Raw genomic sequence first — 144,179 nt, forward strand, 5'->3', positions numbered from 1 at the left:
TGTACTAGTCTTCGTAGCACTTATTATAGTTCCCTTTTGACATCTGTTAGTGTGATTACTTGATTATTGTTTGTATCCCCACTAGATTGTTAGCTCTTTGAGAGCAAGAACTTACACAGTATTCCTAGTGCCTAGCACACACTATATGCCTGGCACATAGTAGGCACTTAATAAATATTTGTTGAATGAATGACTAAGTATGTTTAAGTACATTGGGTCAGTACTTTTTTCCCTGGAGAACAAACACTGGGCCTTTTCAGTTTTTTACATTCCTTAAAGCTACTGACTGGATTCCATGGCCATGCCCAAGTTTAAATAGTTACCTATGTTTTGTAACAGTAGATTCAAGGATGGCAAAAAATAGGCCTAGTTAGGGCTCCCATAAATTTAAATACCAGTGAAATAAAAGGCATAGAGTTTTGCAACTGGAATTTCTGATGTAAACCATTGAAAAGAATGCCACCTTATTAGTGCCATTAGAATAATTTAATTTTTAACATTTTGTCCATTGTGGTTTTTCCCCTTTTAAATCGACTTTATTTTTAGAGCAATTTTAGGTTCATAGCAACAGTGAGCTGAAAGTACAGAGAGTTCCTATATACTCTCTGTGCCCAGGCATGCATGGCCTCCCCCGAGCCAGTGGTACATTTGTTACAATCTATGAACCTACATTGACACGTTATAATCATCCAAAATCCAGAGTTTACCTTAGGTTTCACTCTTGGTGTTGTATGTTCTATGGGTTTTGACAAACATATAATGGCATGTATCCACCATTACAGTATCACACAGAATATTTTCACTGTCCTAAAATTCCTGTGTTCTGCCTATTCATCCCTCTCTCCCCCCTTATTCCCACATTCACTCTGGCTCCCCTCTTTTTTTTCTCTTTTTTTGGCGGTACGTGGGCCTCTCACTGTTGGGGCCTCTCCCGTTGCGGAGCACAGGCTCTGGATGCGCAGGCTCAGTGGCCATGGCTCACGGGCCCAGCCGCTCCACGGCATGTGGGATCTTCCTGGACCGGGGCACGAACCCGTGTCCCCTGCATCAGCAGGCGGACTCTCAACCACTGCGCCACCAGGGAAGCCCCTGGCTCCCCTCTTTTTATAGCGACCTTTTTATGGCAACCATAGTTTCGCCTTTTCCAGAGTGTCATATAGTTAGAATCGCAGAGTATGTAGCCTTTTCAGATTAGCTTCTTTAACTTAGTAATATGCATTTAAAGTTCTTCCATATCTTTTCATGCCTGCATTGCTTTTTAGCACTGAGTAATATTCGATTGTCTGGATGTACCACAGTTTATGTATCCATTCACCTACTGAAGGACATCTTGGTTGCTTCCAGGTTTGGGGAATTATGGATAAAGCTGCTATAAACATGCATGTGCAGGTTTTTGTGTAGATGTAAGTTTTCAGCTCATTTGGATAAATACCAAAGTGTGTGAATGCTCTGCCATATATTGAGCATGTTTAATTTTGTAAGAAACTGCAAAATTAGCTTCCAAAATGGCTGTATCATTTTGCATTCCCACCAGAATCTACATCCTCACCAGCATTTGTTGTTGTCGGTGTTCTGAATTTCGGCCATTCTAATAGGTGTGTGGTGGTATCTTATTGTTGTTTAATTTGCATTTCCTTAATGATATATGATGTGGAGAATCTTTTCTTATGCTTATTTGCCATCTGTATATCTTCTTTAGTGAGGCATCTGTTCAGGTCTTTTGTCCATTTTTAAAATGAGTTGTTCATTTTCATATTGTTGAATTGTAGGACTTCTTTGTATATTTTGAGCAACAGTTCTTAATCAGATATGTTTCTTGCAAATACTTTTTTCCCAATCTGTGGTTTGTCTTCACATTCTCTTGGCATTGTGTTTCACAGAACTGAAGCTTTTAATTTTAATGAAGTCTAGCTTATTAATTATTTCTTTCCTGATTCTGGCTTTGGTGTTGTACCTAAGAGAATCATTGCTATACCCAAGGTCATCTAGGTTTCCTCCTACATTATCTTCTAGGAGTTTTATAGTTTTGCATTTTACGTTTAGGTCTATGATCATTTTCAGTTAATTTTCGTGGAAAGTGTAACTAGATTTTTTTTTTTTTGCATATGGATGTCCAGTTGTTCAAGCACCATTTGTTGACAGGATTATCTTTGCTCCATTGTATTGCCTTTGCTCCTTTGTCAACGATCAGTTGACTATATGTATTTTTGTGGGTCTATTTCCAGGCTCTCTACTCTGTTCCTTTGATTTATTTGTCTGTTCTTTCACTAATCCCACTTGGTCATGGTATAGAATTCCTTTTATACATTGTTGGATTTGATTTGCTAATATTTTGTTGATGATTTTTGCTTATATATTCCGGAGAGATATTGATCTGTAGTTTCCTTTTCTTGCCATGTCTTTGTCTGGTTTTGGTATTAGGGTAATGCTGGCTTCATAGAATGTGTTAGGAAATATTCCCTCTCTTTCTATCTTCTGAAAGAGATTGCAGAGAATTGGCATAATTTCTTCCTTAAATGTTTGATAGAACCCACCAGTGAACCTATCTGGTCTTAGTGCTTTCTGTTTTAGAAGGTTATTAATTATTGATTCAATTTCTTTAATAGATATGGGCCTATTCAGATTGTCTATTTCTTTTTGTGTGAGTTTTGGCAGATTGTGTCTTTCGAGGAATTGGTCCATTTCATCCAGGTTAAGAAATATGTGGGCGTAGCATTGTTCATAGTATTCCTTTATTATCCTTTTAATGTCTATAGGATCTTTAATGATGTCACCTATTTCATTTCTAATATTAGCAATTTGTGTCATCTCTCTTTATTCTTAATTAGCCTAGCAAGAGGCTTAGTGATTTTATTGATCTTTTCAAAGAACCAAATTTTGGTTTTGTTCATTTTCTCCATTGATTTCCTGTTTTCAATTTCATTGATTTCCTCTCTAATTTTTATCGTTTTCTTCCCTGTGCTTGCTTTGGGTTTATTTTGCTTTTTAACTTTGGAGGTTTCTATTGATATATCCTCAAGCTCAGAGATTCTTTCCTCACCTGTGTCCAGTCTACTAATGAGGCCATCAAAGGCGTTCTTCATTTCTGTAACAGTATGTTTGATGTCTAGTGTTTCTTTTGTATTCTTTTTTTTTTTTTAGAATTTCCGTCTCTCTGCTTATATTGCATATCTTTTACTTTTTCTTTAGAGCCCTTAGCATATTAATCATAGTTGTTTTAACTTCATGGTCATAATTCCAATATTCCTGCCGTACTGAGTCTGGTTCTGATGCTTGCTTTGTCTCTTCAAGCTGTATTTTATTTTTTGCCATTTAGTATACCTTATAAGTTTTGGTTGAAAGCAAGACATGTACTGAATGAAAAGATATTCCGTATACAGGCCTTTAGTGATATGCTGGTAATGTGTAGGGGGGAGAGAAAGTTTTCTATAGTCCTATGATTAGGTCTCAGTCTTTTAATGAGCCTGTACCCCTGGGCTATAAAAGTCGTCAGTGTTTCTCAGTCCTCCCTTCTCACCTTAGGTCGGACAGGATGGCTAGAGGGAATTGGAGTGGGTATTTCTCTTTCCTCATGTGGAAGGCTAGAGTAAGCTAAAATTGAGTATTTCATTCCCTCCAAGTAAGTCAGGCTCCACTACAACCCTAATAGGTTAGGCTCTGGTAAAATAGATTCTCTTGAGGGTTAAGTCTTGTTGAGAAGAACAGAATGCTCTGGCCTATTTGAAAATGGATACTTTTCCCTTCCTCCTGCCAGAAGCCTGAGGGAATTTCCTCACTATAAGAACCTGGTAGACAAATGTAAAATAGATAGCTAGTGGGAAGCAGCCGCATAGCACAGGGAGCTCAGCTCGTGTTTTGTGACCACCTAGAGGGGTGGGTTAGGGAGGGTGGGAGGGAGATGTAAGAGGGAGGAAATATGGGGATATATGTATACATACAGCTGATTCACTTTGTTATACAGCAGAAACTAACACAACATTGTAAAGCAATTATACTCCAATAAAAATGTTAAAAAATAATAAAAAAGATAGTTAAAAAAAAAAAGAACCTGGTAGAGCTCCAGGAGCTAAAACTCACAAAAGTGTGGGTTCTCCCCTTGAGATTTTAACTCGTAGAGTTGTCCACACTAAGCCTCCAGTAATTCATCAATTACAGTTCAGGTTTTCCTACCCAGACTGGTTCCTCTGGAGGTTTCTGCTTAGATAAGCTGTGATTCTCTGTCTCTGCCTGTCTGTCTCTCCAATTTTAAGGGAGCATTTTATCCTGTGACCTCACTTCTTCTGTGGATCTAAGAAGAGCTGTTAATTTTTCAGTTTGTTCAGCTTTTTACTTTTTGTCAGGATGGAGTGCCGACTTCCAAGCTCGTTACATGCTGGACAGGAAACCAGAAGTTCCTGTTATGTTTTTAATGCCACCTTTCAATGTAGATGTTATCTCTGCAACACTTAGATAAAAACCTTAGAAACAAAAAGGTAATCTGATCTGCATTAAAGAGTGAATTGCTTACTGAAATATTGGCAGGCTAGGATGACAGGCACTTCATTGTATATTAACTGTACAACTGATCAAATAGCTATTATTCTCCCCAGGCAAGGGTTAAGGTTTTTTTTTTTTTTTTTTTTGTAAGAAAAGGACTTCAACTTCAGTGGGTGGAGCAATAATGGTTACCTCTCAGAAGACAGGGACTACACCCTAAGCCATTCTTATTTATGATTACTTGCCTCCATCTCTGCATCATCATCACCGCCTCTTGTATTATTAAAAGATGCCACTGTTGGTGGAGTCTTCCATGTGTAGAAGAGTGATTGAAGAGTTTCAAAAGTGAGGCAGTTTTCTCTACACTCATGTGTATAAGGAGATCTAGGTGCCGTTTCTGTGGCCTTTCACAGTTCACAGCTCTAAAAGTCTATTCCCATTTGCACTCTGTCTCTCCCAAACTTCCTTTCAACTCTTCCCCAACATGAATCTTCTGCTCCAATCAGGCCAGTCTTCAGACTCTCCTTGACATGCCATGTTCATTCCCAGCTTCCGCCATCACTCATATTGTTTCTTCTTCCAAGGAAGTACTCTGTTATCCTATCTTGCCCTCCTTCAGGATCCGTCTGGCTCAAATCCAAACTTCTTGGTAAAATTTTCCACTACCTTGGCCTTTTTGCACTTGTTCTGACACTTCTAGTCAGTACCAGGGCATTTAGCCCATTTGTTTTGTTTTATAGCTTCCTCTGGTTTATGTATTCAAGACTTGTCTCCACAATAAGAGATTATATCTTATGTCTCTTTCATATCTCCCATGGCACCTAGTACAGTGGAAGGCACGTTATCATAGTTTCTGCTTGTTGATGACTTGCTTGATTATTATCTGCTGAGGATGTCTGAAATTCTATAGTAATGGGAAAATCCTCAGAGTTCTGCTTTACTTCGACTTTATGGCATTTTCCTGGGGAGAGGGACTACCTGTCTATAGTTACCCAACTTGTACCTGCTATGTGGAAACTGTTAGAATGTGCAACAGACCTGGTATAATTCCACTTACCTTCATTCTAAGACTTCTTTTTTGGTGATCCTTGTTTTTCATTTGATTTTAAAGACAATGATGATATAGTTATTTAAGAAACCCTAGACCCAACTCTGAAGATCTTTGGATTGATCTAAAGATTGATATTGCTTTAACACTATTCTTGCTTCCTTAATCTCCTGAGACATCAATTTTATAATTTTTGATTTTCTGCTTTGTCTAGATAGCAAGGTTTGTCACTAGTTTTTTGTTGTCTATCTCCATGATTATCTTAGGATGTTATGTAATGTTTCCATTGATATAACCAGTAAATGACCTCCGTAGTATTTGCATTTATTTCCTTGATTATTTGCATGTCATCTTGTGAATATTTTCCATGGCACACACTCAGACTACAGGAGCACTTGGATCTTGTATGAATTACATGCTTATTGAGAAGAAGATTGGAAGCTTACTCCAAAGACAAGTTTCTAAATTCCTTGCTGGGTTAGTAGTCTTGGCTACCAAAGATAAAAATGGACCTACTACACAATCTTTTTTTACATCCTTAGTGACTGAGGGTAATGGTCAGGATACCAATATCTACAATATAACTGACCATATTATTATGGGATCTTATGAACATCATCTGAATCTTAACAATAAGACAAGTGACTAGGGTTCAGGAAATCTGTGCTAAATCTTTTGTCAGTTGATAATATGTTCTAGAATTCTTAGTGTTGATTGAAATTTTTTTTGTATCTGTCACAATGCAAAGAGCATGAATGCCTGTTATTCCACATTAAGTAAACGGCTCAAAGAAAATGAGACAAGGAACAAAACAGTGTTATATTTATCCAAGAGTTGTAAAAGTCTGGATTTTCAGCAAAGTTATGGTTTGAAGCTATTTACTTTCATAAAAGGAATCATTGGTCACTGAAAGAAGCAAGTGGCTCCCTGTGTGAAGTGTTTATAAAAGGATATTTAGAGCTTACCACGGGGGATAAAGCTAGATGATTCCTCTGAAGGAGAAGAAGGATCCTTGTTGACTTAAGAGACTATCTGAGGAAGACTAACTCTTAGGAATTTACAGAGGATAAGAACTGTAGCCAGTGAATGACATTAGATAACATAGCTTGAAGGACTGCCAGTGGAAACTGCAGTAGAATTCCTTTAGCTCTGGGAGGGGAGTGATGGCTTAGGCCTGGAGGAGTAGCTAGCTGTCTTCTATGATGGAGGTAGGCTTAAGAAGTCCCAGTTTTTATTAGAAGTGTGGCCTTGAAGACAAGAATTATTTAACACAAATATGTCAGACTTTTCCAGAGGGTGAAATGAGATCACATGAACACTACTATCCAAATTTCATCAGCTGCAGGGCCCTGCAGGCTCACAGAGGAATGTAACCCCCTTCCAAAAACTCTCCAGTTATTTCTAGCCATCCTTAGCAAGAGGGTTTACCGCATGTGCTTATAACAGTATCATTCATATTCTTATAGTCCAGCCTACTAGACAAGGCACCTCATCACTACCTCTGTTGCTGATACCCTTCATGCAAATAACACTGAGCTTCCAGTCCTTGAGGTATTGATATCTGGGACCCTCACCCAACTTCATATTAATTTTATCAATTAATTTTATCAATTTGGCCCTAAACAGCAATATTTGAGCCTAGAATCACAGAAGGTCCTTCATGAAAATGGTTTCTTCAGCTTCTGGCTCTGTCTTCCACACTGAGACTTGAATCCAAAGGGCTAGCCAGAGCACCAACACTTTACCTTTCCCTCTATTCTTTCAAGCTCTCTCTTTCTTCTTTTGTGTGTCCCAGCAAAAAAACAAACAAACAAAAAAACCCAACAAACAAAAACCCAACTTATCACTCCTTCTTCAGGCCAAACCACAAAGTCTCCATGTATACAGAATTATGCTAATAGGTGAAGGAAGGAATAGGGGAAAGTGTCAGCTGATTTTTTTCAGACAAAGTTCTAGCACTAGCTTCAGCCTAGTCAAGATAGTCTCTTACACATATATTAAAAACATAGGCTATGTTTCTATTAGGGCCTGGGTGGAAATAGGAAGAGCATATCAGAGGAAGGAAACGGTGGTATAAAAGGAACCACCACTTCAGAAAGAGAATTCAAACTTGAAAGAGGTTTTAACTGTCTTTGTCATTCTTTCTTACTGCTCTCTTTCATTTTTTCAGGTTTAGTTTCAATATTGAGTCAAACTCTTTTGTTCCTTCCTCTTTAGATCCAGAAGAGTACAGAGATTAATTAGTATTCGTGGCTGAATAACCATGAATTAAGATGGGTTTTCATCATGAAACGCTATGGAAAGTGATGGATGACGTTGAGTTTGGTAGACCTCTTTGCCTTGAATTAATTCTACTTTATATCTAAAGCAGAAGGCTTCTGTTCCATAATTCAGTGGGATATCTTTTCAGGAAAACCAGCCTTATTATGAAGATAATATCACTTTCGAACTACAGTTACTGCAACAGTGAAAACATGCAAGTACTCCCCCCATCCTTTTTTTTTTTTTTTTTTTTTTTTTTTTGAGCAGAGAAAGGTTTATTGCAGGGCCAAGCAGGGAGAACCGGTGGCTCATGTTCAAAAGACCCAAACTCCACAAGTAGCCCTTTTAAATTAGTTATCTCAGTATGAAGATTTTCAAACCATAAAAAAGAAATAGTTGAACAATTACCTCCTGTTTTGAAATGGAAGAATTTACAGTCTTGATTTGTTAGATATTGTTACCCATGAGGGAAATGACAGTAAACCCCACTTCAATAGGTATGTTGTGAATTGCCAGACAAAAGTGGAGAGGAGGAAAGTTCTGGAAGCTATGGGTGATGACTCAGGAGATTTTAAAGTTGTAAGAAAAATTCTTGAACATCAATAGTTGCTGACAACATAGAGAAGAATCTTGACTTGGTAAAATATTACAAGGGATGGAAAGTGCTATAACGAAAAAGCAAATGGTTAGATTGACCTAGAGCTCTGTTTCTCAATCAGGGGAAGTTTTGCCCCCTAGGTGATGTTTGGCAATGTCTGTAGACATTTAAAACGAAACCTTTTAAACTTTTGTATAGCTTTAGAGTTACAAAAAAGTTGCAAACACAGTACAGAGACTTCCTGAATACCTCTATGTAGTTTCTCCTATTGTTAACATCTCACACTAGTAGGATACATTGTTATGACCAAAGAAACAATATTGGCAACATTATTATTAACTAAAGTTCATGACTTATTCAGATTTCCTTAGGTGTTACCTGGTATCTATTTTCTGTTTCAGGATCCTATCCAGGAAACTACATTGTATTAATTGTCATATCTCCTTAGCTTTCTCTAAGTGACAGTTTCTCAGATTTTCTTCGCTTTTGATGATCTTGACAGTTTTGAGGAGTACAGGTCAGGTATTTTGTAGAGTGTTCCTCAATTGCTATTTGTCTGATGTTATTCTCATGATTAGACTGGGGTTGTGGGTTTTTAAGGGGAAGGACAATAGAGGTGAAGTGCCATTCTCATCACATCATATGTAAGACTATCAACATGACATCACTAATGGTTTTAATCTTGACCACCTGTTGAAGATAGTATTTGTGAGGTTTCTCCACTGTAAAGTTATTCCCATCGACTTCTCGCCCCGCCCATCCCATACTCTATTCTTTGGAAGCAAGTCACATGCTTGTGTAGCCCTCCCTTGCAGGGTAAGCTATGCTCCATCTTGTCAAAGGGGGAGTATCTACGTAAATTATTTGGAATTCTGTACAGGAGATTTGTCTCTTCTCCCATATTTATTTATTTATTGTTCACTTACATTTGTATGGAATCCTGGATATTTATTACAGACGTTTAGATTCTTATAACAGTCTGGGTAGGGTGCTTATGGCATCTAGTGGGCAGAGACAGTGAATGCTGGTCCTGTAATGCACAGGACAGATCTCCACAACAAAGAGTTGTTTGACCCCAAATGTCAATAGCACCAAGGTTGAGAAACCCTGCTTTAGAGCCTTGGATGTTCTACTATGTTAGATATTGCATATGGAAATACAGGTCTAATTTCATAATTGAAGTCAGCGAATAAAAGTTGTGTTTTCAGAGAACTTTGTTGGAATACATAAAATGAATAATTCTTTTGGTGTTATATAGACATAAAGTAGGAGATTTAGTCTCTCTAAGACTATGTACAAAATGAACTGGAAAGTTGAGGCAGCTACCCAGACTATTCAAATCCAGTGGTATCCTCCACCTATCACCCTGCTATTGAAAAATTTTGAATAGCACGGAGTGGTAGTGTGCACTGAGTGAATTTACTGAATATTTACTTAGCACCAGTGTATGAGTTCTGGGAATCAAGAGAGGCTTTGGAATGACCCTTGAGGTAGGAAGGTGAAATGAAAAAGAAAATGCCATTTCCTTCAAAGTCTACCTCTGTACATGCTTCTTTTCACTTCCTTGCCTTGTACTAGAATGGTGGTACTCAACCAAGGTCAATTTTGCATCCCCCAAAACATTTGGAAACATCTGCAGATGTTTTGGGGGAAGTCACAACCTCAGGGGAGGGGTGGTGCTGGCATCTAGTGAGACCAGGGATGCTGTTAAACATGGTATAATGCACAGGACAGCTCCCCAAATAAAGAATTATCCAGCCCCAAATGCCAACAGTGCCAAGGTTGAGAAACCCTGGACTAGAGGGGAAGAAAACAATCTTTCAACTTGATCAAATTAATTTCTCACAACCAGAGAAAGGTGTAGTTATCTTGGTAGAGACCTTTTAAAATTGTGTGTGTGTGTGCATGTGTTTCACCAAGCTCTTTTCGCTACTTCTTTGTCCAGATGATTTCTGGTGCTGAAAGACATTTTCAGAGCATAGGTGCATCTGAGTAAAATCAAACTTCTTACACTAGCCTATAAAACCCTGAAAAAACCAGGCCCTCCCCACCTTTCTGTCTTCTTTCCATGCTCTTCTGCCCTTGGTTCTCTTGATCCAGCCAGCTGTGAAAGGTGCAAGCCCAGACTGGCATTACGACATTTGCATTTGATGATCCTTCTGCCTGGACCACTCTTCCCCAAGATTTAAGCATGGCTGGCTTCCTTTCATCATCCCCATCTCAGGTCAGACATCACCTTCTCAGTAAAGCTTTCCGTAATCACCTTGTCTAAAGTATACCACCACACAAAACTCTTGATCCCATAGTTTTATATTGTCCATAGCACTTACCACTTTCTGAAGTTATCTTATTCGTTTGTCTTCTACATTAACATACAAGCTCGCTAGGAGCAAGAACCATGTCTCTTTAGTTTAGCTCATATCTGTGTGCCCCACACCCAGTCTGGCACAGAGCCGGAGTTAAATGAATATTTATTTAATGACAAAATGGATGGATAAATGAGTTTGGTGTAAAGATTTTAAATTTCTGGAAATTCAAATTTCTAAGAAATGTGTTTTTTTTTTTGCTTCAGTAGGCTCTTAAGAAAAAGAATGAAAATTGGGGAGTAAAATTTCAAGTTCAGAATATTTAAAAAGAACTATTTGTAGTTTGAAGTCTTCATCATTTAGGAGCACACTACATGGTATATAAATTTCATTAGATCATAAAATATTTATGCTTGTTGTATTGCATATAAGTGAAGAATTTATTCAAGTAATTACAAATTCAGAATTGAATTAAAAATAATTAAACTTTCATACCCAGATTTTTTCCCATTTAAGAGAAGTGGAAAAACCCTTGAGGACAGGTGAAAACATCAATGCTGAAGCTGTTAGGTTTTAGGACTTAGGATCCCAAGCAGAGATTGAAAATATTCACTCTTAGAAAAGAAGCCAAGAGAAGTGAGCAAGAAAAATACCTCACAACTCACTGAACATAGATTTTACCCCCAGGGAACGTTGTCTACTCAGTTTTATTTTCTGAAGTATTACTATCAGCACTGAGGTATTACTGAGATATTACTGTCTTCTTTGATGCTTCAGTTCATGATCTTTTGAAAATAGAAAGTTTATCATCTTTTGCTTCGTTCTTTCAATGCAGATTTTTAATAAATAACTTATTGAGGTGAAATTCATACAGCATAAAATTAGCTATTTTAACTATACAATTCAGTGACATTTAGCCCATTCACAATGTTGTACAACCGCCATGTCTATCTAGTTCCAAAACATTTCCAGAACTTCAAAGTAAAACCCTGCCCCCCATTAAGCAGTGTCTCCTCTACCCTCAGCCTCTGACATTCACTTTCCCACATTCTGTCTCTATGGATTTATCTATTCTGGATATTTCATATAAATGGAATTATAGGGACTTCCCTGGCGGTGCAGTGATTAGGACTCGGCACTTTCACTGCCATGGGCCAGGGTTTGATCCCTGGTAGGGGAACTAAGATCCCGCAAGCCACCTGGCACGGCCAAAAAAAAAGGAATTGTACATTATGTGACCTTTTGTGCCAGGCCTTTTTCACTTGGCATGCTGTTTTTAAGGTTCATCCATGTACTAACACATATCAGTATTTCATTCATTTTTATGGCCAAATATTATTTGATTCTATGGTTATACCACATTTTGTTTATCCATTCATAAAATGATGGGTCTTTGGGGTGTTTCCATTTTTTTTTGGCTATCATGAATAAAGTTACTAGGAAATTGGGTTGTACCTGTATTTGTTTGATTACCTGTTTTCAGTTATTTGGGATATATGCCAGGGGTGGAATTGCTGGATTATATGGTAATTCTGTGTTTACATTTTTGAGGAACTGCTGAACTGTTTTCTGCAGCTGTACCATTTTGCATTCCCACTAACAATGTGGGAGGGTTCCAATTTCTCCATATTCTTGTCAATACTTGTTATTTTCCTTTTTCTTTTTTTATAGCCTTCTCAGTGAATGTGAAGTGGTGTCTCACCGTGGTTTCAATTTACATTTCCCTAACGACTAATGAGGCTGAGCAACTTGTCCTGTGTTTATTGTACATTTTCAGTGTAGATTATTTCTTTTTCTTTCATTTAATTTTATTTATTTAGTTTTTTTATACAGCAGGTTCTTATTAGTTATCTATTTTATACATATTAGTGTATATATGTAAATCCCAATCCCCCAATTCATCCCACCACCACCACCCGCCCCCTGCTTTCTCCCCTTGGTGTCCATACATTTGTTCTCTACATCTGTGTCTCTATTTCTGGCTTGCAAACTGGTTCATCTGTACCATTTTTCTAGATTCCACATATATGCATTAATATACGATATTTGTTTTTCTCTTTCTGACATACTTCACTCTGTATGACAGTCTCCAGGTGCATCCACGTCTCTACAAATGACCCAATTTCGTTCCTTTTTACGGTTGTGTAATTTTCCATTGTATATATGTACCACATCTTCTTTATCCATTCGTCTATCAATGGGTATTTAGGGTGCTTCCATGACCTGGCTATTGTAAATAGTGCTGCAATGAACATTGGGGTGCATGTGTCTTTTTGAATTATGGTTTTCTCTGGGTATTTGCCCAGTAGTGGGATTGCTGGGTCATATGGTAATTCTCTTTATAGTTTTTTAAGGAACCTCCATACTGTTCTCCACAGTGGCTGTATCAATTTACATTCCCATCAACAGTGCAAGAGGGTAGCCTTTTCTCCCCACCCTCTCCAGCATTTGTTGTTTGTAGATTTTCTGGTGATGCCCATTCTAACATGTGTGAGGTGATACCTCACTGTAGTTTTGATTTGCATTTCTCTATTAATTAGTGATGTTGAGCAAGTTTTCATGTGCCTCTTGGCCATCTGTATGTCTTATTTGGAGAAATGTCTGTTTAGGGTTGCTTGTTTTTTAATATTGAACTGCATGAGCTGTTTATATATTTTGGAGATTAATCCTTTGTTGATTTGCTTGCAAATATTTTCTCCCATTCTGAGAGTTGTCTTTTTTTTTGCAGCCATTTATTTTACTTAGATCTGTCCCCATGCTGGTACATATAGATCAATTTCATTCACATAAATATATTGAATAAATATACCGTATTTTATTCATCCACTGATGAAAAAAATCTTCTTCATTAAATAAGTCTTACCCATTAACAGAATGATAAGTGCTTGTGTTTTATTGGAAAGACACTCTAATCCCCTTTCAAACATGTATTACAAGCATATCTTTTTAATAACCTTTTGAAGATTGCTGACATGTGATAATGAGGTCTGCTCTCCCCTCACTGCTGAGTGTCATGAGATCTACCTGTATGTCAGAAGGCTTCTGAAAACCCAGAACAATTCTTGAAGGGCTTTTTTAAGAAGTGCCATATACTAAAGAAAGTTTGCGATTTTTGACATGTTAAGCAACTGAGGTATGGTGTTTGCCTAGCCTCTGGATATTAAGCATTTCCCTCCTTCCTTCCTGAAATGACATTCTTAGTAAATGACCAAGTTTTGTTTAAAATTCTACATCTATGGTTCTCTTTTCATAGCACCATTCTTTGATTAATTGACATTACATTTTCCCCAGTGATGCATTGTGCATATTTTTATGTGTCTCTTTGGGCGGAGTTTCTGTGTAAGAAACTGTGTGAAAGTTGCTGTAGAAAAAATACTTAGAAGTTGAACTGTTGGTTTAGAGGGTTTGAGTATTTTTGGGTTTATCTAAATATTGCCAAATTGCTTTGCTAGAGTAGCTATTCTAATTTGTCCTACTTTCTATATAAGATTTCCCTTTTCCCACCACTCTTACCAGCAGGTGGCGTTGTCAAACATTTAATCTGGTTGCTGAAAGTGGTATCTTTTTGTTGTTTTCATCTACATTTACATGGTTATTTATGGTACTGTTCTCTGTTCTATACCGTTGATCTGTCTAGTCTTACATGAATAACACACAATTTTAATTCCTATAACTTTAAATAATAAAGAAATAACTTTAAATAATACATTTTGATATTGGTAGAAACCTATGTTCTTTCTATCGTGTAGCACTGCCTTGATATCGTACATTTTACATTTACTTAGCTCTTTCCAGTATCTTATCTCTGTAAAATATTTTAAGCTTCTGGAAGTGAAAGAATGTTTATTAGGCACCATCTGTATACTGAATATGGGTTAATTTCTGTTGCATCTTTCTTAGCACTTATTAGGGGTGTGATACATATAGCAGGTAAATGAATGAATTAATAAACTAGCAGATCTCTGTCTCAATCTATCAATGGGTGAGTGAAAGAAGATCTCATTAGGCTGTGGCCTTGCCTGATGCATTAACTCATACCATTATTGTACCAGCACCTGGTACCTACAGTAATGGGTCCTCTCTTAGCTTTATCAGAGTTCCTGGAAGGAGTGCTATTAAAGCTGGTTCCTGAGTTCTTGCTTTAGTTTCTAAAACATTATTCCACTGGGTCTTCCTGCCCCAGACTCAAGAGAGTATCATTGATGAGCTAGGGCAGTAAGGGACCATCTCTGAGTGATACATAGCACTGAGGATTGTCTTCTTGTCTTATTTATAGTGTCCTTTGCTGTGCAAAAGCTTTTAAGTTTCATTAGTTCCCATTTGTTTATGTTTGTTTTTATTTCCATTACTCTAGGAGGCGGGTCAAAAAAGATCTTGCTGTGATTTATGTCAAAGAGTGTTCTTCCTATGTTTTCCTCTAAGAGTTTTAGAGTGTCCAGTCTTACATTTAGGTCACTAATCCATTTTGAGTTTATTTTTGTGTACGGTGTTAGGGAGTGTTCTAATTTCATTTTTGTACATGTAGCTGTCCAGTTTTCCCAGCACCACTTATTGAAGAGACTGTTTTTTCTCCATTGTATATCCTTGCCTCCTTTGTCATAGATTAGTTGACCATAGGTGCGTGGGTTTATCTCTGGGCTTTCTATCATGTTCCATTGATCTATATTTCTGTTTCTGGGCCAGTACCATATAGTCTTGATTACTGTAGCTTTGTAGTGTAGTCTGAGGTCAGAGACTCTGATTCCTCCAGCTCTGTTTTCTTTTTTTCCTCAGGGTTGCTTTGGCTACTCAGGGTCTTTTGTGTCTCCACACAAATTTTAAGATTTTTTGTCCTAGTTCTGTAAAAAATGCCATTGCTAATTTGATAGGGATTGCATTGAATCTGTAGATTGCTTTGGGTAGAATAGTCATTTTCACAATATTGATTCTTCCAATCCAAGAACATGGTACATATCTCCATCTGTCTGTGTCATCTTCGATCTCTTTCATCACTTTCTTATAGATTACTGATTAGAGGTCTTTCACCTCCTTAGGTAGGTTCATTCCTAGGTATTTTATTCTTTTTGTTGCAATGGTGAATGGGATTGTCTCCTCAATCTCTCTTTCTGATCTTTCATCATTAGTGTATAGGAATACAAGATATTTCTGTGCATTAATTTTGTATGCTGCTACCTTAAAAAATTCATTGATTAGCTCTGGTTGTTTTCTGGTGGCATCTTTAGGGTTATCTATGCATAATGTCATATCCTCTGCAAACAGTGCCAGTTTTACTTCTTCTTTTCTGATTTGGATTCCTTTTATTTCTTTTTCTTCTCTGATTGCCACGGCTAGGACTTCCAAAACTATGTTGAATAATAGTGGTGAGAGTGGACATCCTTGTCTTGTTCCTGATCTTAGAGAAATGCTTTCAGTTTTTCACCATTGAGAGTGATGTTTGCTGTGGGTTTGTCATATATGGCCTTTATTATGTTGAGGTAGGTTCCCTCTATGCCCACTTTCTGGAGAGTTTTTATCATAAATGGGTGTTCAATTTTGTTGAAAGCTTTTTCTACATCTATTGAGGTGACCATAAGGTTTTTTTTTTCTTCAGTTTGTTGATATGGCGTATCACATTGATTGATTTGTGTACATTGAAGAATCCTTGCATTCCTGGGTTAAATCCCACTTGATCATGGTGTATGATCCTTTTAATGTGTTGTTGGATTCTGTTTGCTAGTATTTTGTTGAGGATTTTTGCATCTATATTCATCAGTGATATTGGTCTGTAATTTTCTTTTTTTGTAGTATGTTTGGTTTTGATATCAGCGTGATGGTGGCCTCATAGAATGAGTTTGGCAGTGTTCCTCCCTCTGCAGGTTTTCAGAAGAGTTTGAGAAGGATGGGTGTTAGCTCTTTTCTAAATGTTTGATGTAGTTCACCTGTGAAGCCATCTGGTCCTGGACTTTTGTTTGTTGGAAGATTTTTCATCACAGTTTCAATCTCATTACTTGTGATTGGTCTGTTCATATTTTCTATTTCTCCCTGGTTCAGTCTTGGAAGGTTATACTTTTCTGAGATTTTGTCCACTTCTTCCAGGTTGTCCACTTTATTGGCATAGAGTTGCTTGTAGTCGTCTCTTATGATGCTTTGTATTTCTGTGGTGTCCATTGTAACTTCTCCTTTTTCATTTCTAATTTTATGGATTTGAATTCTCTCCCTCTTTTCCTTGATGCATCTGGCTAAAGGTTTATCAGTTTTGTTTATCTTCTCAAAGAACAAGCTTTTAGTTTTATTGATCTTTGCTATTGTTTTCTTTGTTTCTATTTCATTTATTTCTGCTCTGATCTTTATGATTTCTTTCCTTCTACTAACTTTGGGTTTTGTTTGTTCTTCTTTCTCTAGTTCCTTTAGGTGTAAGGTTAAATTGTTTATTTGAGATTTTTCTTGTTTCTTGAGGTAGGATTGTATAGCTATAAACTGCCCTCTTAGAACTGCTTTTGCTGCATCCCATAGGTTTTGGATCATCGTGTTTTCATTGTCATTTGTCTCTTGGTATTTTTAGGTTTCCTCTTTGATTTCTTCAGGGATCTCTTGGTTATTTAGTAGCATATTGTTTAGCCTCCATGTGTTTGTGTTTTTTATATTTTTTCTCTGTAATTTATTTCGAATCTCATAGCGTTGTGGTCAGAAAAGATGCTTGATATCATTTCAATTTTCTTAAATTTACCAAGGCTTGATTTGTGACCCAAGATGTGATCTATCCTGGAGGATGTTCCATGCGCACTTGTGAAGAAAGTGTAATCTTTTGTTTTCAGATGGAAAGTCCTATGAATATCAATTAAATCTATCTGGTCTATTGTGCCATTTAAAGCTTGTGTTTCCTTATTAATTTTCTGTCTGGATGATCTGTCCATTGGTGTAAATGAGGTGTTTAAGTTCTCCACTATTACTGTGTTACTGTCAATTTCCTCTTTTATAGCTGTTAGCATTTGACTTATGTATTGAGGTGCTCCTATGTTGGGTGCATATATATATTTATAATTGTTGTATCTGCTTCTTGGATTGAACCCTTGATCATTATGTAGTGTCCTTCCTTGTCTCTTCTAACATTCTTTATTTTAAAGTCTATTTCATCTGATATGAGTATTACGACTCCAGCTTTATTTTGATTTCCATTTGCATGGAATCTTTTTCCATCCTTCACTTTCAGTCTGTATGTGTCCCAAGGTCTGAAGTGGGTCTCTTGTAGACTGCATATATATGGATCTTGTTTTTGTAGCCATTCAGTGATCCTATGTCTTTTGGTTGGAACATTTAATCAATTCACATTTAAGGTATTTATTGATATGTATGTTCCTATTACTATTTTCTTAATTGTTTGGGGTTTGTTTTTGTAGGTCCTCTTCTTCTCTTGTGTTTACCACTTAGATAAGTTCCTTTAACGTTCGTTGTACAGCTGGTTTGGTGGTGCTGAATTCTCTTAGCTTCTGCTTGTCTGTAAACTTTTGATTTCTCTGTCGAATCTAAATGAGATCCTTTCTGGGTAGAGTAATCTTGGTTGTAGGTTCTTCCCTTTCATCACTTTAAGTATATCATGCCACTCCCTTCTGGCTTGTAGGGTTTCTGCTGAAAAATCAGCTATTGACCTTATCAGAGTTCCATTGTATGTTATTTGTCATTTTTCCCTTGTTGCTTTTAACAATTTTTCTTTGTCTTTAACTTTTGTCAATTTGATTACTATGTGTCTCGGTGTGTTTATCCTTGGGTTTATCCTGCCTGGGACTCCCTGTGCTTCCTGAACTTGGGTGGCTATTTCCTTTCCCATGTTAGGGAAATTTTCGGCTATAGTCTCTTCATATATTTTCTCGGGTCCTTTCTCTCTCTCTTCTCCTTCTGGGACCTCTATAATGTGAATGTTGGTGTGCTTAATGTTGTTGTAAAGGTCCCTTAGGCTGTCTTCATTTTTTTTCATTCTTTCTTCTTTATTCTGTTCCACAGCAGTGAATTCCACCATTCTCTCTTCCAGGTCACTTATCCGTTCTTCTGCCTCAGTTATTCTGCTATTTATTCCTTCTAGTGTAGTTTTCATTTCAGTTATTGTATTGTTCATCTCTGTTTGTTTGTTCTTTAATTCTTCTAGGTCTTTGTTAAATATTTCTTGCATCTTCTCAATCTTTGCCTCCATTCTTTTTTCTGACGTCCTGGATCATCTTCACTATCATTATTCTGAATTCTTTTTCTGGAAGGTTGCCTATCTCCACTTCACTTAGTTGTTTATCTGGGGTCTTATCTTGTTCTTTCATCTGGTACATAGTCCTCTGCCTTTTCATTTTGTCTATCTTTCTGTGAATGTGGTTTTTGTTCCTCAGGCTGCAGGACTGTAGTTCTTCTTGCTTCTGCTGTTGACCCTCTGGTGGATGAGGCTATCTGAGAGGCTTGTGCAAGCTTCCTGATGGGAGGGATTGATGGTGGGTAGAGCTGGATGTTGCTCTGGTGGGCAGAGCTCAGTAAAACTTTGATCCACTTGTCTGCTGACCGGTGGGACAGAGTTCCCTCCCTCTTGGTTGTTTGGCCTGAGGCAACCCAGCACTGGAGCTTATAGGCTCTTTGGTAGGGTTAATGGTGGACTCCGGGAGGGCTAACACCAAGGAGTACTTCCCAGAACTTCTGCTGCCAATGTCCTTGTCCCCATGGTGGGCCACAGCCATCCCCTGCCTCTGCAGGAGACCCTCCAACACTAGCAGGTAGGTCTGGTTCAGTCTCCTATGGGGTCACTGCTCCTTCCCCCTGCGTCCTAATGCACACATTACTTTGCGTGTGCCTTCCAAGAGTGGAGTCTCTGTTTCCCCCAGACCTGTCAAAGTCCTGCAATCAAATCCCACTGGCCTTCTAAGTCTGATTCTTTGGGAATTCCTCCTCCCATTGCTGGACCCCCAGGGGGGAAGCCTGATGTGGGGCTCAGAACCTTCACTCCAGTAGGTGGACTTCTGTGGTATAATTGTTCTCCAGTTCGTGAGTCACCAACCCAGTGGTTATGGGATTTGATTTTATTGTCATTGCGCCCCTCCTGCCATCTCATTGTGGCTTCTCCTTTGTCTTTGGATGTGGGGTATCTTTTTTGGTGGGTTCCAGTGTCTTTCTGTCAATGATTGTTCAGCAGTTTATTGTAATTCTGGTGCTCTCACAGGAGGGAGTGAGTGCACGTCCTTCTGCTCCACCATCTTCATATTACTTCTGACTTTAGAATATTACTGAACTTGTACAGTTCCTGTTATACGGTGCAGAAGTTAGAAAGATCAGAAGCAAACAGGAATGAGACAGATAGTGTTATAAAATTATATTTGGCAGATACCCCAAATGTCTTCCTGGCCTCAACTCCTGAGAATATCACATTTTCCGTAACACTGGAAAGTTCCTTTCTGATATCAGGTCTTACTGGCCTTGAATATTTGCTGATACAGTTACATTTAACTGTGTCATAGCAGGAATGTCATAAAAGTGGCAGACAGGAAATATGGAAGGCATATAGATGGGGTAAGTTGACCACCAACTCCATGTATCCATTGGGTAAAGAGGAGGTTGCAACCTCCTCTTCAAAGGAGTGGACCTTTGTAGAGTAGATTGACCACATGCAGATAACTGACAAATGTATTGGAATAGTTTACTTTTTTTTTTAACAAATTAGGTAATGGAGAAGAAATCATCTTTCCCCTCAAAATTTCCACTTGCTTTCTCAGACACATTCCACATAATTAGAACATACCATATTTTCCTGTTTTTTAAATGATATTCCTGATTATTCTTTTAATCTGAGCAATACAGGGCACTTTAATAAGTGTGGTTATGGTAATTTTGCTTATGGTTAGATTATCAAACGTCTGGCAAATTGACATGAGGTAGGCAATGTAGCAAAATAGGTTGAGCTTTGAGCCCAGTCAGGAGATCTGTGTTCCAGTCCCCAGTTCTGAAATAACTAGTTCTGTAAACTTGGATAAATTACTTAACCTCTTGAAGCCCCAGTTTCCTTATTTGTAAATAAATGAATGATTGGACTCTAGATTATCCTTAAAGTCCATTACAGCTCTAAAATTCTACTTGAGAAGTTCATGTGTTATGTTAAATTTCCGAGGCAATGCATACTCTTTCTATGTTTGCATATATAAAAATTAAAACTGTTGCCTCAGTTCAAACATGTATCAACAGAATAAGTTAAAAAGGAGAATAAAAGAAGGCCTAGGGACAGAGGCTTTCAAGTTCTGAAGCCACGCTCCTCTTTGTGTACTGTCTAAGTGCCTCGGTATTTTCTACATGTGAAGATCTGTCCTCTGCCCTGAGGTTTCTTAATCTACGTTTTGCAATGTGTGTCTTCGATAGTTGTTTATCAAACATAATGCAACTGGCTCAGACAGGACATAACACTATTTCCTAGTCAGTGGCTAAAACGTTTCTCACCTCCTGAACTTTACCAGTCTTAAATTCCATAACTTCTGTGACCTCAAATGGAGATACCTTGACTTTCACTTAATCTGATGATGTTTTTTTTTTTTTTTTTTTTTTTTTTTTTTTTTTTTTTGCAGAAAGATACTGGGTTTTGAAACGATCCCCTCCCTTCACTTGTGGAAAACTTTATACTAAATGATAAGGTGATTCTGCCCTGCCACCCATACAGCCTCCTTCCAGGCCTTGTGGCACAAGACCTGGGGAGCTCTGGGTCACTTCATTGCCATTGCCAGGGGAGTAAAACTGAAAACTCTAGTCCCTGATGAAGAGTCAAGAGCTTACGATCTATCTGGGAAGGGTTATGTTACATGTAGGTACAGCATGTTCAAAATATTGGGATTAATATACAAAGCCAATGGAAAGGGTGAAGCTGGTCATCTCAGATGAGAGAAGCTGACGTGGTCTTTGCATTAGTATTTATTTCCAATTTTAGAGGTTTCCTCACATTAGGATGCTACCAGAAAACTACTATAGCTAATCAATGAATTTGGTAAAGTAGCAGGATTCAAAATTAATACACAGAAATCTCTTGCATTCCTATACACTAACGATGAAAAATCTTAAAGAGAAATTAAGGAAACTATCCTATTCACCATTGCAACAAAAAGAATAAAATACCTAGGAATAAACCTCCCTAAGGAGACAAAAGACCTGTATGCAGAAAACTATAAGACACTGACGAAAGAAATCAAAGATGACACAAACAGATGGAGATATATACCATGTTCTTGGATTGGAAGAATCAATATTGTGAAAATGACTATACTACCCAAAGCCATGTACAGATTCAATGCAATACCTATCAAGCTGCCAAGGGCATTTTTCACAGAAGTAGAGCAAACCATTTTACAATTTGTATGGAAACACAAAAGGCCCCGAATAACCAAAGCAATCTTGAGAAAGAAAAACGGAGCTGGAGGTATCTGGCTTCCTGACTTCGGACTATACTACAAAGCTACAGTAATCAAGACAGTATGGTACCAGCACAAAAACAGAAATATAGATCAATGGAACAGGATAGAAAGCCCAGAGATAAACCCACGCACATATGGTCACCTTATCTTTGACAAAGGAGGCAAGGATATACAATGGAGAAAAGACAGCTTCTTCAATAAGTGGTGCTAGGAAAACTGGACAGCTACATGTAAAAGAATGAAATTAGAACACTTCCTAACACCATACACAAAAACAAACTCAAAATGGATTAAAGACTTAAACGTAAGGCCAGACACTATAAAACTCTTAGAGGAAAATATAGCCAGAACGCTCTATGGCATGAATCACAGCAAGATCCTTTTTGACCCACCTCCTCAAGAAATGGAAATAAAAACAAAAATAAACAAATGGGATCTAATGAAACTTAAAAGCTTTTGCACAGCAAAGGAAACCATAAACAAGACCAAAAGACAACCCTCAGAATAGGAGAAAATATTTGCAAATGAAACAACTGACAAAGGATTAATCTCCAAAATATACAAGCAGCTCATGCAGCTCAATAACAACAACAACAAAAAAAACCCAATCCAAAAATGGGCAGAAGACCTAAATAGACATTTCTCCAAAGAAGATATACAGATTGCCCCCAAACACATGAAAAGATGCTCAACATCACTAATCGTTAGAGAAACGCAAATCAAAACTACAGTGAGGTATCACCTCACACCAGTCAGAATGGCCATCATCAAAAAATCTACAAACAATAAATGCTGGAGAGAGTGTGGAGAAAAGGGAACCCTCTTGCACTGCTGGTGGGAATGTAAATTGATATAGCCACTAAGGAAAACAGTATGGAGGTTCCTCAAAAAACTAAAAATAGAACTACCATATGACCCAGCAATCCCACTACTGGGCATATACCCTTAGAAAACCATAATTCAAAAGGAGACATGTACTACAGTGTTCATTGCAGCACTATTTATAATAGCCAGGACATGGAAGCAACCTAAGTGTCCATCAACAGATGACTGGATAAAGAAGATGTGGCACATATATACAGTGGAATATTACTCAGCCATAAGAGGAATGTAATAGAGTTATTTGTAGTGAGGTGGTTGGACCTAGAATCTGTCATACAGAGTGAAGTAAGTCAGAAAGAGAAAAATACCGTATGCTAACACATATATATGGAATCTAAGGGGAAAAAATGTCATAAAGAACGTAGGGATAAGACAGGAATAAAGACACAGACCTACTAGAGGATGGACTTGAGGATATGGGGAGGGGGAAGGGTAAGCTGGGACAAAGTGAAAGAGTAGCACTGACATATATACACTACCAAATGTAAAATAGATAGCTAGTGGGAAGCAGCTGCATAGCGCACGGAGATCAGCTCGGTGCTTTGTGACCACCTAGAGGGGTGGGTTAGGGAGGGTGGGAGGGAGATGCAAGAGGGAGTGGATATTGAGATATATGTATATGTATAGCTGATTCACTTTGTTAGAAAGCAGAAACTAACACAACATTGTAAAACAATTACACTCCAATAAAGATGTTAAAAAAAACTGTACTAGATAAGATAAAGACTCTATCAAAATTTATGATCACAGAACTTTATCAGAAAAGTGGTCTATTCTGCACTTAGGACCTGTTTTTCATATATTTATTACTTCTTAGCTATTTCTTTTTTGTTAATTTACAGGTGTACTTTGCATCAGTGCTTTCCTTGTGTTTCTGTATTTAGTCTTTCTCTTAGCCCTAGGTCAGCTGGTTTATTTCCCAAAAAGCAGCAGCTTCTGCAAAATGCCGGGAAAAATCCTGAATGTACACAAATAGGGCTATGACTAATACATTATGGTATATCCATACTATGGAATACTGTGTAACTGTGTAAAAAGGATGAGGTATAATTCTTTTTTTTTTTTTTGCGGTATGCGGGCCTCTCACTGTTGTGGCCTCTCCCGTTGCAGAGCACAGGATCCGGACACGCAGGCTCAGCGGCCATGGCTCACGGGCCTAGCCGCTCTGCGGCATGTGGGATCTTCCCGTACTGGGGCATGAACCCGTGTCCCCTGCATCGGCAGGCGGACTCTCAACCACTGCACCACCAGGGAAACCCGGGGAATAATTCTTTAGATATCTATCTACATACAAACATAATGACATGGAATAATGTTTGTGATATATTATTAAGTGCGTAAGAGCAATTTGTAGAGCAATATGAATAATCTCATTTGGAAAAAATAAGTATATGTGACTGTATATGTGCACAGAAAACATTTAGAATGATATATACCAGATTGTTCACAGTTATGTCTGTGGAGAGGGATCAGAGATTCTTTTACTTCATATACTTCTATTTGAACAAAAGAAGTAAACATGCACTTCATTTGTAATAAAATATATATATATATATAGTAAAGAAACAATCAGTGGAAAGTGGGGATTGCTGTATGAAAATTTGCTTTGTAAATAGCCTTTCAGAAATGAATTGTTCCATGTACAGTGGTGTACAGCTACTAAGAGTTTGTCCACCTTCATATAAGACCTAATCTGCACCATGGCTCAATAAAGAGAGAGCATAGTCTCAGGCAGGAACTGATTCATAAACTGATCTAGACTGCCATACTTAAATTTTGCCCAGGGGCAATAAAATCAGATTTGTTGAACTCTTCCATAAATACCATTGAAATGAACTTGCAGAAAGTTGAGTTTAGCCACCGATTCTGAAAGTTGCCTGTGTGGATGGATTAGATACATATCATAGCTAAAAGTGACTCTCAAAATCTATGAATTCGCCTTCAAGGTGTTTGCTTTTTTTTTTTTTTTTTTTTTTTTGCGGTACGCGGGCCTCTCACTGTTGTGGCTTCTCCCGTTGCGGAGCACAGGTTCCGGACGCACAGGCTCAGCGGCCATGGCTCATGGGCTCAGCCGCTCCACGGCATGTGGGATCCTCCCAGACCGGGGCACGAACCTGTGTCCCCCGCGTCGGCAGGCGGACTCTCAAGCACTGTGCCACCAGGGAAGCCCCAAGGTATTTGCTTGAAATGTCTTTTTATAGGAAGGGTTTTCCCTGGGAATAATATAGAAGTAGGATGTTTCAAAATGAGATTTTGCTTCTCTCTTAAATGGGTTTATGTGATAATGAGATGGACATGTGAAACATTACTTATTCAGTCATATGTACATTTCCTCTGGAATAATAATAGTATCCACCTCATAGGCTCATTGCGAGGGTAAAATGAAATAATACATGTAATGTGTTTGGGGCAGTGCCCGGCACATACTAAGTATTCAATAACTGGTGGCCATCATTATCCAATCACTTGCTAAAGATTTTCCACTTGAATAACAATAACTTGGCCTGTGCCAGGTGCCATATATGGTCCAAGTGAAGGAGACATATTTCTTACAGTATTTTAGTTTGAAAAAGGATTGCTTTGAATGAATGTTCGAAGGTTTAAGCAGAGTGAATACCTAGGTATAATGATGGGCTTGTGGATTTCAAAGAAGGCATTAGAAAGGGTACATTTAGAGGATTGAAAAGAATGGGGGTTGGCTTGGAGGTCAGAGAGTGATTTAGTGAATGAAAGTGAAGGTGGTGGTTGTAGACCACTTCGAAAGGAATTTAGCCCTTGGCTTTAAAGAAGTCACTCAATAAATAGGAGAATCTGGAGAAAGATTGGTGTGGTGTAATGGAAGGATATGAGTTTTGGTTCTAGTTTCCTTTTTTCTCATCTGTAAAATGAGGAGGTCAAAGTTAGTAATTAATAGCCACCATTTTCTACATGCTTGCCATAAGCCAGGCATCTTAGGAGCATGATTTCATTGAACCCTCCCTCAGAAAAGCCTTATGAATGAGGTACCATTATTATCCTCAACTTACAGATAAGGAGGCTGAGGCTCAGAAGAGGTTATATAACTTGGTCTAGGGTGGTCCAAGTCCAAAGCCCAAATAGTTTTCCTCCTGCTACTCTGACTCTATGTGGCCTCCTGACTCTAGTAGCCAATGATTCTGAGTAAGGGACATTTAAAAATTTAAAAATTTTAAAAATTGCCTTGTCTTTTAAGAATGGGTGATGAAATCAAATCTTCTTGTATGTGAAAAGGAAAGGAAAATAGAGATTTAAGGCGAGTTATGATATTGATGACCTTTTCCCCTAACATTACTGGGCTAGAATCACTACAGAAAATGGGCAAAATATACAAAAGGTAACTTTTTGCAGATTTGATGACTACCACCGCCCGTTAATTTGCCTCTGGTCTTATGGATAATATGAATATTTTGTTTTTCTTTTCTTTTTGGGAAGGTTGCTAAAGCAATTTGCAAGGATATTGTGGAGGATTTTATTTAGGGGGGATAGGAATTCATTTTTCAAAAGAGAAAGAATGAGTTAATGAGAGACAGTAAATTCAAGTTTCATTAAAACCCTGCTGGGATTTTGATTTGGACTTTACAGATGAATTTGGGAAGAATCGAGTTTTTACTATACCGTGTTTTCCCATCCAGATGCGTTCAATGTCTTTCCACTTGTTTTGGCTTTTCAATTAATTTAAAAGCCAGTGAAATGTACTGGGATGACAAGAAATGGTTGTTTGAAAAGATAAAAGAGTCATTGCTCAAAAAATGACATTAAATCTAGCTGCAGTGGCTTTGGCCATTTTTGAAAGGAGTAGCCTAGGTTATTACTTATGTTCACAGTGAGAGCATCTTCTGCCTAGGTTTCTGATTTCACCAGTTGTTTCAGACATGCCATTGAAGACAATATTTGGCTTGGTTATTGGGTCTGAGAAAAAAAAAAAGGTCTCATGAATGACAAAGCATAACATCATTTGTCTATGCAAATATTATTATAAAGTCCTGCTGCTTGTAGTGGGACCAAAAAGGAAATTATTATTTTACAAACATGTGAGGTATGTTTAACATGCAAAGGCTTGTTACACAGTCAATGAAGAACAGTTGTTTTCTGCCCTTCCATAAATAACTAATGCCAAGAGCGGCCTGGCTATCTGTTTCAGCTTCTTGTTACAGGAGAGTAAAATGGTCAAGGCCTATATATTAGTACCTGCTAACAGAGCTGTCTTGGTAAATTCTGTTTGCCTTCAGTTTAATTTCCATGCTTTCAGTGCCTTTTATGTTGTATTTTGAATCTGTCAATTGCACTGTACATTTTCCTAACTCTTCTCCATTTTCATATGTTTATCTCTTCTGTTTCTAATTGGAGTAGTAGTTCTGGGCAAAACTTATTACCTAGGAAGCCTGATGTAGTGGCACCCCGGTCTAGGAGTCTTGGGAACTCTGGTAGGAAATCCGGGCTCTGCTACTAGTTAGTTGTATGACTAGACAAGTCATTTAACCTGCATCTGTTTCTCTATTTGTAAACTAGGGATAATATTCCCCTGTCTTCCAAACTAGTAAACAATGGTGCAAATGTTCTATCTAAAATGTCAGACAGTTGGCTGGGGGAATGTTTTGTTCCTGGGTAGTTGTTCTGGAGGGTTTCTGATGACAAGAAATTAAGCAAGGTTTATTTTGACCCTGAAAAAGTGAAAAAAGAGCAGCTAGAAATAATGTGGATACACTTGGTTTCCTTTTTGGAGATGTAGCTCTTTTATCCTCTTCACCCGGGGTGTGGTTAACTGGTGAGGAAAAGGTGGGGTACAGTAGGTGATAAAGGTAGCCAGAACTGTCAGCATTAGTGAATAGCGTAAGTGATAACGATCTTGAAAATTCAACTAGTTTCTTGTCTGATAAGTACCTCTATATCTATATTTACAGACATCCTTATACATAGGTATATATGTAGACATATTCATACATACAAACAAAAGCTGATAGCTTCAGGCTTTTCCCTTTATACCTCGTAAAGCTGGAGGAACTTCAGTAACCTAGGACTGACTCAGTGTTCATAGGAAGTTACCTAATTGAAAAGGCCTGGGCTCAGTGACTGCTAGTAAAGGAAACTGACAAGAGTACTTTTTCAGGACTTCCCTGGTGGCGCAGTCGTTGGGAGTCTGCCTGCTGATGGGGGGAATGCGGGTTCGTGTCCCGGTCCAGGAGGATCCCACGTGCCGTGGAGTAGCTGGGCCTGTGAGCCATAGCCACAGCCTGTGCGTCCGGAGCCTGTGCTCTGGAGCACAGCGGGAGAGCCCGTTGCAGTGAGAGGCCCGTGTACTGCAAAAAAAAAAAAAAGAGTACTCTTTCATTACGTGTCCTTTTTCATTTTGGTCTGATTTACGTGCTACACTGGGTCTGTTCTGTGTCTGTGTTTTAATTCCACCACTAGACACTAAGTTTGTTGAGGGCAGGGATGACCATTTCTTTGATTTCGTGTGTGTTAACCCTACTGTACATGACAGTGCTCTGTCACTGTAGGTACCCAGTGAATTATATAGCTGAGAAATGATTAGTTATTTCTGGTATTACAACAAGATCTTATAAATAAACCAGACAATTAAACTTGTTGTTGAAGTCCTGAACTTTCTAGGTCAATCTCGAAAAAGGAAGTTATATGACTGCCATAGCAAAATTCATAGGCATATTATATATAAGTGGGTGGGCCTGTTGGAAATTGGATGAGTAATCCCACTTCAAAGAAGTAACATACAAAGGCTGTAGCTCTATGCTGTCTAGTTGTGGGCCTCCAACCACGTAGAGTGTCACCTGAGATGCTTATTAAAGATTCATATTTCTCAGCCCTGCTCAGATCCAGGTATCCATATTTTTAACAATCAACCCAGATGATTCAGATGCATACTAAAGTCTAAGAACAACTCTAGCCTGTAATCTGAGGTGGTCACACACACACACAAACACGCACACAAATACACACGTTGTTACCTCCAGTAATTCTATGGGAAAATACAAAACAGCAAGTGAAATGACATGTCCTTTCCTAGCAAGAAGAGGAAGCTAGTCCTCCATCGTGCATCAGACAACTTGAAGCATACTGGCATTTTCTTTCTTTCGGTGATATATTCTTGGCAGTTTGTCGTGGCTCATTTGCAATTATGGTCTGTCTCTTTTGAAACCCCGAGACAGTTCGCCAGCATTTTATTTTTAACAACAATTTCTTGAATCTCTTAGGAACAGTATTTGTAGGACTGGCTCAGAAGCAACAATCGGGGCCAGTAAGATGTCATAGTGCTGCGGTGACATTTCCTTATCAGTTAAGAGCTCTTCTGCCATTACACCATCGTGGAAATGCAAGGCATTAAGTGAAAACCCTGCATTCCTGTAATATTTCATAAGTGGGGATGGCTGGATGGGGTCTTAACGAAGTGAGAGGCGAGATAAAGGGAAGAGAGGCGTTAGCTGGGGCTCGAAGAAGCAGGATGTCTTAGGCAAAGAACGTTAAGATCTCTCTCTATAGGAAGAGCAGTGAAGTCCGAAGATGAATATCTTGAAAGGGCAGCTGGAAGACGACCCGAGGGGAACTTTCATTCTGGGGTGGAGTTCTGGGAAGCGAGCGCAGGTGCGGGAGTGGGTCCGTTCTGCACCTCGCTGAAATCAGGCGCCCGGACCTCACGAAAACACGCTCAATCACCCGGCCCCGGGGACTGGAGCTGGACCCTGCGGTGAGCCCGCGGGGAGCCGTTAGCCGGCTCAGCTTCCCCGGAGCACACCGAACACCCCCCACCCCCCGCCGCTAGCGGCCCGCTCGGGCCCTCCTTTTCGGCTGACGTCGGGGTGAGCGGAGGCGGGAGCGTGGGTGGGCCGAGCGCGCCTTCGCCGGCGATTCGGCCGGCTGTGCCACACCACCGCGCGCCCCCGCTCCGCCCGCCCCTCCGGGCGCGTCTTTTCCGGGCCCGCGCCGCGCCTCGCCCCGCCTCCTCCTCCGCCGGCCCTCCGTGTGTGCGCGCGCCGCTGCGGTTTTTTCTCCGGCCTCCGTGGCGCGCCCCTCCTCGCCCCAGCGCTAACGGGCACGCGGCTCCTTTCCACCAGCCTCTCGAGTGTCTAGCGTTGGCCGGCTGCAGAGACGCCGCAGGCAGCGCCTCCGGTGAGTAACCCCAGCCGGCGAGGCTCCTGCCCCGGCAACCCCTGCCCTGTCGCTGTGCCGGGGCCCCCGCTCCGGCCAAGCTATCGTCCCACACCTGAGCCCGGAGGAGGTTGAGGGGACGTTTCATTACCGGAATCCGATCGCTTTCTTCTGGAGCTCGGGCGTTCTACCCTTGCGCCTCCTCCGGGGCTGGGAAGATTCCCGAGGTCCCGGTGTCATCTCCTTTGCTGAGGTCTGGGGTCCTCGAGACCCTGGCCTGCCTCTTCCTGCCGCTCACCGCCTTCCGAGAGCCAAAAGCATCTTCCCGATCGGGTACTAGGCTTTGCCATGACCCTTTCTTTCCAAATGAGCACATCAAGGGCTCGCCAGACCTCCAAACGACCTTTAGGGAGCTCCTGGACCTCAACTCCATTTTGTCCCCTTCGGGTCTCTCTGTATCTGACAGCTAGGGGATCTCTCTGGCCCTAGAAGCATCCGCCCTTCGAATTTGAGGGATGCCCTAGCTTCCGATATCCTCTTAGCCTCCGTATCTTTAGGTAGGTTAGAAAAACGGCTGGTTTATAGCAGAAACATGCTCTTATTTTTTCCTGTTCTACCTATCTACATCCCTGTCCTCCATGGGTGCTGTATATTTAGCATCAGCTTTATTCACTTCCTCTTCCTCTCATTCGATTGCCCTACAGAAAGAACTGTGGTCGATGTCAATAGCACAGAGAAGAATCGAGGAGAATATGATTCACTGCCTAACCCCCATTAAGGGGTTACATATTTTAAATAAGACGTCATTTCTTCTCTTCACTCCAGCCATCTCCTCCTTCAAAGGCATGTTTTTTCACCCTCTTGAAATGACTTTGCTCTAATCGTTCTTTTCACCTTAAAAAAAAAAATCATCCCTCTAAGAAACGGCGAGATGGAGAATAAGGGCGAAATGGCATTTAAATGAATCCCTTTGAAAAAGTAAGCAGTCTGCTTTATTGGTTAATGGTTTAATCAACGCCTCAGTTTCCTCATTTACAAAAATGAGGATGTTGAACGAAGGTTCCTTCTAGTGTTTTGATTCTAGGACCTCTAAACTCATGCTTAGTAACATGTTGCAGCATAACGGAGATTTAACCTGATGAAATCCTCATTTCCCGGTAGTTGCTTGTTGCTACGTTACTTTTTCTTTTATGTTGCCTCTAACAAAAAGTCACGTTACTTTTTCTTTTATATTGCCTCTAACAAATAGTTTTAACTGCTCTTGATACATAAGGCTGTAAGCAGAGATCCAATGACTGTACTGTCAATGAGCATATCAATCAAGATTTTAATAGTGTGAGGCCTCTTCCTCGGATTGTAATATAGCTCATCTTTTCGATTGAAAAGAAGTGTGAGACTTGTAAGACTCCTGTAATAATTAACACCCTCTCTGCCATTTAGGTGCAGGATGAAACATTAAACTGTTAGTCTGCTCACACCACAGAATAAAGTACCTTATTGTTCTGATAGGAGAAGTAATTTGACACCGAAAAATCCACAGAAGGTGTAATGCGACAATTAACATCTTGAATAAATTCAATTTTCCCCCTAAAACCCCTATTTTAAAAATAAGCGGTTCAGATTAAGATTTTTTGTTTGAGTGTTTTGGGTAGGGGTGGGATGGGTGGAGAAAGGAGAGGCTTGCCCAGTTCAGTGAGAAGAGAAATGAATTGAGACTCCAGAGAGGCTCAGGTGCCAGTTCCAGTGCTAGCTGATTGTATAACCTTGAATAAGTCACTTTACCTCTCTTCATTTTTGCATCTGTCAAAGGGTCTTGATATTGGCAGAATAATCCGTATAAGTCCCCCAATCTGAAAAATACATACATACATATATATCTATATCTATCTATCTATCTATCTATATATATATATCACAATTTGCATTAAGGCTGTGCCGTAAATCCTTAGTTATTTAGAACGTTTTTCTGAAAGATCTGCTTACACTAGTTCCAATCTATATATGCATAATTCTTAATTCATCCTTATCAAATGAATTACTATATGTGGAAGTCTATAAATTGGGAAGCATTTTACAAAAGTCAGGTATTGCTAACTTAGGCTTGCAAGTGAAGAGTGTGCATACCACACTTTATTATTTTTTTTAAACATTCAGGGCTTTTAAGAAATTTGTACGGGAATGTATACATACTGCCTTATAACTGTAATTGGCTAGGCGCTTGAAAAGAATATGCAGGCATCTCAGTCATTCATTCATTTGTTCGTTCATTCAACTTATCTTATTCCTCCATCTGTCACGTATTTTGTGCCAGGCCACTAGGATATGATGGTTAAGAAGACAATCCTTACGCTGCAAGGTTTAGTTTTATAGTCCAGGATGGAGGTGATGATGGTGGGAGTTATGGAGAGACAGTTTGTATGTCAGTTTATTTTTATTAACAACAGTCAAATCAGGGACAGAAGCAAAATCCTGGGGAAGTTAAGGCTCCCCAGGGGAGGAGGAGATGATTGTATTAATTATAGCCTGTAGACTCTCTTCTTGGCATTTCTTTTTTTTTTTTTCTTTCCTTGACTTTCAGTGATTGAGACTTTAGCAAAAATGAAAGCTTTATTTTTTCCACTCCTGCTATTGGCTGGTCTTATATATTCTTTTTCTTCCTTTCTCTTTTAACTGTTTATTTTAAGATAGTTGTAGCTTCTCATACAATCATAAAAATAATCCCCTTTAATTTTCCCCAGTGGTAACATCTGGCATAACTGTAGCATAATGTCACAAGGAAATTGAGACAGATACAGTCCATCCACCTGATTCAGAGATCTCCAGTTTTACATCCACTCACTTGCATGTGTGTATTTAGTTCTATGCAGTGTTACCATATGTGTAAATTCGTGTGACTACCACCACAGTCAAGATACAGGACAATTCCATCACCCCAAAGGTCTCTAATGTTGCCCTTTTATAGCCACAGCCATCTCCCTCCCTCCCTGATCCCTGGCAATGACTGATCTGTTTTCCTTGCCTATAATTTTGTCATTTCAAGAATGGTATACAAATGAAATCATGCGATATGTAATCTTTTGTGATCGACTTTTTTTCACTCAGTGTAATTCCCTGGAGATTCATGCAGGGAATGTGTCTTGTATCAATAGTTAGTTCCTTTTCATTCCTGAGTTGTATTCCATGCTGTGGATGTTTAATCGTTCACCCATTGAAGGACATCTGGCTATTTCCCGTATTTTGTAACCTATTATGAATAAAACTCCTATGAAAAATTGTGAACTGGTTTTTGTAGGAACATAAATTTCCATTTCTCTGGGATAGTTGCCCAAGAGTGCAATTGCTGCTTGTATGGTAGTTGCATGTTTAGTTTTATAAGGAACTGCCGAACTGCTTTCCAGAGTGACTGTGCCATTTTACATACCCCTGCCCGTGCCCCAGCAATGCATGAATGGTGCTCATCCTTGCTGACACTTGGTGTTGTCACTATTATTTATTTTAGCCATTCTGATAGATATGTATATAGTGATATCTTCTCATAGTTTTAATTTGCATTTCCCTGGTGGCTAATGACATTGAACATCTTTTCATGTGCTTATCTGCCATCTCTGTATTTTCATCAGTGAAATGTGTGGTCATGTCTTTTGTCCATTTTCTAGTTGGATTTTTTTTTTTTTTTTACTGTGGAGTTCTGAGAGTTCTTTATATATTCTTAATACTAGTGCTTTGTTGGCTACATGGTTTGCAAATATCTTCTCCCATCCTGCAGCTTGCCTTTTCGTCGTCTTCACAGGGAAGTTTCGCAGAACAAAAATCTTTAATTTTGATGAGGTCCAGTTTATCAATTTTTCCTTTTATGGATCATGCCTTTGGTGTCAAGGGGTCTTATGTACTTTTGTTATTTAATTTTATTCCTTGCTGTTCTGTATAACATCCAGTACTTCTGTAAACAGTGTGAATATTTTTTTCTTTGAGCAATCCTGGAGCTCAGATGTATTCTTTGAACTAGTGGTCTTGATGGCTTACAGTGTATGTACATACTCATACATGCTCTCACTATATTAAAATGGCTGCCATCCTTTTGTGCCTTAAAATATAATTTCTGCCTTACCAGGCAGTCAAATGAAACATTAAAATTAATATTTTAAAATTAAGTAGACACGTCATATGCCAAGGAGATTTTTGGTTTCACTTTCTAATTTTAAAATAGTTTGGCAAAACTCTATAGTTTCTAATCAACATTTGTGGTAAGTATTCCAAATAAAAAAAATTGTGTTCTCATTTAAATGTACTTTGAAAGTCTGCTTCTGCATTTTAAGTAGTGAAGTTGCGAATATGATGATAGATTTAGTAGGCTTTTGCTACTCAGAATAGTGAATAGAAGACTGTTGAATTTGTCTGTCTAGACTGCATGTTTTTCTTTTATAGTAGCTACTTAATGTTCATTTTAATTATCTTTTAGAATAAGCATTAGTTTTAAGGTGACTTACAGTGTTATATTTTGAAAAATATATGTGCTCATATTATGAGAACTTACAGGAAGAGCTTAGTGATCGATTTTTAGATTATTCACTTCTGTAAGGTGGTACTGAAATTATTACTTGTCCCTTCAGTGTCACCATATCTGTTCAAATAAGTGTATAGCCAGGGAAGTGGATTTGAAAAAGATCAATCATTGGTATAAGACAAGGGCTGGTAAAATACTGCCGGTGGCCAAATCCTGCCCACCACCTGTTTTTATGAATAAATTTCTGTTGGAATACAGGCACATCCATTCATTTATGTATTGTCTGGCTGCATTCAAAATACAATGTCAGAGTTGAAACAGAGAACTTATGGCCCTAAAAGCCAATTTACTCTCTGGTAAATTTTATACAAAAAGTTTGCCCAGAGATAAAGCAACCTTAAAAATTATTGAGTCTCTATGTTATAAAGGAAATTTGACAGACTTTACCTTGACTTTTAGTATCTTTTAGGTATATTTCCATGGGAATTTGTGGTTCAGAACAGTGTATTCATTTTCTTTAAGTCTGAAGGCACTGTGGTCTAGGAGCAGCATTAAGGAGTGGGTAGAGAGTTGGGAAGGTTGATGTTGTTGTTGTTGTCGTCAAGTGTGGGATATTTCAGTGTGAATGTCAATCTACAAGTATGGCAAATAGTGAGATTGAGAAGAAGGCCTGTCCAGTTGCGATGTCCTTTGGAGATCCCACCATGAGCCAGAACGGTAACGACAGAGCCAGGTATGGCAGCACTGTTGCTCCTGCTCCCCAAACTTCTGTGATCTTTAAATACATAGTAGTTTGAGCCTATCAAGCTGACCTTAAGACTGGCTGGTTTATTATTTTGTTTGCACAGCTTCCTTTCATAAGTTAGAAGTTCACACTTTAGTTCTTTTAAATGTCTTACCTACAAGTAATGTTGAAAATGGAAATTGAGTTAGCACCGTGGGCTGTATATTTGGAAAGAAATGGATCTCAGCCTCACATCATACACAAAAATACATTAAAGATGTATTTTAAAAATTTCTGGAAAGCACAAGATACCGTAACAAAGTTAAAAAGGCATATGACAGACTGGGGGAAAATAACTTCTACATATGCAGTGGAAGCTTTTATTGACTTCTACTTAACCGACTCACCATATTAAATGATACTCATTTCTTTCGTAAAATACACTGTGCACTGAACACTTGCTATTAGTAGGTTGGTCTCAGATAAGCCACGGTTGTGGACCCACCAGTACAACAGATTTTTTATTACTGAACCTATATATGCTCGTTGTTCTTGTTTTTGTAAATACGTAATTTATTTTCATATTTTATAATGTGATACAGTCTGAGTAGTGGGGAATTGAAGTTCTTACTGAAAATTTACATATGAAATGATATGGTGTCTGGTATTTGCTTCAGATTATATGGGGGTTGAGGTACGGAGTGCATAGAGATGTGAAAGAAATAAAATTCAGCACGTATAGATAATTGTTGAAGCTGGAGATAGGTTTATTATAACAAAACAAATGGTATGCTTTGGAAAGAGTTGGTGAAAGCAAGTTATTACTGTATAATTGGGTGTGGGTAAGACAACGATAAAAGATTTGTATAAAATAAATACAAAAAATCTGAAGGGTTCTCTACTCATAGTTCCTTGCAAGTGTCTTTTAAGTTCTTTGAAGTTCTACATTATCTAATAATTCAAATTAAATTTCTTTACAATCCGTGGGCCTGGAGTTAAAGAAAGGTCTTGGCTTCTTGGCCCTTTATCAAAAGTTTGACGAGCGAGTGTACATTTACCACTGATAAAATGAAGATAAAATGAAATGTTTGTCATGTGCATATTTTCTTATGACTGTTCACCTTAGTTGTCCTTTTCAATTAGCTAATCAAGTGTTCCAAATAACATTAGATAAAAAGGTTTCTACTGTGTAATATCTATGATATGTAAAGAGCTCCTACAGATCAATAAGAAAAAGGCACCTGTTGGAAAAAGTGGCACAGGGTTATGAATTGGCCTTTCACATAATAAGAGATTGAAATGATGATTTAAAAAGAAAACATGCTCAAATTCATTCTAGTAATTAGGGAAATGAAAACTTTTTTTTTTTTTTACCAAATACATTGGCAAAAACTATAATATTCACTTTTTGAAAGAAATGGGCACTCTCATACACTGTTAATGAGAGTGCAAATTGTGTAGCTTTTTGATAGAGAGTACCAAAATCCTCTAATTTTTTAAATATGCATATATTTTGACCCAGCAATTCTGTAGGAAGCTATTCTAAGGAAATAGCTGCACATTTGTATAAAGATGCATACAAGATTTCAATGCAGTGAAACTGGTCATAACAGTGAAAACTTGGCAGCAACCTAAATGTCCATCAGAAGGGGAATGATTTAAATAATGGCATGCTGTGCTGTGGAGTAACATGGGGCTATTAAAGGAAAGAAACCCTTCAGACCTATGTAAACTGACATAGGAGTTCCAAAATATGTTGTTAAAAGTGGGGAAGGCAGAGGAGGGAGTTATAGAACAGTCCGTATACCATGATTCCACTTATCTAAAAGAACAAAACCTTACCATGCGTATGGATGATACAAAAAAAATGTGATTGATACGCACCACAAATGGTTATCTCTAGGGCAGAAGGGAGTGGTGTTAGAGGAAGGCAGTATAGAGATACTTATACATTTTACCCTATACAATTCTACAATGAATTTTAATTTATGATTACTATTTTGATAGTAATTATACAGATTCATCATATGCAACATTACACACTGGAGGATAATTACAATGCGATTCTGAAATGGAGTGAATGCCTTGTATTTAGAGAGCACTCAGGTAGTTTTTAAAAATAATTTTCTCCCTTTGTTAAAGTACTATTTGTATTGTCTAAATTTTCTGCACTGAAAATATGAGTATAAAGAAGAATAAGAGCACCATAATCCCATACCCAGGGAGATCTTTTGTCAACTTTTGGGTACACGTTTGTGTACACACATGTTTGGATGCTTGCATGCACATGTGTGCACACATACATACACGTGTGCACACATGTATCTTCTTTCTACAAAAATGGGTTCTTACTGTGCATACCGATTTGTAATTTGCTTCCTTTAACTTGACTCTATACTGTGAGCATATTTCACGTTTGGTAACTCTGAATAAGTGAAAAAGACATCTTAGTGGGAAGAAGAACAACACTGTGCCATGTAAGTGTAGTGTTCTACTTAAAATAACTGGTTTCTAGGACAAACTATAATCTTAAAGTCATGGCCACCAAAAGTAAATAACCAAGGAATTAAAAACTCCTCAATGTTAAACCAGTTCAGTTCTGTTTGGAATTTATGCACATGTTGTTTAAATTGTAGTTACTAGTAATGATGTATAAGTGCAATGTATTAAAATGTCATTAGGAATCTTTTGGGTGGAGTTTGGTTTTAATGAAGATTTTAAAACTGAGCTTGAACAGTTATTTTGGTTCAAAGAAAAACCAACTGCTCTAATTTTTGGTAAATGTGTGGGCTTAGTTGTGTTTTCACAACTTATAAAAGTAAAGAAAATCTAGGTCTCTGTGGCAACATGAATCTTTGTCTACGGTAACTCAGTCTATAGTATATAAAATTGTACATTAGGAGAACTGTGTTTGATTTGGGCAAGTATGTACGTATTCTGCTCACATGTCCTCTAGAAGCATTTATTAAGCACATCCGCCGTAGGCCCATTATATCCTTTTCTGGGTTTATGCTGTGGGACTTAGAGGTGAAAAGACCTTAGTTTATGATGAATTCAATAGAGTATTTAACAAAAGAAGATTCTACCTTGTAGACAATGGTGTTAATGTGATGGCCTAGCATAGCTGCTCATATTTTTGTTATGGCGATTGAAATAGCTTCGCCGCTCTCCAAGGCTGTGCATCTTGTGCATTTTGGCCTTTCTGGAATTGATTTCACAGCAAGAGGATTTTTTTTCATAAGCACTGTGAAGTTAGCAGATTTTATGTGGGAGTCAGAATAGAGGTTTCCCATTTCTCACTTGATTAATGACAGGGACATGTGAGATGAGGCTATTAACAGAGGTATTGAAAATATTTATGGTGGCTTCCAGTGGTTGTTAAGAAGTTAAGGCAGTGGAAGGCATGGTGAAATACCTGTTTTCTCTTAGGTATCCTGTTTATTACCTTCAATATGTGCCTAAAGCATTTTAATACTACAAAAAAAAGTAATGATAGGGTTTTGAAGGACCACTCCCCTGGGGGTACCCGAGTGACGAGTCATCAGAGAAAGCCTGCAGAAATGGGCAGAGCTGCTCCTGCTGAAATGGTGGTCATTCGTTATTCTCAGAATATGTTAGTCATTTCTGCTTCTCAAATGAACTGAAAGCTGAACATTTCCCGCAGACAGGAAACAGGAACTTGGTTGAATGAGCTTAAAGTTCAGTTATGGTTTTGGAAACAGAAGAGAAGACAGAACTAGCACTAGTATCTCATGGGATGCATCCAAGTAAAAGATGCTGTGTTCCCCATGACCACTGAAGATACTAAGTTGAGACATAGCTTAAAAGAGTAATTGAAAAATCATCACTTGACTGAGGGGTAGAACTGGGCAGAACTAGCCACAAACAACTGTCAGATGAATGTGTTTCAGACAAATAGAGCAGAAAAGGGAAAAGCAGGCTAGGATAATGGTATTCTTGTACTTGGAACCACAGAGACCTTCAGGATTTGGTGCAAGGTTAGTTTAGTATGGTTTAAAGCCTCTGGTGAAATATTTGGGATTCCGTTTGTGCCCAGGCACTTCCTTACAGGAGTGAGTAGGTTAGAATTTCTGTGAAGCAGGTGGTTTCCATACTCTGGAAACTAGAAAAGTCATGGTTCAGGCTCACTGTTTGGTGAATTATAGCAACCTGCAGATGGGAAGCTGTGTAGTGTTTATTTTTCCCAATAGAAAGAAATGTCAGTATTAGCATATTCATTCAAATATAGTTACACATTATACATTTTTAAGCAGAGTGACTGAACTCGTAAGGACATTATATAACACAGATTTTCCACCAGAAATTTTTGGATTCCTTTGCTTAGATTTTGTTTTCAGTGTCAAGTATAAAGGCCAGGGTTTTTATGTGGAAGCAGGTTTTTAATTTATGCACATATTTACATTAATTTTCATATTCTCCTGATCACCAAGAGATTGTTGAATATTAAACTGTTAGTAAGGGAGTAACTTTATTTAGGAAGTATCCCCCAAGGAATTTACTTCTTTACAGGTAATTTGAGAAAAGACAACTGCAAAATGGAAACTTCCCTGGTGAATCTCCCACATCCTTTTTTAATCCATGTTTTGAAATGGAGTTCCCCAACCTCACTTTTATGCCTTTCTTTTAGGACTGAGTAGAATTGAATGAGGGGTGATCCTCAACCCCAGAAGTACAAAGTGTTCATTGGGGTTAAAAAGATACTTGTACTTGCCCTGCCGGCTGACTTGAATCCTAGCTCAGTAGAGTCATTCTGGAGTCACTGTAAGCATAAGGGCTCTGCAAAGGTAGAAGAATATTCTACCTGGCTCTTGGAGGAAGAATATTCCAGTGCTCAGATAGCTTCCCAATCTCTGTCTTGTCTCAGTGGTACCCTGCATTTGAGCCGTTGTTATTTGGTTATATGAAATGTTTGTGTGGAGTGATTGGCCTATGATTGCAGTGATATAGTACATGTGGTGCAATGGGAGAGTCATTCCTAACTTAACTTTCAGACAGCTGATCTTTTTCTCAAAAAGCCCCTAACCCTAAAGATTGTAGGTTTTTTTTTTTTTTTAACTTCTTAGGGAGAAAGTGCTTCCTTACAATCTAGCTTCTAATTGTCCTCAACTGAGGAAGACTGTTGACCACTTCCCTCCCTGCCTTTGATTGAAGGGTCATGTTGCTTAGGGCACTGCCCACAGGAAAGAGGAGGTCAGTGCTATACTAGGGCATGACCAAAGGAGTGAGAGTTGACCATGAACATATGGTCTCTAGCCAGAGCGTACCTTGAGTTTTGAAAACTAGGAATCTCAACTCCAGTTTGTTCTTTAGAGACATATTTTAAAAACAAGCTGCAGCCTATTGGGTCCCTAAGCTAAGAGTGTGATGAGAAGCCTTGCAGTGTTTAATCTGATATCACAGTCTCCGGTGGAAATCTGCAAAAGTGAGTCAAAACTCTTTGTTTTTCCAAAGACAGGATTGTTGTTATGAAACACATATATGTTACTTTAATGACTTTGATGAGATGCAAGCAACTCATTTTGAAGCAGCTAATTTTGGCTGAAAGAATTGCTTTTCAGCCTAGAGTTGATTTCTTTAATTTTGCATCATTCCTAGCTAATGTGACACTAAGGTAATTTTATTTGTCTGGTCTCTTCTAGATGTCATTACATTTTGTCATGAGATCATGAGAAAATGTTTCTTCTGCTTTGAGAGGAGTGATTAGGAGTCTGTTTAGCATGGAAAATCAATTCTTAGATTTGTTGCCTCTGCTGCTGGCCTCTGCCTCCTGTGTGAAAGAAAATCAATGATGTTTCAAAGTCATACAGTTACATATTTGGGTTGCATAAAATTGTTCTGTAGAATGAGCTAAACTTTTAGAATTTGAGTTTGGTACTTGGCCAGATCTGGGGCCATGTCCTGTGATTGCTAGACCTTCTTAAAAAATTTTTTTTTCTTGCTTTTACCGGCAGTACCCCATTGCTGATGAAAGATCAGGATGTTGCCTGGACTTGGCATCAGGCGCCGAACCTCAATGCCTTTCTCTTCTACTTTCAGGCATAGCAGCCCTGGAAACCATAAGATCAAGGTGCTGGAAGCATTCTGATAATCCCTTTTCTTATTCTTTAAAAATCTGGCCTGTTGCTGTCACACAACCATCAGGCCTCAAGATGTATGCTTAATAGAGAACGTTTATTTTCAGAACCTCCTCTGTGTTGACCTTAGTTTTGCTTTTGAAGAAGAGTAAGCAGCAGGTTGCCCTGTATAGTACATGAGAAAGCGAACCGCCTTTACCTTTTACTGCTGCTCACATTGTTTGCAGATGCTTCCAGGAGGATTGAATTATAACCTAATTTAAAGATGTCTTTTCACTTAACTATTCACAGAAATAACTGCAAAGGGATGTCTTAAAGGCAAATTACACATTGTAGGTACAGCAGAAGTTAAATGCTTTAGGGATAAATGGATGATATCTGCTGGTCGGAAATATCAACACTGTTGAAGTTATAGCAAGTTTCTTGGCTGACCTTTTTATGGGGACAGATAACTCCCCTTCCTTAAACAGTGTTTCATTGAGATGGGAAAAAGACTTCTGCTCTGCTTGGGAGTTTTTAGTACACTGGTGCTTCTCTTTAAATCTGTTTTTGAAATTCTTGTTTCGGATCTCATCTTCTGCAAAAGTGCCTTATATTGAGGCATTGTCAATACTCAAGTAATGAAACCTACAAGTAAGGAAACCTACAAGTAAGGAAACCTCCGTTGGGTGTGTTCTGAAGTGGAACTAACCTATTCCAAATTTTACACTTGCTGGAGGAGTATTATAACCAGAAGGTTATAATCTGTTTGTAACAGGTGGATAGTAGTCTGCAGGTGAAATTGATCCAGACCTTTTAGTTTTCTGTTTGTGTTTTTAGCTCTGCATTGTCCTTTCCTTTGTTCCTTTTCAGAACCTCACTTTCAGGCTTTGCATAATTTTCCTTGCCCCAATATTTAAAGGAAATTAAAAAAATCCATTTTGAGCAAGCCAGCTGGTACCTAAGCATTAACAGGTATAACTGGATAATCCCAGAGGGCAGCTATTATTATTAAGTTTTTTAAAAAGTCTGGTTGGGCTATTATTATAGGGTTGAGGGTTGGCTCATGGGTATCCCTCCTTTCCTATTCTATGTATATGTCTGCTCTCTATGTTTGTCATGTCCTCTTAAAATATTGTCTATTGAACAGTAAGCTCCAGAAGGGGTGGGCTTGGTAAATGCTCATTGAATTTTTCTTGAACGAATGCATGTGCATATACCTGTAGCTGCCCAGGATTTGGGAAACTAAATTTTTAAAAATATTACAGATGAAAAGGGTGGTTACTGCCTATACTTATTTTTAATTATTTCCCTCAAATGTCCTTATGGTGGTTAGTCTTCAGCAGTGATGATTACAAAACCGAAGAAAGTAGAGACTCAACCGTCTGTTTCCTGCTTCAGTGAGCCTATGCCCAATAGGATAACATCACTTTCATATTATGAAAGTCACTGCATATGTCATTAAGTCTTTACAACTTTCGGTTGTCATGCTGGAAGGCATAGCTTCTTCCAAGACTTCTTTCTACCAAAGAAGTTTTATTCCATCATATTCTTGTTTAAATGTAGGAATCTCTTAACCAAATGGATTTTTTCTTCTGGATTTAAAAAATGTGATCTTAATACGTGGCTTATTTTTAAAAATAAATGTTTCATTTTGGAATAATTTTAGATTTACAATGAATTTGTAAAGATAGTTCAGAGGTCCTGGATATCTTTCCCCAGCTCCCCATAATGTTAACATTTTACATAACAGACACTGGTGCAGTACTCTAAACTATAGAATTTATTTGGATTTCCCTAGTTTTACTATCAAAGTCTTCAATTTTTTTCCTGTTCCAGGATCCAAAATTGTTATACATGTTTATTTTAGAAAACATGTATGGATAAAAAAACAAAACAAAGTACAGGTAGTCCCCCTACAGAGACAACTATTGAGATTTTTTAGTATATATCCTTCCATATCCCCCAAACCTTTTTGAATTCGCCTAAAAAACAAAATGTATTTTATATACCGTTTTGTAATTTGCTTTTTTACACTTAATATAGCATTTAAATTATTTTGTGAACATCTTCCCATGTCTGCTATTTTTAATATAGTTTAATCTATTCCCTATCCTTATTTATTTGTTTGTTTATTTGGCCGTGCCAGTGGCTTGAGGGATCTTAGTTCCCTGACCAGGGATTGAACCGAGGCCCCCGGCAGTGAAAGCGCCAAGTCCTACCCACTGGACTGCCGGGGAAGTCCCTGTCCTTAGTTATTTTGTTTCCATTTCTTTGTTCAGTTAATTCTTCATGATTTAAGGCCAAACTATGCATGTGTTCTCAACGTTTTCCCCCCAACAAACCTGAGAAATAGGACACTCTTATCAGTAACAATGGTTCATTAACCCATTGATTCTAAATATGTGTGTATTAGGTTGAACCATTTGAAATTGCTATATTTTTGTATGTAACAGCTTTTCGACTATTGGCAATTTTATATGGTTCAACCTAATAGTTTAAAAAAGCTTTCTAGTTCATTCTGATCCCTTTCCTCCGATCTCACTCAACTGAGAACCCCTGGCCTCTCACTCTACTGAGAATCCCTGCATTTAGAATGGTGAGCTGACTCTGAAACATTTCACCAGGCAAAAATGTTGACAAATCACCTTCCAGGTGTCTCTGATAAACACAACATCCTTATGACTTATGCCTATGTTGATGACATATGCAGAGAACTTGAACTCCGGTGAATTGCATCTGTCCATCAGCATGTTGAAAATAGACTTCTGAGCATCCAGCCTAAGCTCTGGAAAATACAGGCTGACTGATGGCTCTGCGTCCTGGTTCTGTATCTGTATTGGATAGCCAGGGGCACTGGCGCCACCCAGTGGTACCTTGTAGACGAGCAGCTGATGTTGCTCTTACCTCTACTTTCACTTTTTTCTTTCTTTCCTCTTCTCCCATGTTTATAGTCTCACCTTCCTTTTCTTTTCTCCATCTGTGCCAATTGCAGTAACGGGTTTCATTTAGCCCAGCTGATAAGAATCAGAGCGCTACACTAGCCATATAATTTTGCTGTTATATCCTTATTTAAGTAAAGGCTTTGGAATATGAGACATGAAATCATACGTGTAAACATACTGAGCAGACTGTTATTCGCTCTGCTTATGAAGTCATGATTCCTACCCAGAATGGGAGTAAAATTTGTACTCTGCCAGAATGTGGCCCGTCTTGTGTTTAATTTCAAGCTTGTCAGTGTATGAGTGGAAGCACGCCTATGTATCTCAGATGTGAGGAGGCATACATACATAGAGTGAAAGATTTAACTGGGAAATCATTCTTTGGTTTCCTTCCTCTTTAGTATGACTTGTTATTTAAGTCAAGAACTATTTAGTAAGCACCTACTGTGTACCTGTACTGTGCTAGGTTCTGGGGATTATAGCAGCGATGGGGACAGAGATGACTTCTGTCTTTAAAGCGCTTACAGCCCAGCCGGGGAACAGAAACTTGAATGCGTTTAGGTGCTGTGCTGGGAGAGGAAACAGCAGAGGCACCTGACGTAAAGCGGGGAGGTCAAGGAAGCCTTTTTAGAAGCGTCATTCAAACTGAGACCTAAAGGAAGCCAGGAAAAGGGAGAAGAGAATGTTCTTGGCAGAGAGAAAAGGATGTGCTAGACGCAGAGGTGAGAGATTAAGCTTCGTGCTTTTGAGAACCTAAAAGAAGTTTGTGATGGCTCGAGCTGTGAGATCAACTCATTTATAAGTTTCACACCAGTCCTGGGAGGTAGGAGTAGTATTCCCTCCATTTTAGAGCTGTAGCAGATGAGGCACAGAGGGCACAGAACTTGCCCGAGGTCACCCCACTCTAGTAAGTGGTAGCGCCAGGAACTGGACCCAGGCCGTCTGGCTCCAGCACGTTGGCTCACAACTACCTCAGCAGGACCCTGCGTTATAGATACTGGAGCTTCATTGTCCTCCCCGCCTCCCCGGCTCCCTCCCCCCTTTACCCTTTGATGAAGCATAGCGCCTTATCCTGTCATCTGTGGTCTTTTTAAGGGCCAAGTTAAATCTTTCTTAGTAAACTGAACGTTAGGCTGTACTGGGTACAACCTCTTCCAAGAACTGGAGCTTATAAATAATGTGAAAAAGTCCTTAAGCTTACAGCATCTGGGTTAGCCCGGAAAGTCTCGGGTTTGCTTTAGTCTTTTATCATTGATTGGGAATCAAATACCTCATTTGATATGCAACTCTATGGTTGCTAACGCATATTTTCCAGAAAATCATAGATGGGAAGTTGTAATTGGTCGTATTTTTAAAAAATGAGTGTAAGGTATATATTCCCCGCAAGGCTAGAATTTTTGTTTGCTTGCTAAAGTTGGCAATATCCTTTTCTCTGACTTAGGTTAAGTTAGTGAAAGGGTAAACACAACTTCTTAAATAGGACTATAGTCTTTAAAAGTCATATGAATTAAAAACCTATTCATGGAGATATTTTCTTACAACAGATCTGATTTGTCCTTTACGTACTTAATATAAAAGTGTGTGCTTTGTAAGATGAGGAATTGACTTCAGTTTGAAATTATTAATTAAAGTTTAATTCTAGATTTTAGAAGTTGGGTTATAAATACTCAGTTGTATATAAACTATTTAAGATTGTTGTAATTAGATATCGTTGAAACACTTGGAATAAAAAGTTGTGTGTGTGTGTTTGTGTGTGTGTGTGTGTGAAATGGCACAAAGCTGGTTGTTTCATTTATTTTCCCATTTGTATATGACTGTGGATTCAGTCAGGACTTAGTACTTGGAAGTGTCTTTCCTGTAGTGAAGGTAGGCTTTTGCTGATGTAGCCACACATTCTTGCCTTGTTCTCCATGCGACCAGAGTTAGGGTTATTACTAGGGTCATCTTTAGGGATGTTTTTGCAAAAAGGCGGGGGGACACTCTGATAAGAATTACTCTGGGACAACATGTGTAAACCAGGGGACAGACCTAGGCAAGCTGGGAAATGTGATTACCCTTGTTTAAACCAATTCACATAGAGCTCAAATTTGTGAGCTTAGCTTCAGAAGCACTGGCTCAACCCGATTGAGGTAACCAGCAGCCACAGGTAGCTTTCCCTTTACTTTGGAGTAAAACCATTAATTTTCCAGTAAATGTATTATCGTATATTGCAGTGGAATTGTATGTGTAGCAGCTGGGTTCCTTTTAGAATTTTGAGCATTGTGAACTTGGTGCTGCTAGGCCCTGTTGAGGTTACTGCAGGACACAGAGCTGTGTGGGCCTTACAGGAAGTGAGATTACTTAATGATACTTTACTGTTGCCTGAAACATTTTGAAATGAAAACTTTGAGGGAAAGAAATGATTCAGCCTTTTCTGCCTCCTACTGCTTTTTGAAGTCAGCTAGTACACATTAGTAAGCTGATACCACAGTTGATTGGAACGTCTGAAGCAAGACATTCTTAGGTAAGATGATATCCTCTAAAGTTCTGAGTAGTTGGTCCCAGAGTTCAGGTTGTAAACAAGTGGGTACTGATGGAGAGCTGACTTCTGAAATCCCCTCCCTTCACCGTCCCTCTCATCACCTGTGTGGTAAGCAAAGAAGGGATACCCAGTTGGTGCCTTTTGCCCATGACTCCTTCATCTGGGAGGCCTCAATTCCCGTTAGGGGCCTGGGTCTGGTTAGCTGAAAAATGGTTTCCTTATGGGGCAGAGGAGTGCCAGTATGACTCTTCTCATACCTATTAAATCTTATGCTGGTATCATCTGGCATTTGAGTTCCTGTTTGTTTTAATAGGATAAGTGAGTGGAACTCTGGGCTTTAAGGAAATTATTGATACAGAATTTCTATCTGTATGGAACCCCTCATGATTATCTGGCTTTTTGATATTGTCTATTCACTTGCCAGTAGTAGTCAATTTTTGTTAGTCACATTTTGACAGAGGGTACCACGGGGATGCTTAGCTTTAGGAAACATTGTAGTTATAGCAAGAAAAAAACCCACTCATTTTATCTCACTTCATAGATCATATTACATGAGCGAAAGAAGTTTATTTTACTTTGAGTCTAGTTTAAAAACAGAAGTGTCACGTAGTGAGGTTGAAGTCAACTTTTGGCTCCTTTTGTAGCATTTCTTCACCACGTGAATAGGGCCAAATGCCTTAAGGGCCATACTCATTGTCACTTATCAACACATACATATATACACAGACACAAGCTAGAATTAGTTGAGAGTGGTGCTATGTTTTCTACTTATGTGTTGAATGATAAAAGTAATATGTTCACTGCAGAAGTTTTAGAAAATGTAGAGAAAAACAGAAGGACAAAACTAAAAGTCACCTATAATTCTACAACCCAGAGATTAACATTTCAGATTGTAGCCTGCATATATTTGGTTAATTTGCATCTTAAACCAATTTCACTTCATATATCTTGACTGTTTTCTCATATCCTTAAGTATCTTTGACAACACTGCACTTGATGAGTGTGTCGTATTCAATCATAAGGATACATCATTATTTTACCAATCTCCTCTTGGGCATTTGATGTTGTTTCTAGTTTTTCTGTTATTTATATCACAATGGTGACTATTGTCTACATTTTTTTTTGTGTGTGTGCATCTCGGACTATTTCCTTAGGATATTCGTAGAAGTAGAGAGTGAAATTATTCAGTCATGAGTTATGTATGACTTCAAGCGTCCAGATGCCTATTGCCAAATTGCTTTCTATAAAGCTTGTATCAATTTACACTTCTGTCAACAGGATAAAAAGTGCCTTTCTGTATACATTTGGGAACAATGAATAATTTCTTTATTCTTAATTGGCACTACTTTTGATGGATCCCCAGTGCATTGCTGTCTGTTTCAGCAAATAAAAATTATTCCTGGCAGAAATGAAAGTGGGGGATGTAATATTATAAACAGTAGTATGACAACGAACTGGCAGCCCCAGATACTTTGAGAATTGTTGAAACAGGCCATATTTTAGCTCTGTCTGTGTTTCTAAAAATATATTTTCCCTTTTCAAGTAGTTTGTCAATCTCATCTTTAATGTAGAGGAAAATGCTAATACTTTTCTTCTAAAATTATTGCTTCAATAACTGTACTTTGCTGTATAGCAGAAACTAACACAAAATTGTAAAGCAACTATACTCCAATAAAAATTAATAAAAAAATATTGCTTCACGAGTGCTTATTGTTCATTACGTTAGTGCTTTCGGTATGTATATTTATTGAGTCCTGCCTTCGAAAACAAAATATAACTTCTGGCAAAAATTGTCCAAGTTTTTGGAACATTTGGTTTGTTACACAGCAGTAATTTCTGGTCAAGTTCTCTTAAATTAACAAATACTTCTTTCAACTATTATTCAGTTCTTTAGTATTTTAGTAAAGGCCTTGTGAATTTGGAATCACTCATGTATCACCATACAGCTTGAGTAAACTTGGAAGGAAGAGATTTGGTAAGTCCAGCGTTTGATATTATGCAATCGATTTGTCCAAAACATTTTCTAAAATCAGAATCATAAGATTGCTGGTCCTAGAGGGCGGACAGCAGAAGCAAGAAGAACTACAGTCCTGCATCCTGTGGAACAAAAACCACATTCACAGAAAGATAGACAAGATGAAAAGGCAGAGGGTTATGTACTAGATGAAGGAACAAGATAAAACCCCAGAAAAACATCTAAATGAAGTGGAGATAGGCAACCTTCCAGAAAAAGAATTCAGAATAATGATAGTGAAGATGATTCAGGACCTCGGAAAAAGAACGGAGGCAAAGATCTAGAAGATGCAAGAAATGTTTAACAAAGACCTAGAAGAATTAAAGAACAAATAAGCAGAGATGAACAATAAAATAACTGAAATGAAAACTACACTAGAAGGAATCAATAGCAGAATAACTGAGACAGAAGAACGGATAAGTGACCTGGATGACAGAATGGAGGAATTCACTGCTGCGGAACAGAATAAGAAAAAAGAATGAAAAGCAATGAAGACAGCCTAAGAGACCTCTGGGACAACATTAAATGCAACAGCATTTGCATTATAGGGGCACCAGAAGGAGAAGAGAGAGAGAAAGGACCAGAGGAAATATTTGAAGAGATTATAGTTGAAAACTTCCCTAACATGGGAAAGGAAATAGCCACCCAAGTCCAGGAAGTGCAGCAAGTCCCATACAGGATAAACCCAAGGAGAAACACGCCGAGACACATAGTAATCTAATTGGCAAAAATTAAAGACAAAGAAAAATTATTGAAAGCAGCAAGGGAAAAATGACAAATAGCATGCATGGGAGCTCCCAGAAGGTTAACAGCTCATTTCTCAGCAGAAACTCTACAATCCAGAAGGGAGTGGCATGATATACTTAAAGTGATGAAAGGGAAGAACCTACAACTAAGATTACTCTACACGGCAAAGATCTCATTCAGATTCGATGGAGAAATCAAAGCTTTACAGACAAGCAAAAACTAGGAGAATTCAGCACCACCAAACCAGCTCTACAACAAATGCTAAAGGAACTTCTCTAAGTGGGAAACACAAGAGAAGAAAAGGACCTACAGAAACAAACCCAAAACAATTAAGAAAATAGTAATAGGATATATATTGATAATTACCTTAAACATGAATGGATTAAATGCTCCAACCAAAAGACACAGGCTTGCTGAATGGATACGAAAACAAGACCCATCTATATGCTGTCTACAAGAGACCCACTTCAGACCTAGGGACACATACAGACTGAAAGTGAGGGGATGGAAAAAGATATTCCATGCAAATGGAAACCAAAAGAAAGCTGCAGTAGCAATACTCATATCAGATAAAATAGACTTTAAAATAAAGAATGCTACAAGAGACAAGGAAGGACACTACATAATGATCAAGGGATCAATCCAAGAAGAAGATATAACAATTATAAATATGTATGCACCCAACATAGGAGCACTTCAATACATAAGGCAACTGCTAACAGCTATAAAAGAGGAAATTGACAGTAACACAATAATAGTGGGGGACTTTAACACCTCCGTTACAACAATGGACAGATCACCCAAACAGAAAATACATAAGGAAACACAAGCTTTAAATGACACAATAGACCAGATAGATTTAATTGATATTTATAGGACATTCCATCCAAAAACAGCAAATGACACTTTCTTCTCAAGTGCACACAGAACATTCTCCAGGATAGATCACATCTTGGGTCACAAATCAAGCCTCAGTAAATTTAAGAAAATTGAAATCATATCAAGCATCTTTTCTGACCACAACACTGTGAGATTAGAAATGAATTACAGGGAAAAAATGTAAAAAAACACAAACACATGGAGGCTAAACAATGTGTTACTAATTAACCAAGAGATCAATGAAGAAGTCAAAGAGGAAATCAAAAAATACCTAGAGACAAATGACAAAGAAAACATGACGATCCAAAACCTATGGGATGCAGCAAAAGCAGTTCTAAGAGGGAAGTTTATAGCAATACAAGCCTACCTCAAGAAACAAGAAAAATCTCAAATAAACAATCTAACCTTACACCTAAAGGAAGTAGAGGAAGAAGAACAAAACCCAAAGTTAGTAGAAGGAAAGAAATCATAAAGGTCAGAGCAGAAAGAAATAGAAACAAAGAAAACAATAGCAAAGATCAATAAAACTAAAAGCTGGTTCTTTGAGAAGATAAACAAAATTGATAAACCATTAGCCAGACTCATCAAGAGACAGAGGGAGAGGACTCAAAGCAACAAAATGAGAAATGAAAAAGGAGAAGTTACAACAGACACTGCAGAAATACAAAGCATCCTAAGAGACTACTACAAGCAACTCTATGCCAATAAAATGGACAACCTGGAAGAAATGGACACATTTTTAGAAAGGTATAACCTAAGAGTGAACCAGGAAGAAATAGAAAATATGAACAGACCAATCACAAGTAATGAAATTGAAACTGTGGTTAAAAATCTTCCAACAAACAAAAGTCAAGGGCCAGAAGGTTTCACAGGTGAATTCTATCAAACACTTAGAGAAGAGCTAACCCCCATCCTTCTCAAACTCTTCCAAAAAATTGTGGAGGAAGGAGCACTCCCAAACTCATTCTATGAGGCCACCATCGCTCTGATACCAAAAGCAGACAATGATACTACCGAAAAAGAAAATTAGAGACCAATACCACTGATAAATATAGGTGCAAAAATCCTCAACAAAGTACTAGCAAACAGAATCCAACAACACATTAAAAGGATCATACACCATGATCAAGTGGGATTTATTCCAGGGATGCAAGGATTCTTCAATATACATAAATCAATCAATGTGATACACCATATTAACAAATTAAAGAATAAAAACCATATGATCATCTCAATAGATGCAGAAAAAGGTTTTGACAAAATTGAACACCCATTTATGATAAAACCTCTCCAGAAAGTGGGCATAGAGGGAACCTCCCTCAACATAATAAAGGCCATATACGACAAACGCACAGCAAACATCATTCTCAATGGTGAAAAACTGAAAGCATTTCCTCTAAGATCAGGAACAAGACAAGGATGTCCACTCTCACCACAATTTTTCAACATAGTTTTTCCAGTCCTAGCCATGGCAGTCAGAGAAGAAAAAGAAATAAAAGGAATCCAAATTGGAAAAGAAGTAAAACTGTCACTGTCTGCAGATGACATGATACTATACATAGAGAATCCTAAAGATGCCACCAGAAAACTGCTAGAGCTAATCAATGAACTTGGTAAAGTAGCAGGATACAAAATTAATGCGCAAAAATCTCTTGCATTCCTATACACTAATGATGAAACATCTGCAAGAGAAATTAAGGAAACACTCCCATTTACCACTGCAACAAAAAGAATAAAATACCTAGGAATAAATCTACCCAGGGAGACAAAAGATCTGCATGCAGAAAACTATAAGACACTGATGAAAGAAATTAAAGATGATACCAACAGATGGAGAGATATACCATGTTCTTGGGTTGGAATAATCGATATTGTGAAAATTACTATACTACCCAAAGCAATCTACAGATTGAATGCAATCCCTATCAAATTACCAATGGCATTTTTTACGGAACTAGAACAAAAAATCTTAAAATTTGTATGGAGACACAAAGACCCCAAATAGCTAAAGCAGTCTTGAGGGAAAAAAACCTAGCTGGTGGAATCAGACTCCCTGACTTCAGACTATACTACAAAGCTACAGTAATCAAGACAATATGTGGGGGCTTCCCTGGTGGCGCATTGGTTGAGGGTCCGCCTGCCGATGCAGGGGACGTGGGTTCGTTCCCCGGTCCGGGAGGATCCCACATGCCACGGAGCGGCTAGGCCCATGAGCCATGGCCTCTGGGCCTGCGCATCTGGAGCCTGTGCTCCACAGCAGGAGAGGCCACTGCAGTGAGAGGCCCGCATACCACACACACACACACAAAAGACTATATGGTACTGGCACAAAAACAGAAACATAGATCAATGGAACAAGATAGAAAGCCCAGAGATAAACCCACGCACCTATGGTCAACTCATCTGTGACAAAGGAGGCAAGGATATACAATGGAGAAAAGGCAGTCTCTTCAATCAGTGGTGTTGGGAAAACTGGACAGCTACATGTAAAGAATGAAATTAGAACACTCCCTAACACCATACACAAAAATAAACTCCAAACGGATTCGAGAACTAAATGTAAGACCGGACACTATAAAACTCTTAGAGGAAAACATAGGAAGAACACTCTTTGACATAAATCACAGCAAGATCTTTTTGATTCACCTCCTAGAGTAATGGTAATTAAAGCAAAAATAAACAAATGGGACCTAATCAAACTTAAAAGCTTTTGCACAGCAAAGGAAACCATAGACAAGACGAAAAGACAACCCTCAGAATGGGAGAAAATATTTGCAAATGAATCAATGGACAAAGGATTAATCTCCAAAATATATAAAGAGCTCATGCATCTCAATATTAAAGAAAGAAACAACCCAATCCCAAAACGGGCAGAAGACCTAAATAGACATTTCTCCAAAGAAGACATACAGATGGCCAAGAAGCACATGAAAAGCTGCTCAACATCACTAATTATTAGAGAAATGCAAATCAAAACTACAGTGAGATATCACCTCACACCAGTTAGAATGGGCATCATCAGAAAATCTACAAACAACAAATGCTGGAGAGGGTGTGGAGAAAAGGGAACCCTCTTGCACTGTTGGTGGGAATGTAAATTGATACAGCCACTGTGGAGAATAGTATGGAGTTTCCTTCAAAAACTAAAAATAGAATTACCATATGATCCAGTAATTCCACTTCTGGGCATATACCCAGAGAAAACCTTAATTCAATAAGACACATGCACCCCAATGTTCACTGCAGTGCTATTTACAATAGCCAGGTCATGGAAGCAACCTAAATGCCCATCGATGGACGAATGGATAAAGAAGATGTCGTGCATATATACAATGGAATATTACTCAGCCATAAAAGGGAATGAAACTGACTCATTTGTTGAGACGTGGATGGATCTAAATACTGTCATACAGAGTGAAGTAAGTCAGAAAAGAGAAAAACAAATATTGTATATTAGCGCATGTATGTGGAACCTAGAAAAATGGTACAGATGAGCTGGTTTGCAGGGCAATTGAGACACAGATGTAGAGAACAAACGTATGGACACGAAGGGGGGAGAGCTGCGGCGGGGTGGGGATGGTTGTGTGCTGAATTGGACGATTGGGATTGACGTGCATACACTGATGTGTATAAAATTGATGACTAATAAGTACCTGCTGTATAAAAAAATAAATAAAATACAATTTTAAAAAAAGCAAAAAAAAAAGGATTGTTGGTCCTGAGTCAAGAATTATCAATGTGACAGCAATTTTCATCTATTAAAATTTTTCTTCCCCAGTGGTTGTTTCCTAATAGTCAAGCTATATCTTAGGTGGATCTTACAAGTAGATTTTTGATATTTGTTGCTTTAAAAAATTCTTATTTAAATGCAGTTGTTCTATTGAGAGCTTTTAAAAAGAATGTGCCTTTCCCTCTTGATACTGTTGTTAGTTTCATTCAAGGTAATCAAAAGGATAGGGATAGTGCACCTTTTTTTGTTTTCTAATATTCTCACATTCATCTTTTTTTTTTTTTTTTGGTACGTGGGCCTCTCACTATTGTGGCCTCTCCCATTGTGGAGCACAGGCTCCGGACGCACAGGCTCAGCGGCCATGGCTCACGGGCCCAGCCGCTCCACAGCATGTGGAATATTCCCGGACCAGGGCACGAACCCGTGTCCCCTGCATCAGCAGGCGGACTCTCAACCACTGTGCCACCAGGGAAGCCCCACATTCATCTTAAGAGTAAAACTAATCAATACTGATTAGAAAGAAATTCTTAATTTTGCTGTGTAGGGAAGCATATAAGATGCTTTCCTAATGTTCTAGAAAGTAGACCCTATTTTGGTCCATTTGGAGGGGAGGGGGGGAGAGTTTGTTTTTAGAGACTAGTTCATTACTCTCATTTTAAAGCCTATTTCAGTTCTGAAAGTGTGCAACTTTTGAAGTAAGGGGTGGAATTTCTATGCATGTAGTTTATCTTCCCATCCCAGGTGAAGTCTGGTACTTATATTGTAGGTTAGGTACTTGTCATTTTTATACACACACAATTTACATATGTGTGCTATGCAAATTGTGTGTGTATGTGTGCATATATATATAAAACCATACTAATGATAAAACTATGTGTGTGTGTGTATATATATATAATTTATATACATAATTTACCATACTAATTATAAGGGGAGAAGTTAAGTAACAGAATGTGTGATAATAGAATTCTTAGCTAGAGTTGAAGTATTTCTCTTCACATTCAAACTAGACTCTGTCTTTGAGCTAGGGTAAAGATAGTGGGTGTAGTATAAATAAACATTGCTTCAAAACTTAGAAAGTGAAACAAAGAACTTACCCCTGAATATTGCAGATTTAACTACATAAAGAAATATTCATTGTTGTCATGGATATACAATTTATATGTTCTTCTAGCATTGAAAAGAATAATTTTTGATTAGGAGTAAAATGAAGGATTTTCTGTTTGGCTAAAATTGATTATCATCATTCTAAAATATAATGGTCCATGTAGCTGTCCAGTTTTCCCAGTACCACTTATTGAAGAGGCTGTCTTTTCTCCATTGTATATTCTTGCCTCCTTTATCAAAAATAAGGTGACCATATGTGCGTGGGTTTATCTCTGGGCTTTCTATCTGTTTCATTGATCTATATTTCTGTTTTTGTCCCAGTACCGTAGTGTCTTGATTACTGCAGCTTTGTAGTGTAGTCTGAAGTCTGGGAGCCTGATTCCTCCAGCTCCGTTTTTCTTTCTCAAGATTGCTTTGGCTATTTGGGGTCTTTTGTGTTTCCATACAAATTGTGAAATTTTTTGTTCTAGTTCTGTGAAAAATGCCATTGGTAGTTTGATAGGGATTGCACTGAATCTGTAGATTGCATTGGGTAGTATAGTCATTTTCACAACGTTGATTCTTCCAATCCAAGAACATGGTATATCTCTCCATCTGTTTGTATCATCTTTAATTTCTTTCATCAGTGTCTTATAGTTTTCTGCATACAGGTCTTTCGTCTCCTTAGGTAGGTTTATTGCTAGGTTTTTTCTTTTTTTTTAAAACATCTTTATTGGAGTATAATTGCTTTACAATGGTGTGTTAGTTTCTGCTTTATAACAAAGTGAATCAGTTATACATATACATATGTTCCCGTATCTCTTCCCTCTTGCATCTCCCTCCCTCCCACCCTCCCTGTCCCACCCCTCTCGGTGGTCACAAACCACCTAGCTTATCTCCCTGTGCTATGTGGCTGCTTCCCACTAGCTATCTATTTTATGTTTGGTGGTGTATATATGTCCATGCCACTCTCTCACTTTGGTATTTTATTCTTTTTGTTGCAGTGGTAAATGGGAGTGTTTCCTTAATTTCTCTTTCAGATTTTTCATCCTTCGTGTATAAGAATGCAAGGGATTTCTGTGCATTAATTTTGTATCCTGCTACTTTACCAAATTCGTTGATTAGCTCTAGCAGTTTTCTGGTAGCATGTTTTGGATTCTCTATGTATAGTGTCATGTCATCTGCAAACAGTGACAGCTTTACTTCTTTTCCGATTTGGATTCCTTTTATTTCTTTTTCTTCTCTGATTGCTGTGGCTAAAACTTTCAAAACTATGTTGCATAATAGTGGTGAGAGTGGACAACGTTGTCTTGTTCCTGATCTTAGAGGCAATGGTTTCATTTCTTCACCATTGAGAAGGATGTTGGCTGTGGGTTTGTGATATATGGCCTTTATTATGTTGAGGTAAGTTCTCTCTATGCCTACTTTCTGGAGGGTTTTTATCATAAATGGGTGTTGAATTTTGTCAGAAGCTTTCTCTGCATCTATTGAGATGATCATATGGTTTTTCCCCTTCAATTTTTTAATATGGTGTATCACATTGATTGATTTGCATATATTGAAGAATCCTTGCATTCCTGGGGTGAACCCCACTTGTAGAGTTTTGATTACTGTTTCTTAGAGCCAGGCTCAGTTACTTTTGTGAGATCCCAATAGCACGACTTTTAGTCATTTCTTGTTTTTCCTTTGGTACCTGGTTTATCATGCACAGGTAATGTGAAACAGCACGTGAGGTTTCTTTTTATTTAGTTATTTTTAAAATTTTATTTATTTTTATTTTTGGCTGCATTGGGTCTTTGTTGCTGTGTGCAGGCTTTCTCTAGTTGTGGCGAGCGGGGGCTACTCTTTGTTGCAGTGCGTGGGCTTCTCATTTCGGTGGCTTTTCTTGCTGCGGAACACAGGCTCTGCGTGCACAGGCTACAGTAGTTGTGGTTTGTGGGCTCTAGAGCGCAGGCTGAGTAGTTGTGGTGCATGGGCTTAGTTGCTCTGCAGCATGTGGGATCTTCCCGGACCAGGGCTTGAACCAGTGTCCCCTGCACTGGCAGGCAGATTCTTAACCACTGCGCCACCAGGGAAGTCCGAGGTTTCTTTTTAAAGGGGATCTTTTCTCATGTCACTATACACATAAATGTTGTCTCTTATTGCAGATTGGAGTCACGAAAGATACACGGATTCTTCTTAAGAGAAAAAGAGGAAATCTGTAAGTATTTGTCCTTTAAAAATTCTAAATTTGCAATCTTGTCAGCTTTTGGAGAAATCTAAGTGACCAAACTAACAGGCATTTTTCCTCTCTTTATATTAGAAAAGCCCTGCCAGTATTTATGTTTGTGTTAAAAAGGCAATATTTGGGAAAGTAAAATAGGAAAGCTTTTTACTCTGGGCAACTTCTAAAATTTAAACTATCTGTCACTCACTTATGAAAGGGGAAGTGATACTTAAAATCTAAATACAATCTTCTTCTTTTGAGTACTACCAAAAAATGGAGTCACAGATTGGAGTTCCAGTTCTGGCTACTGAGGCGGTGTGTCTTTGACAAGCTATTTAGCTTTCTTTGCCTCAATTTCCTCATCTGTAAAATGAGCTTAATAAGTGTAAGTGTCCAGTGAATGGTTCATTAATCTTGATGAAGTTGAATCTGTAGTAGTGTATATTTTCTCCAGTAAATTGAAGCTTATCCTAGTTACTGTTTCTCAAACTGATTTACATATATTTCTGATCTTCAAAAATCTAAGCATCTATACTGTCCTTCACTGAGGCATCTACTCTAGACTATAATATAGAATGAAAGAAATACAACAGAGCACCTAAAGTTAGAATTTTAGGTTTGAGCCTTGGACCTTGAAAATTACCTAGTCCAGGTGTTCCCAAACATTGACCTTTAGCCCGTGCCCTCGCCAGTGAAGAGTTTTTACTGGTCCATGGTGAAGTGAGGAAAATAAAGACAACAGGCCATGAGATTTTTAAAGCTAAACTTTTTCCATTTAAAGGATTGCTTCTTATTATAAGATATGTCCTCCTAATTTTGAGGAGTTAGACCTATTCTGTATTTTATGAAATGATGGTGATAGTAAATGATAGGTTTATGTTTTTTGTTTTTATGTCCATACCTGGCCAAAAAAAAAAATGGCAGCTGTGTCATTGCTGCCTTCTTTGTTTTTAAAACTTTTATTGGTCCATGATATCTTAAAATCTGAATCCAACTTTCTCACTGTACAGATACAGGAGGTTATTTAATTTGTTCCAGGTAGTGCAGCTCAGCAAGCTGCTGAGCTAGGACCAAAGCCCTGTATACAATGCTGCCTCTCTTGTATTTCTGCTCTTCTGAGAATTGCTTTCATTATAATAGATTATGAAATTGAAACAGAAGATCTAGTAGTTCTTATGTGCTAATTCAAAACACTCAATGTTGTTGTAAAGCTAAGGCTTAAAGTCTACTGATCAGCCTGCATTAGAACAATCTTGAACATGACCAAAGATTTTCATCAACAGGCCAGAATTAGTTGTCCCTGAATTCAGCTACATAGGCAGCATGCTATCCCATGATTGACAAAGAAGATACCAATAAGTTTAGTGTTTCCTTTGGGAAATAGACCATAGTGCAATTGTGAGGGCTGTACTATTCAGGCTTCTATAGTTATTTATCCAGAGAGTCTGTTCTCTCTCTCTCTCTCTCTCTCTCTCTCTCTCTCTCTCTCTCTCTCTCTCTCTCTCTCTCTCTCCCCCTCCCTCCCTCCCTCCCTCCCTCCCTCTCTCTCTCCCTCCCTCTCTCCCTCTCTCCCTCTCCCTCCCTCCCCTCCTACACACACACACACACACACACACACACACACATCCTACACACATAGATAAATACTTATAGTAGTTGGCCTGCAGTCCATCTAGATGTGTAACAGAAAAAACTACCAAGGTGAAGAGCTGGAGTTGCCAGGAGCCTTAGTGAGATCATCTGGCCAGTTGTGTTCAGGAGTCAGCAGACACCTTGGAGACTCCTCTTCAATTGGCATAGCTCTGCCTTGGCTATCCCCAAATACACCTCAAAACAGAAATACCTAATTCCCTCATCTCCCTTGCCTCACTCAACGTTTGTGAAGCTCTCATGGGCCAGGTAAACAAATGAACGTGAAGAGAGAACAGAATGGAAAGTATTACCCATCCCTACCATGGAGACATTATCTCTAGGAGTCCTTTTCCATGACTTCTTGTATTTGACTTCATGTGGCTTCCTTCTTTAGTTAAGAATTCTTTAATTTCTCAAATGTCAGGCACACACTAATGCAATGTCAATAATTTAAATACATATTGAATTAATAATGTCAATAATTTAAATACATTTTGAATTAATAATAATGTTAACAAAAATACGTATTGAATGTTTCGTTGTCTTTGGAATACCTGTACCCTTTTCTTACCAACACTAATATTTAAGAGTTGACTGAATGGCTATAAGATTTCAGCCTTCAACAGATTTATCACTCTTTGAGTTCTTTTATTAACCTCATTTATAAGGAATATTTACTACTGAAGAGCAGAGTGAAGCTTTTTTGTTTTGTTTTGTTTTCTGCCATGATACAGTTTCACATCATGGTGGCCAGGTAGCTGAGTTGTAGTGACTTATTTTAGCCATTTTGTAAGGAATGGTTTAAGACTACATTGCTGCGTATTTTTAACAGTGTGAAGTACTGGGAAACAACATCAGCAGAGGACCAACCTATTAAACTGGTCCCTCCTCTAGCAAAGATGGAAGATAGGGCATGTGGCCAAAAAAGATATAAGTTGCAAAATTCTCCCTATAACACAAAGGTACTTCTGTGGAAAGTATCACTGCTGGTTACAGATTTTTATTTGAACCTGAGTTCATGGTTGGCAGCCCACAGTTGTATTACTTTATTATAATTAGTAGATAAGATGCTAGAAGACAGATGAGTAACAAATAGGTAAGATGACAATAGAGTCTGCATATTTCTCACTCAGATGAAACGCATTTGTAACTGTGAGCTAATTTGAAAGGTCAGATCTGTAGCCCAGTTGTTTTTGATTAACTAATGTTAAGATCATAAAGGAAAAATATCCAGTAAATGGAAGACTCTACAGACAAAATTAAAGTCTACACCATGTGTGATGGGCTGTCTAATGTAGCAGCAGGCTTTTGTCTACAGGGACCTGTAGCAGATCCTCTTTAGCAGCAGCTGTAGAACACTGGAATTGTCATTGTGTTGGCTGCTTCCCTTCTACAGCACTGAACCCTTATATTTCTCTCTAAACACATAACTCCTAGAACTTAGTTTGTCTCCCCTTTTTCATGATGTCTGATAAAGTTGGATTGTAACATCATGCTTTGTCAGTAGGTGCCACTTCTAGCATGATATATCCTCAAAATTCCTTACATGTAAGCTTTGGATTAAATTATATCCAGCCCACTCTCAACTTTGGAAAGCTAGCTGGGACGAAGTGAGAGAGTGGCACTGACATATATACAGTACCAAATGTAAAATAGATAGCTAGTGGGAAGCAGCTGCATCACACAGGGAGATTAGCTCCGTGCTGTGTGACCACCTAGAGGGGTGGGATAGGGAGGGAGATGCAAGACGGAGGGGATATGGGGATATATGTATACATAAAGCTGATTCACTTTGTTATACAGCAGAAACTAACAAAACATTGTAAAGCAATTATACTCCAATAAAGATGTTAAAAAAATCGAGTGTTGCGATCACTTAAAATGAGGAAGAGATATGTAATTATACACAGTGTGTGTGAAGTGCAGAAGCACAACGTGGGCTCCTAGATCTCATTTCAACATACTAGATCTCATTTTAACACATGTGAGTAGGGTCCCAATTATATACTATCCAATGACCTAGAAAAAGCATTATCTGATGAATGAATGCTGAGGATGTTCTTAAGGTGTTATGGGAGGGAACATGTGCTAGAACAAGAAAGAGCATCTTCAACATGGCAGCTGAGGTGCCTTCTTTGCTGGGGAAAGCTGGGAAGAGACTAGCAGGGTGGCGACTTCACTAGTTAATACCTGTCCAGGTAATGAAGTAAACAGGTTCGGTTCATCTTGTTAGAGACACACCCAAAGATCAGTCATAGTTGTGAGACACTCCTAGTCAAAGTAGCTAGGCACAGGTGCAATGTGGTGTTAGAGAGCATCTATATATTCACCCTAGGTGTTTTTGGTTTGCCTTTTTCAGTTTTCAAATGTATTTATTATAATTACTGTATACTGGGTTAAAAGTTGGCTTGTATAAGCTATTTCATATTTATTATATTGGCTTACTAACTTTGAGTCAGATGAGACTTACAAGGGGCAGATGGACGTATATTTCACATGATTATTCAGTCTTGTAGACTGCCTGATATCAAAAGATCCTGCTAGCTACTCTTAATGACTTTTATTTTCTTAAAATATTAACATTTAAAAAGTTTTAATGTTAAAATGTTAATTTTAATGTTTTAGTTTTAGTGTTAAAAGTTGACTGAATGGCTGTAAGATTTCAGTCTTCAATAGATTTATCAGTCTTTGAGTTCTTTTATTAATCTCACTTATAAGGTATAAGAGCAGAGTGAGGTTTTTTTTTTTGTTCTCTACCATGATACGGTTTCACATCATGGTGGACAGGTAGCTGAGTTGTAGTGACTTATTTAGCCACTTTGTAAGAAAATGACTAAATAAGTAATTTGTCTACAAATGTTTTAATGTTAAAAGTTTTAATATTAAAATATAAAGTGAATTATATTGTAATGTAGCTTCTGTAAAATTTGATTTCATGAACCAAAGGCAACCAGTTTCTTTAACATGTATATGAGCTTTCTCCTATATGTTTTAAGATCATTTGGAGCTTTTTAATAGTGTGTGAAAGAAAATAGGATTTTTAAAAAAAGCACCCCAGCCCTTTACAGAAGTCTTGGTGATGTAATATCTATGTAGGAGTATGTTCTTTTAAAGTGCAACTGGTATGCTTACCTGTTTAATCTCTTGGATTTTTTAATAATTTTTTGATTTAAAGTTTAGTGAATACAGCTTATCCTTTTCAGAAGGCAAATTATCTCTTTATTTGGTGTTTAAATTACCCTTAGGTGATGTATGATTTGAAAATGTGATTTCTTAAAGTAGCACTGACATAGTTAATCATTGATTATCAAGTTTATATTTTTTATGTTTTCATAAAGTGTTATATCAAGGACAGATTAAGTTAATTTGCCCTACCACGTGTTTCAGCTTGGTAGATGTGTGCATCCTTGCTTGGTTTAGTCTGTTTTATAAAACTTTTGAAAAAAAGTGTCTTGGCATTGACTTCAGTTTATTAGTTTTTCTCTTTAATTCTTAAATGGGTGTTGTGTCACATGCTGCTGGGAGAGATGATTTCTTTTAAATTCAGACTTTAATCAGTATGTAGTGTTTGTTTACTTTGTGTACTGGAGCTCAATGTATTACTAATGCTTTTTGTGTTTAACCTAACTATCTCAGAGCGTTTGAAGTAACTGGAATGAAATACTTAACATTAAACTTGACCTCAAAATAAAAAAAATTGCATCTGATTTTCACTTACACTTCTAGGACTTACTAGACACCTAAAGGGCTTTTTTTCCCCTATAAAAATGACTTAAGCTGTAGGGCAGATCAGTGCTCAAAGTTGTCATCAGGATTTTTTTCATATACAAAGTTTGTCACTCTCACCCATTTAGATTATACCAGTATGACCAAGATCACAGACAGTACAGCTAAAAGTATGGACTTTAAAATCAGATAGACCTGGGTCCAAATCCCTACTTAGCTGTGTTAACTTGGGCAAATGATCTGTCTGAGACTGTTATATCATCAGCTATGTCATCAGGGTATTACTTCAAAAGGGTTTTATGATGGACTAAATGAAATAATGTATCTAAAGGACTGAGCACAGTGCCTAGCTCCTAGTACAGGCTCAGTAAGTGGTTATTAATCTGATTCTCATATAGAATGCTGAACATCAACAGGAATGATTAGTTATCCCCTCACTGAAGCTGATGCCCTTCCCTTTTACAGCTGAAATACAAATGCATCACTTGATTTCAAGGAAGCGCAACTCAGAGTTTATGTCCTCCTGGTGGGACAGCAGTATTTCTCTTCATACATGGCAGGACAGCATTCCTCTCTGAAAGGCATCCGTGAAAAAGCACATAGTAAAAATTCTATAACCCTCTTGCTTTTATAACAACTTTTCCCTCCATGTAACAGGCAGTTTTTCCAGTTTCATATTTTCTCTCGAGCAACTAAACACATGTTCAAATTAATTACCAGGGACTTTTAAGAGTATACCATTTCCTAGAGTGTTGGCATGGACAAGTGATTTTTTAAAAAGATGACTAAGGTTGGTTGTCTTCCGGCTATTGCACTTACGTCCATTTTTACTTTATAGTTTCAGAGCAATCCATGTCCATTCTTTTTTTTTTTTTTTTTTTTTGGCTGTGCTGGGTCTTCATTGCTGCTCACGGGCTTTCTCTAGTTGCGGCGAGCAGGGGCTACTCTTCATTGCAGTGTGCACGCTTCTCATTGCGGTGGCTTCTATTGTTGCGGAGCACGGGCTCTAGGCACTCGGGCTTCAGTAGTTGTGACACGTGGGCTCAGTAGTTGTGGCTCATGGGCTCTAGAGCGCAGGCTCAGTAGTTGTGGCGCACGGGCTTAGTTGCCCTGCGGCATATGGGATCTTCCCGGACCAGGGATCTAACCTGTGTCCCCTGCATTGGCAGGCGGATTCTTAACCTCTGGACCACCAGGGAAGTCCCTCCATGTCCATTCTTATTTCAGTCAACAAGTTTATTGAACAGTTAACACACAGAGGTACTGTTGTAGGAGGGTTCAGCAGCAAACAATAAACTCTCTGCCTCATGGAGCTTTTATGTTCTAATGGGGGCATTCATAATAAACATGAAAAATAAAGCATATGACATAGTAGTTACAAGTACTAAGGAGAATAATAAAGCAAGAAAGGGATAGGAGGTCTTGGGGTTCGATTTTGGAGTGGCTAGAGAAGGCCTCACTGAGAAGGTGATATTTGAGTAAAGACAAAAAGAAGGTGAGAGAATAAGCTGTGCAGGTATCTTAGAAGAACATTCCAGGCAAAGAGAATAGCATGTACAAGGGCCCTGAGGCAGGGTCATGCTTGGTGTGTCCCAGAAACAGCAAGGAACAAGTGGGGCGGTAGCAGAATGAGGCAGGGAAAAGTGTCGGAGATGAAGATGGAAACTTGAGGTGGAGGACAGATCCCATCTCCTAGGTCAGAGTAAGGACTGTATTTCTGAATGAGTCATATGGGGATTCTTTGAAAGGTTTTGGGCAGAGGAATGGTATGATCTAACTTGCACTTTGAACTAGAGCACTCTGGCTGCTGAGTTTAGAATTTATTATAAAGGTGTAAGCAGGGAGATCAGATTGGCTATTGCATTTATCCAGGTGAGAGAGGATAGTGGCTTGAGCCAGGATGGTAGTAGTAGAGGTGGTGAGAAGTAGTTGAATTTGACATCTGTTTTGTAAGTAGAGCTGGTAGGATTTGCTGTTGAATTGGGTGTGGAATGTGTGAGAAAGAGAGGGGAGTGAAAGTGAATCTGGTCATCGAAGGCTTTTGGTCAAAGCAACTGGAACTACAGAAAGGGGCAAGACTGGGTGTGCTAGGTTTCTGGGAGGACGATCAGTGGCTCAATTTTCAACATATGTATTAAATTTGAATATGAAACTGATATCTAAATGGATCTGTTGAGGAAACAGTTGGACATACAAACCTTGGTGCCTAAGGGAGACCTCCAGGCTAAGGGGGGACATTTTGAGAGTCATCACCATATATATGCTAATTAAAGCTGTGAGACTAAATGAGATCAATCACCACGGGAGTGAGCATAGATAAAGAAAAGGTTCAGGGACTGAGCACTATAGCATTTAGAGGTCAGGGAGATGAGGAAGAAGCAGCAAAGAAGATGGAGAAGGAATGGCCAGGGAAATCGGAAGAAAACCTGAAGAATGGGGTCTACTGGAAGCCAAGTGAAGAAGTTTCTAGCAGGAAAAGAGGGGTCAACGGGGCTCAAGGCTGGTAGTGGGTCAAAGGGGATGAGGACTGAGCTTTAATTGACCTTGGGATCTGACAACGTAGAAGTCATCAGTGAACTTGATCAGAACAGTTTTGTGGAATGGTAGAGGGGAAAGGAGCGTAGTGGGTTCAAGAGAAAATAGGAGGGAACTGAGTGACAGAGCACAGAGACAACGCTTCTCCTTCTACAGAGAAGGAGAAGAAATGGGGCCATAGCCAGAGAAGAAGGAACAAGAGAGGGAGTGGTTTTTAAGATGAAAGAAATAATAGCCTGTTAGGATGCTGATGGGACCGATTCAGTAGAGCTGGAAAAATTAATGAGGCAGGAGAGAGAGGGAAGAATCAGTAGAGTGGCGCGGCCAGGTCTTTCTGGTCTAGACAGGGGTGTCACACACAAGTGAAGGGGTCGGCCTTAGCTAGGAGCATCACTAGTTCATCTCTAGTCACGGGAGAGAAGAGAGCACGTGGCCACAGATCCGAGTAGATGGGGAGACACACTGGTGGGAGTCTGTGGAAGTTCTCTTCAGACGGTTTTAGTTTTCTCAGCCAAATGGTAAGCCAGGTCAGCAGCTGAGGATGAGGATGGCAGAGGAGCCTCGGTGGTCTGAAGAGAGAGAACAAAGTGTAACCCCAGGAGAGCAAGCCTGTGGATGGCCTAGTGCAGCGCAGCATGGTTTCTGTGCAGCTTCAAGGGTCCATTTGAGGGAGCAATCATGGATCTAAAGGGGTTCATTCAGCACAGCTGGGTTTTTCTCCAGCCAAATTCAGCTGCATGGGGAGAGGTGCAGATTAGGTGGCGGACAGGATTTCACCAGCTTGTGGTTTAGCCGAGTGAGTACAACGAAGAGGGAGAGATGCAAGTGGGTCGAAAGTGTATTCCAGGAACTGATTATTAATGCTCGTGAAACTGAAGCTGGATCAGATGAAGGATTCTCCCAACAGTGCCATGAAGTAGATAACACAAGCGGTATTCCTGTTTTACACACAATGCCACTGGTACAGAGCTTTTAGGTGAGAGGTCATATATCTCATCCGAAGTCACACATAGGAGCAGACGCTGAGGTTAGAAGCCAGGCCTCCTAACTTTGTTTAGTCCATTTACCACCCAGGATATCAGACTTTCTCTTCTTTAGAGAACAATTCATTTTCCCCTAACATAATAGCAGGGTGCTTAGTCTTGAGTTGCCAAATCATCATACACGTGTCTCTTATAGTATAGTGGTGTTCTAGTAACGTTGACTCTGAAATAATTCAATTTTCCCATTGACTTAGATCATAAAAGGGGAACAGCACTTTACACAGAAAGCTCGAAAGCGTCTGCTACTCTACTTGCTGTTTTCTGATACATCCTGCAGTTCTGCCCCCATCCATTCCCCAGTCCATGAGGACTGTCCTCATTTCCCAATCTTTGTCCTCTCCTTTTGAAAACATATCCATCCTTCATACCGACTCCAAATACTGTGCTATTTTGTGAAACCTTTCTGGATGGTTCTCCTTCCTCCCTCTTTTTTTCCCCCCAAAACTGGATGTAATCTCATCCCTCTTTTGAATACCTTTAGTGTTTTGTTCTTGTTTCTTGGATGGGATCTATCATATTCTACTGTATATATTTGTGAACTCATCTCCCTGCACCCTACCATACATATGGACACATATGTACATGCACACGTGCATATAAAGGATTGAGAGCATGTTTTACTCATCTTTGTGTTAAGTGCTCAGAACTTACACATAGTAGGTGTTCAAATCTTTTTTTTTTTTAATGAATGTATCAATAGGCTGGATGTAACACTGCGGACAGGCCTTGGTTACAGTTTGTACTGTCACACATTTGCTTCTCTTTGCGATGAAAGATCAGACAATATCAGTGGCTCAAATATTCAGCTGAAATGGAGGTTCCAGTGTGCCCCCACCAAAGCAACTCTGGCTTTTGCTTTTATCTGTACTTGTGTTTTCACGTCCACAGAAGATTTTATTCAAATGAATGAGCCATGCCTCGCCCCCTGCCCCCAGTACCACCAGAAAGAATTAGAAAACTTCTGGACTAAATGACCTCTCTGATCTCTCTTTACCTGAATGTTCTTTGAGCCTTGTGTACTCTGTGTGTGTGTGTGTGTTTGTGTGTGTGTGTGTGTGTGTTTATGTGTCTCTGTACTACAAGGATTAAGTAGATGTTTCCCTACCTCCAAGACTTAAGGCAAATCTGTTTAAAAGATTAAGTGTATGTAACAACATGAATGACTGAACACATACAATACAGTTTAAATCTAGCTAGATTGTAAGCCCTTCAAAAGCTGTCTTCTACTTCTTCAGCCCCAAGGGTGAGCCTGAGGTGGTACTTCTGGTATTGTCCCTGATAATTTACATATTGAAATAAGTATTTATTTTGAATTGATTTCCTTTCAGTACTTCTTTATATTACCAGTAAAGAATTATTTTAAAAAATTGTGTGTGTAGGTAGACTATCATCTGAGACTATCATCTGTGACTATCCTTTAAGGTGTATAAAGGAATATTATAAAGTATTTGTTATATCAAAGAGGTGTTGGGTTTGATAGGGTTGAGAACTCCTGGTCTGTGCTCTATACTTAGGTGCTCAGATGTTTAAAAATGATGGTATAATCAAGGATCAGAATGAGTGGTAGACATTTCAAGTGATGTGGGAAATTAGAAAAAGGAAAGATTATCAAGGATTTGGGTAGTCATGGAATGTCTGATGGAGGAGAGGATTGTTAGGGGGAATCTTGCATATTGAGGATCAGGCACTATGATAGACACTTGATGTACCTTATCTTGAAAAAATGAATGACCAGACTTGTCAAAGAGACTGAGAAAGCAATTTCTAGGTATAGTAAATCATAAAATTAAAGTTGGAAGGGCCCCAGGAAATCATCTAGGCCAGAAATTTTTAGTGTAAGCGTGGTGTCACCCTTTGGTGTTCATGGATGGATTCCAGGGAACTCAGGAATCCCCTGAATTTGTGTATACCATTTTGCATATCTTTCTGCGGGGAACTGGGTTCATAGTTCTCATTGGATTCTGAAAGGGGCCCATCACCTCTAGGAACTTAAGGGCTACTGATCTAGTCAGATCCTAAGCTCAGACAGATTGTTTTGCCCAAGGTTAACACAGCCAGTCAGTGACAGAGATGGGGTCTGAAACCCAGGCCTTTTCACCTGTAGTTTCTTGCTCATTTCACCACACTCAGTTGAAGGACATGAACAAAAGCAGAGGCAGGATTAAGGATTAAGCTACCATTTTATAGTAGTTGGTGTAAAAACGCACAACTCTCTTGGGGTCAGTAGTCCATTTCCACAAGAGTTGCAGAAGGATGCACTTCAATTTGTCTCCTCAAAGTGAACTAATATTTTAATTTTTGTAGTAGAAATACACTGCCACTCTCCAAAATAGCTTTCTCAGCTGAAGGCAAGCTCCCGGAGAGACATTATTCTCCCTGAGGCTGTTTCTGCAGTTCCTTTCCATTTGGCACTGTTTTTTCTGACCTGCAGTGGCCTCCAGTTTCCTGTCAAATCAAATCAAAACTACTTTGCCTGATTTGTCAGACCCTGTACTACTGTGGCCTGTTTAGCCAGCGAGTACTCTGTGCCCCACTCAGGTGAGTGTCCTGTTTTTTGGCAGTCTCTCCTCTCCCAAAGTCCTTTCATTTCTACCTCTTTATCTTTTATCATGTGGTTCCCCAGCCCAGAATGACCTCCATTCTTTCTCCTTTGTTTCCAGATCCCTGACATAAGGTCCAGCTTAAGTCTAATCTCCACAAAGCCTCCCCTAGTAACTGTGGACCATTTTGCACTTGCTCTGAACTGCTATCGCATTTATTGCTTGCACTGCACACCATAGCACTTAGGTATTTCCACAGGCTTTTCATCGGAAAGGGTCCAGTGGTCACTTTGGGAGTGGGGTTCCCGGAAGTCCAGGGTGGGACTCTGGGCACCCCCAATCCCTGCTTCAGCCAGAGCAATTCCACTTTAGTGTCTATATATGGGAAGTCTGCACGAGTGTTTATTTGAAGAAATGGTTTTGCTGCCACCTTCTCCTGCAAACAAAGTTTGAAAAACACTGGATCTATCTTGTGTGCTGATGGCCTCACAAGTGTTAACTCGTAATGAGCAAGGGCCAGGACTTACACTACTTTGGACTTAATACTACCACTCCAAGGCAACTAGTGCAATTTTGAGCACAAAAGTGGGCAGGTAGGAAATGATTTTATGACTGTATTGCTCCAATTTGGGGGATAGGAGGTAGTGAATAGCATTACCAAGAAATTATCTTAAAGAAGAACTCAGAATAATATTTCTGGTTTGATCTTTGAGAAATAAACCGAAATTGGTGGATTTTTTTCTCTCTTTTGGAAACAAAACCTAATCCTATTTAAAGCTGTCCAGTTTACATATACATATTTAAGAGGAACCTAAATATTGGTATTCACTACTCTCCCAAAGTTTAGCCAAACTTAAATACCACATGCCTGCACTCATATAGGCACTATAAGTGTTACACGACTGACTTATAGAGTGGTGTGTAGTATACCTAAAAACCTATAAAAATTAAATTTAAAATTTATGGCCATAATGATTAAAACTGGAAAATGCCAGTCTTTCAGACCAGTTATTTCCGCTTTCTTGTATCAAATCAATTATAGAAACTAATAAAGACCTGAGTATTTAAATCGGTGGTCTATCAACTTGCTAATACTCTTTTGTTTTGTTTTTGTTTTGTTTTGTTTTCCCTGCTCTCTGCCTGGTTCATTGTCTTCACCTACAGGTGTACTTTATTGTCGGCTTCCAAAGATTACTAACTCTTATCTGTATCATTAAAATTGAACTGCCTTGACTCTTCTGCTACTCTTACTACTGCTTCCATTATTGCCTTCTTCAGCAAAATCAGGCTTTCTGAAGCCAAAGAATAACAAGAAATAAACACCATTTTAGAAGCCTTGCCACTATGAAACTTAAGCAAAATGTGCTCACCATTATTTTGCTGCCTATCCACTTGTTAATAACAATATACAGTGCCCTTGTATTTATTCCGTGGTATTTTCTTACCAATGCCAAGAAGAAAAACGCTATGGCAAAGAGAATAAAAGCTAAGCCCACCTCAGACAAACCTGGAAGTCCGTATCGCTCTGTCACGCACTTCGACTCACTAGCTGTCATAGACATCCCTGGAGCAGACACCCTGGATAAATTATTCGATCATGCCGTATCCAAGTTTGGGAAGAAGGACAGCCTGGGGACCAGGGAAATCCTAAGTGAAGAAAATGAAATGCAGCCAAATGGAAAGGTTTTTAAGAAGGTAAAGCATTTTTGTGCTTCCTATTGTTTTTAAAGGGGAAGGTACACTTTATTATAAATCAAGTGCATTTAAAACATGCTGGCATTCCATTATAGTGTCCGTAACTAATTCTCAGAAGGTGCTCACAGCATCTGTGTAATTCACTTAAGGGTATTTTTAGAGTTCTACACTTTGAATAGTATGTCAATTGCTTGTTTGAGTACATATGCTAATATTACAGAATGTCTCACTTTAACAGTTAATTCTTGGGAATTATAAATGGATGAACTATCTCGAAGTGAACCGCAGAGTGAATAACTTTGGTAGTGGACTCGCTGCATTGGGACTGAAACCAAAGAGCACTATTGCCATTTTCTGTGAGACAAGGGCTGAATGGATGATTGCAGCACAGACCTGCTTTAAGTACAACTTTCCTCGTAAGTGCCTGGTGTTTTTGGAGGGGGAGAGAGTGGGCTTTGCTTACATGTGAAATTGTCCTGAGATCCTCTTGTTTTCCCAGCAAGTGTTCAGCCAGAACCTATTGGCCTTGAGAAACTGAATTGACTGATGATTTTTGCCCAGTTTGTGGCACTTCCAGTATTTCTGGGTTTCTTTAGTTTTAAAAAGTTAGAATCCCGAAAATTTGTAAGAAAGATTTGTGACTACCAGGAAGTTTGAGGCAAGGTTGAAGGGTAATAGCAGAGACTATGAAATCAAATTAGATTATAAAATGTCTTTGCATCTGTGAGTATATCTGTCATTAAAAGTTGACTTAAATAATATATCTAAGAAATGTTTATCATTTAACTTTTGTGTTCATTTTTTATTATGTAGTTGTGACTTTATATGCCACACTTGGCAAAGAAGCTGTAGTTCACGGGTTAAATGAATCTGAGGCTACCTATCTGATTACTAGTGTTGAACTTCTGGAAAGTAAACTTAAGGTAAGTATGAAATTTTCTTTTAATTCATGGTAGTGTTTGACAGCATAAGAGAATATTCAAGAATTGAGTTTATTGCATACCCATATTTAATAACTGGATTTTCTTTCTGCTCAACAGACTGCATTGTTAGATATTAACTGTGTTAAACATATCATTTATGTGGATAATAAGACGATCAATAAGGCAGAATACCCTGAAGGATTTGAGATTCACAGCATGCAATCAGTAGAAGAGTTGGGATCCAAGCCAGAAAACTGTAAGTAAAGCAGTTAAAACAAATGTATTAATCTCTTCAAGGCTTGTTATTCCAGTAGGTTAGGAAAAGCAGTAATGCAAGTGAAAGCTGTGAAGTTCTCTGATTTAAAAAAAAGTTTGTATAACTCAATAAAAAAACGTTAAAAACGTTTACAAGCTATCAAGACCATACATGATTAAGATTTTTCTCTCCCTTTCTCCTCAAAAAGGTAACCACTATTTGAAATATTACTAAATGGTTGAGGCTTATGGCAGTTGCTGCCAAACTTTTCTTTTTTCAGAGAAACCTACTATAACCTTCCAATCTGGACTCAACGTAAGGCAAAGATCTCAGGCCTTCCATTCAGTAACCTTTTTTTTTTTTTTTAATGCTTAATGCTACTGATTTTCATCATGTCTCAGAGGATGCAGAGCCGTTTGCCAAAACCATACTTGGCTTATTCTACCACTGATATGGTAGTTGGTATTTCATTTGAAACAAGTTAAGTGTGTCTTATATCAAAATGTCAGTTGGTCATCAGGACAGAGGGTTGAGCAAATGAAATACTCCATTGAAATATTTTTCTTTCTCATGTTTAATGAGAAGATCACAATACTCTACTAGATGAGTAATCCGAGTCTTTTATTGTAGGCATAAGTATGCCTGTCCTTTGCTCTGGGGAAAGATATTATCTTTATTGTACTGGGCAGTGAACATGCCTGCTCTTTGCTCTGGAGGGAGACACTTTCTCTGTCTTCCAAGGCTGTTCACTGTGCAGTCATCCTTGCAAAGACAGTCTGGAACAGTCAGTGCCTCTGCTCGCAAGATGTACAGAAACTCAAGAGACCCATGGAGAATTATCTCTCAACACCAGGTTGACCCTGCAAGATCACGGTGAACTTGACTGGGAAGTCCTGATTGGTAGGGATTTGCTGGCACAAAACTATGGGAGCTATTGGCCCTCATAATTTTGTGTGAGCCAGAGCATGATAGACCACAGGTCCCACCTAGTCTACTCATCGCTACAGTTAATAAGACACATATGTTTGGGGTGATACTTTACCTGAGTAGACAGTTGTTATGATGATGACAAGAAGTGAAGTGTCACATTGTGTGCTTAGCCTGAGAAGACCTTAACATATCTACTGCTGCCGCTTCCATCAGTCATCAGAAGAAGGATGCAGTCCCTATTTGCTTGATTTATAAACTATGACAGTAGATACCTTTAAGGAGCATTAACATTACCCCATTTAAGTATAACTTTATCTTTGGTTATCTCAGTACTAAATCATACTGTTTAAAATGGTTATTTTAACTTGTATATATAAGTGTGATTCATTTTATAAACTGATTTGTAAAAAAGTTTATTTTGTAGAGCAGTTTTAGGTTCACAGCAAAACTGAGGGGAAGGTACACACGTGCACAGCATCCCCCATTATCAGCATCCCAGAGTGGTATGTTTGTTACGAATGATGACCCTACATTGACATCATTATCACCACAAAGCCATAGTTTACATTAGGGATCCCTCTTGGTGTTACACATCCTACGGGTTTGGACAAATGTATACTGACATGTATTATCATTATAGTATCATACAGAGTATAAACTCATTTTTTAGAATCCAACAACCCTATTAAACTTTTATTTATTTAATTGCGATCATATACCTGGGGATTCTTGGTTAGTTTGGTGTATTCTAGAAAGGAAAGGAGATTACTAGGTTAGCACAATACACTGTCTTGAAAGTGGAAGCCCCAGTGTGCTGTTTAAAACTTAGCATGTTAGAATCTTCGAGTTGATGTTGCCTTAAAGATCAAATCAAAAACAACAACAACAACAACAACAAAGGAACACAAGGAAACTTAGGGAAGTGATGGACACGCCTGTTGCCCTGATTGTTGTGATTGTATCACAGATGTTTGTATACGTTCAGTCATCAAATTGTACACATTAATATATTCAGTTCTTTATATTATCAATTATACCTCAATAAAGCTATTAAAAAGCTATATGAACAGTTTAGATATACATTATCTCTTGTGAGCAGCACTGTTGTCTGTCCAACCTAGGTTCGATAGATTAAGAGCTGGAAGCAAAGTCATGTCACGTTAAAATTTAAAATATTGACATATATATATATATATATATATATATATATATATATACATACAGTGTTTGTTTAGAGTGTGCATGTAGGCAGTTAATAAATGGGGAATTGAAATTTCACTCAACTTTTTGTTTAGTTAGTATTGTGGAATGACAAAAAAAGCTATGTCTTATAATAGCAGTTCCTTTTATTAATAGGCTGAAAGATACTTTCAAGGAACATTTACAGTTTCTCTAATTCCTTTTCCCTGTGTATGACTATTCTAATTATATTTATTGAAATGTAATTTGTTGCCTGTTTCATCTAAAATTTTTAAGCTTCTATGTTATGCCTTTTTAACTTCATTGTTCCAGTAATTCATTTTTATTGTATTTTACAAATGCACCCATCCATAAATTATTAGGGGAAGAAAGGGTCCTCACAACAGATAGTTTGAGAAGCACAACTCTAGCAGACAGGTTAACAAGTTCCAGCCTGCATCTGTTTCTCTAAATGAAGTTGGATTGGAACACAGTCACATCCATTTTAACAACTGTGTATGGTTCCTTTCACTCTACAGCAACAAAGTTGGGTAGTTTTGGCACAAACCATATGACCCTCCAAGCCTAAAATATTTACTGTCTGGTCCTTTGCAAAGAAAGCCTGCAGATTCCTGTTCAAGATGGCTGACTGTAATCTGTTGGGAAGACCTCTCTATTTCCCTCCGCCAATCATTCAATAAGCAGAGATGGCACTGGGGTTCAGGACCCTTAAGATGATTAAGCGTTCCTACCAGCAGACAGAGGGCAAAAACAAACGAAGTTTAGAAACTGTTTAGATATTACCTTTGGTAGGAAATGAAGGGCTTGTAAACCCCTTTAAACTGTCTCTTTTTCTTAGTTTCCAAAAATTCCTGTCTGATTTGATTAAAAAGAATCAAAGTATGGTATGCCCTGATAGGGAAAAAAGCACTAATTCTGGAAGATGCAAAAGAATCCCCAATCCAGACACATACCAAGTATTCTAACTACAGGAGTGAGTGAGCATATGTGTGTGTGTGTGTGTGTGTGTAGCAGAGAGAAAGGATCTCCTGCTATAATTTTAATCTCACTGCACTTTCAATACTTTTAAACAATGATTTCCTGTATAGATTTCAAGAAGCAACAATCAAAACAGTAGACATTATCGTTTGGGTTTGATATCCTTTGGAGTTTACTTGCTACTTGGAATCTAATAAAAATATGTTAAATGTATAATGGTTCTCTAATTCAATATCCATGGTTCAATTATTTTAAAATAAAATTATTTTTCTAAAAACTTGAAAAAATCAAGTCCAGTGGTTTTCAATCAGGAGTGTGTATTAGTGTCACCTGTGGAGCCTTTGATCCATTTCAGACATACAGAATCAGAATTTTCAGAACTAGGGTCCAGAGATAGTATTTTATTTAAGTTCCACAGGTGATTCTCATTCCCACCAGTGGTTTAAGAACCATAATCTCGTCCAATTGTCTCATTTTAGAGATGAGAAAACGGAGGTTTGAGGAGCTCACACAAAATACTCTATCTTCCTGATTGTCCAAATCTTAGATATCTTTCCACAACAAGGCCCTGTAAACAGCACTGTGGAGAGGCATGAACAGACAGGGATTAGGGTAAACATCCAGAAGATGGGCCAGGTTGAGTTTGAAATTCTCATTGCAGGTAACCAGAATTTGATAACCATTTTCGTGGTGATTAACAGTAGAGAGTATTTGTTTTAAATAGTTTACCATTATGCCAAAATCTAAAAGTCTTATCTTTGCTTAGCAATTTGACTTGTAAACTAGAGAAAATTTGGTGCTTTGTCATTTATTTAGCAAGCGTTCCTCCAAATAGACCAACTCCTTCGGACTTGGCTATCGTCATGTATACCAGTGGTTCTACTGGCCGACCTAAGGGAGTGATGATGCATCATAGCAATTTGATAGCTGGAATGACAGGCCAGTGTGAGAGAATTCCTGGACTGGGGTAAGAGAGAATCATTCAGCTTTCTTCCTAGAAATCAGAGCTCATGTTTGGCATTCTCTAGTCTGTATTAAAATGATAAGGTCATTGATGTTTCTAATTTACAGTGTCTTTGTAAGAATGGCTAAAATGTTTCTCTTACTTTGTTTTAGACCAAAGGACACATATATTGGCTACCTGCCTTTGGCTCATGTACTAGAATTGACAGCAGAGATATCTTGTTTTACCTATGGTTGTAGGATTGGATATTCTTCTCCACTTACTCTCTCTGACCAGGTGACAAGCTTTTCAGTATATTGGCATGATCATATTAAGTTACAGTGTTTGGCTGAGGATAGATTACTAAAACATGAGATATTTTAATTCAGCTAAAACTTTCTCCTTGGCTTCAAAAGTATGCAGCTGCAGTGAATAACCTTGAGGATTTGTTAGCATTGCTTTATTTTACATATTTTAAAATTATTTTGAGACAAATAATTACTTCCATTGTCTTCAGTATTCTATCAACCAAAATGTTATCAAATTAGTATTTCTGTATGATGTTAGTTGATGTTCATAGTGGTGACTTTGAGATGTGGCTTTGCCTTTTGGCTAATCAAAGAAAGTTAAAATTATCTTCAGGCTTGTTTCAGTGTTTTATCTACCTTAGTTGAAGTTTTTTGCTTTTTGTTTTTGTTTTTGTTTGAAAATGGATGGTCTGCTATGTGTGATATGTTATTAATAAAAATGCTCAGTTTACCAAAATATCCCATTTTCTTTTATCCTGGATCAGAGTTTCTCCTCTAAGAAAGGCTGAAATGTGCTAGAAGAAATAATCTACATCATAAAGCACTTATGCACTCATACCTCAGACTTGTAGGATATTTTAGTTGGAACAGATAACTCACAGAGCAGTAGATCAAATTCCATGTGTAACTGTCTGTCTTTGCCCTAAGTGTAAGGTCACACACCATCAAACTCGTAGAGGAAAACATAGGCAGAACACTCTATGACATAAATCACAGCAAGATCCTTTTGGACCCACCTCCTAGAGAAATGGAAATAAAAACAAAAATAAACAAATGGGACCTAATGAAACTTAATAGCTTTTGCACAGCAAAGGAAACCATAAACAAGACCAAAAGACAACCCTCAGAATGGGAGAAAATATTTGCAGATGAAGCAACAGACAAAGGATTAATCTCCAAAATTTACAAGCAGCTCATGCAGCTCAATATCAAAAAAACAAACAACCCAATCCAAAAATGGGCAGCAGACCTAAATAGACATTTCTCCAAAGAAGATATACAGATTGCCAACAAACACATGAAAGAATGCTCAACATCGTTAATCATTAGAGAAATGCAAATCAAAACTACAATGAGATACCATCTCACACTGCTCAGAATGGCCATCATCAAAAAATCTACAAACAACAAATGCTGGAGAGGGTGTGGAGAAAAGGGAACCCTCTTGCACTGTTGGTGGGAATGTAAATTGATACAGCCACTATGGAGAACAGTATGGAGGTTCCTTAAAAAACTAAAAATAGAACTACAATATGACCCAGCAATCCCCCTACTGGGCATATACCCTGAGAAAACCATAATTCAAACAGAGTCATGTACCACAATGTTCACTGCAGCTCTATTTACAATAGCCAGGACATGGAAGCAACCTAAGTGTCCATCAACAGATGAATGAATAAAGAAGATGTGGCACATATATACAATGGAATATTACTCAGCCATAAAAAGAAATGAAATTGAGTTATTTGTAGTGAGGTGGATGGACCTAGAGTCTGTCATACAGAGTGACGTCAGAAGGAGAAAAACAAATACTGTATGCTAACACATATACATGGAATCTAAAAAAAAAAAAAATGGCCACAAAAAACCTAACGGCAAGACGGGAATAAAGACACAGACCTACTAGAGAATGGACTTCAGGATACGGGGAGGGGGAAGGGTAAGCTGGGACAAAGTGAGAGAGTGGCATGGACATATATACACTACTCAATGTAAAATAGATAGCTAGTGGGAAGTAGCCACATAGCACAGGGAGATCAGCTTGGTGCTTTGTGACCACCTAGAGGGGTGCTTTGTGACCACCTAGAGGGGTGGGATCGGGAGGGTGAGAGGGAGGGAGACACAAGAGGGAAGAGATATGGGGATATATGTATATGTATACCTGATTCACTTTGTTATAAAGCAGAAACTAACACACCATTGTAAAGCAATTATACTCCAATAAAGATGTTTAAAAAAGTCTGTCTTTGCTCTTGTTAATACTTGAATTATAACCTTTTCTGCTGAAAGTTTCTTTCCTTGATCCTATTTACTTTTTCTTTACTCTAGTCCAGCAAAATTAAAAAGGGAAGCAAAGGAGACTGTACTGTACTGAAGCCTTCACTCATGGCAGCTGTCCCGGTGAGTACAGAATGTTTATGTTATTCACTGCCTGCACTTGGACTTGTAAAAAAGTAACACTCTTAGGTATTTTTCTACATTTTAAAATAATTGTACTTTGGGAAAATTATGGCCAAACGTGTCCCTTAAAATCTTAGCTAAGCACTGGGAAAAGATGAAATGGCAAACTTCTGAAGTGTATGCCTGTTAGGGTTTGCCAATTTTTGAAAATTAAGTGATGAAACTGACCTAGCTCAAATTACCTAGTCTGAGAATTGGTCATAATATTTTAAAGGTAGAATACACTCTAAAGATCATTTTGTTTAATGACTTCATTCAAAAGTGAGGCAACGTAGGCCATCCTAGATAACTGGGGCAGTGTACCCAGCATTGCAGAGCTGATTCATGGCAGAGCTGATTCTAGAATCCAAGCCTCCTGACCCTTATGGTGGCTAAGAAAGAGTAAGGAAACTGTCATTTGAGAGAACTCCCAGAGAAAAAGTTGAATTCTAGATACTCAAAATCCTTATGTGAAATATTGCCTTTTATAAAAATAAGATGTTATATATTATAGCCTTATAATGATAAATTATGAGCTATTTAACACAGTGTTTCTAACTTGTATAATCAAATATATTCTAGCGCTTTAGGCTTCCGAAACTCCAGTGGGAGTAACACCACTGCTTGTATCATGATCAGACTTTACATCTTATCCCATTATCTTTCAAAGAATTGTTTTTGCACACGGAAAACCTGTGATTACACAATGAAGTGTTCAGTTTTTTCTAAGTATTACAGATGGAAGATAACTTTTTTTTAGCTTCTAATTACAAAATTACCGAATAACCAAAGAATTAGATCAGTATAGCCTTTGCTTTTTTATGTAGAGGTGCTGTAGAATTCAGCAAGTTTACAAACTAAAAGGAGAGGCTTCTGATTAAATCATAACACAATGCTAACAATAGGTACCATAGTACTTAAGCATGTTCTAGACACTGTGCTAAAGTGCTTTAGATGGATCATCTCACTTAATCCCCCCTAAGACTCTGCTAGGTGGGTCCTGTTATCCCCATTTTATAAAGAAAAAAAAAACTTGCCAAAGGTCACAGAGCCCATAGATGGTCATTAAAGCTTGAACTCTTGTAGCAGTACGATCGCAGAGACTTCTTAACCACTATGGCTGTCTATTTAGGATTGTTTTTGTTGTTTTGTTTTGGGAAACAATATGTTGGGTTTATTACTCAGGAGTTCCTAGGAAACAGTATCAGAGAACATAATTAGGGAGGGGGAAGGGCCGAGGAGTCTAGGAAGTAATGTCTGAATTTAGGCCTGAAAGGTAAACAGGAGTTAGCTGATATGCTATGTATCCTTTAATTACCCATTGTTCATTCTTCTTTACTTTGTGTTTTGGGAGGCTAATTTCTGTGGATGAATTACCAGGAGGACTTGCTTGCCTTCTGATTTCTGGTGGGGCTTAGCCACTTGTTGGTGCTCATGAAAGTTCAGAGGGCAGGGGGAGAGGTCTGCATACTTACTGCCTTTGCCTCTCCCTGCTGCGCTGCGATTTTTGGCACTTGTTGCCAGGTGCTCATTGGACAGTCTCTTTCCTGTTGGCTCTAACCAGGTCTTTCCCATGGTTACCATCCTCTACCAGGTTCCAGTAATACTTCTCTCCTCTTATTTCTTCAGGCCTAGGGATAGTAAATGGCCTCCTATGTTGCTAGTCCATTGATGCTTCACCAAACCTTATTGGCTCCCTTAGCTCCTCCCACTTGTCTGGAAATAGGCCTTTAAAAAATCTTATTATTGACAATTGTTTTTGATAGATTCTATCTTCTGAGTTTGTTTCTTTCCTGAGTCAGAATAAAAGGTCCATTTAGTATTGTAATGGTCACATATTCCCAGTGTGAGAATTCAGACTAAATCGCTGCTGATAAGCAGTGACTCCACTGAACGTCATGTAATGTTAGGTTGAGGTAAAGGGTGACTGAATGTGCTAACAATAAACCCTGCCAACCTGTTGCAACTGTGTTGTGTTCCTTACTCATTAAGCCCTTTCTGTGCCTGTGATTGGTATATAGTGTTGGAAGGAGCGCTGGAAGTGGTTCTCACACATCTGTCTCACTCCCATATGCTCTCTTCCACCCAACATACTTTCTTTAAAAAATGACATACACATGATTTATTGGTAGGGTACACATGGTACAATTTATTTATTTCCTTTGGGGGTGATTTTTTAAATTGAAATATAGTTGATATATATTATGTTAGTTTCAGGTGTACTACATGATTTGACATTTGCATACCATACACTTTTTTAACATCTTTATTGGAATATAATTGCTTCACAATGTTGTGTTAGTTTCTCCTGTATAACAAAGTGAATCAGCTATACGTATACATATATCTCCATATCCCCTCCCTCTTGCATCTCCCTCCCACCCTCCCTATCCCACCCCTCCAGGTGGTCACAAAGCACCAAGCTGATCTCCCTGTGCTATGCGGCTGCTTCCCACTAGCTAACTATTTTATATTTCGTAGTGTATATATGTCCCTGCCACTCTCTCACTTGGTCCCAGCTTACACTACCCCTCCCCATGTCCTCAAGTCCATTCTCTATGTCTGAGTCTTTATTCCTGTCCTGCCCCTAGGTTCTTCACAACCATTTTTTTTCTTTTTAGATTCCATATATATGTGTTAGCATACGGCATTTGTCTTTCTCTTTCTGACTTACTTCACTCTGTATGACAGACTCTAGGTCCATCCACCTCACTACAAATAACTCAATTTCATTTCTTTTTATGGCTGAGTAATATTCCATTGTATATATGTGCCAAATCTTCTTTATCCATTCATCTGTCGATGGACGCTTACGTTGCTTCCATGTCCTGGCTATTGTAAATAGAGCTGCAGTGAACATTGTGGTACATGACTCTTTTTGAATTATGGTTTTCTCAGGGTATATGCCCAATAGTGGGATTACTGGGTCGTATGGTAGTTCTATTTTTAGTTTTTTAAGGAACCTCCATACTGTTCTCCATAGTGGCTGTATCAATTTACATTCCCACCAACAGTGCAAGAGGGTTCCCTTTCTCCAGACTCTCTCTAGCATTGATTGTTTGTAGAATTTTTGATGGTGGTCATTCTGACCAATGTGAGGTGATACCTCATTGTAGTTTTGATTTTCATTTCTCTAATAGTTAGTGATGTTGAGCATCCTTTCATGTGTTTGTTGGCAATCTGTATATCTTCTTTGGAGAAATATCTATTTAGGTCTCTGCCCATTTTTGGATTGGGTGGTTTGTTTTTTTGATATTGAGCTGCATGAGCTGCTTATATATTTTGGAGATTAATCCTTTGTCAGTTGCTTCATTTGCAAATATTTTCTCCCATTCTGAGGGTTGTCTTTTGGTCTTGTTTATGGTTTCCTTTGCCGTGCAAAAGCTTTTAAGTTTCATTAGGTCCCTTTGTTTATTTTTGTTTTTATTTCCATTTCTCTAGGAGGCGGGTCCAAAAGGATCTTGCTGTGATTTATGTCATAGAGTGTTCTGCCTATGTTTTCCTCTACGAGTTTTATAGCGTCTGGTCTTAAATTTAGGTCTTTAATCCATTTTGAGTTTATTTTTGTGTATGGTGTTAGGGATTGTTCTAATTTCCTTCTTTTACATGTAGCTGTCCAGTTTTCCCAGCACCCCTTATTGAAGAGGCTGTGTTTTCTCCATTGTATAGTCTTGCCTCCTTTTTCAAAAATAAGGTGACCATACGTGCATGGGTTTATCTCTGGGCTTTCTATCCTGTTCCATTGATCTGTATTTCTGTTTTTGTGCCAGAACCATACTGTCTTGATTACTGTAGCCTTGTAGTATAGTCTGAAGTGGGAGCCTGATTCCTCCAGCTCTGTTTTTCTTTCTCAAGATTGCTTTGGCTATTCGGGGTCTTTTGTGTTTCCATACAAATAGTGAAATTTTTTGTTCTAGTTCTGTGAAAAATGCCATTGGTAGTTTGATAGGGATTGCATTGAATCTGTAGATTGCTTTGGGTAGTATAGTCAGTTTCACAATGTTGATTCTTCCAATCCCAGAACATGGTATATCTCTCCATCTGTTTGTATCATCTTTAATTTCTTTCATCAGTGTCTTATAGTTTTCTGCATACAGGTCTTTTGTCTCCTTAGGTAGGTTTATTCCTAGGTATTTTATTCTTTTTGTTGCAGTGGTAAATGGGAGTGTTTCCTTAATTTTTCTTTCAGATTTTTCATCCTTCGTGTATAGGAATGCAAGAGATTTCTATGCATTAATTTTGTATCCTGCTACTTTACCAGATTTGTTGATTAGCTCTAGTAGTTTTCTAGTAGCATGTTTAGGATTCTCTATGTGTAGTATCATGTCATCTGCAAACAGTGACAGCTTTACTTCTTCTCTGATTTGGATTCCTTTTATTTCTTTTTCTTCTCTGATTGCTGTGGCTAAAACTTCCAAAACTATGTTGAATAATAGTGGTGAGAGTGGACAACCTTGTCTTGTTCCTGATCTTAGAGGCAATGGTTTCAGTTTTTCACCATTGAGAACAATGTTGGCTGTGGGTTTGTGATATATGGCCTTTATTATGTTGAGGTAAGTTCCCTCTAGGCCTACTTTCTGGAGTGTTTTTATCATAAATGGGTGTTGAATTTTGTTGAAAGCTTTCTCTGCATCTTTTGAGTTGATCATATGGTTTTTCTTCTTCAATTTGTTAATGTGGTGCATCCCATTGATTGATTTGTATATATTGAAGAATCCTTGCATTCCTGGGGTAAACCCCACTTGATCATGGTGTATGATCCTTTTAATGTGCTGTTGGATTCTGTTTGCTAGTATTTTGTTGAGGAGTTTTGCTTCTATGTTCATCAGTGATATTGGCCTGTAGGTTTCTTTCTTTGTGACATCTTTGTCTGGTTTCCATACACTTTTTAAAGCAGGATAGTTATAGGATGTTGAAATCCTTTTAGGGAACTTCTGGGATTTCTCAGTCACAGATGTAAACAAAGATTTCAGTTATCCAACAGTGATACCTTTTGTGGAAATGTAGAAAACAACATTGTACTGTGCACCCCCCCAGCTTTATTGACATATAATTGACACGTAGCATTGTGTCAGTTTAAGGTGTACAGTGTGATGATTTGATATACATATGTATTGTGGAATGGTTACCACAGTAATGTTAATCAACACATTTATCACCTCACATAGTTACTATTTGTGTGTTTATGATGAGAACATTTAAGATCTATTGTTTTACCACCTTTTAAGTATACAGTACAGTCTTGTTAAGTGTAGTCACCGTGCTGTACATTAGATCTCTAGACTTATTCACCTGGAAGTTTGTACCCTTTGACCAACATCTCCCCATTTCCCTCCCCCCCAGACCTGGACAACCACTTATTTACTCTCTGTTGCTATGAATTCAGCTTTTTTAGGTTTTGCATGTAAGTGAGATCATGTAGTATTTGTCTTTTTCTGTCTGACTTATTTCACTTAGCATAATGCAAGGGCTGGTTCTGCTGTCCTCATTTGTGTATGACTCTGTTCTAATCTTGAAAGAGCCATCCATAGAGTTATTCATTGTAGCACAACTGAATTTACATTAATTGCTATTTTAAATATTTAAAGCTAGGTATTTATAAATAGGTGTGCTTTATGTAATAACTCTTGTTAATTTGTGCTAAGTAATGCCAAGAAAACATCATTTAGTGGTAGTTGGGGCTTTTATTGGTTTGTTTGGGTTTTTTTTTGTTTTCTGTCTTGCATGTATTAGCTTGGGAGTCAGTATATCCCAAACCTAGTCCTACTTCTAATTTCCCAAGGAGCTGTGAACAAGAATCCTGTTTTTTTGTTGTTATCTTAGCTTCTATTAAAATGGAATAGAAATGCCTAAATTATAAGGACATAAGAATTTTAAGGAACTGTAAAACTCTCTGCCAGGCTGTAAGAGTCCCAGCTAGTAGTAAGAAAAACATCAGGATTAGATTCAACATAGTTGGATGTTTTAGTGCTATTTGAGAGTAAGTGAATATATTTGAAGAAAAGAATTTAAAAAATTATCTTTATGTGATAGGTGAATGAACTATTTATTCTCCAGTCAATTTTTTAAAAATTTAGGATAAACTTAGTGTGTAGAACTGAAGAAACCCCTATACTTGTCCTTAGTGTTTTTGAAATAGTGAACAAGTTAGTGAAATTAATCCTACAATATAATAAATATTTCCATTCTACTAAAGACTTTTACCTAAGGTATTGTAAATAAGGTATTTTCGACTAAGACTGTCTCAGTGTTGGTGTAGTTCTTTTCAGATTATTTAATATGTTGCTTGCCTTTTAGGAAATCATGGATAGAATTTATAAGAATGTTATGAGCAAAGTCCAAGAGATGAATTATATCCAGAAAACTCTGTTCAAGATAGGGTATGATTACAAATTGGAACAGATCAAAAAGGGATATGATGCACCACTTTGCAATCTGTAAGTATATCTCATAGACTCTGTAGTTTGAGCCTTTAAATCTTTTTGTGTTTTTACATCTGGCAGATGAGTAAGTAAACAACAAGTTAATTTAGTTTGAGCATCACCACCATGATCATAATGTTGAATTTCTCTTTTATTCACTTCTAAGCCTCATTGCTTGTATAGCAAGCAGAGGACCTTGAACTCTGATCTTGGCAAATTAACAAATTTTAATAATTGAGTACATATTTAAGATTTAATTATAATATTTGGTCTCATGAAGAAAAACTAGAGTAGACTTTTGTGTCAAGACAATTGAGTTTAAAAAATGCCATTTCTAACTCAAAAAAGTGATTTTCAAGATTTATTTGGCGTGAAGGTTTCTGATTTATTGTATTCATAAAATAGCATATTAAGTGTATGAATATAACGGTTATTTTAAATGTGGTGCTGGGGAGTTGAGATGGGGAAGCATTTTTCATTGGAAGGGAAATAAGATAGATGACTAAATGTTCCAAAGGTAACTTTTTCCTTTGACATCATCCTTTTCTTTCATTTACTGTGTGTCAAAGTAGTTTCCTGACACCATACATTTTTCTTTTTGCCTTTTTAAGAGTTTTTCTGGCATTTTTTTTCAATGTGCTACTAGTTGTTGCTTTGTTCACCTCTCATTATCACAATAGTCCTGAAATATAGGTGTTCAACCAAAGTTGAGAAATCTTTTCCAGAGCCTGTAAATTAGTGTGTCACCAAGAATAATCTGTGCGTATATTAAAATCATTTATCATCCCTTTTATCAAGGATACTGTTTAAAAAGGTGAAGGCTCTGCTAGGAGGGAATGTCCGTATGATGCTGTCTGGTGGAGCACCCCTGTCTCCGCAGACACAACGATTCATGAATGTCTGCTTCTGCTGCCCGGTTGGTCAGGGTTATGGACTGACAGAATCGTGTGGTGCTGGCACAGTTACTGAAGGTAAGCATTTTTAATGTGGCAAATAATTATGTTAATTGCTACTGGTAAGGCCAATTTGCATTGCCTTTGGGAACCATGGTAACTTTATACCTCTTAAGTAATATCAGATTCAATGAAAATCTACATATTTTAGTTTTAGAAACTTGTAGTTGAGTCATGTGTACCCTTTATTTTTAAGCCTCGTAAATACTTATGACACATTGTCAGTCCTGAAAGTTCTGTCACCCTGGTCTTGTAATCTTCTTTCTCTAAATGATCACTTCCTCGGAGAACTGCACTCTTGGAATAAGGTATCACTTTTGTGTTCCCTCTCGAATCTGTATTCCTGCCCTGACTTCTTGTTTGCTTTCTGTTGTTTTCAACAGCCTATAGCAGGGTTTCTCAACTTCAGCACTGCTGAAATTTTGAACCAGATAATTCTTTATTGTTGGGAGCTCTCCTGCACATTGTAGGATGTTTAGCCACTAGATAGCTGCCATATAACATGACAATGAATTATATCTTTAGATGTTACCAAATATCCCTTAAGGGGCAAATCACCCTAGGTTGTGAAACAATGGGTATAGTAATTTTTTTACTATCTCACTTTCACTTTAAACTTATGTCCAAAGTCAATGCCATTATCCAAAACCATCTTTCCATTGCCAAATTGTTTGACAGTGTTATTACCATCCTTAAAATCATCCAGGGCATTAGCTTTGAAGTCATCTGATTGTTTATTTTTAATATCTTTAACTTTCACCAGATCTTCCCACTTTTTCATTGGATTGCTCCCTCCACTGCCTGCCACCTTTGGCATCTAACCTTTTATTACTTCACACTGCCCTGTGGTAACAGCCTTTCAGCTGCTGTGTCTGCCTCTATTATATTACTTCTGATTCATCCTCTATTCTTCTGTTAGACACATCCACCTCAAACACTGCTTCATACCTGGTGAACGTAGCTTTCAAGATGTCTCTAACCTGGCACCATTGTACCTCTTCATCATTCTTTGCCACCTGTGTACACACCAGGATTCTTGTTTCCAAATAAGCCAACCTTCTTACTCTCTCTTGTATTTTCTGTTCCCTTCTCTTGCAATGCCCTTTTTGCTATCTGGTCACAGCCATCTTCTCATGTGCAACTCTTCAGTTAAGGGTTTCCCAGACATTTCATCTTACATTGATCTTTCTAGTCTCCAAGGTGCTGTTGTTCTCACCATCAGTACCACGCAGTTTAGTATTTAAAAGTGCTCTAAATTATTTCACGTACTTTTCTCTCCAGGTAGTTTGTTTGTAAGCTCATTGAGGGCAGGGTCTCCTTACCTTTAATGTGTTTTCCTCACAATGTTTAATATAATGCTAGGTACATAATAGGTTGTCCATAAATACTTGATTACTGTGAGCAATAATCACAAACTACAAAAGGATAATATCATCATCATCATCATGTTGGATAATAGCTGCTAACATTTATTGAACACTTTGTTTTTTGCCAAGAAGTGTTAAGCACTGTCCACGAATCATCTCATTTAACCCTCACAGCATATCCCTGTATGAAATGGGTTCTGTTATTATTCCCTTTTATATAGATGAGGAAATGGAGATTTAGGGAAGTTAAGTAACTTGTCCAATTTATACATCCAGTCAGCGAGTTGTAGAGGAGGACTTCCAATCAAAATCTGTCTTACCAGAATCCTACGTAGATAATGGTGGAGCCAGCTCTCCTCCCTTAACAGATTTTTATACTTAATTATCCGAAATGTAGCCATGAGAAGCCAAAATGATGTACCAACATTGAAATCAATTACACTGTTAAAATGAAGCTGAAGGGACTTCCCCTGGCGGTCCAGTGGTTAAGACTCTATGCTTCCACTGCAGGGGGCACGGGTTCGATCCCTGGTCAGGGAACTAAGATCCCGCACATTGTGTGGTGTGGCCAAAAATAAATAAATAAATAAATAAATAATGAAGCTGAATTATTGAAAAATGGTCACGCTTTGCATTCCTCTCACTATGGCCTCTTCTTTTGTCATCTTTCAGAATCTGGCTCCAACTTTAATATTCCTGTAATCACATTAGTGGGAGTCTGAAATTTGTTACACTAATTAATATCTTTGTTGCTCTTTCCCTTATAGTTACTGACTATACTACTGGCAGAGTTGGAGCCCCTCTTATTTGCTGTGAGATTAAGCTAAAAGACTGGCAGGAAGGTAAGCATTTTATGACAAGCTCTAGTGTTTCTAGATATGCTAAAAACTACTGCGAGCCTCTAGACTTCCATTTTTATAAAGCATTAGGTTGTCTGCGGTAGCAAGCGAGTCTTTGCTGTTGCTTTTCCCTGTGCTTTCTTTTTCTTCAGTAACATTGTTAGGTTCCCAAGAGGAAAGGGAAATCTCTAGAATCTAGGCATGATGATTCTGAACTTGGGAATACTCGATGGTAAAGAGGAAACAATTCTTAGCGGGGCATTCCCTGGATTTGGAGAAGGATGTATATCCTACCTTTTGAAGCTAGATTTTGCTAGTGAGTAGGTTTCGGCTGGGAAATGAAACCCCATATTCTCAGGCGATAGAGTGACTAATCACACACACACACATCCCCCCCAACTTAGCGCTTGACCCCAGCAAACATTTTTTTTAAAGAGAGTTAACTTTTATTAAATATCTTATAGGTTCTAGGCAAAGGACTAGACACTTGATGTGAATTATTTCATTAACTTCATCAGCAGTTTGTAGTGAGATAGGCATATACAAATAAACCCATAGACTGACAAACAAGTGAATTAAGAACTACTTAACACACAGCACATTCAATGGCCAAGGAAATTGTAATTCAGAGACATTAATTGCACAGCTAGTAAGTGGCAGAGCATGAATCACACCTAGAACTGTTTGACACTAAAACTGATGCACTTTCTACCATACTTTGCTGTCTCCTAAATCACATCCCTGGTTTGGCTCAATCAAACTTTTGGTAAACAGTGAATCACCATATGATTTTGCAGTGGAGTACAAGCTCTTGGCAAGATCTTATATCAGAAAAGATACCAAGGAGAGAATTATTTTGAAGACATTTTCCTGGACCTGACTCCTGGTACATCCTGAAGTTTAGTAAGGAAAAAACAGTTCCACTGGATTACTCAAGAGGCAAATGGGAACCTTGTGGAGGAAAATAAAAAGAATGGACTGGGTCTGAACAAGGAGTAAGAAAATCTCAACCTTAATCCAGGTTTTGCATTTAATTCACCAGTGCACCTTAAACTCACTTAGAAAACTTGATATTCCATATAACTAAGTGAAAGGAGGAAGTTAACAAACAGCCTTATGTAAACAATATTAAGTAATTTTTTTACTGGCTTTTCAAAAACTACCTTCTTTACTCCCTGTCTTATCCATATGGTCTTACAACCTCACAGAGAATGTAGCAATGGGGACAGATTTTCACAGAACCTGGCATATAGAAGAGTGGTTCCTACTCTTTAGCATGCATGAGAATCATCTGGAAAGATGATAAAACACAAATTCCTGGACCCTACCTCCAGAAAGACTCATTCAGTAGATCTGAGGAGACCTGATAATTTGTATTTCTTTTTTTTTTTTTGCTTGGTCACTGTGCATGTTATTCAGTTCACATACAGACAGCAAGATCCATGTATTGCTTAGAATAGAACCATTTAACCTTCAAGTATTTTGGAATTTTCCAGCTTTGTTTTTTTTTTTCTTCACACACACACACTGTATTTTATTTTTACAAGAGATAAATAAACTGACACCAAGCATTGTAAATGGATGACCACAACAAAAGCAACAATGATTGCAATTACCAAACATGAAACACACTCATACTATGTCATAATATTGCCATTCAGTCCAGTAATCCTCCACTGTAACAGCTCCTTTATTTTGCAGTGAAAATTGATCTGTATATTTTTTGCCTCTGGGTCCTTGTGGGATTTTTTTTTATTCAAACATAAAGTCACAAAAATTATAATCATCCTCATCAGTTCACTCAGTCCCATGTAATTAATTTTTTTTTCATCTTGATCTTTTGTTAGCACTTTTATGAATTCATCAGTTTTCCATTAGAGTTCTGAAAATGCTTATTCATTCAGTTCAGCAGTATAGTCAGTTACCAGATACCTGTACTTGTCAGAGTCTTTTCCATGAATTCCTTGAAGATGAAACCCTTTTATAGGAACATTTTTGCAAAAGCATCAGAGTACACCCAGAGCTGTCTGTAAATGACAAAAGACTTAAAAATGACCACAGTTAAAGATTTGATGAAAGTTCATGATAATGCAATTGACAAGGAAATTTAGTTATTTCTGAGATATACATTTTAAAGTAATAACTAGAATTATGACTTATAACATTATACCAGAACATATAAGATTTTTAGAAATTTCATGTAATGTCTGAAACATTTATATTAACATATTTCCATACAAATAACCCAAAGAAAGTTTAGTATTAGTTGTTTTTGTTTGTTTTTTTATACTGCAGGTTCTTATTAGTCATCAATTTTATACACATCAGTGTATACATGTCAATCCCAATTGCCCCCAGCAAACATTTTTATAGTTGAGAATCAATTGTCCAGCTATTTGTATAGTTTAATTTTTATAAGTAACTGCAGAAGGTGAGCCACTTAGAGGAAACCTGTGTTTTATAGACAGTGGTGATAATCTGCAAAAGCAAAGCAGTCTTCCTATGATGAAATTGTGAAAAATATTAAACATATTCATTAACTGCAAAATAATGAATAGCCTAGCCATGCCAGATAAAGGAAGAGTAATTAAAAAGCTTAAGATTTTCTTTTATTTTTAAAAAAATTATTTATTTATTCATATTTGGCTGCTTTGGGTCTTTGTTGCTGCGCGCAGGCTTTCTCTAGTTGCGATGAGCAGGGGGAACCCTTCATTGCGGTGTGCGGGCGTCTCATTGCGGTGTGCGGGCGTCTCATTGCGGTGGCTTCTATTGTTGCGAAGCACAGGCTCTAGGCGCGAGGGCTTCAGTAGTTGTGGCACACGGACTCAGTAATTGTGGCTTGCAGGCTCCAGAGCGCAGGCTCAGTAGCTGTGGTGCACGGGTTTAGTTGCTCCGTGGCATGTGGGATCTTCCCAGACCAGGGATCAAACCTGTGTCCCCTGCGTTGGCAGGTGGATTCTTAACCACTGAGCCACCAGGGAAATCCCTCTTTAACTTTTCAATTTGGTATATTTGACATACAACATTGTGTAAATTTAAGGTGTACAACATGTTAATTTGATACATTTACATGTTATAATATGATCACTGCCATAGCGATATTTAGCATCTCTATTACATTACATAATTGCCTTTTTAGTGGCTGGGATAGTTAAGTTTTAGTCTCTAAACAAGTCTGATGAATATAGTACAATATTGTTGTGTGTAAAGAGCCATAGACTGAACCTTTAAAGGACCAGTTACCTTGTAGGACACATCCCTTAGGTTATTTGAACCCAAGAAAATGAATGAGCTTTATCTGGCATAAATTTGAAGTTTCAAAAAGTGTTTCTCCTATGTGACTTTTTTTTTTTTTTTTTTTGCGGTATGTGGGCCTCTCACTGTTGTGGCCTCTCCCATTGCGGAGCACAGGCTCCGGACGCACAGGCTCAGCGGCCATGGCTCACGGGCCCAGCCGCTCCGCGGCATGTGGGATCTTCCCAGACCGGGGCACGAACCCGTTTCCCCTGCATCGGCAGGCGGACTCTCAACCACTGCGCCACCAGGGAAGCCCTCCTATGTGACTTTTTATTATGTGCATTACTGTGGTGCTCTATGAGCAAACAACTGTTCCTTTTTAAATACCACACTGAAAGGCCAATTTTATTCCCAAGAGTTTTACATCTTGGGAATAAGTCCTCCTTTCTCCCATGGTAATGCCTTTCCAATTTTAGAATGAAAATCTTAAAAAAATATAGCAAGTGTGTGTCTATGTATATTGGGCATCAGCATCAATATTGCTTTACTAAATGGGTTATTTATTAAGCAGTGGAATCATAGAAACAAGGTATATTGTAAAACTTGGTAAGGAGAATTTTGCCTTTAATTTTTATTTTTCTAATTTTTCTGGTACTGGGCTTTAATGTCAGTTTTGGAGAGTGGGTCCATATTTGGAGTTTTCCTTGCTATGAAAGACCCTTTGCTTTATATAATGAGTTTAATGTTTTATGTACAATGGGTTTTGTCATACTGAAATATTGAATAGTTTTAAATTTATAACTACCTATGCTCTTTGATTAAAACCTCCTTAGAATATATCTGAAACACATTTGATATCAACATATTAATAATTTACTTCTAACAACTTCAAGTGTTACCCTGCTTGGGGGTGATTTTATCTTAACAGAACTCTATGAACCCTAAGCTTTAATGATGTTCCAAGTGTGAAATTTTATGATCCTGGGAAATATTAACTAATATGCTCCCGTAAACTGAAGTAAAATTTGATCAGCAGAAAAATAGTAGCAAAGGATCTTTAAGAATTAATACAAGTAAGTTTGTTTTAGAACAATAGCTAATTTGCTTTTATGACTTCCAGGTGGTTATACAGTTCATGACAAACCAAACCCCAGAGGTGAAATCGTAATCGGTGGACAGAATATCTCCATGGGATATTTTAAAAATGAAGAGAAAACAGCTGAGGATTATTCTGTGGACGAAAATGGCCAAAGGTGGTTTTGCACTGGTGATATTGGAGAATTCCATCCCGATGGGTGTTTACAGATTATCGGTCAGTGTATTCTCTTTTTGTGCTTTTCTTTAGTTTTTGCAACTTCCACATATATGAAAGGTAATATTGGTCAAGTCATTAATAGGGTTGAGGATTCCATTGGTTTAAACTTTAGAAAAGTTATTTAACTTAGGTCTGTGCTTCTCCATCTGTGAAATAGGGACAACAATACTGACCTGGTAGGGGTTTTGTTAGGATTAAATGAGTTGTTACATGTAAAATGTTTAGAGCAGGGCAGTGCCTGCTACCTTACTAAGTGGTAGCAGAAGCAGCATTGGGGTAGGGAGGGTGGGCAGGAAAATAGCAGTTGGCAGTGAGAAAACAAAAATTGCTCAGAAGAGGTTTTCTTTGTTTGTTTCTTTGTTTTGTTTTCTTTTGGTCAACTATTGATACATTTGGTTCTGTATAACCATCTACTGTAACATACCCTATTCTAGGCCTTCCTCACCATTTACCTCCCCACCCAAGAAGCATTGTGGACATGATATTTTCCCTAGTGGCCATTTATATGACTCTAACTAGCCTGGACTCTTAGAAAATTATAATATCAGTCCTCAACATTAATCTGTTCTTCTGAGAATGTCAGTTGGCTTGGCACTGCCCTTATTGAGCCTACTGAAATAGATTATGTTCAAAGCTACTCCAAAATAGCCCTTACACTACTCACTTTAATCAGGCAAAAGTTAAAAATTTGACTAGCCGATAAGGACCACTCTGTTGGGTCCCATTCAGATCCTTTTCAAGCCATAAAATTTCCTCAGTCATTATCTCTAGTGGTCCATTTAAGTCTGTCTCTGGACCCTTATGTGACCTGAATATAGTTAGAGATTCCTGGGAAAATTGGTTCTTCGCCTAGAAGTTTGATCTGCCAGGGAAATTCCCAGGAAACATGGCTCAGTCTAGAACCAGTAACTCCCCCACCTACACCACCACCGCCTTTTTCCCCTTGATCCTTAATTGTGCTGGAATCAAAGGCTGGCTCTGGTGGCATGTGTACTGGGTTCCCAGCCTATGGGTAGGCAAGTCAGCACTCACACAAAGGATGTAAGGCAATCTGATGATGTGCCATCCTATGCCAGAGTGTTATTAGTGCACTGTCATTTTAACAAGATAATGACAAATCTGGAAAATGGGGAATTAACATTTATTGACTGTGTTCTGTAGGTCAGACATTGTGCTACATGCCAGTATGAGGTAGGCATCATTATCCCTGATAAAATTTGAGGGTTGGAGCGGTCAGATGACATGTCTAGGATCACATAGCTAGTAAGGGGCAGAGCTACCATTCAAATCTAAAGCCCCAAAGTCTTTGTTCCTTCTATTAAATTCATTATAATATTAAACATTATAGTAAGATATTAAAGCTTTTGGTGTAGGATATAACGTTTTAGCCAGTACTTCTTTAACTAGGCATTTTCTTTTTAACTGATGTGTATGGGCAAACATTAGATATAACAAGATTTTAAAAGAAGTATCTTTATAAATAAAGATTAAGGTGATGAGACTGAAAGAAAATCAGAATTGGACATACCTTAATAAATGTACTATGGATAACATAACATGCTTCATGACTTACAGATCGTAAGAAAGATCTGGTGAAGTTACAAGCAGGGGAATATGTATCTCTTGGGAAAGTAGAAGCTGCACTGAAGAACTGTCCACTTATTGACAACATCTGTGCTTTTGCCAAAAGGTAATTTTAAAGTTGCATCTGTGTTTCATATACTTACAGTAAAAGGATAATTGGGAAAAAATTGATACAATCATAAGGGAAACATCAAACTTTCAGAGTTGGGGAATGTTGTAAATTTATGAAAGTTCTTGAATTCAACAGCTTAAAGGTCATTTGAGATAATCCAAACATTTTAACTATTTACTGGACCACCTACTATGTCTTGCTAAATACTTAGCTATGCCACAACAGTTATTTCATTTAACATCCATAACAACTGAAACTTAGCATAGGTAATTTTCCCAAGAGGGTAACACAGCTAGTACAAGTTTTCTAAATAAAAAAACCTGAGAGATTGAACCATTTTCTTTCTTTATGTGTTAATATGGTTTATTTTTCTGGGCTTTGTTACTCCCTTTAAAAAATTTAATTATAAAAAACACAAAACCTAAATTTACCATCTTAACCATCCTAAGTGTACCGTTCACTAGGGTTAAGTATATTCACACTGTTGTACAACCAGTCTCCAGAACTTTTCATCTTGAAAAAATGAAACTCAATATCCATTAAACCACTCCCCATTTCCCCTCCCCCCACCCAGCCCCTGGCCACCACCATTCTACTTTCTGTTTCTGTGAATCTGACTCCTCTAGATACCTTGAATAAATAGAATCATACAGTGTTTGTCTTTTTGTGACTGGCTTATTTCACTTAGCAGAATGCTCCTCAGGATTCATCTACATTGTAGTGTGTGTCAGAATTTCCTTCCTTTTTAAGGCTGAATAATATTCCGTTGTATGTATAGACCACTTTTTTGTTTAGTCATTCATCCATCAATGGACAACTTGGGTTGCTTCTACCTCTTGACTATTGTGAATGATACTGCTATGAACATGAATATTCAAATATCTCTTGAAGATCCTGCTTTCAATTCTTTTGGGTATATACCCAGATGTGGGATTGCTGGATCATATGGTAGTTCTATTTTTTATTTTTTGAGGAACTGCCATACTCTTTCCATTATGGCAGCACTATTTTTTTTCCTTCCCATCAACAGTGTATAAGGGTTTTAATTTCTCCACATCCTCAGCAACATTTGTTTCTACTTAAAAAAATTTTTTTATAGTAGTCACGGTAATGAGTTTGAGGGGGTATCTTGCCCCTCAGGATTAGTGATGTTTGAGCATCTTTACATCTGCTTGTTTGGCCGTTTGTTTATCACCTCTGGAGAAATGTCTAATCAAGTCCTTTGCTCATTAAAATTTTTTTCCCTCTTATTTTTGATTATACAATACAGTGTTATCAGCTGTAATCACCATGTTACACATTAGATCATCAGACCCTATTCATCTTATAGCTAAAAGTTTGTACCCTTTTATCAGCCTCCACTCCCAGCCCATAGCAACCACTTTTCTATTCTCTGTTTCTATGAGTTTGACTTTTTTTTTTTTTAAGATTCCACATTTAAGCAATACCATGCAGTTTTTGTCTTTCTCTGTCTGGTTTGTTACACTTAGCATGATACCCTCCAGGTTCATCAATTTTATCTCAAATGGCAGAATCTCTTTCTCATGGCTCAGTAATATTCCACTGAACATATACACCACATCTTCCTTATCCATTCACTTGTTGATGGACACTTGGTTGTTTCTATATCTTGGCTATTATGGACGAATGCAGCAATGAACATGGACCAGATATCTCCTTGATATCCTGTTTTCATTTCCTTTGGATTTATACCAAGAAGTTGGATTGCTGGATCATATGGTAGTTCCATTTTTAATTTTTTGAGGAGTCTCCATACTGTTTTCCATAGTGCCTGCACCACTTTGCATTCCCACCAACAGTGCACAAGGGTTCCCTTCCCTTTTCTTCACATCCTCACCAAAACTTGTTATTTCTTAGCTTTTTGATAATAGGCATTTTAACAGGTATGAGGTGATATCTTGTTGTGGTTTTGATTTGCATTTCCCTGATAACTGGTAATATTGAGCACCTTTTCATGTACCCATTGGCCATCTGTATGTCTTCTTTGGAGAAACGTCTATTCAATTCCCCTGTCCATATTTTAATTGATTTTTTTTTCCTATTGAGTAGTATGAGCTCTTTATGTGTTTTGGATATTAATCCCTTATCATATATGATTTTCAAATACTTTCTCCTATTTTGTAGGTTGCCTTTTCATTTTGTTGATAGTTTCCTTTGCTGTGCAGAAGCATTTTAGTTTTATATACTCCCACTTGTTTATTTTTGATTTTGTTGCCTTTGCTTTTGGTGTCAAATTCAATAAGTCATTGCCACGACCTATGTCAAAAGATCTTCCCCCTATGTTTCCTTCTACGAGTTTTATGGTTTCAGGTCTTTGCCCATTTTTAATGGGGTTATTTTGTTGTTGTTGTTGAGTTGTAGGAATTCTTTATACATTCTAGATATAAACCCCTTAACAGACATATGATTTGCAAATATTTTATCCAGTTCCATAGACTGCCTTTTTACACTCTGTTGTGACATTTGATACACAGAACATTTTTTATTTTTTTATTTTTATTTTTTATTTTTTAATAGTTTCTGCCTTATAACAAATTGAATCAGTCATACATATACATCTGTTCCCATATCCGTTCCCTCTTGCATCTCCCTCCCTCCCACCCTCCCTATCCCACACCTCCAGGCGGTCACAAAGCACCGAGCTGATCTCCCTGTGCTATGCGGCTGCTACCCACTAGCTATCTACCTTACGTTTGGTACTGTATATATGTCCATGCCTCTCTCTCGCTTTGTCACAGCTTACCCTTCCCCCTCCCCATATCCTCAAGTCCATTCTCAAGTAGGTCTGTGTCTTTATTCCTGTTTTACCCCTAGGTTCTTCATGACATTTTTTTCCTTAAATTCCATATATATGTGTTAGCATACAGTATTTACCTTTCTCTTTCTGACTTACTTCATTCTGTATGACAGATTCTAGGTCTATCCACCTCATTACAAATAGCTCAATTTCATCTCTTTATATGGCTGAGTAATATTCCATTGTATATATGTGCCACATCTTCTTTATCCATTCATCTGATGATGGACACTTAGGTTGTTTCCATCTCTGGGCTATTGTGAATAGAGCTGCAATGAACATTTTGGTACATGTCTCTTTTTGAATTATGGTTTTCTCAGGGTATATGCCTAGTAGTGGGATTGCTGGGTCATATGGTAGTACTATTTGTAGTTTTTTAAGGAACCTCCATACTGTTCTCCATAGAGGCTGTACCAATTCACATTCCCATCAGCAGTGCAAGAGTGTTCCCTTTTCTCCACACCCTCTCCAGCATTTATTGTTTCTAGATTTCTTGATGATGGCCATTCTGACTGGTGTGAGATGATATCTCATTGTAGTTTTGATTTGCATTTCTCTAATCATTAATGATGTTGAGCATTCTTTCATGTGTTTGTTTGCAGTCTGTATATCTTCTTTGGAGAAATGTCTATTTAGGTCTTCTGCCCATTTTTGGATTGGGTTGTTTGTTTTTTGGCTATTGAGCTGCATGAGCTGCTTATAAATTTTGGAGATTAATCCTTTGTCAGTTGCTTCATTTGCAAATATTTTCTCCCATTCTAAGGGTTGTCTTTTGGTCTTGTTTATGGTTTCCTTTGCTGTGCAAAAGCTTTGAAGTTTCATTAGGTCCCATTTGTTTATCTTTGTTTTTATTTCCATTTCTCTAGGAGGTGGGTCAAAAAGGATCTTGCTGTGATTTATGTCATAGAGTGTTCTGCCTATGTTTTCCTCTAAGAGTTTGATCGTTTCCGGCCTTACATTTAGGTCTTTAATCCATTTAGAGCTTATTTTTGTGTATGGTGTTAGGGAGTGATCTAATCTCATACTTTTACATGTCCCTGTCCAGTTTTCCCAGCACCACTTATTGAAGAGGCTGTCCTTTCTCCACTGTACATTCCTGCCTCCTTTATCAAAGATAAGTTGACCATATGTGCGTGGGTTTATCTCTGGGTTTTCTATCCTGTTCCATTGATCTATCTTTCTGTTTTTGTGCCAGTACCACACTGTCTTGATTACTGTAGCTTTGTAGTATAGTCTAAAGTCAGGGAGCCTGATTCCTCCAGCTCCGTTTTTCGTTCTCAAGATTGCTTTGGCTATTCGGGGTCTTTTGTTTTTCCAAACAAATTGTGAAATTTTTTGTTCTAGTTCTGTGAAAAATGCCAGTGGTAGTTTGATAGGGATTGCATTGACTCTGTAGATTGCTTTGGGTAGTAGAGTCATTTTCACAATATTGATTCTTCCAATCCAGGAACATGGTATATCTCTCCATCTATTTGTATCATCTTTAATTTCTTTCATCAGTGTCTTATAATTTTCTGCATACAGGTCTTTTGTCTCCTTAGGTAGGTTTATTCCTAGATATTTTATGCTTTTTGTTGCAATGGTAAATGGGAGTGTTTTCCTGATTTCACTTTCAGATTTTTCATCATCAGTGTACAGGAATGCCAGAGATTTCTATGCATTAATTTTGTATCCTGCTACTTTACCACATTCATTGATTAGCTCTAGTAGTTTTCTGGTAGCATCTTTAGGATTCTCTATGTACAGTATCTTGTCATCTGCACACAGTGACAGCTTTACTTCTTCTTTTCCAGTTTGGATTCCTTTTATTTCCTTTTCTTCTCTGATTGCTGTGGCTAAAACTTCCAAAACTAGGTTGAATAAGAGTGGTGAGAGTGGGCAGCCTTGTCTTGTTCCTGATCTTAGTGGAAATGGTTTCAGTTTTTTACCACTGAGGACGATGTTGGCTGTGGGTTTGTCATATATGGCCTTTATTATGTTGAGGAAAGTTCCCTCTATGCCTACTTTCTGCAGGGTTTTTATCATAAATGGGTGTTGAATTTTGTTGAAAGCTTTCTCTGCATCTATTGAGATGATCATATGGTTTTTCTCCTTCAATTTGTTAATATGGTGTATCACGTTGATTGATTTGCATATATTGAAGAATCCTTGCATTCCTGGAATAAATCCCACTTGATCATGGTGTATGATCCTTTTAATGTGCTGTTGGATTCTGTTTGCTAGTATTTTGTTGAGGATTTTTGCCTCTATGTTTATCAGTGATATTGGCCTGTAGATTTCTTTCTTTGTGACATCCTTGCCTGGTTTTGGTATCAAGGTGATGGTGGCCTCGTAGAATGAGTTTGGGAGTGTTCCTCCCTCTGCTATATTTTGGAAGAGTTTGAGAAGGATAGGTGTTAGCTCTTCTCTAAATGTTTAATAGAATTCGCCTGTGAAACCATGTGGTCCTGGGCTTTTGTTTGTTGGAAGATTTTTTATCACAGTTTCAATTTCAGTGCTTGTGATTGGTCTATTCATATTTTCTGTTTCTTCCTGATTCAGTCTTGGCAGGTTGTGCATTTCTAAGAATTTGTCCATTTCTTCCAGGTTGTCCATTTTATTGGCATAGAGTTGCTTGTAGTAATCTCTCATGATCTTTTGTATTTCTGCAGTGTCAGTTGTTACTTCTCCTTTTTCATTTCTAATTCTATTGATTTGAGTCTTCTCCCTTTTTTTCTTGATGAGTCTGGCTAATGGTTTATCAATTTTGTTTATCTTCTCAAAGTACCAGCTTTTAGTTTTATTGATCTTTGCTATCGTTTCCTTCATTTCTTTTTCATTTATTTCTGATCTGATTTTTATGATTTCTTTCCTTTTGCTAACTTTGGGGGATTTTTGTTCTTCTTTCTCTAATTGCTTTAGGTGCTGGGTCAGGTTGTTTACTCGAGATGTTTCCTGTTTCTTAAGGTGGGATTGTATTGCTATAAACTTCCTCCTTAGAACTGCTTTTGCTGCGTCCCATAGGTTTTGGGTCATCGTGTCTCCATTGTCATTTGTTTCTAGGTATTTTTTTATTTCCTCTTTGATTTCTTCAGTGATCACTTCGTGATTAAGTAGTGTATTGTTTAACCTCCATGTGTTTGTATTTTTTACAGATCTTTTCCTGTAATTGATGTCTAGTCTCATAGCATTGTGGTCGGAAAAGATACTTGATACCATTTCAATTTTCTTAAATTTACCAAGGCTTGATTTGTGACCCAAGATATGATCTGTCCTGGAGAATGTTCCATGAGCACTTGAGAAAAATGTGTATTCTGTTGTTTTTGGATGGAATGTCCTATAAATATCAATTAAGTCCATCTTGTTTAATGTATCATTTAAAGCTTGTGTTTCCTTATTTATTTTCATTTTGGATGATCTGTCCATTGGTGAAAGTGGGGTGTTAAAGTCCCCTACTATGAGCGTGTTACTGTCAATTTCCCCTTTTATGGCTGTTAGTATTTGCCTTATGTATTGAGGTGCTCCTATGTTGGGTGCATAAATATTTACAATTATATCTTCTTCTTGGATCGATCCCTTGATCATTATGTAGTGTCCTTCTTTGTCTCTTCTAATAGTCTTTATTTTAAAGTCTATTTTGTCTGATATGAGAATTGCTACTCCAGCTTTCTTTTGATTTCCATTTGCATGGAATATCTTTTTCCATCCCCTTACTTTCAGTCTGTATGTGTCTCTAGGTCTGAAGTGGGTCTCTTGTAGACAGCATATATATGGGTCTTGTTTTTGTATCCATTCAGCCAATCTGTGTCTTTTGGTGGGAGCATTTAGTCCATTTACATTTAAGGTAATTATCGATATGTATGTTCCTATTCCCATTTTCTTAATTGTTTTGGGTTCGTTATTGTAGGTATTTTCCTTCTGTTGTGTTTCTTGCCTAGAGAAGTTCCTTTAGTATTTGTTGTAAAGCTGGTTTGGTGGTGCTGAACTCTCTCAGCTTTTGCTTGTCTGTAAAGGTTTTAATTTCTCCATCAAATCTGAATGAGATCCTTGCTGGGTAGAGTATTCTTGGTTGCAGGTTTTTCGTCTTCATCTCTTTAAATATGTCCTGCCACTCCCTTCTGGCTTGTAGATTTTCTGCTGAGAGATCAGCTGTTAACCTGATGGGGATTCCCTTGTGTGTTATTTGTTGTTTTTCCCTTGCTGCTTTTAATATGATTTCTTTGTGTTTAATTTTTGACAGTTTGATTAATATGTGTCTTGGCATATCTCTCCTTGGATTTATTCTGTATGGGACTCCCTGTGCCTCCTGAACTTGATTAACTATTTCCTTTCCCATATTAGGGAAGTTTTCAACTATAATCTCTTCAAATATTTTCTCAGTCCCTTTCTTTTTCTCTTCTTCTTCTGGAACCCCTATAATTCGAATGTTGGTGCGTTTAATGTTGTCCCAGAGGTCTCTGAGACTGTCCTCAGTTCTTTTCAGTCTTTTTTCTTTATTTTGCTTTGCAGCAGTTATTTCTACTATTTTATCTTCCACGTGACTTATCCGTTCTTCTGCCTCAGTTATTCTGCTATTGATCCCATCTAGAGTATTTTTCATTTCATTTAGTGTGTTTTTAATCGTTGCTTGATTCATCTTTAGTTTTTCTAGGTCCTTGTTAACTGTTTCTTGCATTTTGTCTATTCTATTTCCAAGATTTTTGATCATCTTTACTATCATTATTCTGAATTGTTTTTCAGGTAGACTGCCTATTTCCTCTTCATTTGTTAGGTCTGGTGGGTTTTTATCTTGCTCCTTCACCTGCTGTGTGTTTTTCTGTCTTCTCATTTTGCTTATCTTACTGTGTTTGGGGTCTCCTTTTTGCAGGCTGCAGGTTCGTAGTTCCCGTTGTTTTTGGTGTCTGTCCCCAGTGGCTAAGGTTGTTTCAGTGGGTTGTGTAGGCTTCCTGGTGGAGGGGACTAGTGCCTGTGTTCTGGTGGAGGAGGCTCGGTCTTGTCTTTCTGGTGGATGGGTCCACGTCTGGTGGTGTGTTTTGGGGTGTCTGTGGCCTTATTATGTTTTTAGGCAGCCTCTCTGCTAATGGGTGGGTTTGTATTCCTGTCTTGCTAGTTGCTTGGCATAGGGTAGCCAGCACTGTAGCTTGCTGGTCGTTGAGTGAAGCTGGGTGCTGGTGTTGAGATGGAGATCTCTGGGAGATTTTCGCCATTTCATATTATGTGGAGCTGGGAGGTCTCTTGTGTACCAGTGTCCTGAATTTGGCTCTCCCAGCTCAGCGGCACAGCAGTGACCTCTGGCTGCCACACCAAGAGCCTTTCATCCACCCAGCTCAGAATAAAAGGGAGAAAAAGTAGAAAGAAAGAATTAGTAGAAGAAAGAAAGAAGGAAAGAAAGAAAGAAAGAAAGAAAGAAAGAAAGAAGGAAAGAAAGAAAGAAAGGGAGGGAGGGAGGAAAGAGAGAAAGAAAGAAAAAGAAAGGAGGGAGGGGGAGGGAGGAAGGAGGGAAGGTAGGAAAAAGAGAAAGAGAAGATAATGTAAAATAGAATAAAGTATGATAAAATATAATAGCATTATTAAAATAAAAAAGTAAGTATTAGAAAAATTAAAAACAAAACAGACAAACAAACAAAACAAAAAACGGACAGATAGAACCCTGGGACAAATGGTGGATGCAAAGCTATATAGACAAAATCTCACACAGAAGCATACACATACACTTTCACAGAAAGAGAACAAGGGGAAAAAAATCGTAAATCTTGCTCTCAAAGTCCACCTCCTCAACTTAGGATAATTCGTTGTAGAAAGAGGAAAAGGGGAAAAAATCATAGATCTTGTTCTCAAAGTCTACCTCCTCAATTTGGGATGATTCGTTGCCTATTCATGTATTCCACAGATGCAGGGTACATCAAATTGATTGTGGAGCTTTAATCCGCTGCTTCTGAGGTTGCAAGGAGAGATTTCCCTGTCTCTTCTTTATTCTCTCACAGCTCCCGGGTCTCAGCTTTGGATTTGGCCCCGCCTCTGCGTGTAGGTCGCCGGAGGGCATCTCTTCTTCACTCAGACAGGACAGGGTTAAAGGAGCAGCTGCTTTGGGGGCTCTGGCTCACTCAGGCCAGGGGGAGGGAGGGGTACGGAGTACGGGGCGAGCCTGTGGCGGCAGAGGCTGGCGTGACGTTGCACCAGCCCGAGGCGCGCCGTGCACTCTCCCGGGAAGCCGTCCCTGGATCCCGGGACCCCGGCAGTGGCGGGCTGCACAGGCTCACCGGAAAGGGGGCGTGGACAGTGACCTGCGCTCGCACACAGGTCTCTTGGCGGCGGCAGCAGCAGCCCCAGCGTCCCACGCCCGTTTATGGGGTCCGCGCTTTTAGCCGCGGCTCACGCCTGTCTCTGGAGCTCCTTTAAGCAGCGCTCTTAATCCCCTGTCCTTGCGCACCAGGAAACAAAGAGGGAAGAAAAAGTCTCTTGCCTCTTCGGCAGCTCCAGACATTTTCCCGGACTCCCTCCTGGCTAGCCGTGGTGCACTAACCCCTTCAGGCTCTCTTCCCGCCGCCAACCCCAGTCCTCTCCCCGCGCTCTGACTGAAACCCGAAACCCGAGCCTCAGCTCCCATCCCCGCTTGACCTGGTGGCCGAGCAGACAAGCCTCTCGGGCTGGTGAGTGCCGGTCGGCACCGATCCTCTGTGTGGGAACCTCTCCTCTTTGCCCTCCGCACCCCTGTTGCTGAGCTCTCCTCTGCTACTCTGAAGCTTTCCCCCTCTGCCACCCACAGTCTCCACCCGTTAAGGGGCTTCCTAGTGTGTGGAAACCTTTCCTCCTTCACGGCTCCCTCCCACTGGTGCAGGTCCCGTCCCTACCCTTTTGTCTCTGTTTATTCTTGTTTCTTTTGCCCTACCCAGGTACGTGGGGAGTTTCTTGCCTTTTGGGGGGCCTGAGGTCTTCTGTCAGCGTTCAGTAGGTGTTCTGTAGGAGTTGTTCCACCTGTAGATGAATTTCTGATGTATCTGTGGGGAGGAAGGTGATCTCCGCGTCTTACTCTTCCGCCATCTTACCCCAGCTCCCCATTTTTTTATTTTTGTTGTACTCTTCATCTATTTATTATTTTGTCTCCTGTGCTTTTGGTGTCATATCTAAGAAAGCATTGCCAAATCCAATGTCATGAATCTTTTCCCCTATGTTTTTTTCTAGGCATTTTATAATTTTAGCTCTTATGGATTTAGGTCTTTGATCTATTCTGAGTTAATTTTTGTATGTGCTAGAAGGTAAGGGTCCAACTTCATTCCTTTGTATATGGATATCCAGTTCTTTTAATACCACTTATTGAAGAGACTGTCTTTTCCCCATTGAACAGCCGTGGAACCATTGTTGAAGATCACTTAACCATATATGCAAGGGTTTATTCTGGACTCTCTATATCATTGGGCTATCTATGTGTCTGTTGTTATGACGGTACTATGGGCTTTATTACTTCTTAATGAAGCTGTAACAAATAAGAGAAATATATATTCAGAATTATGTGTAGTATTTCTTTGCATAATTTATGAATAATTGTTCTTAATGTTTTAATTTCTAGTTTGTTTTATTTTCTAATTTTTTAGTGACCAGTCCTATGTGATAAGTTTTGTGGTTCCTAATCAGCAAAGGTTGACACTTTTGGCACAACAGAAAGGGGTGGAAGGCACCTGGGTTGATATCTGCAATGACCCTGCCATGGAAGCTGAAATACTGAAAGAGATTAGAGAAGCTGCAAATACCAGTAAGTAAGAAATGGCTTATCTGTTGATGTCCCTAAAAGTTATTTAATGAGGTCCTGTGCATTAGACTCTTCAAGATGTCTATTTGGTTTGTTTGTTTTAAATTTTTATTGGAGTACAGTCAATTTACTATGTTGTGTTTTAAAAAACCTGCCTCTTAAATATACATAATGAATTTCCATGTTGGAAGGATCTTTGAATGTTATATGGTAGAATAATGTAACTAGTTCTTTATTGTATGTCACAGCATCCCTGCTAGGTAGTCATCTAGTCTGTGTTTGGAATGGTCCATCTTCGTTCTGATAGTTCATACTAATGTGCCCTGGTGTGAATCTTTTATCATTTACCATTGCATATACTTACTTGGTGTGGGCCCTTTCAATCTAGAGATCTCTGCCCTTTGGTTCCAGGAAATCCCTTTACCTTTTGTTGTTTGTTTGCTTTTCTTTCATTGCTTTTCCCCTCTGAGTTTTGTATTCATGTTTGTATCTGGGACTACTTTTATATGGTTGTTGACCTTCTACTTTCATCCTCTAATTTTATTATCTTTTTTTTTCTTTTGTAATCTATCTTGTCTTTTTTTTTTTTGCTGGGGGTGGGAGGATTGCAATTTATTTATTTATTTTACATCTTTATTGGAGTATAATTGCTTTACAATGGTGTGTTAATTTCTGCTTTATAACAAAGTGAATCAGTTATACATATACATATATCCCCATATCTCCTCTCTCTTGCATCTCCCTCCCACCCTCCCTATCCCGCCCTTCTAGGTGGTCACAGAGCACTGAGCTGATCTCCCTGTGCTATGCAGCTGCTTCCCACTAGCTATCTATTTTACATTTGGTAATGTATATATGTCAATGCTACTCTCTCACTTCGTCCCAACTTACCCTTCCCCCTCCCCGTGTCCTCAGGTCCATTCTCTAGTAGGTCTGCATCTTTATTCCTGTCCTGCCCCTAGGTTCTTCATGACCATTTTTTTTTAGATCCCATGTATATGTATTAGCATACGGTGTTTGTTTTTCTCTTTCTGACTTACTTCACTCTGTATGACAGACTCTAGGTCCAGCCACCTCACTACAGATAACTCAACTTCGTTTCTTTTTATGGCTGAGTAATATTCCATTGTATATATGTGCTACATCTTCTTTATATCTTGTCCTTTTTGTTTTATATTGTGGCAGATCCCTCAACTTTATCATTGCCTCTGTCTATTGAGCTTCCAACTTCCAAAATCAGAATTTCAATTTTCAAGAGTTCTTTCCTGCTTTCTTAGTGTCCCTTTAATAGCATCCTGTTGCTCTTTCATGGGTGCAGTCATCCTCTGAGGATGTTGAAAGGATTCATTTTATGAAGTTTCCTTCTCCTGTTATTGTTTCTGTTTCCTTCAAGTTCCACTTTCTGCTTGCTTTGGTCAGCCTCGCATATATCTGCTGATTCTTGTCTGTCCATTCATATTTGAGAATGAGGTTCTAAAAAGCTGTTTGGAAAGCTTGCTGGGCTTCACTGAAAAGTTATTCAAATGTTAGTGTCTTGAGTCATTCCACTTCTCCAGAGGAGACTTCTGCAGTCTCTTACCTGGGGGATATTAGCATGACTGCCAATATTCTGGTAGCCAAAAAAAAAAAAAAAAAGCATTGGAAGGGGGCTGGGGGTGGGGTGGTTAGGTCTTCCCCTCACTGAACCCTTAGGTTTTCAACCTTACTCCCTCCCTCTATTGTAAGTGTCCTGAGTCCAGAGTCTCTCTAGTTCAGTTTTTCCAGAAGGTAAATCTATCTCCAGCCTGGTTGGGGAAGAGCAGGATGAGGGAGAACTGTCCTCTGAACAGATGAGGGCCAGCCCTGCTGTTTTCAGCATGCCCCTCATCTCTGTCTTCTGTCCCTCAGCTTCTGTCTATGGGCTCGGGAGATTGGTTTGCCTCTTGTTGGCGCTCTTTGATGTGGGCAGTTAGCTTTTAGCTCTCTTGGCTCCCAGTCAGTTAACTGCTGGCCTGTTTGCTTTTCGTCTTCTAAGATTTTGTTGGGCCTTCTCACCCAGTGTCCCCTTTCTCTCATTTCTATTGTTTGTTTGTGGTTAATACCTTTTTCATTCAAAATATTATTTTTAAACTGTTTATTTTCCAGGGGAGCAGAGATAAACTGTGTACTCTTCATGTTTAATTGGAAGCGATTAACCTAGTTTTAACCTATTGCTTTCCCCTCTAAAAAATGAAAATATCATTTTTCTGATTACAGGTATCTATATTCATTATAAAGTACTGGACAATACAGAAAGTTTAAAGGAGGAAGTAAAAATCACTTGATAGTAGTTACCTTTGGGTGGTGACATTACATTCTGTTATATATACTTAACTTACCAACGTCATCAACTTTCTTCTAAGTCAGTAGATATAGAATTGAATTACCATTTTTTTAAGCTAAATAGTATTCCAGTATAGGAGTGTCCACTTAAGTCCTTATTGTTAGACTTTTTCCCTCCACTGTAAGCAAATAGAATATATATCTTTTATTCTAATTTATTGTCTTATGTAATTATATTCTTAATATGGATTCTTAGAAATGGAATTTCTGAGTCAAGAAAAATGTATATTTTTAAAGCTTTTTTCCCTTATGTTGCCAAATAACTCCCTCTTCCCCCAGAAAAACTGGACTAGTTTATACTCCTGTCAGAGATACATGAGCACACCTATTTCCCTAACTAGGCTACTATTACTTATTTTTTTAAATTAACTACTTGGGTTCCATTTTGGTTAAAAAATATAGTTTGTAACATTTGTTAGCAAGTTGAAGTTGAAAAACTATTTTCCCCAAGAAGAACATTCTTCTAGTTAACTCTGGTCACTGTAAAGTTTTAAATAGCAGTTACCTATTAACATAATCTGCGAAGTAAGTTACTGTATAAGCATAAAGACAGTAGCTTAATTTTTTTCTTAAAGTTGGTTTTGTTAATTATAGTATTATTGACATATCATACTTTTTAATGTTAATATCACCGGGCTTCCAGAATTTTTTTTGATACAAATCCTCATTTTTTTCTTTAAATGTAGTATTTTAAAAAGTATTTCAGCCAATAGGCTGTTATTCTTAGTCACTCTCTGAACATACTAATGGAGCAGAATGTGACTTGAATAATTTGTCATTGAATATTCACCTGTGTAAAAGCAACACTGGGGGAAGTTTTTCAGGCTGGAAAATGGAGTAAAATTCTAGGACCTGCTAGGCCTACATAACTTTCCTGTGCTTGGATTGAGGCGTGAAATCGAACAATTCATGATTTGGATAATGAACACTAATCATGAGCTAAATCTAAATAACTCAGAAGCTCGTCTGTGCCACAGAAGATTTATTTTGCTAACCTCTTGCTTCAAATTATAATTTCAGAGACTCAGGCCAAAAACTATAAAATAGTTTTGATTGTATTCAGTTAAATCTGCCTGAAGTCATACATCGTTCATAGCAGGCCTCTTCATGTTTTAAATATAAGTGCAAGGTATAGGTAGTATCATAAGAATGCAAAATAATGGTTTTGGGGTGATTTGACAACTATCAGTGGCTAGAAAAATTGACATTTGCTGCCACCTGCAGGTCACATTTCATAATGTCCTAGGTAATTCTGATAAAATGCCACATGTAAAGTTTTTGTTTTTTTCTTCCCCTAATCTTTTTCACTTGTTTGCAATTTATAAATTTATTTAATTTATAGGAAACTGTGTGACTGCCCGTTGCTCTCTATAGCTTGTGGTACTAGCTAGTGTTTAGGAGTTTCCAAAACTATGAAACCTCTAATGCAGCATTAAAAAAAAAATGCTTACTTTGCTTGTGTGCAATTGAAATAACGTGCCTGCTTTGTCCCATTGTTGTCAGTGTTTCTGGAATACGACCTATGTAAGTAGGTAAAATAATATGAAATAAAAGGTTTTGGAGCCAGATCAATATTTGAGAATTTAACTATTCCCTTGAGATCCAAATATGACCTTATTTCAGGCACCTCTGTATAACTGAGCTATAATCTATCATCAGAGTAGATATGGTTAATTTGAACAAGTTTTATATTCCTTTATTACCTTTTTAGGCATTACTTTTAGGAAGTTGGTTCTAAGTAATTTGAAAGATTACTTTTCACACTCAGCTTTATATTTTTCTCTTATTTTAATGAGGAACTTGCTAATTCACCCAAGCTTTCGTAAAACTCAGACTAGCATTAGAACAAAAACTTCATTGAATTTGAGTTCTTTGTGCTTATCACTGAAACCAAGTTGTTTCTCAAGTTACCTAGGCTGTTTAACAGTAGTTTTAAAACATGCAGATGTTTGCTTCTTTGAAATTGCTATTTTAAATAATTACATATAAAGTAAAGCTCATCTGTAGATTAACATTACTGTTAGTAGGGCTTCAGAATTTTAAGGATGACCTTGTATTAATAATAAGTAACTTCACTGAATATAATTTATTGAATTTAAAATTATTGAGTACTGTATGGATTGCTTCTATGCCCTTATTTTCACCATTTTCTTACATTTCCTTCGACATGTGTTGTGTTGTCTAACTCAAATCCAATATGTGCTGCATCAATTCTTATATCATTTAAGAGTATGAAACTCACAACCCCCCTTTTGATTCTTATTTGAATTACAATAAAGTTTATGAAGAACAGTTGTCTAGAGGCTAATTTTCTGTAGAATGAATGAATACATATGTATGTTTCTTGAGGGCTCAGTGTAGCGTATGGATGGCAGTGAACAGAACAAAGCCCCTGCTTTCATGGAGCTTACATTCTAGTAGGTGACATAAATATATAATATATGGGGTGGTGATAAGTATTTTGAAGAAGACATAGCATAAGAGGATACAGAGAGACAAAGGGACTTCTATTTTGTTAGGATTGGTCAAGGGAGTCCTCTCTGAGGCGGTGGCATTTGAACAGACACGTGGATGAGGTAGGGAGGTGAGCCATGCAACTACAGCAGGGAAGGCCATCCCAGGCAGAAGGTGCAACAGATAGAAAGACTCTGAAGAGGAGGGTGTCTACATATATATTAGGGAAAAAAACTGCAGAGTCCAAAACCATCCAACTGAAACAACTGATGTGTACTTTGAGAAATATAAAATGAAATTGTAAGGTGTTGGTATCATTAATTAACTATAACATACCATTAAGTTTGTCTCATCACCTGCATCATCTAGGTGAATCCTGCAAAATTCATGTTTTATTGTTTCTCTCTCTCCCACTCGCCCCCATTTCCCAACCCTTGTCACTCTTCCCCCTTCTTTCCCCTCTCTCCCGCTCTTTCCCTCTTTCTCTCTCTTTCCTACCCCCCCTTTCTCATTTCAGTGAAATTGGAGCGATTTGAAACTCCAATCAAGGTTCGCTTAAGCCCGGAGCCCTGGACCCCTGAAACTGGTTTGGTCACTGATGCTTTCAAACTGAAAAGGAAGGAACTGAAGAACCATTACCTCAAAGACATTGAGCGAATGTATGGGGGCAAATAAAATGCTGCTCTCTTACTTACAGTTGTGCAGGAGGCTGCCTGGTGGTTTTTCATTTCTGGAGTTTTCAGCCTTGTTGAGCTGTCTGTTAGAATGTAAAATGTATCACTCTGAAAACATGGTAATAAAAAAACAAAACCCAAAGTGATTAAAATAGTTGTTGAGTCTACTTTGACTTAGTTTTGCATAGTTCTAGTGAAGCTGAAACTGAAGAGTTATTTCCCTGTAGCTGTGTTATTAATTTTAGAGCAAAATTTCTGTTTTGAAAAATTAGCCTAAGATATACTTGTTTCATTAAAGAAAAAATATTTAATATTGAACAAAATAAGTTGGAACTGGAGTAGAATGTAGTTTGAGGAAATTTGCAACTTCCAATGTCTATTGTCTTCCTAGTTCAGAAGATGCTCAAATATTAAGCATGACCAAAAAATATATTAACACTACTCAAAGCAGAAGTGCTGCAGGGCTTTAAAATTCTCTTCCAACCATTTGTCTTGAATCATGATATGATATACAGAATCAAATAATACCTTGGAAACCATTTTAGCATTCATAATTGTTATGTAGGTTACGCATAGAATCATTATAATATTGTGAATAATTACAGTGCCTGAAGTAAGAATAAAACAATATAAACGCACCAAAAAGTATCTAGTAATATAGTTAAAGGGAAATTCAACGTGCTTTTTTGAAACTTGGAGATGTAAAATCAGTAACTGTAATTATTTGAATAACTTAAGAGTAAAAGTACATCTTAAAAAATGCTGAACATTGCATTTCTGTTTGCTCAAAATAAGACAAACCAAGAGTTAAAATAATAGAAAGTTAACCAAATTTTAACAGGAAGCATTTTCTCTGTTAGAAAAGGTGATGAAATTGTAAGTATTTAGAATTCTAACCCTTGCACAGCACTGAACCTGGGAGAGGATTTAGACTTTGAACTTATCTTTGATAACAGGGATTGATTTTAAACTGTATTAAATCACACTTGTAATTTAAGGTCTGTTTGCTGTTGCTGATTTGATTCTTGATCAATTATTTATATTACCAAAAGCCTTTCATTTTGCTTTAATTTTAGCAAAAGTGGGGTATGATGAATGACTTCCCTACTATCTTGTTTTAATCTATGAATGATTAATTAACTTGGATGAATTTTGGGAACTTAAAGGGAAGAACACACTGTTACCACTTTTTTTCTGTTTGAGAAGAGTTCAGAAACTGGAAATGCTGGATTTGGGAGAAGGGAAGTTACTCACTAAGGGACTGATACTTGTGCAGTAACTTGGTATGTGGGCTTCTTTTTGAATCTTTAATTAAAATCTGGGATTATATATCCCTGATAGGTATTCACACTTGAACCATAGTTACTGTAAAAAAAAAAAAATTCTTAATACTGTTATTCTTTGCACTTTTTTCTTAATCATTTATATATATATATATATATATATATATATATATATATATATATATATATATATATATACCTATATATATATGTTGCTTACATTGCTTTGTACAGATGTGGGCCACTACTGCAACAAAACACATTCTGTTTGCTCTAGAATATTTATAAAGAAAATATTTAAATGTTATGTATATGGTGGTAAAAAGGAAAAATCATCTGGTGTTATTATAAGCAAGAATGGAGGTTTTTGTAAAGAATGTTCAGTGTTCTGCAATGTAAAATTTGAAGCAAGGTCTCCCTGAGTTATGTGTATGTGAGTATTCTCATTCTTCCCAACTTGCCTTCTAAGAGTGAAAAATCATTCTTACCAAGTAGACTACTATTCAGCTTCCACTGTTCCTGGCCCACTCTTGATCCTCTAAGGATGATGTTCTTAGACTTTTTCTGTATGTGAGTCCCCTCCTTTTGGAATGGTGATTTTAAATGTGTGAGTGCATGCGTACTCAGATATTTGAACCCTCACCCGCTCCCATCTCCCAAAAGCTAGAACACTGCCAACTAATCTGTTGTATGGGTCCTTTAGAAACGCGTAATTAACACTTAAGGTTGGGTGCTGCTAATTCTTTGCGAAAATCCAAATATTGTTAACGGACCAGGGAGATGCCACTACCCCCTGATTTTTCCTCAACAAATATACGTGTTTATGTAAACAGATCTTTCCATATTCATAGTGACTTTTCAAGTATTTGAGCGTAAAGATTTTGATCCTACATTTTTATACCTGTTTAAATTGTTCACTGTTATTATTACATGTCAGCCATCAAATAAAGTTGTACTTTAAAAAATTCCTGCAATTATGTACATTTCTAAGACGAACACTTGTGACTTTTGCTTTAATTACATGAAAGTACCTTGCCTCCTTGATATTTGATATTCGTATTGATTTTTTTTTCTGGAATGGAAGTATAATTGTGTCACTTTTTGGAACTGAGATACACATGAATGATTCAAAAAGTCAGAAGTTAAGGAGAATAATGTTTCTTTGGTCATAAAGACTGATTAATAATCCTTGCCTATATTTTCCTGAAGCATGTGACAGATGTTTCTGGAGTAACAAGATGAGAACAGATTAAAGATTGTGTGGTATTTGGGATTTGGAGAGAAATATTTTAATTTTCAAATGTAGTTACAAATTAGAATGTATTCATATTTCTACTTTCTGTTAAAATGCACGATTGCAGGATTGTTACTTAGGTTTTCATGTTTTCCTTGATGAAAAGCTCCATTTGTTCTGGTTTTTAAGTTTGCACTCGAATCTTAAGAAATAAATTCACCCACATTATCAAGCCAATTTGTGCTTAATTATGCATCAAGGTAAAATCTGCAAGTTTGAAGAATACCAGCCAAACTTTTAAACACATATTTCAGAAGTACTCCTCTCTAGGTTTATAGAATTGCATTAAGCAGATAACCTGGGTTGTATAAATCATATCCATTAGTTTGGAGGATTTGAACCCAAAGCTGTTAACTTTCGTACAGTTAATAGAGTAGAATCCCTTTGCAGCACTGATACTGTGGGACAAAACATAGTCATGTTGTGTGGATTATTAGTACGTGCTAATAAATGGTAACTGTTACCTTTAGGCTAATTAAACTTTAGGGAGAAATTAAGTTATCTGAGTTATACGAGGGTATATGTAAAATGGTATTAGAGCTGTGGAACCATTGCCTCAATTTATTTCCTGTCTTTGCCACTCACTTGCTGTGTGACTTTGGGCAAGTTCATTAACATCCCTCCACTATGTTTCTCCTTCCTGAAAAATGGGGCTGGTTGATAAAATAGGATCTACTTCAGAGGATGGTTGTGAGGGTAAAAATGAGTTAATCCATATAAAGTGTTTAAAACATAGTAAACATATGTTAGCTGTTATCATTATCATTGTATCCAGGTAACATTCATGAGTCAAGTTATTTAACATATTGGTTCGCACCTCAGGGCCTTAAAGGACTGCTTGCCCCTGAAGACTTTGAAGAAAAACTTCTGGATTTAGAGGTGAGGAGACCTGGGCTCTTTGTATCACTAGTTTTGTAGCCTGGACAAATCTCAAAATACCCTCCTTAGCTTTAGTTTCTTCCTGTATCAAAGAAAGAGAGAGACAGAGACAGAGACAGAGACAGAGACACTGGACTTCAAAAAAAGATGCTTTGTAAAAAGGGAAAGATGAATGAGAGAAGAAATAGGGAGTGTAATTGTCCCTAAGGCCCATCACATCTAGCTTTCATATTGTGATTTTGCTGTCCCAAGGTGATTTTTTGTTTTTTAATGATGCCCTAGGTCCCAAGTTTCCTATAGGGATATTAGGCTGTGGCTGATGCCATCATAAGAAGTGAGGATTCTACTAGGTACAAGGAATTTCTGTTACTCTCATGTTCTCTCTCTTTAAAAATCAGAGTTGTGCACATATAATTTAAAGCAGTGCTTTCATTTTTTTTACTGTGATCCACGATGCTTTGCACACATGCTTATGTGTATATAAAACAATATTTTATGTGAAATGTTTATGTGAAAACATGAACAATGTTTATGTGATAAAACAATACTAATGAGACTTTCTATTTCATTTATTTAAATGTTGGTTGTCACCCTCTAAACTGATTTCATGACCCCGCAAGATAGTGCTGTCCAATGGAACTCCTGTGAGGTTGGAGATGTTCCATATCTGTGCTATCCATTATAGTACCACTAGTCACGTGTGGCCATTGAGCATTTGAGATGTAGTTAGTGTGACTGAGGAACTGAATTTTTAATTTCATTTCCATGTTGGACAGCACGGCTTTAGAGGGTCCGCAAGCCACAGTTTGGAAAGCACAGGTTGAAAGCTATCCTATGATGTCCATGAAAGAAAGCTATCCCCTGCCATCATACTCCCACCTCCTCTACCTCAGTGGCAACCACACTCTTAGACCTCCCAGTCAGTACTAGTACTCTCTTCTTAAATGAGAAGGCAAGGAATACCAAACCTTGGAAGACTAGAGATAAAAGCAAGGAGAAAAAAGCAAATTGGAGTAAATTGGTTCTGCAGGGTAAATAAAGCTTTAAAAAAACGTTTAAAACTACCATTAAACGAGAAGGCTGCAAAAAAGGAATATATAGAAAACAAAAAAGAATAAAAACATCTCTTAGAAATTATAAACATGATGGCTGAAATGAAAATTTCAAGAGAAAGGTTGAAATAGCCAGTAGAGGAAATCTCTCAGGAAGTAGAACTTTTGGAGGGGCCAAATGTTTTTTATTGTGGTAAAATATATATAATAAAGTTTGCCATTTTAGCCATTTTTGAGTGTACAGTTAGGTGACAATTATATTCACGATTTTGTACAACCATCACCACTATCTAATTCCAAACAGTATTTTTTAAAGATGAAAAATAGGAACAAAAAGATAAGAATATTAATGGATCGGCCCAAGTGATTCCTCATTTGAATAACAGAAGTTCTAGAGAGAGAGAACAACAAAAAAAAGGGATTACAAGAATTCAAGAAAATTTCCCAGAACAGTGTGGGTGGGGCTTGTTAAAAAAGCTTTGCTATAAGTTGATCCCATGTCAGCAGTATTCATAATGACCCACAAATTCTAAACAACTCTAATGTCCATCAACAGGAGAATGGACAAATTATGGTATATCCATACAAGGAAATGCTACATAGCAAGTAAAAAGAGTAAACTACTGCTACATGCAAAGACATGGATAAATTATGTTCACAGATAATTATGATGTACGAAAGAAGCTATTCACAGTACATTATGATTGTATTTATATGAAGTTCGAGAATAGGCACAACAGACCTATGGTGATAAAATCCAGGATAATGGTTTTCTCTGAAGAGAGTGGTATTGCCTGGAAACGGGCATGAGGGAATCTTCTGGCATGCTGAAAATGTCCCATATCTTGTTTACATGAGCATCCTGGGTAGGTAGGATCAGACATATCTGGCATGAGCAGGTAAGATTGATAATATGGAGGAGAAGTTGAAAGTTGGGTGTATTTGGGTGTGTTGGAGGAGAAGAGGATGAACCAATCGGGTTCATCATATTCTGTCCAGCATGTACTAATCATCAAACTGATCAGTCTTTGGAACAAGTGTGTTTAATTAAGGGTGTGGGAGAACCTGAAAGGTTCATCTGATGAGAAGCATTTTTGTGGGCTTGATTGGGAGGAAGTAGACCTAGGCAGCTGTGAAGTAAGGGACACAGATAACTTGGGTGAACTTAAAATACCTGAAATATGTCAGTATATTTCAGTGTTTGCACCCACTTTCAGTCTCAGTTGGGCTTAGTTTTTGAGAGACATGACATCATGTGCCTAAAGTTCATTTCTTACTCTCTTCCCGCTATTACCACCCTAGGTCAGACCGTCACCCCTTTTCACCTAGAAGAGCTATACTGACCTCCTAACTAGTTTCTTGGCAAGTCTTTTCTTTCCATCACTGTCAGTATACTCAGTATACTCCATTTTGTATAGAGATCTGCCAAACTTACCTTCTTAAAATACCACCTTGTTGATGCTGTTCTTATTCAAATCAAAATGTCAGTGTGGTATTCAAGTCCCGGAATCAGAAGATCTCTCTTTACCAGTCTAACCTTAACTCCATTCTCTTTTACTTCTGTGTTCTCCAATCTGCCAAGCACATCCCTCCAAGTTGTTCTTCACCCTGGCTGCACTTAGGAATCACATGGGAGTTTAACAGCAATAACAACGCCCAAAACCCAAACAAACAAAAAACAGTACCTGTGCCTCGTCCTCTCTCACTGGCCAACAGTCACCTGTTTGCTGGATCTGTAAATTCCTCTATTAACACCCGTCCTTAGGATTAAATTACAAAATAATTCACAGAAGAGAGGGCAGTTTTCACAGGTTACCAAGGAAGGAGGCTCCTGGTTAACTGTTGGCTCCCCTAACCCTCTCCTGTTGATACGGGATTGATTTTTCTTTTGTGTTGATAGATTAGCTATTTCCTTTGACACTTGAAAACCTGAGAGATTCTGAGAGAATGAGATCTAGAACCAGTTTATTTCTTAGAAGACACTCCTAAGCGTATCAAGAATCAGAAATGGGCTCTAGTGTTGGGACCGCTTGGAAGTGCTAAACATCAACTTTACCTAGTTCATATCTTTGCCTTGGGGCTGTGAGAAATCAATAATAAAAAAAAAAGTCAAGAGACTCCTAGGGACAAGGGAAAAGAAGAGAGAATATGTTGACCCATCCATATATCTCTTCAGAGTGACTTTTGAAGCAGAATTATGAAAATGATTCTTTTGAAGTCAGGTATTTCTTCTTGTGCCCAGCTTTTTCTAGCTCGTAGAGTTATAAGAAGCTCAGAACAAGATATATATATATATATATATATATATATATATATATATATATATTCCAGACATGTCCACACATATTTTCTTCTTTATGGTCAACAGCTCTACCTTAGCTGTATCTTTGACATTCCTTAGGATAAGGCATTCCAATGCCCACGTTCAGTTTGGGATGGTGAATTGTATGCGTCAGTATAGGAAAGTAGCAATGTAGCTCCCCAAGAGTGGGAGAGAGATGGGGCCAGAGAGGGAAATCAGGAAGGTTTCCTGCCTAGTGACTGAATCACGAACTATTTGAGCAAGCAATGCACAGAGATGAGTTAAAATTTGTCAGATTTGCCCCCCAGCCTTCCTGGAGTTTGCATCATTTCTAAACTGGATCTGCATTTCATTAGCCATCAGGATTCTTGATAGTGAGAGAATTAACCTTTCTCAGGGAGTCCCAGTGAAGGAAAAGATGTGGACTCTTCTGTTTCATTTCAGCAGGAGTCTTTGTTTTCTCTGCAAGACGCCCCTTTGGCTCTCTTTGCTTGTGAATTCTTTCCTTTTGCTCATGATATAAACAGTAGCTCTCTCGACCCCATCTCCTGGGGTGGTGGGATATCTTGGTTGGCCTTTGGTTGTGCTCAGAGAAGAAAAACTCCAAACTGGCCTGGAGCTGGATGATCTCATTCTCTTACAGCTTTTGGATTTTCTCTCTGAAGTTTTAAAAGGTGTCTTGGGCACTGAACTTTTCTTAGATAGCCAAGCCATTTCCACTTGAAGGCCCTCTTAAGTTCCAATAAGATTTCTTTTGTCTTGAAACATATCACTTAAGAAGTACTTCTGAGCCCTCTCATGTGTAGTATTGCTATAGAGGAGACAAAAGATGGTCTTATGCTCTCAGCATACAATGTCAGACTATGGGGGTGAATTAGAAGCTGAACTGTGAGCTGAAGACTCTAAATATGTAGGAATTTGGAAAAGACAGAGATCCTTTTAGGCTTCAGTTGTCTGGGAAGGCTTCCTTGGAGCCTCCAGTCCGAGCCTAATGCTGAAGAGGCAAAAGTGACTCTTACCAACTTCTAGCTAATAACAAAGAGTGTGTATTCATCTGCAGCAGCATCCCTTCTGTGCCCATCAGCCTGCAAGGACAAAGTGGGGTGAGAGCAACAGCAATGCCATGGGCCATAGCTTGAGATTCTCAACCAGAGATCCCCCAGAGATGCTAGGTGTGCCTGAGGTATTGATGCCCTCTGCCCTTGGAGTGGCCAGAGCTCCCTGGCAGGCTGCTTTCTTATCCATTTATCCTAGGGGGTCATATATGTTATCTATGTGTGCTATGTGGTGAAAACAATTGGAAAGCACTATTCTAGATATATCCCTCGTCTGAGAAAACCCTGGTAACACATGGTCACAGTGCTTTGTTTTCATGTCTGTAGTTTCAGACAGACTGTCAGCTCTGGGAAGGTAGACAGATTGTGTCTGTCTTGTTCACTGCTACACCTCTAGCGCCTGCCACTGTGCCTGGCACATAGTACATTCTCAGAAATATTTCATGCAAGTCAAAACCACAATGAGCTACTACCTCACACCTGTTAGGATGGCTATTATCAAGAAGACAAGAAATAACAAGTGCTGGAGAGGGTGTGGAGAAAAGGGAACCCTCATGCACTGTTGGGTGGGAATGTTAATTGGTGCAGCCGCTGTGGAAAACAGTATGGGGGTTCCTCAAAAATTAAAAAATAGAACTAGCATGCGATCAAGCAATTCCACTTCTGGGTGTTTATCTGAAGAAAATGAAAACATTGACTTGAAAAGATATATGCTTCCCCATGTTCACTGCAGTATTATTTACAATAACCAAGATATGGAAACAATCTAAATGTCCATTAATGGATGAATGAATAAGGAAAACGTGGTGTATATATACAATGGAATAGGTGAAATAAGTCAGACAGAGAAAGACAAATACCGCATGATCTCACTTATATGTGGAATCTAACATAAAAAAAAGCAAGCTCATAGATACAGAAAACATTGGTAGTTGCTGGGAGGTGTGTGGGAGAAAAGGGTGAAGGGGGTCAAAAGTACAAACTTCCAGTTATAAAATAAATAAGTCCTGGGCATGTAATGTTCAGCATGGTGACTATAGTTAATAACACTGTACTGCATATTTGTAAGTTGCTAAGGGAGTAGATCTTAAAAGTTCTCATCACAAGAAAAAAATTTGTAACTCTGTATGGTGACGGATGTTAACTAGCCTTATTCTGGCGATCATTTCACAATATATACAAATATCGAAGCATTATGTTGTACACTTATAACTAATTAATGTTATAGGTCAATTATACCTTAATTAAAAAAAGAAAATATTTCATGAATGAATGAACAAATGAGAAAGTCTAGACCTTGAAGGATGAGTAAAACGTGGACAATGTGGAAGGGTTAAGTGTTGGCAGGGAAAAACAGTATGAACAGAATCAGATGTGGTCATGGTGTGTGCCAGGCAAAATTTTGAGAGCAGCTGAGGGGCCCAGAATTATTCATGTTTTGAGGCAGTGGGAAATGAGCAGGCTCCATCGTGTTTATTGAACATAATATTGGATGAATAAAGAGCCACTGAAGCATTATTACCCCCAAACAAAGTCAAAATTAAAACAAACACGTGGTAGTTGACACAACTGGTCTTGATTTTTCTCTTAGCATCTAATTTCAAGTCAAGCTTTGCCTACCCACTGTGGGAACCAATTTCTCACTTGGTCTGGGTCCCGATTCCAATAATTCCTAAATGTTCCCACATCATCTTCCAGCTCAGAGGCCCTCACTGAAACCCCTGGCACCCCCGAGGCAAGGATGCCTGTGCCATCCCTCGTGATGCAGGGGTGAGGGGAGGTGAACGCTGTTGTTTTCCTTATTCATACGTTGCAGATATTGCTTTCCACGTGGAGAAAGGGTCCGGATGGCTACTTCCTATTCAAAACATCTCAGATGTCACATCCGCGGAGACGTCTTCTCTGAGCTCTCCAAGGTTGAGTTAAATGCCTCTCTTCTGGGCCTCACAGCACCGTACGCTTATTGTTAATGATTAAGTAACCACAGCTGACATTTTTGAACATTTAATATGTTCAAGGCACTATGCTAAGTGCTTTCCCAGAATTATCTTATTCAGTCCTTGCCACAAAATCCTACAGTGAGCGCTTTCTATTATTATTTCCATTTTACAGAAGAGGAAACCGGAGCACAGAGAAGTTAAGTGACGTTGCTCAAGGTAACACAGCTGCTAGGTAGCCAAGCCAGAACGAAAATGCAGGTTTGTCTTATTTGCCTCTAATAAGGCCTTGACCACATGGCGTTGTAAGGGTCTGGGTAGCCCCCCCCCACCGCTAGAGTTTTAGCTCCATTACGTCATTAAGCAAGTCTCATCTGGATCCCCGGCTCCTAACGCAGGGCGTGGCACAGAAGAGGGCAACAAACTTGTGAGCAGAAAAACGAAGAAAAACAAAAACGCAAGACTTCCACCAGATGGCGATGTGGGAGTCCAAGAGAAAAGTGCCCTCTGGCTTCCCATTCCTTTCCCACAGAATACCCCAAGTCTTCACATTGTTTTCCAGAGAAGACTCAGTGGGCGGGAGAAACATTTTTAAAAATTAATTAATGAATTTATATATGGCTGTGTTGGGTCTTCGTTTCTGTGCGAGGGCTTTCTCTAGTTGCGGCGAGCGGGGGCCACTCTTCATCGCGGTGCGCGGGCCTCTCGCTATCGCGGCCTCTCTTGTTGCGGAGCACAGGCTCCAGACGCGCAGGCTCAGTAATTGTGGCTCACGAGCCTAGTTGCTCCGCGGCATGTGGGATCTTCCCAGACCAGGGCGCGAACCCGCGTCTCCTTCATTGGCAGGCAGACTCCCAACCACTGCGCCACCAGGGAAGCCCCGGGAGAAACATTTTTCATGATAACGTTTAGGTATGAATTGACACAAATTTGACAATTTAATATATGACCTTATGTTTTGGCCCCAAAGGGAAGATTGACCTTACTCCACCCTCCTAGATTCACGCGCTTCTTTCAAAGATCTCAAAGTGGTTTTCAGACTCTTTTCATACACTAAAAAGCTAGAGATAAAATCTGAATTGCCCAAAGCATTGAAGGAGGCTGTGCACTGGAGTGGAAAGATTTCCTGACTGGGAGGCAGGAGACTTGGATTCTGATGGCTCTGCCATTAACTAATAGGGGACTTCAGGCAAGTCCTTTCTCCTCTCTGGATCTTCGTATCCTCAGCTGAAAAATAAGGGGGTTAGATGAGGGAACACAGAGCTTTTATTTTTTTCCTGCTAGCCTCTGGACAAAGGACCTTAGGCAGCAGCATTATAGCATGATGGTAAATAGATTACAGACTCTGGTTCAAGTCTCGGCCACCTACAAGCTATGTGACTTTGAGCAAGTTAACCTCTCTGGGCCTCAGTTTCCTCATCTGTATAATGGGGTTCCTGTAAGGATTAAGTGAGATAATGCATATAAAGTGCTTAACACAATGCTCGGCACACATAAGCTTTCAGGAAAAGCTATTATCTCATAGAGTTGATTCACATTTTAGCAACTCCATCTAGAGTTTGGCTGTACATTTAGTAGTCAGGAAAATGGGGGGGAGCTTTAAGTAATAAACCACAAACAATCAGGGTTGGCCCTATCATAAGAGTAAACGCATGTCATGTGTACAAGACAAAGTTAAGTGTGCGATTGAAGCAAAGAGCTGCAAAAGTAACCACAAACAATTGGAATCCTCATACATTACTGGTGGGAGTATAGAAAAATACAACCACTTTGGGAAAAGGTCTGGCAGTTTCTTATAAAGCTAAACTACATCTTCCCTGTGACCCAGCATTTCTCCTCCTAGATATTTACCCAAGAAAAAGGAAAACATATGTTTACAAAAAGATTTGTTTGAGAACATTCATAGCAACTTTACTTTTAATAGACAGAAACTGGAAACAACCCAAGTGTCCATCAGTAGGAGAATGGATAATGGATAAATGGATAATCAATAAACAAACTGTGGTACTGTCATACAATGGACTACTACTCAGCAGTAAAAAGGAACAAACTACAGGTACATGCAACAACGCAGATGATCCTCAAAAACATCAGGCTGAGTAAAAGAAGTCTTATACAAAAGACTTCATACTATATGATTTCATATATATGAAGTTCTGTAACAGGCAAAACTAATCAATGATGGAAAAAAATCAAAGCAGTGGTTGCCTCTAGGGGTGAAGGGAGGGGATCGCCTAGGAAGTGGCAAGAGGAAACTTTCTTGAGTGGTGGTAACATTCGACATCTTAGTAGGGGGCTAAGTTACGCAGTTACCTTTGTCAAAACTCAGCAAATATACAACTAATGTTTGTGTATTTCATCAAACATATATGTTACTTCAAAAGGAAAACAAAAGAATAATAAACAAATATTGAACTCTAGTTAAGGATGGGTATGTGGAAGGTGCTTATGGGTGAAGTGTACTGATGTCTGCAACTTCAAAAAGAAAAGACACTGGATAGACAGACAGATAGATAGGTGAGGGATGGATAAAGCCAGTATCGGAAAACATTAGCAGTAGAATCTGGCTAGTAACAAGGCACCACTGGAAAATTCTTTCAACTCCGCTGTATGTTTGAAATTTGCATAATTTTTTTGGAAAAAATGTATCCACAAAGTTCCATATCCTGAATGGAGCCAATTTTTTTTTCAAACTTAAAAGCCTTCGTTGGAGGAAGGCAGACCTCAAACCCAGGTAAATATTTCCTGATCACCTACTATAATGCCAGGCACTGTTCCAGGCTAGGTGAGGAATACGAAGAGGAAGAATACAACCCTTGCCCTCAAAAGGATTGTTGGGGCCACCTGACAAGCACACGTATCACTGTTATCCTATGCTGTCGAGTTGCTAAGGACAGTGAGATTTCATCTAGTTGAAAGAGTTCTTGAAAGTTCTCCCCACAAAAAAGAAATAATCATTATGTGAAGTGATATAGGCATTAGCTAACGCTACGGTGGTAATCATATTGCAATATACATGTACCAAATCAACACATTTGACACCTCAAATTTACACAGTGTTACATGTCAATTATATCTGAATAAAAAATAATTTGTAAAAAAAAAGAAAAGGTTTCTGGTATTGGAGACATGTGGGTAGTTATTGCTGCAAGTATGATTGGAAGGCGTCTTCAAGCCAGAGCCCAGAGAGTCTTGAAGTCCACACTAAGGTGATAATTTGTCAATCTGATGGGGCACATTCAAGAATTTTGAGCCAACAAGTGGCATCCTTAGAAAATTGCTGGGAGAAAGGGGCAGCTGCAGTAGATATCATTGCTTTAGAGGAGTCAGCAGGCAAGGGATCTTTTCACGTACCTGCTATGAACACAGGAAGCAGTGGAGGCATCCACAGGGAGGAAGGGGGTTCAGAAAGACCTGGGACAGCTCTGAAGTCCAAGGAGATGAGATCTTGGTTTCATCTTCTGGGAAACAGGAAGCTATTTGGTCTGTGCCCTTCTCCTACCTCTTTGCCCCATGATGTTGTGCCTCTGCAAGGCTATACTGGTTGTTTACAGCCAGCATCTATTCTGTTTGTTTGCTAGTCCATTCTGATTGGTCAGTGTCCAAGACATAGGGCTGTTAGATAGATTTTTTTAAATTAATTAATTTATTTATTTTTGGCTGCGTTGGGTCTTCGTTGCAGCGCGTGGGCTTTCTCTAGTTGTGGCAAGCGGGGGTTACTCTTTGATGCGGTGCACGGGCTTCTCACTGTGGTGGCTTCTCTTGTTGCGGAGCACGGGCTCTAGGCACGTGGGCTTCAGTAGTTGCGGCACACGGGCTCAGTAGTTGTGGCTCACGGGCTCAGTAGTTGTGGCACCCGGGCTTAGTTGCTCTGCAGCATGTGAGATCTTCCTGGACCAGGGCTCGAACCCATGTCCCCCGACCTGGCAGGCAGATTCTTAACCACTGCGTCACCAGGGAACTCCCTGTTAAATAGTTTTAATATCAACGCTACCCACCTCATAGGGTTGCTGTAAGGTTAATTAATAGCACATGCTAGGCATTTGATAAATGAGATCAGGGACTATATTTAATGCTCTAGTATGTGGCCTGATATAGGGTGACCCCAGCACAAGACCCCCAAGAAATCTTTAAGGTAGGCACTCGAAGCCCCTGGGGTGCATTCCAACCCATAAATATCGATCTTTATCAAACCCCACTTCCCCCACCCCAAATATAGCATGTATTCCCATGAAGCAACTGAGAAGCCCCAGTTGGATCCAGGAACGGTCCCATTTATTCTCCTCCCTCTTTTGAATAAAGAGGGATCTTCCTTTTTTGAACAAGGCTTTGGACTCTAGTATTTGGGTCCAGAGTCAAAATTCTGTCCAGGGCTTCCCTGGTGGCGCAGTGGATGAGAGTCCGCCTGCCGATGCAGGGGATACGGGTTCGTGCCCCGGTCCGGGAAGATCCCACATGCCACGGAGTGACTGGGCCCGTGAGCCATGGCCACTGAGCCTGCGCGTCCAGAGCCTGTGCTCCGCAACGGGAGAGGCCACAACAGTGAGAGGCCCGTGTACCGCAAAAAAAAAAAAAAAAAAAAAAAAATTCTCTCCAAATCAGAATTCTCACTGGATTTCATGCCCACTGCTCATACCACTCCAGATCCTGGCACTCCCTGCTTGTCCCCAGTTCACAAAGAAGTGGCTGTAAGCCATCAAAGCCACAGACAGTTCACCAGTGTGACTTGTTCACTGATGTGTCTCTAGGACCCAGCACAGTGCCTTGCAAAGTGTAACATGCAACAAGTGTTTGTTGAATAAATGAATCAATGAATGAGTGATTCTTTCTGGGTCTGTAGTTGGTGCTTCACGAAGACTTTTTTCCTCCCCTCCCTCAGAGCCCATTGTGGCTTTGCCAACCTCCTGGACTCCAACAGTGCTTACCATCTGTGCCCGTCGTTTGGCAACTAGCCAAACTCAACTCAGTTCAATTCAACCAACTTCCATGGAGCTGCACTATTGGCAGGAAGCATTCACAGTCTCAAGGAATGGTGAAAGCATTTCCTAGCCCATGGCGCCTCAATTGTACTTTTAAAACAACCTTGGCATGGAACAGAACCTTTTCCAAGACTTTTTGAAAGTCTAAATACATGATTATAAATTACTTCCCTTTGTCAACACACTTGATTACCATTCAGGAAATAAGTGAGTTCTGGACAATAGATCAACAGATGATTATGGGGCAGGTATGGGACAGGTGTAGAGGGGCTGGAAGTCTGGGGAGGAATGAGACTCAGTCCTTGTCTGATGGATTCGGACTTTCATTAAGTGTGGGGAGGAAAAGGGGGTTGGCATCTCAGCCATTCAGGGCTGGGATTGAAGGGATGTCCAGCAGCTCCTTGAGTGAAAAGAAAGCCAGAGTCTCCCACACACACACCTGTTGTTTTTTTCTGAGGGTTGGGCCTTTTAAAATTTTATGACTAGTCTCCATTCCTGTTTCCACCCCCTTCTATACATCTCTTGCTTCCTATGCCAGTCTTCTGTAAATTTCTAATTTGCTTTCTCTCTGGTAATTATTTCTTTTAATGGAATTAGAATTGGCCTTGTATGTGTTCATTAAAACATTATCTTTAAGAGCGAGAACCTGGAAATTAATCAGAAATCTTACAATAAGAGCTAAATTAAATACATAATAGCAGATCCATAGTTTGGAATACTGTATAGGTAGTAAAATGATGTTGTAAAAAATAGTAACTGACATGGGGAAAAATTCCCAATATCTTGTTAAGTGAAAAAATAGGCTACAAAACAATGATGTATAGTGCCTGTGTGTGTGTGTGTGTCCATGTGCAACACATGTGCGCTATTGTTGACTTTTCTTATTGATGTTTTTCTGTGTTTTCCAAATTTTCTGCACTGAATGCTGCAGTCTGAATTGGGGCACTATCAAGAGGGGTGCATTGTAGGGACTCTGAGAGCACAAGTAAGGGGAATCAAGCAAGACTTCCTTTTGTGAGTGTATTTTGAGGAAGGTGAAAGGCATAGAGTATTGGAGAGGAACTCGAGGAATATGCTGTTTTTCAAGTGCAAAGGAAGAAGGCGGTGTCTACGGTGGTGAGGACTTCAGGCCCATCAAAGAAGACTGGGCTCCATTAAAGAAGCAGTGGGGGAGCAACTCTGGGTCTCTGAACACAGGGGTGAGTGGATGGAAGTGGTGTTGGCAGAGGATTATTCCAGCCATAGCAGGGTGGACTGGGTTGTAGGCAGGGTGATCTGCCAGGAGACTCTCAGTTTGCATATTTGACCTGAGGTAATGAGAGCTTGGATTAAGCTTGTGGCAATAAAACCAGAAAGGAAGGAGCGGATGGATTTGAGAGATGTTACCAAGAAAGAATCAGAGCTAGAGATTCAAATTTGGCTAAATATATGCCAGGTGGTAGGTGAAAGCATGTAAGGAGACACTTTCCAAGGAAATGGATGTTAAGAGAGAATAGCTGAGGATTGAGTCTTCAGGAATTCCAACAGTTAGTGGGAGGAGGAAAGAAGAGGGGCCAGCAAAGGAGACAGAGAGTGACGCGTCAGAGAGATAAGAAGAGAAACTTGAGAATGCAATGCCATGAGAGCCAAGGGTAGGACAGGAAGGAGTGGGTGGTTGATGGTATCAAATTCATCCTTGAGGTCAAAGATGCAAACTGAGCAGAGACCCTTAAATTTGGCCGAGAGGCCGCTGGTGAACTTACTTACAGAGAGTGGTTTGGGCAGAAAGTGCTGGACTCTAGAAAGTTCCAGGGAAGGGAGTGGTGGGGAAATGGAGGCAGCCCATGTGACAAGAGTCATGTGTTATGACATAGAACAAGGTCAAACTTTATTATTCTAAACCTGCTGCTCAACCATTTGAATCTACTGGCTCATAAGGCTGTTGAAAGTACAATACACGTTTAAATGATTGCTTTTATGCTACAGTGAAGGGGCTTCTTCCTCCCACTGCCCCAAACCGAAAAAAACCCTAGAGATTCTGGGCATGTTTTAACAGATCAGAGGAGTCTTTTAGCTTAACAGTCCTGTCGCTAGGTTGGTACTGCTTTGAGAATTTCCTAGCTGTGTCCTCTGTCGTTAGTCACGCCAACTGACTTGAACAATTCTTCCCTGAGCCCCTCTGAGGTGAGGACATTGAGGCAAGGTGATTAGGAGGGAGCCAGTGGTCAGGGGCATGTGGAATGTCTCTAAGATGTATGTAGAGGCTGTTAAGCAAGGCTCCGTGTGAGACCCTGGATATAGTTTGGTGCCAACCTCACTCCAACACACAGAAGGCTACAGCCTGGAGTGGACAGTGGGCTGAAGGGTGACTGAAGCAGAGGCATCAGAAAACCTTCTTTTATTAACCCATGGCCCCTGACGATTGAATGGTCCCTGGACCGAATGGTCTTGAACAGGCACCTTGGTTTGCAAGGGATACATAAAGGCATATAGCTTTGTTTCATTCCTTCTATTACTTGGCAATCATATACAACCCGACCCGACCAGTACTACTTCATTTTTTTTTTCCTACTCGCTGTCTAGAAATCAATCCTTTGAGCACTTTCCCTTTGTGAATCCCAGTCTGTTTCCAGTTTGACATACTATGGATTTATTTCTGTCTTAGTGACTTGTTTTCCCCTAAAGGAAGATACCCTCTGAGAAAAAAATGGCTGCCTCATGAGCCAGCAGGGCCTAGACCTGTTCCCAAGCCCCAGAAAGGCACAGAGCTGAGTATCTGGCTAATTGCTTGTGGAGGTAAGCATATTCTCTAGAACTGGCACTTTTCAGATCCCGAGACGTCTAGGGAGTGTAGCCAAAGGGCTTTTTAAATGTCCTTACTCCTTTTAATGGAAGAACTTGGTTGCATTTCTGGGAAGATGGCTTGCCGCCCACGGGAAACAGGGTCATATCATAGATGGTACACTCATACGCTAAGATGTGGAGGCCCCTCTAAAAATGTGACAGGAAATCAGAGCAGGGGTACTTCCCAGGAGGCTGGTATAATATCAGAAACCTTTTTTGGAAGCCCCGGGCGTCCTACTCCACTTCAGTCACCAAATTTGTCCTGAGCATCTTCTGAATAAGATGCTCACCTCGGTCCAGGGGAAGCAGTGAGGGCTGGAAAGATAGGCCAGGGTTCTTGTCCATGGGAGTAATCACCCGCCCTGAGATGTGGACCCACGGTCTCGGCTGCCACGTTTCGTGAGTGCTGATGGAACCCCGGTGCAGGGCCCGCCTCGTGGGGGCCAGATGCTGTATCTGGGCCAAAGCTGGGCCTGCAGGGCAGGTGGCCAGAACGTGGAAGGAATTCTCTTCAGTAGCCCGGGGTCCACGCTTGGCCCCAGCGAGCCGCCCTGCCAGCCTCTGCTGCCCGGGGCCCCACGCATTCCGCGCGCCCCCGCCCCCTCCGCCCCTCTCCCGGCCTCGCCCCCTCCCTCGTCCCCTTCTCCTCCCCCCACCAGCTGTCCCCTTTCCCCGGGGCGGCGAGACAGCCGGAGCCTGGGAAGAGGCGGCCTCGGGCCGAGGGGGCGTGGTGGGGAAGGGGAGGAGGCGCCGGGGTGAGGGGATAAGGAGGCCCGGGCGGCGGGGTCTTCCAGCCACTGCGTCGCGCGCCCGGGAGCCGGGTGCAGCCGCCGCCGCTCGCCCGCATCCCCTCGTCCCGGCCCGGGGGGCAAGGTCAGCAGCGATCTGGAGCCGCCGTGTCACTCCCCGACAGCTATGAACTGCAGCGAGAGCCAGCGGCTGCGGACCCTGCTGAGCCGCCTGCTGCTCGAGCTGCACCACCGGGGCAACGCCAGCGGCCTGGGCGCCGGCCCCGGCCCGAGCATGGGCATGGGGGTCATGCCCGACCCCTTCGTGGGCCGCGAGGTGACCAGCGCCAAGGGCAACGACGCCTATCTCTACATCCTGCTCATCATGATCTTCTACGCCTGCCTGGCCGGAGGCCTCATCCTGGCCTACACCCGCTCCCGCAAGCTCGTCGAGGCCAAGGACGAGCCGTCCCAGGCTTGCGCCCAGCACGAGTGGCTCCCGGGAGGTGCCCCGGCCGCCGCTGACGCTGAGACAGCCGCTGGATCGCCCGCCGAGGACCGCCGCCAGCTCGGCCCCGCCGGTCTGCCCGCCCCAGCCCTTGCCCGGGCCGCCGAGGGGGTCTAGAGACGCCGCCCCAGCTCGCTGGCTCGCCCGCGCCCTCCTCAGCTCGCTCATCCCTGGGCGCAGCACCCGCCTGCCTTGCCGCCTTTTCCTCTCCTCCCCTTCCAGGGCTCTCCTCACCTGAGGCCCGGACAACGTTGAGAGGCCAGGAGACCTTGTCTGGAAGGCCCTGGAAGAAGCACCACCCTACCCCCTCCGGGCCAGCCTCTCCCTCCTCTCCCCCCCCCACCCCCCACCCCCGACCCCGCACAACCCACTGCACTAAACTGCCTCTGCTCTCTTGTCTTCAGACGGCCCTGACAGCACGCTCCAGCCCTCTGCGAACTGAATCCAACACATCCAACACTTGGCACTGAACTGAAGCCATGAAGTCTATCCGAACTCTGGGCCGTCTAACTGGCAGCTGTTCCGGGGGCTGCCAGGGACTGCTCACTCTGCAGAGCCAACGGGCTTGCCATCACTGCCAGGCCGGCTGGGGCAGCTCCAGCTTCCTGTTGCCTTAGGGACAGAGACAAAGAAAATGAAGAGAACTCAGACATCTTTTCCCTCCCTCCTCCTTCAGCAGGGAGCTAGCAGGACACTAGGACCAGTCTGTGGCATAGAATGGACTTAATGGGACTGGAGGTGGAGGGGGGCTCAGAGGGTGGGGAAGACCTACTACCCCCAACTGTATGGTTTCCTTGCATCCAGTTGTCGTCCTGAAGGTAACTTGCCTAATTTTGAGTAGCTCTGCCATCTTTTGCCATGGGTAACCATTGCTGGGCGTATCACCCCAATACTTCCCAATGCCTCCTATATTGATTCAGTTGTCATGGCAGTTGTCTGCTTCATCCATGGAACATGAGGCTCGGTCGTCTCCTGCTCTGTAACCTGGGGAATGTCAGAGGCAGGTAATAAAGGTCGTTTAAACAATAACCTGAGACTCTTTTCTCAAAGATCCCAGCCATGAGACCCAGTACTATATAGAGAAGGAACCCTTTTTGCTTTTGGAAATAATGTTTAGATTGGGGAGTTGGGTTGTTTTGATACCTATATCTATATATCCAGTTCCAATGCAACAGATATCACTGTGCATGAAGAAAAGTTTTATGTATGGCTAAATGGGTTGTTTTTTCAAGTGTTTCCAAGTTATAACTACTTTCTTACTTCTCCGCTCCTTTTCCCTTAATTCTGAAGCACTTTCAAATATCACAATGCTAAATAAGGATTTCCCACTTACCTCTTGCAGTTTTTCAGGATATACTTTAAATTAAAACAACCTCTCACACCCATCACTATTAGCTATTATCAAAGTTCATTTTTAGAAGCCACCTTCATCACTCTCCCAAAGAAGCGACTTATTAAAAGAGAAAAAGCCACCAAAGAGTGTAAATCTTAAGTCAGAGAGGAGATGCTTGAACTAAGCTGTCTTAATCAATGATGGGTAAGTTTAGAGGTGTATGCTTATTGATTTATTCTCCTTTGAAGGTCATCAGAAACTTGCCTGCTTAGGGCTTAAATGCTTATACCTGATGGTGGCTGTTTGGGCCTCATCAAACACACATAAAATCACCTCTTAGCGTTAAGCCAACTTGCTTCAAGACAACTGGTTTCTCAGTAATAGCAGGACAAAGATATTATGGGTTACTTAAATGCACTGATAATACACAAGCCTCATTCAAGGCATTGGTTTTGACCTTGTAGCCCATATAGTATTTTACTGGAGCTATTAATAAGCTAAATGAACTTACTTTCATTCCCAGGATACACTCCTTGAAGATATATTGGCCTTACCCCATTGGCTCCTCTCCAGTCGTAGTTCCAGCCCTAAGATCGACCCCTTTCCTTGCAGGTGGGGGCCAGGGATTGGGCAGTGGTCCAAGATAACGAGACGAAGAGAGGTGATGTTGTGAGAGCCATCTCAGGGCCAGGCAGGGAGGCCTGAGTGGGATGCGGAGGGAGGGCACAGATATCTAGCCATGCCAGGGGCATATGGGGGAGGGCAGGCCTCAGCCTTGTATTTCAGGTACAACAAGGTCCCTCATTGATCTGGCATAACTGGGGACACGAGGTCGTTTGATAATGAAGCATTCTCACTGCTTTAGGTGTTGAAATTTTGTAAACATCTGTACTATTTTTCATAGACACTAAAATATATATATTGCCAAAGAAAGGCAGCTGGGAGCAGTTGGGATAATGCCCATAATAATCATGAACGTGCCAGCTGTGGGAAACAAATCCCACTGCCAAAATATTCCTGCTTTTAAGCACATTTTAACCTTTTTATGATGATGACGTTCCTCATTAAGCACATGTCGTGAGAGTAGCCACCGAGATTTCCCAGTGAGAAAAGTGAGCTGGTCTGGGGAGAGCGATTTGCTTGACTGCCAACCAACTTCCCCCGAACACTTTCAGGGTTGCGACTGTGTCCCAGATAATGAAGTTTCCCAGAAGTTTGGACACTCGACTCTCTACCAACCAGTGCGGGTGTCAACAGCATTGAAGTGATCACACTGTGGTGAGCAGGAGATAGAAGAAAGAAAAACTAGAGGCCTGGCCAGCCTGCAGTTTTAATAATGTGTTGCTGAATAGCGCAAGCTGACAGTACAAACTGGGAAATTTTTAGCCTTCTCCTTCAATGTGATTCTAATCAATCAGAGTGAATTTTTTTCAACTCCCTCCCCCACCAGTCTATTTCTTCTGTGTAAGCAGGTCCCGTTTCAGTTCAGGTTCAGATCTTTGCTCCATAATAATAAGGAAGAAGAAGACCCGCACTTCCTTACTTGTAACTTGAGGCTTTCAACCAAGTGGGGCTAGGAGATGTTTTGAGTTCCAATGTCTGGAAGCGCTCATCGACGGTGCAAAAATAAACAGAAGCTTTTCTCGCACTACAGACAAACTCCTGTGCTGTCGAGTCACCTTTCTAGAGGGATATAAATGGGGTCTTTCCTTTGTTTGTAGCTACCATCTCCTTTTCGATTTGCCATATCCTTTAGAAACCAAAGATCTGCACATGATTTGTATTAACAAAGAGAAAAGGGAGCGGGCTGCTTTCCAAACAGTCTTGCCTGATGGCTAAAGCAAGTGCACTGTGGTGTCGTGGAGAGAGCATAGGACGAGAGTCAGGAGAACTGGGGTCCAGCCTTGGCTTTGCCACTTAACAAGCTTTGTTTCTCAGGGTGAGCTGCTTAACCTCTCTGGGCCTGTCCCCACAGCTGTGGGAATCTGAGGATCTAGTGAGATAACATATGGGAAAGGAGAAGTACAGCAGCTATAGAAGTATAAGGTGTTACGTTTGTACTTTCCTTTTCCTTCCTTGGGGGAGTGCCCTTGGGCAGTGCGGGGAAAGTGGGGAAGAGAAAATTCTCTACTGCATAGTCTACTCTTATTTTATAAAGAAGAGGATTGCAGTGACTTGGCCACTAGCTCCCAGATTTCTGAGCCTTTCCCCCCATTCTCAGAATCTTGGATGACTAGGAATCTGTGCATAACTTTCTCACCATTCTACTCTACTCCCCTTTACCTGTAGGCTTGCAAGTGCCCTTTAAAAAAAAAAGACAATACATACTGTACTTTCAGGGCTCTACCAGAACTGATGTCTAGACCCTGAAGACACGGGTCAGGGATTGAGGGATGGCATAAGAGAAGAGAATGAAGGGAAAGAATCACAGGCTGTGGGCTTCATGAGAGAGGTAGGAGGAAGGGCAGTCTAGAATGTTCTGGGAAGGAGCATGGACGAGGACCCCCAAGGGTGAATAGATTAGATCGGTCAATAGCCAAGCCTAGGTGAACTTGAACCACCCATCAGAATGGCTTTGAGAGAAGACGTTGGTTGGAAAGTCACTTCGCAGCCCCTTTTGTTACTTAACCTACAATACTGCCTATCCTGGAAGACAAACAATGTGACTAAGGCAACTCTTTTTCTCTGTTAGATCTCAGAGCATGAGACCAGGTGACCCCACCAGTTCCTCATCAGATGTGTTTCTTTTAATTGAACGAAAGATTCTTTCAATTCTATAGTGCTTTACAATTTTCAAAAGTTTCACACACATGATTTCATATAATCCCATAATAAGCCCCTTTTTTCCCCTCCCCTATACTGCCCCTCGCCCCTTCCCTCTCCCCACTGGTAATCACTAGTTTGTTCTCTATATCTGCCAGTCTCATCAGAGAAGTGCAAATCAAAATAACAATGAGATATCACCTCACACCTGGTAGAATGGTTATTATCAAAAAGACATGAAATAACAAGATTTGGTGAGGATGTAAAGAAAAGGGAACCCTCTTGCACCACTGGTGGGAATGTAAATTGATACAGCCACTATGGAGAACAGTATGGAGGTTCCTTAAAAAACTAAAAATAGAACTGCCATACAACCCAGCAATCCCACTACTGGGCATATACCCTGAGAAAACCATAATTCAAAAAGAGTCATGTACCACAATGTTCACTGCAGCTCTATTTACAATAGCCAGGACATGGAAGCAACCTAAGTGTCCATCGACAGATGAATATATAAAGAAGATGTGGCCCATATATACAATGGAATATTACTCAGCCATAAAAAGAAACGAAATTGAGTTATCTGTAGTGAGGTGGATGGACCTAGAGTCTGTCATGCAGAGTGAAGTAAGTCAGAAAGAGAAAGACAAATACCGTATGCTAACACATGTATATGGAATTTAAGGGAAAAAAAGTCATGAAGAACCTAGGGGTAAAACAGGAATAAAGACACAGACCTACTTGAGAATGGACTTGAGGATATGGGGAGGGGGAAGGGTAAGCTGTGACGAAGCGCGAGAGAGGCATGGACATATACACAGTACCAAACGTAAGGTAGATAGCTAGTGGGTAGCAGCCGCATAGCACAGGGAGATCAGCTCGGTGCTTTGTGACCGCCTGGAGGGGTGGGATAGGGAGGGTGGGAGGGAGACGCAAGAGGGAGGAGATATGGAGATATATGTATATGTATAGCTGATTCACTTTGTTATAAAGCAGAAACTAACACACCATTGTAAAGCAATTATACTCCAGTAAAGTTGTTTAAAAAAAATCCTTAACGATGTCCCACCTAGCCAATCATTTTTTTAAAATGAATTGATTTATTTATTTTAAAAAATTGTGATAAACTACATATAACATAAAATTCACCATCTTAGCCATTTTTTAAAAGTATATAGTTCAGTAGCATTAAGTACATTCATATTGTTTCTGTCACAGTGCCCTTGAAGTCAGAGAAAAATGCAAGCAGCTAAATTATATAGAAGCAGCAGGACTTAATCATTGCTCAGATGACTCCCCCTCTAGGGTATTCACACTTTATAATAGACCACTCAGGGCGATGTAAAGGTGAAACCCAAGGAAAGACTCTTGAGTTGTGAATTTCAGTGGAATCTGGAAGGAGAGCTATCTGGAGATGTCTATGCACGAGGAGGAAGGTCCTTGTGGGAGAGGTGTACTGAACTTCCCACTACTTCTCAAGTCACATCTTACTCCTACTGCCAGATGCTCTTAGAACCCTGGGGAGGACCAGGGTGGCCATGGATGACTGGATTTCAGTAGGAATTCGCTGAATTCCCACATACCTGACTCAAGATGTCCATTCATGAAAACACTTCAGGTCTCTGGAAGGACAAGAGGCCTTCCCTTGGCTCTTTTTAGGATCTAGATATGATCTAGTAGGGGTTGCAGCTCCCGCGAACCTGGAATAGAAAGAATGGAGACAAGGGGGCACATTAATTTTGCTCCTCTTCTTGTGGGATCACTGTTCTGGGGGCCACTGTGGTCGGGACCAGCCCTTGGCAAAACTATGGAATTGGTATTTATCTCATTTTCCCCCTTCCTGTTCCAAGCTTCCCCTTGACATTCTCAGTCCTCCAAAACTGTTTCTTCCCTACTGCCAGGGTCTAATGATCTTATTCATTTAATCTCATCTGCTATTCATCCCAGCGATGATCCAAGGAGTGTATCTTTAATGGTGGCTTTCAGACACTGGATGAAAGAGAGATGTCAATGGGGACTTGTCCTAGGACTCTCAAATCTGATTTGGGTAAGCCGTCTCTGACAGTCACATCATTGTGGTAAGCTCAAGAACAGAACTTTGGCTCTTTCTTTATCCCCACTCCTTCTGGGGGTGTTCAGAAGACTGTAGACTTTAGCCATCTAGGAGGGCACCTGCATTTCCAGGTGAGCCTCCTGGGGTGGAGGGTGGGATGGGGGTGAGGATAGGGGTAACTAGGACAGGCAGAAGGGTGAGAAACCCTTGGCCTGCTCCCCAGTTAGGTCTCTCTACACTGGGAGGCTAACTTAACAAACAGGCCACTGGAGAGGAATGGCTGAGGTGAGTGAGAAAAGAAATATTAGGATGGATCCCTTGAAAACTGTCAAGATGGAATTCCTATTACTTTTCTGCCATCTCCCTATACATCTGTACCAAGCCAAGGCGGCAGCCAAATGACAAGCCCTGCTTGGAGGAGGCTGCTCTAGAATCAGCTGGGTTAGTCCCCATCCCAGCCCCAAGTAACTGACACTAACCTTCAGAGTATTGGGCCTTCCTTCTAGCAAGTCCAGGGAGCTGGTCAGTTCAAAAGCCCCCATCTTTTGACTTTCTCCTTCATCCAGTAAAGTAAGATAGTGTAGTGCATAGGGTATGGGCTCTGGATCCAGACTGCTTAGGTACACATCTATCGTCTGCCTTTCATCAGCTATGTAATGTCAGGAACATTACTTGACTTTCTCTAAGCTTCCTTTCTCCATCTGTAAAATGGATGGAAGAAATAATACCTACCTCACAGAGTTGTGAAGATTGAATACTTAACATAGTGCCTGGTTCAGGGTAAAAGTTCAGTAATGGTAGCTTCCAATCTTTCCCCAACCCAAGCAGGGTTGTCACCTACACCACACCAATGAAACTGCTTTGTCACGGTCACCAATGACCTGCATGCTGCTGAATCAAATGCTCAATTCTCAGCCCTCGTTTTCTATGACACTTGGCAGCATTTAATGCAATCGATCACTCCTTCCTTGAAACTTTTTTCTTGACTTCCAAAACACCTTAGTCTCCTGGTTTGCCTCCTTCTTTTTAGTCTTTCCTTTGCTGGTTTCTCCTCATCTCCTCAACATCTCAATATTGAGTTACCCAGGGCTCTATTCTGGGACTTCTTTTCTTTTTTCATCTATTCTCTCTCCCTTGGTGATGTCGACTAGTCCCAACATTCAAAATATCATCTTCATATACGAATACCATCTTTACAATGATATATATATTTTTATCCCTAAAACCCACTACTCTGAGCTCCTGGGTTTCATATCTGACTGCCTACTTAACAACTCTACCTAGATATCTATACCTGTCTCAAAGTTTACATGCCCAAATCAGAGCTTTTGAGTCCCTTCCCTCAAAATTTACTCCTCTACCTGAAAAAGAAAGTTTCCTGCCATCTGGGAACTGGTCTGACATTTGCATCTAGGCCTCACTGTTGGTTAGAAGCTGTTCACACGTAAGCCATGTTACTCTCCTGTCAGACAGTAATCATCTCACAGAACACCCACATCAGCCGAGACAAGACACGTTTCTGTGACTATGATGGAATGAGACAAAACAAGAATGTTTAATAATGTTATCTAAGTACAGACAAAAACAAGGTTACTGTGAAACTCACAAAGTACCAAACATCCTCTTCTCCCAGTCAATTTGAGTGACCGCTACTTCTCTACCCATCACAGCTTTAGTCTTGCTTTAGCTTTCCTCCATTTTGGATAAGATTTATTAAGATACCCAATCACAGAATTAGCCTCAATGCCTAATCACATCCAACCTAGAGTGAACACTTGATTCCTTGGACCCACCCTAAAAACACCTAACATAACCTCCAACCCAATAATAAGTCTTTTCTAATATTTCTTACACTTCTTACTTAGATACCCATGGTTCACCATGCTGTGAATTCTTCACTCGTGCCATGAGTAATAAAGCTAACTTGTTCAACTGCAGGTTTGTTCCTTGTGGTCGTTAGCTGGAAGGCATTAATGCATTAATCTCTCCCCCCACCCGTTTTTATAAATGGTTAGGCCAAAACAGGAGTCATATTGATTCTGCTCTTTCCCTCACTATTCCACATTCAGTTTAGGAGCCAAGTCCTTTCAACTCTACTTCCAAAAAGGATTCTAAATATGACCAATTCTCATGATATTCTCTTCTACCACCCTAGTCTACACCCCCATCATTTCTTACCTGGACTAATATAACACTTTCTAACTGGTCCTCCTGCAGTCAGTTCTTTACACAACAGCCAAAGCAATATTAAAGCATAAAGCAGATCATGTTCCATCTCTCCTTAAGGCCCTCCATTGGATGACCCATCCAATTAGAATACAATCTCAACTCCTTATCGTGGTCTACAACAATGGTCTCCAACCTTTTTGGCACCAGGGACTGGTTTCGTGGAAGACAATTTTTCCACAGATGTGGTGGGGTACCGGTCCATGGCCCCGGGTTGGAGACCCCTGGTCTACAAGACTCCATGAAATCTGACGCTTGCTGACCTCTCTAAACCTCATCTTCTGATACTCTTCCATCTTGCTCAGTAAACTCAAGTTACACTAGTCTTCTTGTTGTTCCTTGAATACATCAAGCTCATTCCTGCCACAGAGCCTTTGCATGTTCTGTTTCCCCTGCCTGGAATATTCTTCCTCCACACATTCTCAAGGCTGTTTCCTCCTTATCATTCAGTCTCAGCTCAAACATCACTTCCCCAGAGGCCTCCCTTGACCATCCTATATGCAGTTGCTCCTTTTTCTCTGCCCCACGCTCTTCTCTATTCCATTACCCTATTTATTTTAACTTCACAGCACAAAGCACTGTCTAAAGATATCATAGTTTATTGTCCATCTTTCCCATGTAGGCTGTAAGTTCCATGAAAGCAGGGCTTTTTTAGGTCAATTAAAACATTTAAAATTTATTTTTGTAACTTTTTGAGGTATAATTAACATTAAAAAGCGCACACATGTAAAACACATAACATTGTTGATTTTGACATATGTATACACCTATGAAATCATCATCAAAATCACATTAATGAACATACCCATTACCACCAAAAGTTTCCATGTGATCCTTTCTTTGTGCCTTCTTCCTACTGGTCCAGACCATCAATAATCTGCTTTTTGTTGCTATTGATTAATTTGTATTTTCTAAAATCCCATATAAATGTAATCCTGCAGTATGCACTTCTTTTACTCAGCGTACTGATTTTGAGATTCACCCATGTTGTTGCATGTATCGAGAGTTTGTTTCTCTTTATTACTGAGTAATTGTAGAAATGTACCACAGTTTGTTTATCCATTCACCTGTTGAAGGATATCTGGGTTTTTTCCAGTTTTTCACAATGCTGGACAAAGCCTCTATTAACATTTGTCTACAAGTCTTTATGTAGATATATGTTGAAGGCAGAGATTTTATGTGTCTGGTTCTTTGCAACATCTCCCATGCCCAGGCACCTGTATAATATTTATACAGCATGTGGTGGTTAAATATCTGTTGAACGAATGATTGAGCCTTCCTTTTTAGCCCAGGTTAGTGGATGTTTCCACTGTTCTTGTGCCCACTGTAGAATCCTTCACCACCATAACACTTATCCTCCTCTTGCCCTTCCAATCTGCAGCCCTGGGTGACCCCTTGAGTGGAAGGTGAGTGTTTCCACTCTTGGCTTGTTGGAGAAACCCTGCTCATTGGGTTCACTGCCAGCGCATGCTCTCTACCCTAAGCTGGCCCCTCTGGCTGTTCAACAATCCGTTCATTCCTCGCTTGCTGGCTCCCTATCACATTCCCTGCAGCAGCTGCTCCAAACTTCCTGCCCTCTCCTCAAGCCCCCAGCCTCAGCCCTCCCCCTCATTCTCAGGAGATGACTTCACCTCCTTCATTACTGAGAAGATTGAGGCCAACTGACAAGGGCTTCTTCAGCTTCCATTGGAGCCATCTCCACATAGCCATCTCAGATGCTTCCGGCTCTCAAGGAGACGTGCTCCCTCACCTTGCCAAGGTTAAGCTCTCTGCCGGTGTGCTTGATCCCAGCCCCACCTTTAAAAAAAAAAAAAGGATTTAGCTCTGGATATGGACCATACACTAGGATAAGTACTGATAAAACAACTCTGATTTTTGTTGAAAAACTATGTTTTTAACATGTCTCATTTCTTTTCTTCCTGTAAGCTTAAAAACGCATTTTATTGTACAAAAGCATTGCACTTGGCATGTGTTATCTAACTTAATCTTCACAGCCAGCTTGCAGCGTAGTGCCATTAAAAAAAAAAATCGAATAAGAAGACTGGGGATCAGAAAGGTTAAGTAACTTACTTTGGGTCATAGAGCTAGTAAATGGCGAAGCTAAGATCTAATTCCAGAGCCCTCTCTTTCCTTCTTTCCTCTCCCTCTCTCTCTCCCACTTGCTCTCCCTCTCTTGAAGTTCAGAGGGTTCTCCTAACCCTAGTCCTCACTTCATGGCCAATTATCATCTTTGGCCAAAATATAAAGTAACTATAGGAAAAAGTAAACTAAAGGGGAAGAGAGACACATTAGTGTCATGAAGGATATTGCCAGACTAAGGAGTTTGAACTTCATCCTGTAGGTAGTAATTCCCAAACTTTAGTCAGCTGTCTGTGGGGTGCTTGTTAATAGGGCAGAATTCCAGGCTTTACCCTCAGACCTACCAGATCAGTACCTCTGAGGGTAGGCTAAAGCAGAAGCATGAAGGACCAGTTAGGAGGCTATGGCAGTATTCCAGAGGAGATGGCAGTGGCCTGGACTATGGTGGTGGCTATGGAAGTGGAGAGCCGTAGACAGATTTTTTTTTTTAATTGTGGTAAAATACACTTAACATAAATTCACCCTTCGAACCATTTTAAAATGTACAATTCAGTGGTGTTTAGTACATTCACATGGTGTGCAACCACCAACACTATCACTTTCAAAACATTTTCATCACCCAGATTGGAGAATTCGAAAAGGTAGAACTGGCAGGGCTGTGTAATGGATGGAATATTGATGGTGAGTGAGAGGCATGGGTCAAGTTCGTTAGGTTTCGATGGCATGCTGATCAGGATAATGGTGATCTCTAATAGAGGTGAGTGAATAAAAAGTGAGACCTTGCACAGGTAGAAATGAAGAAAACATGAAGGCAATTATGAACATGTTGAATTTCTTAGACACCTGCAGGGGCAAATATGAAGCAGCCAGTTGGAGTGAATCTGGAGTGCAGGTGAAAGTTAGGGCCTGGGGGTCCAGACTCTACAACAGCAAACACATGAGGCTCACTACTTGTCAGACACTGGTCCAAGTACTCTATATACATGATCTCAGTTAATCCTCATGTTACGGATAAGCAAACCAAGGTACAGAGTAATTTGCCAAAGTTACTAGCATGTGACGGGGTAGAAGGGATTGGAACTCAAGCAGACTGATTTAGGGTCAGTGCTCACAGCCATTATACTGTACTGCCTTGCGCAGGGGTCATTTCGTCTGCAGAGGGATAATACTTGAATCTAGGATGGTAGAGGCAAGGCTGAGGGCAGAGCCTTAAGGAATATCTGCATCTGAGGAGAGAAAAGCATAAGAGGAATCTGCTGAAGAAGACAGAGAAGAGGACATAGGAAGGTAACAGGAAAATGGAGAAATTGTAGAGGTCAAAGGAGAAGAAAGTTTCAAGAAGGAAGGAGTGTCTGATCCTGCAGATGTGTTGCAACTGAAGGGCTGAGAAGGGGTCATTTGATCTGCTGGTGATTGTCACTGGTCACCTTCCAGATGGCTAGGCTAGTTAGTGGGGGACAGGGAAAGCCAGAGGCACAGGGTTAAGGAGTGAGATGGTGGTAGGAACAGAAGGCAGCTGGTATGGACTATTCTTTTGGGAATGTTGGAAATGAACTGAAAGGGAATGATAACTGATTGATAAAGTTTTGGAAGAAATCAGCACAGCATCTTGGATCATGCAGACAGATCAGATTTCTTGTTCTGCCACTTACTTGCTGGGTGACCTTGGGTAAATGATTTAACTTTTTGGAGCCTCAGTTTCCTCATAATAATAACAGTAATGATAATTATATATATATATATATATATATATATATATATATATATATATATATATATATATATAAATATAATAATAATAACAACAACCTGTTATAATAGGGTTAGAAAGTGAGACAATGCATGTAAAATGCATACTGATAGAGTGAGTACATGATTAACTATTGTTATTTGTCGCTCAATAAATGTCAATGAATCTAGTTCAGTGATCTTGAGAATTCAGGAAACTTCTGACTCCAGCTTCCTCGAGGTTTTTGAGATTAGTGATGACCAGACTGGAGTCAGCAATTGCTGTCGATAGGAACATCTTCTTGGGGTCACCTCAGACTGAAGTCAAGTCACAGAGGCTAAACTCAAACCACAGAAGCTAAAGACAGATGGCCTTTCAACTCGTTACCTCTCTGTACAGTGACTAGGTAGAGAACCAGAGCTTTGAAGGGGAAGTGACTTACCACAGACCGTTTCCTGTCCTGGTTTCTCTAAGCATCTGAGGAAGCAAATAAAACCTAAAGCTTCTTGGCATTAGGTATTTAAGGAGATTTGCCCACTTGCAACATGGGAAATTCTCCCCACTGTCTCTCCTTTTTTCCTTTGAAAATCTCCATGAACTCCATGCAAATGTTTTTAAAAACATGACAATACAATGGGATACATGTAACGCCAAAACTCTCCTAAACATTACTGAGTAAATTTTCTTTCAGGATTCCGAATGCACTTAAGGATCTTGCAAGATCTCAGAGGTCAGAAGCATCTATTGTTCAGGTCTGTATCTCTATATGCTGTAGAAAAATTTCCAGAATCTGCATCAACCTAAAGTCATTCTTCGAAACATGCTTTTATTAAAAAAAAAACCTCTCCTGTTATCTTCTCCTCAAACTTGAGTGCATAATGACCCAAAGACAGACTTGTGGTTATTAGAGATCTCCAAGTTCAGGACCAACAGGAGTTTATCAGAGACACGCTTTCCCCAGGGAAAATTCTGCCAGTGCTCAAGGCATACAGTGGCACTTGTGAAGTTCATCTCTTGGACCTGGCAACTCACATCAGTGCCCACCTCATAGAGACATGGAGAGCAAGTGCTGACCCAGTGATCTTTGAGCAACATGTAGGCCCTGGCTTCTAGAAGCTTCCACCTAATAGCAACTCACATGGAAAGGGATGTTAGGCTTCTTCTGGGCATTTTCCCTCTCAACCCCACCCCAGTTTCTTTACCTCCCTTGTCATTGTTCTTCTGCTCCTTTCCCTTGAGTCTTTGGAGTGACCACCCACAATTACAACCCTTCCTGCCCTCTCACCTAGGTCAGTCTCAGAGATGTTTCCAGTTGGAAAGACCTCTTTCCCATGGCTGAAGTTGCTGCTTGTGTATATCTGGTGACACTGACTAGAGCTTTCCTAAAGTGGGACTCTGTTTTGGCAGAGAACTGGGATTCAAGCAAGATGCCTGGAAGGGGGGATGTAGAGGCAAGAGTTTTCTATAGCAGATTCAGGGAACCCTGCCACTGAGCCCTGTCAGCTGATCAGAAGGGAGTCCCAGGCTTTGGTGAAACAAGCCTGCTCTCATCTAGCTAGAGAAAAGCAGCATTTTTCCTCCAAGCCCAGGCCTAATCCAAATACAATGTGCAGTCTACCTCTCCTTTGGGGAGCAGAAAGGTCCATCTACAGGCTGCTGGGCCCTCTCTTCAACGTGTGCTGGTCACCTTTTGGGAAAGAAGAAAGGACGTCTTGGAGAGGTAGAGCCCTCGACTCTGGATGTAATATCAGTTCTGCATTTGGAGATTCTCTGAGTGACTGAGCGTAGTCCTGTGACTCAGAGGCTTCCCAGCACCTCCAGCCTGTGACTCTGGGTCACATTTAGAGTTATGCTCAAGTTTTTATATTTCTCCACCCCTCAGCTGTTCCAAGTAGTAGGTTGGCCCCCTCAGAAACTCCTCCACTTGTTTCTGAGAATCCCCAAAAGAGATGCCTGCCATGTGCCTATACTCAGTTCTGTCACCTGTACTCACTACCCTACTCTTTTTCTTCTACTCCAGAACCCATTGTCCACATTGGCTATTGTGGCTGAGGGTGGCCATCAGGGGCGTATGTGTGTCCACACCTAGGGAACTGCCTGGTATTACACGCTCCTCTGTGAGCCACTGGAGAGCTGAGTTATGGGTTGGACAAACCATCCTTCTCCAATTCTCTTCCACACTAGGTTAGTGGTGCCCAAAGGTAGGCCTGTTTATGCCTAGAGTCTCATAAACAATTCCCAATTGTTCTCCCAGCCTCGGAGCTCCAGTGCTCACACTGTCACTTACAAAGACTCTGCTGGTTTCTGGCCACTCCTCTCACCAGAGGGGCTTAAAGCCAGCTCAGTGGACCAGAAGGGGATCAGAAGCCCGACCATTCTCCCAAGTCAGCCTCCTCTCTGCCCAGCTAAAAACCCATTTTTTTCTCGCCAAAGCAGCCTTGCCTCTGCTACCAGAAGCAATTATTTTGTCCTTCACCTTCAAAGCAGGTTTGTAGCAACACACACACAAACATCTCAGACACCTCCACTCCGAGGCTGGGTCTGTCTTGGCTTTTACAGCTGTATGGTTATAAGGAACAAGTTGGAGGAGGACCTAGAGTTGAAAATCGATTTCATGTTTGCTTCTACTAAGAAAGGAGAGGCTTGAGCATGTTTCAATGTTCTGAGGAGGGTCAGTAGACAGGGAGAAGGTGAAGACACAGGAATGAAGGGGGTTATAGCTGGAGCCGGGACCTGGAGTGGAAGGCAAAGGGTGGGACCCCCTCTCCCCTTTGTGACAGGAGGGAGGGAGCACTAAATGAGGACCTACCCAGTTGGACAATTTAGCAGTGGTGGGGTAGGAAGTTGAGCATTCCCACCCGATAGTTTCTATTCTCTCTATGAAACCAGAGAAGGCGGAGGCGAGGGATGATGA

The 144,179-nt window shown here is 39.4% G+C and overlaps 2 protein-coding genes across 6 annotated transcripts; both read left to right on the forward strand.

Moving 5' to 3' along the window:
• The first annotated feature begins 29,965 nt into the window (after positions 1–29,965).
• Positions 29,966–111,660, forward strand: ACSL4 (acyl-CoA synthetase long chain family member 4). Of its 5 annotated transcripts, none has more exons than XM_081222060.1 (17): positions 29,967–30,105; positions 57,453–57,505; positions 68,879–68,985; positions 70,443–70,682; positions 70,921–71,098; positions 71,496–71,605; positions 71,723–71,861; positions 75,786–75,936; positions 76,086–76,209; positions 78,270–78,341; positions 84,678–84,817; positions 85,601–85,773; positions 87,890–87,964; positions 92,319–92,510; positions 94,089–94,203; positions 104,599–104,756; positions 110,086–111,660. In XM_081222060.1, exons 4-17 carry the CDS (start codon positions 70,455–70,457, stop codon positions 110,241–110,243), a joined length of 2,013 nt encoding a protein of 670 aa, XP_081078186.1. In that variant the 5' UTR covers positions 29,967–30,105; positions 57,453–57,505; positions 68,879–68,985; positions 70,443–70,454; the 3' UTR covers positions 110,244–111,660. The 5 variants fall into 5 exon arrangements, with proteins under 5 accessions (XP_081078183.1, XP_081078186.1, XP_081078187.1 ...); XM_081222061.1 differs by having other exon boundaries at positions 70,446–70,682; XM_081222057.1 differs by lacking the exon at positions 68,879–68,985 and having other exon boundaries at positions 29,966–30,105; positions 70,266–70,682.
• A 17,101-nt stretch (positions 111,661–128,761) lies between these two features.
• KCNE5 (potassium voltage-gated channel subfamily E regulatory subunit 5) lies at positions 128,762–129,199 on the forward strand (the record flags this gene model as incomplete). The annotated part of the gene is made up of 1 exon (XM_081222657.1): positions 128,762–129,199. The coding sequence occupies one exon, from the start codon at positions 128,762–128,764 to the stop codon at positions 129,197–129,199; it is 438 nt and encodes a 145-aa protein (XP_081078783.1).
• Positions 129,200–144,179: the final 14,980 nt, after the last annotated feature.

Source organism: Mesoplodon bidens (assembly GCF_964165515.1).
Source record: "Mesoplodon bidens genome assembly, chromosome: X".
Classification (NCBI taxonomy): Eukaryota; Metazoa; Chordata; class Mammalia; order Artiodactyla; family Ziphiidae; genus Mesoplodon; species Mesoplodon bidens.

Excerpts from the sequence above, each read along its gene's own strand:
- ACSL4 (XM_081222057.1), top strand. The coding sequence starts at position 70,332 with ATGAAACTTAAGCAAAATGTGCTCACCATTATTTTGCTGCCTATCCAC. Across the intron at positions 70,683-70,920 it reads ATGGAAAGGTTTTTAAGAAG|TTAATTCTTGGGAATTATAA; the intron begins GTAAAGCATTTT and ends TCACTTTAACAG. Across the intron at positions 85,774-87,889 it reads TGCTGGCACAGTTACTGAAG|TTACTGACTATACTACTGGC; the intron begins GTAAGCATTTTT and ends TTTCCCTTATAG.